General features: G+C 41.9%; 1 protein-coding gene across 4 annotated transcripts; it reads left to right on the top strand.

The window, feature by feature from the left end:
* Positions 1–49081: 49081 nt before the first annotated feature.
* LOC126335050 (MICOS complex subunit MIC27) lies at positions 49082–128100 on the top strand. 4 transcript variants are annotated; one of them, XM_049997925.1, is made up of 6 exons: positions 67689–67836; positions 76048–76184; positions 81964–82136; positions 106617–106862; positions 123186–123280; positions 127892–128100. In XM_049997925.1, the coding sequence occupies exons 1-6, from the start codon at positions 67822–67824 to the stop codon at positions 127913–127915; spliced, it is 690 nt and encodes a 229-aa protein (XP_049853882.1). In that variant the 5' UTR covers positions 67689–67821; the 3' UTR covers positions 127916–128100. The 4 variants fall into 4 exon arrangements, 3 of the variants coding, with proteins under 3 accessions (XP_049853880.1, XP_049853882.1, XP_049853883.1); XR_007564806.1 differs by lacking the exon at positions 127892–128100 and adding an exon at positions 108798–108911 and having other exon boundaries at positions 67731–67836; XM_049997923.1 differs by lacking the exons at positions 67689–67836; positions 123186–123280 and adding an exon at positions 49082–49316.
* Positions 128101–144179: the final 16079 nt, after the last annotated feature.

Raw genomic sequence — 144179 nt, 5'->3', positions numbered from 1 at the left:
TCTTGCGTCCAGTGCTGTCGTATGGGCGCAAAACGGTAGTGCACCTCTCTCGAAATATTGCAGAATGGTAAACTGCGGTCCGCATAAGCCTCGGTCCCGTCACTGTTGGATTCCGGCACGTGCTGGTACTCGTTTCTCCTTGTCATACTTGGCATAACGCTATCGACCCACAAAAACAACATTTAAATGCGATTTTTGAAAGCGAAACGCGTTGCATAACATCTCCTTATATGCCGGTTCTTGATTATGTTTCACCCACTTGTAAGGCACAGTCAAATGAAAACTGACCACCCACCACAAGGAGGCATTTGTCCCATTGGGAAACGAGACGATCAACTGCTGTTTTATAGAACGCGGTCATTTGCCGACAGATCCAAGTCTGCACCCATCTTTCACTTCCTCGTCCGACTGAAACCGCACAAAGAGGCCTTCTATAAAAGCCGGTGGAATAGGCGCATCGGAATTTAACAACTCGTTGTACATTTCCGTCCATCGCGGTGCCATTTCGTTACGAAATTCTCGATAAAATTCAGCAGGAAGTCCATCAATGCCTGGGGAGCGATTCAACGCACCCTTTGCGATCGCATCATGTACTTCCTCACAGCTAATAGCTTCCAGTAAGGTTCCAGCGGCTTCCACCGTTAGTGTACGGGAGACGTATGTGGCTATACGTTCGAGGTCATCAACACGGTCTGCTTCCTCCCGATAGATGTGTTGGTAATGGTCGACGAATGCAGAGACAATGTCCGCTTGACGCGTCACTCTTCGGTGTTCGCGGGTAATTAACTCCCGTACCAAAACGCGTCGTCAGTGCTTTCGTTCATTCACGACGTGGTGCATGGAAGGAATCTCGTGTATTATCGTATCGTGACATCTAGAGCGCACCATGGTTCCCTGAAGATGTTCCGAGCTAAAGCCACTAGTTTAGCTTTTATCCTTTTGCGTTCGATCCAGACGTCCGGTCCCGGCGGACCATCGTCCAGGTCGCGCAGCGCTGCAAAATAAAAGTCGGTCGTACGGCGGCGCCATTCTGCCATCTCCCTGCTATATGAGATGAACGTAAGGCGAAGCGCCGGTTTAGCACAAGTCAGCCACCAATCAAGCTCCGTCGCATACCTTCCAACCCTTCGCTCGCACGTCGTCCATGTCTCAAGGATCGGTTGACGACATTCGGGATCATGTAGATGTTGAATGTTTAATTTCCACGGGGCCTTGCTGTTCCACACCTCTCTACGGGGAAGAAGCACCTTACAGATGTAAGCGCTATGATCGGAAAATGCCAATGGCCAGCGTTCCGCGTCCTGGACATCATTTGCATGAGCCCGTGAGATATAAATGCGATCTAATCTGCTCGCCGTATGACTTGTCACATAGGTGTATCCCGGTGCATCTCCATGTCGTAATTCCCACGTGTCACTAAGTACAAGGTCGCTGACAACGATTCGCTACTCCTGGCTGATGTTTGCTTTCTGGCTGAGAACACAGTTGAAATCTCCACCAATTATTACACATTCATAACGTCCATGGAAAAGTAGGGCAATATCTTCTGCATAAAATCGCGCCCTTTCCCGCCGCCGATTGTTTCCCGACGGTGCATAAAGATTAATGATGCGTGTCTCAAACGTCGTGAAAGCCATTCCCCTGGCCGACGGAAGGTAACCCACGTTTTCCACGGGGAAACCATCTCGCACGCAAACTGCCACCCCACTCCCATTGTGATCTCCATGTGACGAATAGGTTTGGTAGCCTGCGATGTGTGGGAGTGCAGCTATGTGGACTTCCCGCAGCAAAGCAATATCCACATCAGATGCCCAAATCATTTCCTTCAGTAGGTGTATTTTGGTCGGTGAACGCACGTCATTTATATTTAATGTCGCAATACGGTTCGCATGGCGTTGAATCCCACTCTGTCGAGGCGCAACAATATTTCCCTGCATCGGCGCTGGGGGCTGAGTTAGACGTTCTCTCGCCCCTCTCTCTTCACCTTCAGCAATTACTAGGCCGTCTTTGTGAGTGCCGGCTGCCTCTGTATGACGTCCGGCGCCTCCTCAATATCGTCATACCACATCTTTGCAGGCAGTGATATATTCGTGTCCACAGCCACAGCATCTGCGTCTGGAGAGCCAACTGGTTGTGGTTCCTCTTCAGCATCACCACGTCCCGCTACCGTCAATGTGACAGACCGCTGCGGGTCTGATCGAACAGTTTCCATTGTCTCATCCTGTTTCGTAGAGGCTGTTGTTTCGTCTTAGTCCACAGGCACATCGTCGTCGGGGCAAGGGGAGTCATCCCTAGGAGATGTCGTGCGACGACGCCGTTTCCTCCTTTTCGGGGAACGTTGTTTGCGTGATCTTCCTTCCGTGTCCTCAGATTGTAGGGAATCACGGCTGCCCGACAGAAAAGCATCCGTAGGAACTGGAAGTGTTTCGAGTCCCATCGTTGTAGTTGGCGGGAGTTCGGTCGAAACTGATGTTGTCGTCACAGAGTGCGGTCCAGACGGAACAGCATCCGTAGTGGCTGGAACTGCTTCGTGTACTATCGGTGTGCTTGGTAGGAGTTCGGTCTCAACTGATGTTGTCGCCGTAGATTGTATGCTCGATGGAGCAGCATCCTCTGTCATCCCGACGTATGCTACAAGGTTTCGGAGAGTGCCATCGGGAACTTCCACCGGGGCTGTGTCCTTTCGGTCATCAGCGGACGCAGTGAGGGCTTTGGCATAGGTGATCGGTAGTACTGTCATCTCCGGCGACGGCTCCCGCACATCTGAAGGCAGTTGCGTAATCCGCCGTTGCATACAGTTCGACCTGAGGTGTCCCACCTGGCCACAGCCAGAACATGTACGTGGTTGCCCATCGTAAATCACCACCGCCCGACAACCACCAATTGTCAGATAGGACGGTACATGCTTCTGAAGATCAATAGTGATCCGTCTCACTCCGTTAAGCACGGGGTACGTGGCGAATTGTGTCCAGCGTTCTTCTGTGTGACCATGTACCGTGCCGTAAGGCTTAAAAGCCTCAATAACTTCGTCAGCCGGGAGCTCAAATGGCAGCTCAAAAACACGTATTGTCCGTACACCCAGACCAGCATGTTCTAAGTTACCGTGCCGACATTCCCTTCACTATGGCAAAATCGGAGACCTGCTTTTGTCGCCTGTAGAATTCTCTCACACGCCGCGTCATTTACCATCTTAACATACACCGTGGGACTAACGATGGACAGGTGAATTCCGACAATATCGTTTGGCGGTATCTTGACGTCCTCTCGTATGAATCGTTCCACTGCTAAAGCCTTTGGTCTTTCGTAGTCTTTGCAGAAATTGAATCGTAATGTAGTTTTCCTGTACTTGTTCGCCATGATCGTTGTTGTTAGCCCGCGCGCAGACTAAGTCCACAAGTAAACAAACACTCGCACACGCCGCACAGGCGGAAGTATCGGACCTCCGCTCCGCACGGCCGCTAGCGCCGAACTGTGACCATCTGAGCTACCGAAGCACGACTCACGGCCGGTCCTCATAGCTTTACTTCTGCCAGTAGTTTGGAAGGTAGGAGACGAGATACTGGCAGAAGTAAAGCTGTGAGGACCGGGCGTGAGTCGTGCTTCGGTAGCTCAGATGGTCAGTCGGCTCTCAGCCGTGGCAGCGTGCGGACGGCCCCGCGCGCCGGCCCCGTGCTCCGGTGCAGGTTTGTTTACTTCCGTGTCGTAGCTTTATGGCTTGTGTCAGTCCACCGTGAACAACATGTCGAGCGCTTACCGCCCTGCGATCCTTAAAGTTTCCTTCCCAGCTGAACATGCGCGACCTCGTGCACATGAAGTTGAAACGTTCCTACGTAAAGAAGTTCGTTTAGATCCTAACCACGTTATCGGAATCCATTTTTCGATCACGAGGTTCCTTCTGAGGTGCCACAGACGACAGATCCTGACCTGCCACATCATCGCAGTACTGTGACTGAAAATTCTAATGAGATGGACGTTGATCCGGGAGTGGTACCTACTTCTGCTTTCCTTCAGATTGGTCCGGAGTCACACGAAATCCACCCGCAATCAGACTCGGAACGACCTGTTCGAAAACAAGGGTCGACACGAAAGAGAAAGAAACGTAGCCGTACATCCCCTGATGAATCCATTCTGCGGATGGATGCCAGAGATGCAGAACCGAAGATGGACGACAAACCGCTCTATGATGTCCAAAAGTCTGATACGAACGACCCGCCACAGGCGACCACTGGCAACGATCACCCCTCCTTACTGGCGCCGTCGCCCCCACAAGTCGACGTTGAAGAAAGTCTATATGCTGAGCCGAAAACTACGTCTCCTCTCCACATGGATGATGTACACATCATGGTCAGACAGAGATCCCGAAATCAGATACTGGATTGTAAGGCGTACCCAGGAGCAGATATAGACTCAGATCACAATACAGTAGTGATGAAGAGTAGGCTGAAGTTCAAGAAATTAGTCAGGAAGAATCAATACGCAAAGAAGTGTGATACGGAAGTTCTAAGGAATGACGAGATACGTTTGAAATTCTCTAACGCTATAGATACAGCAATGAGGAATAGCGCAGTAGGCAGCACAGTTGAAGAGGAATGGACATCTCTAAAAAGGGCCATCACAGAAGTCGGGAAGGAAAACATAGGTACAAAGAAGGTAGCTGCGAAGAAACCATGGGTAACAGAAGAAATACTTCAGTTGATGGATGAAAGAAGGAAGTACAAACATGTTCCGGGAAAATCAGGAATACAGGAATACAAGACGCTGAGGAATGAAATAAATAGGAAGTGCAGGGAAGCTAAGACGAAATGGCTACAGGAAAAATGTGAAGACATCGAAAAAGATATGATTGTCGGAAGGACGGACTCAGCATACAGGAAAGTCAAAACAACCTTTGGTGACATTAAAAGCAACGGTGATAACAATAAGAGTGCAACGGGAATTCCACTGTTAAATGCAGAGGAGAGAGCAGATAGGTGGAAAGAATACACTAAAAGCCTCTATGAGGGTGAAGATTTGTCTGATGTGATAGAAGATGAAACAGGAGTCGATTTACAAGAGATTGGGGATCCAGTATCAGAATTGGAATTTAAAAGAGCTTTGGAGGACTTACGGTCAAATAAGGCAGAAGGGATAGATAACATTCCATCAGAATTTCGAAAATCATTAGGGGAAGTGGCAACAAAACGACTATTCACGTTGGTGTGTAGAATATATGAGTCTGGCGACATACCATCTGACTTTAGGAAAAGCCTCATCCACACAATTCCGAAGACGGATAGAGCTGACAAGTGCGAGAATTATCGCACAACCAGCTTAACAGCTCATGCATCGAAGCTGCTTACAAGAATAATATACAGAAGAATGGAAAAGAAAATTGATAATACGCTAGGTGACGATCAGTTTGGCTTTAGGAAAAGTAAAAGGCACGAGAGAGGCAATTCTGACGTTACGGCTAATAATGGAAGCAAGGCTAAAGAAAAATCAGGACACGTTCATAGGATTTGTCGACCTGGAAAAAGCGTTCGACAATATAAAATGGTGCAAGCTGTTCGAGATTCTGAAAAAAGTAGGGGTAAGCTACAGGGAGAGACGGGTCATATACAATATGTACAACAACCAAGAGGGAATAATAAGAGTGGACCATCAAGAACGAAGTGCTCGTATTAAGAAGGGTGTAAGACAAGGCTGTAGCCTTTCGCCCCTACTCTTCAATCTGTACATCGAGGAAGCAATGATGGAAATAAAAGAAAGGTTCAGGAGTGGAATTAAAATACAAGGTGAAAGGATATCAATGATACGATTCGCTGATGACATTGCTATCCTGAGTGAAAGTGAAGAATTAAATGATCTGCTGAACAGAATGAACAGTCTAATGAGTACACAGTATGATTTGAGAGTAAATCGGAGAAAGACGAAGGTAATGAGAAGTAGTAGAAATGCGAACAGCGAGAAACTTAACATCAGGATTGATGGTCACGAAGTCAATGAAGTTAAGGAATTCTGCTACCTAGGCAGTAAAATAACTAATGACGGACGGAGCAAGGAGGACATCAAAAGCAGACTCGCTATGGCAAAAAAGGCATTTCGGCCAAGAGAAGTCTACTAATATCAAATACCGGCCTTAATTTGAGGAAGAAATTTCTGAGGATGTACGTCTGGAGTACAGCATTGTATGGTAGTGAAACATGGACTGTGGGAAAACCGGAACAGAAGAGAATCAAAGCATTTGAGATGTGGTGCTACAGACGAATGTTGAAAATTAGGTGGACTGATAAGGCAAGGAATGAGGAGGTTCTACGCAGAATCGGAGACGAAAGGAATATGTGGAAAACACTGATAAGGAGAAGGGACAGGATGATAGGACATCTGCTAAGACAAGAGGGAATGACTTCCATGGTACTACAGGGAGCTGTAGAGGGCAAAAATCGCTCCTGAAGAAGCAGCCCCACCTGTGCCTGTGGGACCCAACACCATCATTATCGTGTCGCAACGATTAACCTCGCGACCATTAGTGCGCCCCAAAAACTAGCGCTGCTCCGCAATATGATTTATGATGCGGAAATTGACATTGCGCTTTTTCAGGAAGTGCATGTCGCCGATTTTTCACCACCACATGGCTTCACGGCGCATCTTTCTCCCGCTTCGGACACCGGTAGTCGTGTTGCCATCATCTTACGAGATGGTCTTCCTGCCGAAGATGTCCTACACCTCCCCAACGGCAGAGGTATGGCCCTTACTCTCTTTGGTGCACGCATCGTCAACATTAATGCGCCGTCGGGCTCCAGCTACCGTCGAGAACGCAATGCCTTCTTCGCAGATGAAGTTACACCCCTTTTTATGGGACCACACGATGACTGGGTCATAGGTGGAGACTTCAACTGCACCCAGCGACCGCAGGATCAATTGCCGCGTCACTCACCATGCGCAGCTCTGGAAACGGTCGAGACGCGGCTACAATTTGTCGACACGTGGAGACATGTTCACGGTGATAGTTTGGGCTTTACGTACTACACTGCGCACTCCTCTAGCCGACTGGATCGCATCTACATCTCGCGATCCCTAATTCAACACACACGACAGGCTGAAATATGGCCTGTTGCTTTCTCAGATCATGAGGCTTACTTCTGTGACGTTGTTCTCACAAAACAGGCAGTATGGCACGGACGTGGTTTATGGAAACTGAACACGGCACTTTTTAATTCACCTGACTGTCGACTTCTAATAGAAGACACTTGGATCACATGTAATAGACGCCGTCCCACGTATCCGTCTACCATATCCTGGTGGATCCAGTGTGCAAAACCTGCTTTTCGAAAAACTTTGATCCGGTATGGCAAAGATGTTGTCGCCTGGAGGTAGAGCACTATGGACTTTTACTACAGGATCCTACGAGAATGCTCCAAGATGCCAGCCTCCCCTGAGCGCCATACAAGGATGAACCATGCTAAGGCCCAAATCTCCAATATCATGCGAAGACATTTGGAAGGAGCGATAGTACGATCTCGTACTGCTGATCGCATGCCTCGTGAACATCCATCTATGTATCATATCATCCAAGAACGCCAACATCGACGCCGAAAATTTGTTCCCGTCCTAACAGACCAAGAAGGGCGACGCTACGTAACCCAATCTGAAATAGGGAATGTGCTTCACGCCCACTACCAGCAGCTCTACGCCGCAATTCCACATTCCCCAGAGTTGATCGAGGAAGTCTCACAGCTCAACTTCGGTGGTCTCCCAGGAGATGCGGCGATTGCCTTGGTGTCAGAGGTGACTGATGATGAAGTCCGCGATGTGACCCGAGCAGGAACCATCAATCGCTCCCCAGGACCCGACGGTCTTCCCCTCGAATTTTATCGCACCTTCCGTGATTTGTTAGAGTCCACCTTCACCTCCATCTGTCGGGAACTGATGTGTCCGGAAGTACCTGTGCCGGACGCTTTCATGGAAGGAATTATTATTCCTGCACAATATCAGTGATTATCGGCCCCTCACCCTCCTTAACAGTGATATGAAAATCTTCACTCGCCTTTTGGCGGCACGACTTAAAAACGTTGCCCGATATGTTGTGTCGCCAGACCAAGCATCTTTGTGAGGGGATAATAATATCCGCACGGCTATATGAAGCTACAGGGATATGATCGCCGTTACCCAGGCACAACGCCTCTCTGGGGCACTTGCGTCTTTGGACTTTAGTCAAGCTTTTGATAGGGTTGACCATTCGTTCCTTACGGCCGTTCTCCACCATATGGGTTTCCCAGTCGCCGTTATCAGGGTAGTGATGCGCCTTCTGCGGGGTGCCTCTTCCAGGATTATGTACAATGGCAGACTTACTCCTCCGATAAAAATAGGTCGATCCGTACTCAAGGTTGCCCTCTATCAGCGATTTTGTACGCCTTTTCCTTGGAATCCTTGCTATGTGGACTCAGACAACGTTTGGTAGGATTGTCCATAGATCGATACCGATTCTGTTGCACGGCCTATGCTGACGATGTAGTCATCTGTTTACGTAATGCCGATGAGGTTCGAGCTGTTTTGACGTGGGTAGCGACTTACGGTGAGGCGTCGGGTAGCTCTTTAAACGTACGTAAGTCACAAGTTATGTTCATTGGCACGGGACTCCGTGTGGAGTGTGTTACACCTCTCACTACCGTTGATACCATTCGCTGTTTGGGAATAGACTTTATATCTGATCTCCGGCCTTCAGCCGCCATCAACTGCCGACGCCTCCTTTTCATGATCAGAGCAGGTCTTATGGACCATCGCCTTCGATCCCTAGATATTCTCCAACGAGCTCGATAAGTCAATATACAGGATGATTCAAAAAGAATACCACAACTTTAGGAATTTAAAACTCTGCAACGACAAAAGGCAGAGCTGTCGGAGAATTAAGGGAGATATAAAGTTTCATTTAGTTGTACATTTGTTCGCTTGAGGCGCTGTTGACTAGGCGTCAGAGTCAGTTGATGCTAAGATGGCGACCGCTCAACAGAAAGCTTTTTGTGTTATAGAGTACGGCAGAAGTGAATCGACGACAGTTGTTCAGCGTGCATTTCGAACGAAGTATGGTTTAAACCTCCTGATAGGTGGTGTATTAAACGTTGGTATAAACAGTTTACAGAGAATGAGTGTTTGTGCAAAGGGGAAAGTTCTGGACGGCCGAGAACGAGTGATGAAAATGTAGCACGCATCCAGCAAGCATTTGTTCGCAGCCCAGGAAAATCGACTCGCATAACTAGCAGAGAGCTGCAAATTCCACAATCAACTGTATGGAGAGTCCTACGAAAAAGGTTAGTTATGAAACCTTATCGTCTGAAATAAAGTTTTTGGTCCCTTTTTCTTCGAAGGTGCTAATGTAACTGGACTACAGTATCTGGAGATGTTAGAGAATTGGCTGTTCCCTCAGCTCGAACAAGAAGCACAACAATTCATATTTCAGCAGGATGGAGCGCCACCACATTGGCACTTATCTGTCCGTAACTACCTGAACGTCAACTACCCGAAGCGATGGATCGGCCGCCGGGCAGCCCGTGACAGAGCACTTCATCACTGGCCTCCAAGAAGCCCTGATCTTACCTCCTGCGATTTTTTCTTATGGGGGTATGTTAAGGATATGGTGTTTCGGCCACCTCTCCCAGCCACCATTGATGATTTGAAACGAGAAATAACAGCAGCTATCCAAACTGTTACGCCTGATATGCTACAGAGACTGTGGAACGAGTTGGAGTACCGGGTTGATATTGCTCGAGTGTCTGGAGGGGGCCATATTGAACATATCTGAACTTGTTTTTGAGTGAAAAAAAATCTTTTTAAATACTCTTTGTAATGATGTATAACAGAAGGTTATATTATGTTTCTTTCATTAAATACACATTTTTAAAGTTGTGGTATTCTTTTTGAATCACCCTGTATATATCGCATCCCGAGTTCCCCAAGTTCTACCTTTCCCGCTTATTGTGGCACGTCGCATGTTGGCAGCGATGGCATCTTTCGTCAGCTCTGGGCTGTTGCTCAAAGTTAACTATGCAACCCTTACTCCTCCCCGTGAACGAGGTGGGATAGGTCTGTTTCACGTGCCGGATAGAGCTTGCGCCCTATTTGTCAGCTCCCAGATGACGGTATGAACACGATGGCCAACGAGCCTCACTGGTCTCCTCCTGTCGGCATATACGCCGGTCTCACTGTCAGCCCCAGTGATGATCTCGGACGTTCCGGCCCAGTTCCATCATATACGATACTTCTTTCTTGAACTCAGTTATCTACGCCTCACCTTACCAAGACAGCTTTTACTCAAGACAAAGGCAGTTTACAATGTCCTCCAATTAGGTCGCCCACCTAACCCGATCGAACAAAAGTTCCCCCAGGTTGACTGGCGTCATGTGTGGCGCGCGGTTTTCGCCCGTTACCTTGACACGAATGTTCAATCTGTCTGGTACCTAACTGTCAATGGTAAGCAAATCAATCAATCTCGCCTTCATCGTATCCACCTCGCCCAATCACCTCTCTGTTGCACGTGTGGAGTGCCAGACAATGATGAACATCGGTTTGTTTGCGGACCGGCGGCGGAGGTTTGGCACTTGATTCGTCTTATTGTCACTTTTCTAACGAGGGACATTCCGGATCGGATTACTCCTCTTTCATTATTATTTACGGATCGTGAATATTTTCCTCGGACAAAGACCAATGCCGTGAATTGGATTCGCGGACATGCCATTCATTACCTATTTGGACAAACTGTAGACTCTGTACTCGATCTTTGGACATACTTCAATGACCGTCATTATGTCGTTGTCCGTCACCCAAAATACAGAAAATTTTTCTCGAACTTCCTCGGGAGTGCTTTCCACGATCCGCCTCGCAGGTGGAATGTGTTAAGCCAAGAGAGAAGAACGTTTCCTGTTTGAACCAATGAACATTTCTGAACAATTGAACAGAACACATCAAATCCGAGAAGACGTGACTCAACATATTAACAGGGGGCGCAGAAGGCCTCTGATCAATTACACAATAAAACTAAACAAAAACAAAAAAATAATAATAACATAACAAAAATAAAAATAAAATTCAGAAAAACGAAGAATTTTGTTTTGTTTGTAAGGATAGCCCTAACCTTGATTTCCTATATTTACCCTGGTATATAGGCAGCTCTCTGGGGTAGGTTTAGTCAGAAGCCAACGCCTGAAGTGGACCAGATTTTTGTTTTTGTTTTTTTGTTATAGGGTGAAAAGGGGCGGTGGCACTTGGATTTAAAAAAAATAGGACTAAAAACAAAGGGATGAAAAAAAAGAAATAAAAAAAAGATGGTAGGGCACTTGCCCGCGAAAGGCAAAGGTCCTGAGTTCGAGTTTCGGTCGGGCACACAGTTTTAATCTGCCAGGAAGTTTCATATCAGCGCACACTCCGCTGCAGAGTGAAAATCTCGTTCTGGAAACATTCCCCAGGCTGTGGCTAAGCCATGTCTCCGCTATATCCTTTCTTTCAGGAGTGCTAGGTCTGCAAGGTTCGCAGGAGACCTTCTGTAAAGTTTGGAAGGTAGGAGACGAGATACTGGCAGAAGTAAAGCTGTGAGGACCGGGCGTGAGTTGTGCTTCGATAGCTCAGATGGTAGAGCACTTGCCCGTGAAAAGCAAAGGTCCCGAGCTCGAGTCTCGGTCGGGCACACAGTTTTAATCTGCCAGGAAGTTTCATATCAGCGCACACTCCGCTGCAGAGTGAAAATCTTATTCTGGAAACATCCCCCAGGCTGTGGCTAAGCCATGTCTCCACTATATTCTTTCTTTCAGGGGTGCTAGTTCTGCAAGGTTCGCAGGAGAGCTTCTGTAAAGTTTGGAAGGTAGGAGACGAGATACTGGCAGAAGTAAAGCTGTGAGGACCGGGCGTGAGTTGTGCTTCGATAGCTCAGATGGTAGAGCACTTGCCCGTGAAAAGCAAAGGTCCCGAGCTCGAGTCTCGGTCGGGCACACAGTTTTAATCTGCCAGGAAGTTTCATATCAGCGCACACTCCGCTGCAGAGTGAAAATCTTATTCTGGAAACATCCCCCAGGCTGTGGCTAAGCCATGTCTCCACTATATTCTTTCTTTCAGGGGTGCTAGTTCTGCAAGGTTCGCAGGAGAGCTTCTGTAAAGTTTGGAAGGTAGGAGACGAGATATTGGCAGAAGTAAAGCTGTAAGGACCCGGCGTGAGTCGTGCTACGGTAGCTCAGATGGTAGAGCACTTGCCCGTGAAAAGCAAAGGTCCCGAGCTCGAGTCTCGGTCGGGCACACAGTTTTAATCTGCCAGGAAGTTTCACTATGAAGACACTTTGCAGAAACTGCGATGCTGCACTGGATAGCTGGACTGAGTGGTCACGCCAATTTGGATTCCATCTCGCCACCTACAGAATTCAAGGTAACGAGCGGCAGCCTTTTTTGTTATCGTCGGTCGGCGTGACAACGTACCGTGTGATAGTTAAATTATTTCCCCGACGCGACGTAGCAACTCTGTCCTACGAAGAAATTTTGTCTGCATTAGATGCATATTTCAAAGAATCAGTCAATGAAGTTGCGAAAAGGTATACCTTCTTTCGTACAAAACGTACGGCAGGTCAGACTAATCGGGAGTGGGTTGCAACGTTGCAATGCCTTACTAGGGATTGTGCTTTTGAGTGTCAATGTGGGCTCCCTTATTCAGATACTATGGTACGTGATGCAATTGCACAGAACGTTTCTGATGTTCGTATAAGGGAACAGATTTTGAAATTAGTAAATCCCTCCCTTCAACAAGTGATGGACATATTGAAACGGCAGGACACACTTGACTTTGCTCAGGAATCATTTGAAACTTCGCCAGCAGTGTGTCAGGTTAACCGGCCCGCCGGGCGAGCTGCATGGAGCAGTAAACAGCCATCGCGCGCGGACGCGCCGCTGCCGCCAGGCTCTCAGCCACGTGTGTCGCGCCGGCAAGCAAATGCAGTGAACAAATCATGCCCGCGGTTCACGGCGTTGGCTCGAAGAGCGCATTCTTCGCTGCCTCGGACGTGCTATGTATCTGGTTTTGGGGGCCTCTGGTGAGGTGCGTCGGCATCTCAATCAGCTGCGCCTCTGTCGTCGCACGGGATCTGCCGCCCGCCGTCTGCTTTCAGCGACGGTGCCGTCCGGTCAGCGCCCCCGGGACCCATCTACTGGCTCGCCTCAGCCCCAGGTGTTACCGACGCTGCCCTCCATTTTGCCCCATGTCGACGCGCCGCCGCCGCCGCCTGTTCTCCCACCGGCGACGCCCGCAGTGGACGCGTCGCTGCAACCGCCGGTCGCCTCCCTGGACCACGCGCCGCCGATCGCTTCCCGTGACCATGGAAATTCATGTAGTTCATTCCACTCCTCCCAGTGCCACTCTCTCAAATAGTGACTGCGTTCGTCCCAAAAATAGTGTGCGTCGACATCGCGGGAACACCCGTCAAGTCGCAAGTGATTATGTACCAGTGTCAGTTCACGTTGCAGGAGACAGTCGCTCTTGTCGTCAGCAGTACAATAAACTTTTTGTACACTTGGACATTAACGGCAAAGTGATACCATTCCAGCTCGATACCGGAGCTGCAGTTTCACTGATCAATCAAGACACTTACAAACTGCTGGGCACACCTCCGTTGCGAGCCGCAAATGTTAAGTTAACTATCTATTCCGGTCAAGCGATCCCTGTGTTAGGACAGTGCAGCCTTCTTGCAACATACGGAGGACAAACAAAACTTGTGTCATTTTACGTTCTTTGATCTTCTTCTGCAGTGAACTTGTTTGTTTTCGATTTATTTCAGTTGCTTAACTTGACTATAGTAAATCAGGTCCTATCAGTGAACCATACTGTGCCTTCAGAGAGTGTTTCTCGTCTATGTGAAGAATTTGCAGACATTTTTGCACGGGGCCTCGGTTGCGCAAAGAACTATAAAGCACATTTGGAACTGAAAGTAAACGCACCACCGAAATTTTTCAGAGCGCGCAATGTTCCCCACTCATTGCGTGATGAGGTCGCAAAAACATTACACGATTTGGAATCACAAGGTGTAATTGAACGTGTACAGGCTTCTCTCTGGGCATCATCCTTAGTAATTTTGCCAAAACCTTCCGGAAAGTTGAGACTTCGTGTGGACTTCAAGACAACAGTGACTTCACAACTAGTGATTGCAACTTTTCCTTTACCCCGCCCGGAAGATCTTTTTGACAAACTGTACCTGGGTAAATATTTTTCGAAGTTGGACCTAGCAGATGCGTACTTGCAAATACCGGTGGACGAAGAATCCCAGCGCGTTTTGGTGGTTAACACGCATCTTGGTTTGTATCCATTCAACCGACTGCCATTCGGGTGTGCATCCGCCCATGCATTGTTTCAGCAATATCTACAAACTGTTTGTTCGTCGGTCCCTACTGCAGCAAATTATCTGGACGATATTGTGATCTCCGGAAAGACGGAAGAAGAACATTTGGCCAATCTCAGAACATCATTTCAGGTCTTGCGACAAAATGATCTTCGCTTGCGGAAGGACAAATGTGTGTTTTTTGCTCGGGACTTGCCATACTTGGAACATGTACTCAATGCTCAAGGCATACATCCCAGTCCAACGCACCTCCGTGCCATACAAGACTTGCCTTCGCCGCAGAATTTGAAGCACTTACAGAGTGTGCTGGGAAAAATTACATATTATAACCGCTATGCTCCGCATGCCTCTTCCATTTCAGCTCCGCTTCATCGCTTACGCCGTAAGGGTGTTCCGTTCGTCTGGACGACGGAATGTGAACGCGCCTTTCGCCAGTTGAAATCGGCGTTGCTTTCCAATACTTGCCTTACGCCATTCGATCCCCAGAAGCCCCTCTTGTTGATGGTCGATGCATCGGATTTCGGGATCGGTGCTGTGCTTGCGCTCAAAGATGGATCGCACGATCGCCCTATTGCCTTTGAGTCCTAATTGCTCTCGTCTGCGCAAAGAAATTATTCACAGATCGAGAAAGAAGCATTGGCTCTCGTATTTGGTGTTACAAAGTTTCATGATTTCTTGTATGGTCGTCACTTTACCATTACCACAGACCACGAACCTTTGACATCGCTTTTTCATTCGACCAAACCTGTACCTCCACGTACAGCGCAGAGATTCATTCGCTGGTCTATTTTCCTCTCGCAGTACCGATACGATATCTTGTATCGGTCCACTGCTAAGCACGGAAACGCCGATGCGTTGTCCCGCCTGTTGCTGAGGATAGGGCATTCGATTCCTCCGAACTTGCTTGCACGTTCATTGATGCGGAAACCGATGATGTGGTAGAATCATTTCCGATTGATTTTCGTCGTGTAGCTACAGCCACAGCTGCCGACCCTGTCCTTGCTCCCGTTCTGCGTTTTGTTGCTACGCAATGGCCCTTGTCAAAGTCACGGATCAGGGACCCGTTGGTTCGCCGATTTTTTGCTCACAAGGAGAGACTTTTTGTACGACGTGGTGTTTTGCTGTTGCGTTCTGATAATGATCAGTCCAGGGTCGTGGTACCACGTTTGTTACAGTCCTCTGTCTTACAGCTTGTCCACCAAGGACAACGGGGTATAGTGAGAACGAAACAACTTGCTCGTCAGCACTGTACTTGGTTCGGAATCGATGCCGCGATTACGAATATGTGCTCTTCTTGCGTGGTGTGTGCCGAACAACAATCAGCACCACCGCGGAAATTCTTTGCATGGCCAAAAGCCACTTCCCCTTGGCAACGCTTACACATCGATTTTGCTGGTCCATTCTGGAATGCTCGATGATTGGTTGTGGTAGATTCATTCAGTAATTTTCCTTTTGTTGTCCAGATGTCTTCCACGACGTCATCTACCACCATGCAAGCGTTATCCGCTATCTTTTGCATTGAAGGTCTTCCACAGACTATTGTTTCCGACAATGGCCCACAATTCATGTCCTCAGAATTTCAGTCATTCCGCAAGGCCAATGGTATTCAACATCTGACGTCCGCGCCGTTTTCGCCACAGTCAAACGGTGCCGCTGAACGATTGGTCAGGACTTTCAAGTCACAGATGTTGAAGTTGAAAGAGTCGCATTCTCGGGAGGACGCGTTATTGCTCTTTTTGTCCTCGTATCGCTCTCAGCCCCGAGATGGTCGCTCGCCGGCTGAATTGCTCCACGGTCATCATCGAACCTTGATGTCTTCGCTACATCCGCCGCATCAGGTTCCTGTGCAGCGGCAGACACCTGCTTTTGCTCCAGGCGACGTTGTCTACTATCGCCGCTACCGCGGTTCACGGCGTTGGCTCGAAGAGCGCATTCTTCGCTGCCTCGGACGTGCTATGTATCTGGTTTTGGGGGCCTCTGGTGAGGTGCGTCGGCATCTCAATCAGCTGCGCCTCTGTCGTCGCACGGGATCTGCCGCCCGCCGTCTGCTTTCAGCGACGGTGCCGTCCGGTCAGCGCCCCCGGGACCCATCTACTGGCTCGCCTCAGCCCCAGGTGTTACCGACGCTGCCCTCCATTTTGCCCCATGTCGACGCGCCGCCGCCGCCGCCTGTTCTCCCACCGGCGACGCCCGCAGTGGACGCGTCGCTGCAACCGCCGGTCGCCTCCCTGGACCACGCGCCGCCGATCGCTTCCCGTGACCAGTTGTCCTCCGACATGGAACTCTTGCCCGCTCCGGACCATATGTCGTCTTCGCCCGTCGGGTGCCCCGGCCCGATGGAGGTCGACCCTTCGGCCCCTCCTGTCTCTCTACGGGCGCATACACCGCATGTTGGCGTGCACCCTGGAGCAGGTTTTCAGGCGTTTCCTAGCTCCCCGCGGTCCGAATGGCAGGGTGCGGGTGGCACAGCCTCGTCTGTTGTTAGGCTCCCCACCTCGTCGCATACGTCAACATGTGGTCCTCCCCACGGCGGGCGGAAGCCTTATGCCACAACCGTACGCCGATTTGCGGGGGAGGAATGTGGTGTCACCGACAGATACCACACTTGCTAGGTGGTAGCCTTTAATCGGCCGCGATCCGGTAGTATACGTCGGACCCGCGTGTCCCCACTATCAGTGATTGCAGACCGAGCGCCGTCACACGGCAGGTCTAGAGAGACTTCCTAGCACTCGCCCAGTTGTACAGCCGACTTTGCTAGCGATGGTTCACTGACTTCTACGCTCTCATTTGCCGAGACGATAGTTAGCATAGCCTTCAGCTACGTTATTTGCTACGACCTAGCAAGGCGCCATGATCAGTTTCTATTGATATTGTAAATCATGTACCGTCAAGAGCGACGTTCGTCATTAATGGATAAAGTTAAGTATACCACCAGCTACGTCCGTTTTTATCAATTTTAATTCCCTTGTCATGTTCCAGACCTCACGCCAGCCTGCGTGAGCTAAAACGCGTGCATTTCGGCCTCCTTTAGTAACCCTGTGTTGGCTCTCCTGCCAACCACAACAAGATGAACCTCGGACAAAATGTCGTTCGCATGGGTCAGTAATGAGTCAGTTCAAGAAAATTAATGACATGAACATTCTGTACAATTTGGAGAAAAAAATTAATACTCAGTCAATCGAAAAATATCAGGCTGACACGCAGAAATTCAAAGAGAAGGAAACAGAAGGAGCAATTATTCACGACCGGACGTTGCGACTGCGAGCCATGCAATTTAAGATAGCGATGGATCGACAATATGCAATCGATTTCAAGGCTTCTGATTCCTGCCCACATCGCTTCAAGAAGCTGAATAACATTGCTGACAGAGAAATAATCAACAGAGTCGGCAGAAACTGCCACCATAAGGAGGCAAATTTGTCACAGCGTGCTATTATTTTGTTGCGAAGATTCGGATCCTCATCGTTAGAGAAAACATTCCAGCGGCACATGTTTTAGGTAAATGCTGACCAGAGAAGATTTGACAAAGGAACCAGAGGAACAACAGTTGTTCGCACTGTTGTTGGCTAAGTCTCTACAACGCAGCACAGTTTAATGATTCTGCCTGCGATATCAGTGGAAGGCGAAATATTGGAGCCCGCAGTCAAAGCCGGCAAATCCTCCGAAATACAATCGTATGCTAGAAAAACAGCAAACATGTCGAAAGCAGACCCCAAACCGTTCTGTTGTGACGTACGTTGCCTAAGAATGCGCGATGACAGGAAGAAAATTCTGCTTTTAATGGATTCATGGTGCCCTGACAAAGATTGTGCATTGTCTGCTTCCGAAGTACCTGATGGTATACAAAAGGAGCTGCTATCTGAAGGGTGTACGGGAAAGATCCAGCCTCCGGATATTCAATTTTTCGTGCACTATAAATCTTTTATTCTTTACATAACGGACACAATCATTATCGAGACACTGCACCACATTCGGCATAGCGATAGTTTTCTGACCCTGCAGTCCTTTTCTCTTCATCAGTTCAGCGCTCCTCGTTTCAAGAATTTGATTAAGCTTGCTGTTTCTAAGGACGGATATTTGGACGACGAACCTGGAATGTGGATTCTGCCACTGGATTACTGCTTCCATTCATTGACAAATGATGGGTGTGCAAAGTGTGAGGCTACCGCTTTTGTAAATTGTGCCAATTGTGAACTCTCTTTCTGATAGTCTCACTGTTTGATGAACCGCATCGAACTTTGTCTTTTGTGATAGATTTTAAGTGAAGTCTGTGAAAAGTCACATTTTCAACATCCCAACGTATATTGTTTCTCTTCAACGACTTGTTTCTTCCTTTATATTGAGATTGCCAACTTCCTACCACGTTATTAATTCACGTGAATACGTGAACCGAGCATTTACTAAAACTTTGTGGGTCCTATAGCTCCTAAACGCTTGTCCCTCTGACCCTAAGACTATACAGTTTTTCTACTTGTCACATAGGCCTGCGGGCTTAAAAAAATTAATGGTGGCCCTCAAATACGTACCTTCAGACTCAGAGTTGAAATACTAAAAGTTTTGGCTGTTTTAGTAGTCTAGGGGCTGGGATACGTAGTTGCACATTACAAGACAGATACTGCTGAATCTACGGTATACAATATGAATGTACACATGAATCGAATGGTCGAAGGTTCCTATCACTCGGCAATTGCAAATTTTGAATGTAACATAGAGATTTATAAATGAAAGATTGCAATTAAACAAAATCTGCAGGTACTATTTTAACGACTTTAAACGATGAGTACGATAGCAGAAGTACCTTTAAAAATGCCATTTATTGCTGTAAAACAGTTATTGGTGTCGATGGTCCAGCAAATAAATAATATATAAGTTGAATAACAGAGAAACAATAGATTCCTACTTCACGTAATTAGTTATGAGCAACAACATAGCCCGCGATATATTCACTTCTAAACGCATACTACGTCTTCACGGAAATCTCACTAGTGCACAAGTCGGCACTACGAAATATTTCTACGTCCCGCGAGCACGCGCAAACTGCTCAACACTCTCCTAGTATTTCCTGCGACCGTCCGTCGTGCCTTCCCGCCCAGCACTCCCCTGTCCTGTGCGACCTGATGCTCCATCCAATCTCTCCACTGATTTCGGTAGTCGCCTACCGTAGTAACGAGCGTTGCGATTGGCTAGAGCGCTCCCGCCATGTCTCCAAGCCAACGCACACTCACAAACATATTGAAACACATACGAAATACTGGATTTACATTTAAATAACTTGAAATTAAATAAATATTCCTACATCTGGATCATAAACAAACTCTTAACACACATTATTAAATACATAAATAGATTAAATAAATGCGATTGCAGTCTTTCTCGGCGTATTCCACTGATGAATTCTTCTCGGGTTTTCAGCTAAGTGGTGGCGTCGTGTTGCCGCGACGTTTCAACGAGTTTTGTACCCAACATCTTCTCCGCCAGAAGTACGAAACTCATTGAAATGTTGCGACAAGACGACGCCACCATTCGGCTGATAACTCGAGAAGAATTCATCAGATTAAATAAACTTATATCAGAGGAATAGAAACAGAAGCGGGAGAGTAGCCTAATGCCTTTGTACTTCCTAAAACACAGTAAATATTTGACCACTTCTTCATGAATAGTATATATCAGATATAAACAAAGACACAGACGAATAAATATATTTATATGCGGGCTGCCACCGTTTTTTCATGTAACTGTAGAGTACTTACGGCATGACGCCATCAATAGTAATCGGCCACTTTGACCTCCAATAACTCAACTACTATTCAGGTTACATGCCTGTAATTCACTCCAATTTAAGTTTACACTAATAGTTTTCTAGAGACACGTCGATCGACAAAATCGGTTGAACCATTTACATTTTGGAAATTCGTTGCTGGGTGTTACTTGTATAATTTACAGTCAGATACTAAACTTTAAATTAATAAATATATTAAAAATCTGATTACACCATCAGAATCGTCGTGCAAATAATGGCAATATACATATTTCTTTTTAAGGTGTCATGATTCCTCTGGCTATTATTAATTTGTACATGAACTGTGAAATGTCTACCATTATGGTTTCACAAAGTGCGCCATCTTTGTCACTCCTGGATTAGATTACATTAGATTAGATTAATACTTGTTCCATAGATCATGAATACGACACTTCGTAATGATGTGGAACGTGTCAGGTTAATAAAAGATGTCTGTACAAGATAATACATTACACAAAATATTGCATGACATTAATGTTTTTTCCCTTAATATATATCTAAAAATTCAGCCAATGAGTAGAAGGAGTTGTCATCCAGAAATTCTTTTGATTTATTTTTAAATGTTAGTTTGCTATCTGTCAGACTTTTGATGCTGTTTGGTAGGTGACCAAAGACTTTTGTGGCAGCATAATTTACCCCTTTCTGTGCCAAAGTCAGATTTAACCCTGCATAGTGAAGATCATCCTTTCTCCTAGTGTTATAGCTATGCACACTGCTATTACTTTTGAACTGCGTTGGATTATTAACAACTAATTTCATAAGTGAATATATATACACTGAGGTTACTGTGAGGATCCTTAGATCCTTAAATAGATGTCTGCAGGATGGCCATGTGTGGGCTCCATCAGTTATTCTGATTACACGTTTTTGAGCAATGAATACTTTTCTACTCAACGCTGAATTACCCCAGAATATGATGCCATACGAAAGGAGTGAATGAAATTAGGCATAGTAAGCTAATTCACTGAGATTCTTATCACCAAAATTTGCAATAACCGTAATAGTACACGTAGCTGAACTCAGAAGTTACAGCAGACCATCAATGTGTTGCTTCCAGTTAACCTCTCATCAATGGCCACACCTAAAAATTTTGAAAATTCTACCTTAGCTACAGACTTCTGTTCAAAGTCTATATTTATTACTGGAGTTGTGCCATTTATTGTACGGAACTGTATATACTGTGTTTTATCCAAATTTAAAGAGAGTCCGTTTGCTGAGAACCACTTAATAATTTTGTGAAAAACGTCATTTACAATTACATCGCTTAGTTCTTGGTTTTTGGATGTTATTACTATACTTGTATCATCAGCAAAAAGAACTAACTTTGCATCTTCATCAATGTGGAATAGTGAGTCATTCATGTATATCAAGAACAGTAAAGGACCTAAGACCAAACCCTGTGGGTCCTGTACTTGATAGCCCCCCAGTTTGAGGAATCAGCTGTTGTTTTAACATTACATGAACCACTTATTTCAACTTTCTGCATTCTTACAGTTAAGTATGAGTTAAACCATTTGTGCACTGCCCCCCTCAAACCATAATGATTTAGCTTATCTAAAAGAATTCCATGATTTACACAATCAAAGGCCTTTGAGAGATCTCAAAAAATACCAATGAGTGATGTCCGGTTATTCAGAGCATTTAATATTTGATAAGTGAAAGCGTATATAGCATTTTCTGTTGAAAAGCCTTTCTGAAAACCAAACTGACATTTTGTTAGTACTTTATTTTTGCAAATATGGGAGGCTACTCTTGAATACATTACTTTCTCAAAAATTTTTGATAGAGCTTTCAGAAGAAAGCACTGTCCTCGACACAGTGTCAACATGGAATTCCAGCCATGCGGTCGACCTGGACCACGTGCTGGGGTGACCCCTCTTGCTCTGGCTAATGTTCGGGACCATGCGGTTGCTGACGAGCTGCCGAGCGGCCGTGTGGCCACGCCAACTGCGAAATTAGAATATTTTCAGGGTGCCGCAACTCGCCCATTGCCTCACAAGCTTTCAGAAAATATACGGGTTTTCGGCAAAGCGGTATCGAAGGAGAGGAGGTTTACTTCTCAGTGACAGCAAGCAAGTACTTACTTTAAGTAGTATGGACTCATTTGTCACCTTCGAGTTGATCGATTTTATGTAAGTAATTAACTCGTTCGCTAACACAGAGCTGATCGATTTGGTCATAAATTGTCCCTACGTAAGAACACTGAACAAGGTAAAGAAAATTCACAACGATAGTTAGTTCATTAGTAACGTTCTCTTTTGTTTGTTAAGTTCACAATGAGTAAGTTTGGATTGCCTGGGATGGAGGCAGATGAGAGAAAGGTGATGTTCTATTAAATGAGAGTTGATTGCCTTCCTAGAGTGTACTTGATTCTTTGATCGAGAGAAATACAATGACGGGAAGAAACTGCAACATCAAGAAGGAATTGTGCAACATAAAACGAAAGTTGGTAGGCTTTTTTCTACACCTGAAAGATGATGTCTATTCAAATTTTGCGCCAGTCACATAAGAGTGACGCTAGTAGCGCCACTATGAGGATGCAAATTAGGTTTGCTTTAAATACACCTAGTTAGTTAGCTTTGAGAATGAACGTGATGAGTTTACATTAGCCAAGAATGCCTTTAAGGTGACAAAGACGTCGTTATCACACCTCATTGAGTTTGAACGAGGTCGTGTAATAGGCTCACTTTTCATCACTGCTGGTAGCGGTAGTCACGGGAATGTACGATCGCAAGAAAACCGTGCTCCATACAGCCACGTGGCACTAGCGGGATGTAAGACCATCGTGTTCGGTATACAGCTCTGGCGCAACGTACTGCAGATGAAACAGCAATTCGAGCAGCAGTTGGCACCACAGTGACACAAAGAACTTGTATACATAGTTCCGCGTAGTCAGCGCGTACACAACTTTCCCAATAGAGCGCGCCCCGCTAAGCGCAACAGCGCAGGCGCAGCGCTTGACGGTCTCCGCACTACGATATGGCGTTGTCTTAGAGACGGACCAAATTCTGCTTCCGCCGATCCGCATATTAGTATGTAACGCAGCCAATGAGATTGCTGCTAACGTAGAACCTTTTCTCCTCGCGATTCACACTCGCGCAGTGATACCTGAACGCTCGAGGTATTATAACGAGTGTACAGGCCTCCGATTAGTCAGTATGCCTTAGTCTGCATCAGTCTGCCTTAGTCTGCAATAGTCTGTACCAGTCTGTAGTCAAGTTTCAGTCTGCGCCTAGTAAGATTACCATATTCCTGTACATAGCCATGAAGATAAATGAAGACACGTTGTCAAGTATCAGAGATATGTGAGAATAAGGTTACGTACCAAGACCAAAGGAACTTCAGATTGTTAATTGTAAATAGCATCCAGAACCAAGTTAAGTTATTTCTATGCTTTTTATTATTTTAATAAATGTGTGTGAAAATTAATCAAGTTCTGTTTAAAGTTGGTCACCGTCAATCTGCTACTCTAAGCGAGCAAGTGTCTTTTCTATCGTCTGACCTTACGGCAGAAGATAAACTCGCCACGATAAGACCACGAGACATATTGGTGACACTCGCCTACTTCGTTAGAGCGACAAGTCAAATAATCTGATGGTGTGTGTACCGAAGGTCTTACAGTACGCACACCACAGAACTGTTACAAATCGGTTACTTCAAAGACAGATCCAAGCCAGATGCCCTGTAGCGTCCAGTCCACAGATCCCAAACTCCACCGTTTGCAACTTCAGTAGTTTCAAGTAAGAGCTAATTGGAGAAAACGGTGGAGGTCTGTTGTGCTCGTTCCACCTCGGTGCCAGTGATGGCTGTGTGTTGGTTAGATGGAGACTAGTTGAGGGCCTGCAACCAACTGGGCTGCATGCTAGACACATTGGACCTATACCTGGAGTTAAGATGCGGAGTGAGATTTCGTATGACAGCAGGAGCTTTCTCGTGGTTATCCAGTGCACCCTGAGTGCAAATCTGTACGTCTATGTGGTGTTTTAACCTGTTGTGCTGCCATTGATAAATAGCATTCGAGGGGGTGTTTTCCAATAGGATAACTAAAAGCGGTGGCTCGTTTTATTTTTACAGGTTACTATCGCTAGCTATAGGGGCTGTAATTTTGATATTTTTTTCTGAACCAGCAAGGTAAAACAGAGGCCACTACTTCCACCACATCAAGTGGATTTAGTGCTAACGTACTCACACTGAGCCATGAACATTTCCCAGTTTATCAATGGGGGATAATTTAAAATTATTATTACTATTATCGGTGCCATGCGTGCAATGGTCGTGCCAGGCGCGCGATATTGAATCTTTATCCTATCATTAATGGCCCGAGACCTGCACGACCTTATAGCGACCGTTATAGTTCTGCATTATTCTACTGTGACACTAAGGCTGATTTCACATAATGAAAGGGAGAATGTAAAGATTTAAGGACTTATTTATTTAACAGTTGAATATTGAACAATTATACAATCAAATGGGGGTGGGGCAAGAAAGAACTGAGTTTAGCATCCTGCCCCAACGCTCGTTCATAATAAGCCACGACAGCAGGAGAAAAGGAATTTTAGGAACGATCGCCGTTTTATCAAATGGAGTCCAATTTACTAAAGAAAGGGGTTGCAGACATGCAACGACCACCACCATGAACCAGCCAAAGACTGAGAAAGATGTTACTGTGGGTGAATCGCTAGGTAGCCTCCTGTACTAAAGGAATAAAACCAGCAAGACGCGAAACTATTCATACGGGCGATACTAAATAACTTTGGTCCGACTACGTTGACGAAACGTGAAGGGGCGCCAGACACTCGCCAAGTGGCGTAGGACAAAGGGCACACGTTTTCAAGCTAGGAAGACCTCAATTCTGAGTCGAATTTTGCACGGGAGAACTGAAAGAGCTACTGCCAGACGAAGCGAAAAAGTGAGCATGAAAGTATACACTTTAGTGCCGTACTGCAAACTACTGTGACTAGCCAACGCATCTCGCTCATTATGCCCAACTGTACGAGGTATCCTACAGTCGTATAACTCGGAAAAATTGCGTAAACCGTAATTTCAGGAACGAACATAAGCAAAATTACCTATAAGGTTCCCTCTGGACCGCAGGGCGCAAAGCTACAGTGCACGTCGGCGCTCATGCTTACCGAACTTCATCTTCTGGAAGCAGCACCTCCAGTCACAGGCACGGTCACACTTGACGGTTGGCGCCAATCAGAGGGCTGGAATCTCACAGGGAGGAGACCTCGCGACGTTAAAATCGAGCAGAAATAGCGGTTACAAGGTTGTTAAGGCAGGTTGGGGAACTGAGAACAGGAGAAACTTTGGCCACTACTGAACGTTCAAACGACACTACGTGCTACCCTGGCGATCAGAAAAAGGATGGGAAACGGAAAGCCATCATGGCTGCTAGGAAGACTGCTGCCCTCGCCCATAAATAAAGAAAATTCCTAGCGCCAAGCTCCTCTCACAGATCAGTGTGAGACAAACTGTAAACATCGTCAAATAAATTAGCAACCCATAGAAATTATTAATATTGCCTGAATTATTATGTTACCGAATACCAGAATGCTGGGATTAGAAATATGAAATACGAGCACTGAATGGTGAATGAAGAGCTAACTTTTTACAAAAATGTACTTAATTAGGAGACAAAAATACGTAAGTTATTACTTTAGTTAAACTTCAAAATGTTGTATCTTACGAAACCGAAACTCAAACATAAAGATGCATAAGAGTTTATATAAATGCATCTAGTGTCATTTCGCTTGTCATGTTTTGCACATGCAATGCACCTTCTCTGGTCGATCTTCTTGTTTGATGTTGCTAGGTTAGGGAGATATGGTGGCGTTCTCTTAAGCGTTAAGGGGTTATCACCATCAGCCCATCTCCTTCGCCGACGGCCCTCTGTTTGAGGTCGGTTGTGGAGGATCTCCTTGATGAGTTTCTGCTGAAATATTTCTTCCCGTTTGAGTTTTATATAGCGCATTCCTGTACAGCAGAGACAGATACACACCAAATGACAAAATACTTTTTTATACCATTTTACACTTTCTCGTATACTTTCTACTGAACTTAGTTAGCATCATGTCGCCCCTGTCGACGGTCCCAATATTTTCAGGGTAGCTTGCGCTGTAAGGTGGTTTTCTTTTCGCTTCATTTGTGCTTCTGTCAGTTTCGTCAGTGGCTAGAATTTCGCTTTTCTGAAGAGTTGCAAGCATCCTTATTTCCCACTTATCCTGCCACTTGAGAGCAAAAAGTTTATCTGTTGACATAAACTCGATCCCACCTGTTTTAAGCCTTTTTGAAACAGATGGGTTAAAGTGACAGGTGGGATCGAGTGCCTTTAGGGTTTATCCTTACAGTTCTACACATATCAGTCACTGTCATGCAGATAAAATATAAGGCCGGGCTAGCGTTAACAGTTGTCAACATACAGTGCGTGACCTTCAACAAGGTAGCCTTCCAATAAAGGACGAACAATGCTTCCAGTCACGAATATATCCAATTTCACACTCACACAAGACAAAAAAACTTTACGCAAAATCTATGGCGTTTGGATGGAATGTACTGTTTGAAGAGGTCACGACATTTGTAGAGAACTAAACTTTCGTCAGTGCGCAAATTTTTAAAAGGATGGAAATGATTTTCTTAGATGATCCACAATTCACCTAACTATCCACATTTTGTCATCTCCAGGGCCCTCACTGTTATCAACACAAAGCGCAACATTCTTAATAACTAGCGTTGCCGCATCTCGCTAGGACCATCAAAGGTTCAAATGGCGGGACTTAACATATGAGGTCATCAGTCCCTTAGAACTACTTAAACCTAACTAACCTAAGGACATCACACACACATCCATGCCCGAAGCAGGATTCGAACCTGTGACCGTAGCGGTCTCGCGGATCCAGACTGAAGCGCCTAGAACCGTTCGGTCACACCGGCCGGCAAGTCTACACAGATGATTACAGAATGATTGTGGAAATTACTTACAAGTGAACCCAGGTTTTCTCTAAAGTTTTCGGTTATATCAGGAAATGAGTCTGGTGGGCGATAGAAGGATCTAGTTATCATTTTATGCCCACCTCTGACACTGAGTCTTGTCCAAACAATCTCACATGCAGCTCCTGAGCTTCTTGTCTACTGTCTTTTCTACTGTCTTCTTGTCTACTCTCACCATCGCCATTTCCCATATGCCTATCCTTTCGATATACACTTAAAGTTTCCCCAAAAATCTCACTGCTATCAATTTCAGGCTTCAACCAGCTTTCTGTACCTTGTTGTACGTGAGCTTCACTGCTTTTCATGAGCGTTTCAAACTCTGGCGCTTTGTTGCAAATCAAATGATTCGGCAGTTTACCATTAAGATATTTATACTCTCACCTGTGGGAGTCATTTCTGCCGATCATACACTGCTAGATTTAGGTTTCCTGCAGCTATCGTTATCTTGATTGGATTGAGAGACGGCTATCTAAAAAAGAAAAAAAAAAAACTTTTGTGTGCGCCCCACAAACAGTAGCTGCCTCTGATGTGTAATACACGCCTCACCCACTTAGGGTGACACTACAGTTCTCAACCCTAATGCGCAAGTCCAGGAAGTCGCAGCCTAGCTCGTCATAGAACTTTCGAAGTCTGTGGATCCACTCGACTCAGAACCAAAGGGCCGCGATCAGTTTTGGGGACAATGCAGCAAACTGTGAGTTTCGTTGAAACACCATGCGCAAGGCTGGCCCTCTCAACCTTCTCTACCAGTCGCTGTAATGACCGAAGAATGACCTCAGAGCCCAGACGACAGGTTCATTTGTTCTAACGTGTGCCACAATCTGCGGTTGGTTGCACCCTGTTCCCTCAGTGGCTACCGGAATAGCCTCTACAACATGGTGAATGACGTCCCCAGGCATACACATTGAGAGCACCTGGTGCCCTTTCCTGTCCTTACTGCTATTTCCCTAAGGGCGCTATCATTCACTGTGCACCTGAACTATCGACGATTACTAGATCCCTATCATTTTCCATTTGCCTCCTCCTGACACTGAACAAAACAGCTTTCCCCAAAACAGGTGAAGTGAGCCCCAATGGCTCAATTTCAGATTCAGAGAAAGATAGAACTTCAAACATGTTGGTCAGGGGGATCGATACAACACGCTGAGTTCTCACAGGAGAGGATAGTACATGAAGTACCTCTCGTATAGGTATCACAGGTATACTGCTCTGAGGAGCACCTCCAGCTCAGCGTTCCACAGCAGCTGCCAATCGTTTGACAGTAGTCAGGGCGATTTCCAGCTGCTTCTTAACGTCAACTAATTCATCCCATTTTTGGGAACAGCATTCACAGTGGGGCTGCATTTTGGCTGGTGCAGTGTATTACAAGTCAGTGAACAAATAACTTTAAATTAAGCCCAGTGACTGTCTTTTGTGAGCTAAAACAACCTTTAAGATTTGAAGCAAATACACAAAACGAAAATTCTATCAAGGCAACACAAAAACCTGTGGTAAAAATTACTTGTTTCCTAAACCGTTTTGATGTTAATTATATTCGTTATCAAAATCTAAAACAGTTAATTTACGATAAATGCAGGTAATATAGCGGGCTACTCCTCTTTAAGGGAAAACTAGATGTAACACAATATGATAGTCAAAATATTTGCTACATTAACTAAATCACAAACGCAGATTTGATACAAACTGTACATTAAGCAAAGCAGAATGGTAGCTTTCGAAAATTCTCAAAAAACGCACGTTTATTTGCAGTGATGTACAATGAAATTCAGAGATGATGTATTGTTTGGCTAAACTGTGAACCACAATCGGTGATTTTCTACGAAATAAATTACGTATCCAAAACACTAGTACCGACAACTTATGAAAATATAGTTTTGTAAGCGTCCGAAAATTCTTAAACCAACCATTTGTCAAGTAGTTGTACAATTAAGTTAGAGAACAATTGTTTTGAACGAGGATAGGCCTACTGCTTTCAAAAATTCTAAAAGAGTACATTTAGTTTGAGCCTACAATTGACGATATCCGTACTAGTTTATCACGGCACTCGTGAATCTTCGAAATTTCACAGTAAATCACAATAAAAATGGGTATTGATGTTGTTGTTGTTGTCTTCAGTCCTGAGACTGGTTTGATGCAGCTCTCCATGCTACTCTATCCTGTGCAAGCTGCTTCATCTCCCAGTACCTACTGCAACCTACATCCTTCTGAATCTGCTTAGTGTACTCATCTCTCGGTCTCCCTCTACGATTTTTACCCTCCACGCTGCCCTCCAATGCTAAATTTGTGATCCCTTGATGCCTCAAAACATGTCCTACCAACCGATCCCTTCTTCTAGTCAAGTTGTGCCGCAAACTTCTCTTCTCCCCAATCCTATTCAATACCTCCTCATTAGTTACGTGATCCATCCACCTTATCTTCAGTATTGGGTATTGATATAACTAATGAAAGATTACACAAAAGATTACGAACAGGTAAATATGCGAATCTAGAACTTTAAAACGTCGCACGACCTTGTACACACAGTCTCACACAAGGGAAAATTACTAAGTCGGTTTTTATATATAAATAAACGTGCGTACTGCACAGAGTTTTCACTTAGCTGATTCTGTGCACACTTCTACACAGATGAAGAAGAACACTGCAGCCTGAACTTATCTCGGTCAAAGTCGCTAAAATGTGCAGCACCAACAAAGCACGTCTTCTTCCTATTGCAGCTAACAATCCATGATGATCTGTCCATTGGCAAAAAATTCCTAACTAGTCCCCCATTCGAATCTCCGGGAGGGAACTGCCAAAGGGAAGGTGACCATGAGAAAAAGACTGAATAATCAACGAAAGGGTAACGTTCTTATGTGAAAGAGGAAATGCTGAGTCTCCAACTAGATATAGTGGGGGTCAGTGAAGTGAAGTGGAAAGAAGATAAGAATTTTTGGCCAGGTAAGTGCAGGATAATATCAGCAGCAGTGGCTAATGGTATGACGGGAGTTGGATTTGATGAGCAGAAAGTTAGGGCAGGGAGTGAGTTACTGTGAACATTACTGTGATAGGGTGGTTCCCATCAGAATCGACAGCAAACCAACAACGACAACGGTAGTTCAGATATACATGCCGACATCACAAGCCGAAGGTGAAGAGACAGAGAAAGTGTATGAGGATAATGAACGGGTAATGAAATACGTGAAGGGGGATTGCAATGTGATTGTAGAGGAAGAAGTAGAAGAAAGGGTTACGGGGGAAATGGGCTTTGTACTAGCAATGAGAGAGGAGAAAGACTAACTGATTTCTGCAACAATGTTCAGCTAGTAATGCCGAATACTCTGTTGAAGAATCATGAGAGGAGGAGATATTCTTGGAAAAGGCCGGGAGATACGGTATTTCAGTTACATTACCTCACGGTCAGGCAGAGATTCCGAGAAATCAGGTACTGGATTGTAAGGCTTACTCAGGGGGAGATATAGACTCAAATACAATTTAGTAGTGATGAGAGCAGGCTGAAGTTTCACAGAGTAGTCAGGAAAACCAATGCGCAAAAAATGGGACATGGAAGTGCTAAGGAATGAAGAGGTACACTTTTACGTCTCTGAGGCTATAGATACTATGCTAAGGAATAGCTCAGCAGGCAGTTCAGTTGAGGAGTAATGGGAATCTCTAAAACAACAATCACACAAGTTAGAAAAAACCCGTCGGTATAAAGAAGATGCTGTGGGGGCGGGTTAAAATATATTTATCTCGAACATTCGTCATACTGTTCATATTAAATGTCGACCTACCTCAGTACGGCTTCCGCTCAACGTCCCCTTCACTCTACAATCGTAGGTACTTACTAGACGGCCAAGAAGCAGCGTTGAAGAAAACGTCGCCTAATACATACCCAATAGAGTCCGGATAACTCTAGTGGTGGAAACAGTTCCTGAAAGTTCTTATTTATCAAGATTTCAGGTGGTAATATGGTGTATTTTTGACTGAAATAAGCGTCCTAAAATTTCAAAACCAGTAATGTTTAATGCTTAATAACACACGTTTATGTTTACAAAGTCTACATTTGGTGAGGTACTATTCATCATTCTCAGTTCCCAGTCAAACAACAAATTTCACACGCAAAGCAGCCAGAAATCTACACAAGTCCGACCCGTTCATGTTTTGCGATCTCACAGTCTCTGATTCACCATTAGTTGCGAATTCTACATTCGGTCTCATTCAGTGGTCATATACACTCCTGGAAATGGAAAAAAGAACACATTGACACCGGTGTGTCAGACCCACCATACTTGCTCCGGACACTGCGAGAGGGCTGTACAAGCAATGATCACACGCACGGCACAGCGGACACACCAGGAACCGCGGTGTTGGCCGTCGAATGGCGCTAGCTGCGCTCCATTTGTGCACCGCCGCCGTCAGTGTCAGCCAGTTTGCCGTGGCATACGCAGCTCCATCGCAGTCTTTAACACTGGTAGCATGCCGCGACAGCGTGGACGTGAACCGTATGTGCAGTTGACGGAATTTGAGCGAGGGCGTATAGTGGGCATGCGGGAGGCCGGGTGGACGTACCGCCGAATTGCTCTACACGTGGAGCGTGAGGTCTTCACAGTACATCGATGTTGTCGCTAGTGGTCGGAGGAAGGTGCATGTGCCCGTCGACCTGGGACCGGACCGCAGCGACGCACGGATGCACGCCAAGACCGTAGGATCCTACGCAGTGCCGTAGGGGACCGCACCGCCACTTCCCAGCAAATTAGGGACACTGTTGCTCCTGGGGTATCGGCGAGGACCATTTGCAACCGTCTCCATGAAGCTGGGCTACGGTCCCGCACACCGTTAGGCCGTCTTCCGCTCACGCCACAACATCGTGTAGCCCGCCTCCAGTGGTGTCGCGACATGCGTGAATGGAGGGACGAATGGAGACGTGTCGTCTTCAGCGATGAGAGTCGCTTCTGCCTTGGTGCCAATGATGGTCGTATGCGTGTTTGGCGCCGTGCAGGTGAGCGCCACAATCAGGACTGCATACGACCGAGGCACACAGGGCCAACACCCGGCATCATGGTGTGGGGAGCGATCTCCTACACTAGCCGTACACCTCTGGTGATCGTCGAGGGGACACTGAATAGTGCACGGTACATCCAAACCGTCATCGAACCCATTGTTCTACCATTCCTAGACCGGCAAGGGAACTTTCTGTTCCAACAGGACAATGCACGTCCGCATGTATCCCGTGCCACCCAACGTGCTCTAGAAGGTGTAAGTCAACTACCCTGGCCAGCAAGATCTCCGGATCTGTCCCCCATTGAGCATGTTTGGGACTGGATGAAGCGTCGTCTCACGCGGTCTGCACGTCCAGCACGAACGCTGGTCCAACTGAGGCGCCAGGTGGAAATGGCATGGCAAGCCGTTCCACAGGACTACATCCAGCATCTCTAAATCGTCTCCATGGGAGAATAGCAGCCTGCATTGCTGCGAAAGGTGGATATACATTGTACTAGTGCCGACATTGTGCATGCTCTGTTGCCTGTGTCTATGTGCCTGTGGTTCTGTCAGGGTGATCATGTGATGTATCTGATCCCAGGAATGTGTCAATAAAGTTTCCCCTTCCTGGGACAATGAATTCACGGTGTTCTTATTTCAATTTCCAGGAGTGTATAAAAGATGTGCTAACCAAATACTCCATAAATGAGTACAGAATATGCCACGTGGAATTTTCACGAAGGCTGAAAGTTCACACGCTAGTAACTTAACAACAAAACAATTCAGAAACTTCAAACTTTCATCAAAATGTCCGTAACTGCGACAGCTTTAGTCACGACTCGCACGAAACGCGCGAGAACTCAATATTTCTTCATTTTATACATAATGAGCACCGTGACATTTACCATGACCTTTCGCATCCGATAGCTGGCGATTGGCTGGTCAGTCTGACTGACCAATCAGAATGTTCCTTCACGATCATTCTCGCGCTAAAACTTGCCTTAGCCAATCACTAAACAGAAAGTCTTTAGCGTCATTCTAAAATTCAAATATTAATATAATGCTTAATAAAAAGACCGAAAATAAAAATAATCTTGAAATTAATTTAGAAACCGATTACAGTTCAGACTGATATTCTGGCTGCCTTCTTACAACAGCAATCGCACCTTGACATACGTTATCAGCAATGTGGGTACAATAAAGCTTTTCCACGATCCGATTGCGTAATGTTTTACAGAAAGTATTATCAGATTTTACATATGTCCCACATACACACTCTCATTCATTCCCATTTATTCCCACAACAACATAATAAACAAATATTAATTTTTCATGAATTTCATACTACAAAATGCGAAATAATTAAAGTTTTTGAAAATAAAAATCCTGAAACGATTTTACAAATTGAGAACTTTGGATATGATTTCAACTGATAACAAAAAACAAACGGTTATTGTTCCTAACTGAATTTTATACCCTAGGTGTCGGTTTTATGGTTTTTGAGCAATTTTCTCAATCTCCGAAACTACACTCCTGGAAATTGAAATAAGAACTCTGTGAATTCATTGTCCCAGGAAGGGGAAACTTTATTGACACATTCCTGGGGTCAGATACATCACATAATCACACTGACAGAACCACAGGCACATAGACACAGGCAACAGAGCAAGCACAATGTCGGCACTAGTACAGTGTATATCCACCTTTCGCAGCAATGCAGGCTGCTTTTCTCCCATGGAGACGATCGTAGAGATGCTGGATGTAGTACTGTGGAACGGCTTGCCATGCCATTTCCACCTGGCGCCTCAGTTGGACTAGCGTTCGTGCTGGACGTGCAGACCGCGTGAGACGACGCTTCATCCAGTCCCAAACATGCTCAATGGGGGACAGATCCGGAGATCTTGCTGGCCAGGGTAGTTGACTTACACCTTCTAGAGCACGTTGGGTGTCACGGGATACATGCGGACGTGCATTGTCCTGTTGGAACAGCAAGTTCCCTTGCCGGTCTAGGAATGGTAGAACGATGGGTTCGATGACGGTTTGGATGTACCGTGCACTATTCAGTGTCCCCTCGACGATCACCAGAGGTGTACGGCCAGTGTAGGAGATCGCTCCCCAGACCATGATGCCGGGTGTTGGCCCTGTGTGCCTCAGTCGTATGCAGTCCTGATTGTGGCGCTCACCTGCACGGCGCCAAACACGCATACGACCATCATTGGCACCAAGGCAGAAGCGACTCTCATCGCTGAAGACGACACGTCTCCATTCGTCCCTCCATTCACGCCTGTCGCGGCACCACTGGAGGCGGGCTGCACGATGTTGGGGCGTGAGCGGAAGACGGCCTAACGGTGTGCGGGACAGTAGCCCAGCTTCATGGAGACGGTTGCGAATGGTCCTCGCCGATACCCCAGGAGCAACAGTGTCCCTAATTTGCTGGGTAGTGGCGGTGCGGTCCCCTACGGCACTGCGTAGGATCCTACGGTCTTGGCGTACATCCGTGCGTCGCTGCGGTCCGGTCCCAGGTCGACGGGCACGTGCACCTTCCGCCGACCACTGGCGACAACATCGATGTACTGTGGAGACATCACGCCACACGTGTTGAGCAATTCGGCGGTACGTCCACCCGGCCTCCCGCATGCCCACTGTACGCCCTCGCTCAAAGTCCGTCAGCTGCACATACGGTTCACGTCCACGCTGTCGCGGCATGCTACCAGTGTTATAGACTGCGATAGAGCTCCGTATGCCACGGCAAACTGGCTGACACTGACGGCGGCGGTGCAGAAATGCTGCGCAGCTAGCGCCATTCGACGGCCAACACCGCGGTTCCTGGTGTGTCCGCTGTGCCGTGCGTGTGATCATTGCTTGTACAGCCCTCTCGCAATGTCCGGAGCAAGTATGGTGGGTCTGACACACCGGTGTCAATGTGTACTTTTTTCCATTTCCAGGAGTGTATAATAGGCCTAGTTAGAAAGCTGTAATTTTCATGAGATCTTCTACTGAATAACAAAAAGTAGTATACCAAGTTTGAAAACAATTGGTTAATATTTACTATGATTTATTTAGATTCATAGGGGGCATGAATTTAAGTTCCTACTTGGCGTTACTTGCGATCGTTCTCACGGACGCAAGCATTTGCTGAGCGTGATTCCTAGCTGAGGCGTCTATCTTCCTGCAACATCCTCACAGCCACCGGCTCCACATCTACGTACGTATCTTACTGCAATAAATATTATCCAGTAATAACTTGCGACGTCACAAAGGCAGCTTAGATAAAATCATGAGTAAGAGAAGAAAAACTCCAGTTGATCGATGAAAGGAGGATGTACAAAAATGTTCTAGGAATACAGAAATACAAGTCACTTAGAAATAAAATAAATAGGAAATGCAGGGAAGATAAGGCGAAATGGCCGCATGAGAAAGGCGAAGAAATCGAAAAGGAAATGATTGCTGGGACTGACTTAGCATAAGGAAAAGTCTAAGCAGCCTTCGCTGAACTAAAAGCAAGGGCAGTAACGTTAAGTGCACTATGGGGACTCCAATGTTAAATGCAGAGGAGAGAGCGGATAGGTGGAGAGAATACATTGATGGCCTCTATGAGGGGGAGAACTTCTCTGATGACGAGACAGAAGAAAAAACAGGACTCGATATCGAAGAGATAGGGGTTTCAGTGTTCAAAATACAATTTAAAAGAGCTCTGGAAGACTTAAAATCAAATAAGACAGAAGAGATCGATAACATTCCATCAGAATTTCTATAATAACTGAGGGGAGTGGCAACAAAGCAGCTATTCACCTTGGTTTGTAGAATGTATGAGTCTGGCGATATACGGTCTGATTTTCGGAAAAACATCATCCACATAAGACCGAGGAATACAAGAGCCGACATGTGCGAGAATTAGCGCACAATCAGCTGAACAGCTGATGCATCCAAGTTACTGACAAGAATAATACACAGAAGAATGGAAAAGTAGTTTGAGGATGTGTTAGACAACGATCAGTTTCGCCTTAGGAATGATAATGGCACCAGAGAGGCAACTCTGACGCTGTGGTTGGTAATGGCAACGAGACTACTTAATAATCAAGACATGTTCATGGGATTTGTCGACTGAAAAAAAGGCGTTCGACAATGTAAAATGGTAGGTGTTCGAAATTCTGAGAAAAACAGGGGTAAGATACAGGGAAAGGCGGGTAACATACAATATGTACAAGAAAAAGAGGGAATACTCAGTGAAAGTGAAGAAGAATTACAGGATCTGCTGAATGGAATGAACAGTCTAATGAGTACACAATATGGATTGAGAATAAATGGAAGAAAGACGAACGTAATGATAACAGTGGGAAACTAAACATCAGGACTGGTAATCAAGAAGTAGACGAAGTTAAGGAATTTTGTAACCTACACCGTCAGAGCAAGGAGGCAGTGAAACAATGACGGTGGGAAAACCGGAGCGGAAGAGAATCGAAGCATAAGATAAGGAATGAGGAGGTACTCCACAGAATCTACGAAGAAAGGAATATATGCCAAACACTGACACGAAGAAGGGACAAAATGATAGGACATCAGTTAAGACATCAGGGAATAACTATCGTGCCAGTAGTGGGAGTCGTAGACGGTAAAAACTGTAGAGGAAGACGGAGATTGGAATGTATTCAGCAAATAATTGAGGATATAGGCTACAAGTACTACTCCGCGTGAAGAGATTTAGCACAGGAGAGGAATTCGTGGCGGACCGCTCAAACCAGTTAGAAGAGGGGAAAAAATAAAAGGAAAATTGAACAACTAAAGAAAACATGTTTTCATCCTTGTGGTTCGATACATTGGTGCCTCTGCCATAAAATGAAAGCTCTTGCAATTGTTTTATGCATTCGGACAGGGAGTGTGGTGGAAAGTATTTTTAACAATCGCAGTAGCTTTGGTCCTGGCTGTAGAGTGCTTTGCTTCGACTTTAGAGTCGGGATACATTGCGGCATTCAGTGTTACGTTAAAGTCAAGTGAATTGAAGGAATGATGATGATTGACAACTCTATATGCTGTTGTTAGTTCTGCAGCAACAATGGGCAATTCTCCTGGGAATCTTCTTTAAACACGAATGTAGAAATAGGTTTTGATGTCGATGGTGCCACGAATCTATTTTTATGATTCTTCATAGAAATGTGATCCCTCAAATCTGTCTTACCTCCGTGAATTACTGAGATGAAACAGCTTCAAATCTCACACAACGCTTCCTGATCTATACGTCCTTTCCGAAAAATGACACTTTCTCTTTCAATATTTAGGTATTTTCGTAAGCTACGATAAGTTAATTAGACGGTGAACAGTCGACAATAACACTTTAGTCAACGAAGTACACGTCACTAAACACTTCACGCCGTATATACCCACAGTAAAGACTTCAAACTTACCAACTTGCACTCGCTGTTCCTGTTACGTTTAGCAAGAATCGCCTTATCAGATCGCTACTGAAACGGGAACTGCCCGAATCTTCCACGTTATACTGCTGAAATAGTTCCAGCCCCATACTACTGGCCAAGTCTGGTACTTTTTCGAATGATGGCGCTGGATCTAGAAGAAGCGTGCATCGTCGGTATTGGATATGCAGTGCCATCTGTGAGTCGACCTTGTCAACATCAACTTGTTGACATAAACAAAATTGAGGCTGCATTTAGATGTTGTGCTAAAATAATGCGTTACTTCATTACCTGAGCCAAGCTCGTAACAGTATTTCGTCAGGACATAATTGGGTCATGTTGGGATGTCGGGACAAGAACGTTCACAACGGTGGCGGTCCCGATATATTGAGACGGCTGGCAATCCGATTAGTAACATAAGATACTTGTCTCTTGGCATGATCTGCACAAACATTGGAATAGACAGTAACGGTTCGTTAATCCAACAACTGTTTGTTTCATTTTTTCTCCCTTGAACTATCAGAAAACGTATGGCAAGAGACTTGTAAATTCGATAACTGTTTGTGTTTTTCCAACCCTGCAGTCTACTTTTCACTTGTGGTGTTGTAAAGGTTCTTGTGATATTAATTGCATTGCTCAGCTATATAGTTTACGATTCCTTTGCTATAAAAACGCCGGAAGCAGTCACATACAGTAGATGAATCACCTAAACTGACAATTTTCCAACCAAAATTATATAGACTTTGGAGTTCAACTCAGAGACAGTGAATCTAAACTCATCTCTTCTGTCTTTTGACAGATTTGTCAGGCACATACACATGCTCTTCTTCGGAATCGGAGGAAGAAGCGATGGTAACACCGAAATCAGGATATGTGTTTACTGGTTCAGCGTTTGCTAGTTCACTAATATTTTGAATATCTGCGGTGACGGGTTCACGTACAGGCTCATCGGCTTCACTATCTGCCTTACCTGACAGAGTCTTCATCGTCACTTTCATTTAGAAGATTCAACAGCTCATCTTCTGTATATGGACAGTAACTTCGTTTCATTTTGTTCGATAAATACGGAAAACGCAGCACACAATAAATCGTCCCAATAATTCCCAGTTTTCCAACAATTAGACTGTATACGTGTGCAACAATCATCGCCGACTCGCTCGGCGGGTGGGACCGTTATACTAGGGTTGACATCCGTCCCAGTGTATCGTGGCCACCACCGTTATGGACATTCTTGTCTCGACATGACCCAAATTTGTCCCGATTTTGCAAAATACTGTGATGAGCTCGGCTCAGCTACTGGTGTAACACTTTCTGTAAGCACAACACGTAAATGCAGCCTCAATTAGTTTCATTTGTGTCTCACAGATGGCGTTGCACGTTATATATCCTGTATCGACGATACAAGGATCTTCCAAACCTAATCATTCGAGAAAAAGATCCAGATTTCTTCAGTACTAAGGGGCCAGAACTATTTAAGCAGAGTAGTCCGATCGGTGAAATTTACTCCATGTTTTTGAAGTCAAACTTGGCTGTGTTTGAAAAAAAATATAATAAGTATGGCGAAGAATGAAGTCTCGACAATTGAAATAAGAAATGTATTAATGTACGCCCAAAGATGGCTGAATGAAAGGAAGGCTGCCCATTTTATTGGAATGCATACCAAGATTAATATGAACAAATTAAAGAATGAGAACCCTAACCAAGACATAATTAATCTTATTTCGAAATTTGAGGAAGAGAGTATGGCTTGCTACTACCGTAGCATTTGATTACTTAGAGAAATGGACTATTTCTTTTAATAAATATCAAGTATTTGATTGGAAGGCGCTATCTGAAACCCCAGATTGGGCGATGATTAGGAATTTGAAGAGCGTTTTAAAAATTGAACGTGACGCGAAAGAATTGAAGTCTAAACACTCTGTGGAAGAAAGGTGGATTTACCTCTTAAGGAAACAGAAAATCCTGAACGCAAATGCCAGCTGCTGAAATTATGCGAGTATTTGTTTTCTATTCCCACACACAACGCCACTGTGGAAAGAGAATTTTCGCTAAGGTCGGCCCAGTGGACTGGTGAAAGAAATCGACTACTGGCAGGACTGTGGAATCAATCTTATATTGCTAATTTAACTACAAGCTGACTGGCATCGAGTTTTATAAATACGTAAAAGGGAAAAAAGACTTCCTGAAAAAGGTGAAATATTCCGAAAAAATTATGTAGTAACTGCTTCTGACGTAACAACTTCCATGTAATTGTGTTCTAAACAAAAAGTAATTATTTTAAATAAATTTTTGCTTCATTGCTACATGTCCACCTGAGGGTGTCCCAACGTAGTCCCAGCTGCATATGGCAACCCTACACTTATTCTCGAATAGCCAAGTGAATAGAGAGTGAAGCGTTTCATTACGACTAAAGGCCCTTCGCTAAAGTTTTCTCGAACTAAGAAATTTTCTGAATTAATGAAAATTTCAAAATAGCTTCACATCGAGGCTATGATGCCTAGAAGAGTCTTTACATCCTACTGACATAAGAATAGCATAACCTCTGCATCAGAAGCTTGCTTCTACTTATCCATTTAATAGACTCGCATTTTTTCCACCGTGACTAATTTTGTAAGCTAAACACATCATCAGCTACAGTACACTACTGGAGCTGGGAAATGTAGCCATAACGGTCTGGTGGAACGGACTATCGCAGGTGCAATGCAATGCGTGTGTTCAGACATTTACATTTAAGAGGCACAAACAGATTTACTTTACCTCGGGTAACCTCAAGAGAAAGACGTTATAACACAGAATCCGCATTACACATCACGTTCTTTCATTACCAACTGGGCAGAGCCGGTTTACATTGGGAAATGGCATAGGCGGAAGTCATGGTAAACAGAAACACTGTCGCCAGTAAACTTACTTACATTAGAAAATTTTATTTTATTTGATGAACAGATAGACGTTTAAAGAGACAGAGCTCTTATTTTACTTCTACTTACTTGAACTACAAACGTTGAAAAGTTTGGTGCTGGACTGTGATTCGAATTCGTATTTCCTCTTTCAAGGATCTGAATCTCTTGGAACAGTATAGTTCAATCATTTCGTTCCTTTCCCCAAGAGTGCAATCTGCTCTAGGTCTCCTCCAAAGGTAAGTATGTAGGTCCGAATCCTGATCCAGTACAAAAATATTCTTAATTTCATTTCGAGCCCTACTACGTGCACCATGTGTTGCCAACAATCGGAATAGGTTTCGTTATTTCTGGTAAACACGCAGACATCTTACTGTTGGTGAGTAAGTAATTGATGCTTAAGCTATATTCGTGGATGATAAAGATGGATGTGCGGTTCAATTATCGCTAGGGCACAAACATTTGTATCATTATTTTAGATTCAAACACATAGCAGCTAGTAAGAAAAACCGATACGTAACATTATATTTTACTTAGTTAACAATCCGATTACCTGTTGGGTTCGTATCTCCATCACAGAACTGCACATCATGCGCTTCATCTTTAAATGCAAGCACACTTTGTTACTTCTTAATGGAGGTATATCAGACACCTTTCGTAGTTAGTTAACAGGGACGAAAGGGTCTTGATAGGAGTCCCGATTTATTACAAAAATTGTCGTCTTTTATTTTCAGTTTTACATTTGGTTACTGATATTGGCGAAAATTGCGGTAATTCATGATTCTTCATGGCTAGTCAGCAATATGATATGATTACATTTGATTAGATTAAGACTTGTTCCATAGATCATGAATACGACGTTTCGCAATGATGTGGAAATTGTCATTTTAATGAAAGATTTCCTTACATACCATGATGCAATTTCTTTACAGCCATTATTTAATCTCTCTCATTCTTTTTTTATTTCTCTCTCTCTTACACACACACACACACACACACATACACACACACACACACACACACACACACACACACACACACACACACACACACACATCAATTTTTTATTTTTATTTGTTTGTTGTGCTCGACTATCGGCGACTCATGAAAACATCCGTGAATGAGTTTCTTAGTTTTGAGTACACTTACGAAAAAAATAGAAAAACGACTATGAGAGTTATTGATTTATGATGCTTATTTTGCAGTCAGTTCTGAGTATTATTAGTAACTACGCTCCAGTTCCTAAACCTAGTTACAGAAATGAGAATCAGATGCGTTACATATTCTACTCCATAGCAGCTGGGTCTTTCAGACTCCAGCTATGGTCACTTCCCAGCCTGCTGTAGGATCGCATCGGTTCGTCTTCTTCGTGCTGGTACTTAACTGAGATTTGGCAACAAGGCAAGGTATGTTTGGCAACTCTGTGTTCGACGAGTTACTTCCTGGTTATCACGGAATTAAGCCTCGAAGTTCACTTGATTTTTCCTGTCACTTCCATTGAATAATCTGAGTTATTCTCGCTTGAGTAGTAACAAAAGATTGTAATTTGACTGTATTCAGCCCAGGAAAGTCGTTGCATGCGGAAATCGTAACTGAACACGTTCTTTAAACAGCGAATTACGAGTTCTAGACACTATTGACCTCGTATGAGGAAAGCATAATACATACCTCTTCGCTAGCTGTGTGGGGACGTGCTGACGTGTGGAAAATCGTCTGGTATTGTTCGCGGTTCCAGTCTCGCATACTGCGACGTTTTTATCCCTTCTGTGAAAGAGCTACAAGCGATCAGGTCAAACATCGATAAGGAAATCGCAAGAAAATACTTTCAGCTCATAGTGCAATACTGAAAAACTTACAATGCTGCACAACGGGTAAAGCCTCTTTCCGCTGCTGACAAGCAAATTTTTGGTTTCTAGGAATACATAACTTTATTTATGAAATGCCACATTTGCATACCTCTTGAGTGTTACACAGCATACCAAATAAACACAGACCCAATAGAAAGGTAAGTAGTATTTTACTAATTCGTGCCGATAGAGACACGCTTGTGTACAGATACTCGGTTTTATTAAAACAGACTTTCGTCGTAAGGATATCATGGGTAGTTTTATTTCATTTCTTATAATACAGCGCACAATTTTTGTAAGGTGTTATTAAAACAATAGTAAACATGAGACAGAAATTAATGATCAACGATATATGCGAATTCTCTGAAGTTATCTGTAACAGTCTGACAATGCACATATTCTGAGTTAAAGCTGTCAAACAAAGTTTGAAGAAGAATAAAATGCCATTACCACACGACAGCTAATGTAGAAAATACTTTTCTGACGTATTTTGGCATGATGTGTTCTCCCCATACATAATACGAAAGTTTCGAGATGCATCCTCTGCCTGCTCATCTATTAAACCTGAAAAGAACAAAATGTCGCAGAAGTTAGATCTTTTTCCTCATGCGATTATTTTGGGTTGGGAATTGAAGTTCCATTAGATTGATAACTTCAGCAGACAGCAGAATTGCGTTTTAAAAAATGTAGTAGTGAATGCACCGAACTAACGATATATTATCATCTATGGTGGGCAGCGCTTACCATTACACTACTAACTAGCTGCCTCATAGCTACAGCAGCTCCTGAAGTCAACAACAATGCCTCCAGAACTTCCGCATTCCCCAGTGCTGTGAGATAATGCATATGGCCGGATCTAGACTTCTGAGAAGCAGACAGTTACAGCTTTTCTTTTGCACTGCACGACGTTTTCAAGAACCAGATAGTACAATGGAGTAGCTCGAGTGGAAAGTAACACTTCCTATTAAATTTCTGCATCCTACACTGTTGCCAAGTCTGTGTAGGTGACAGTTACTTGATTTTATTTCGGTGATTACGAAACAGAGTCGAATGTATGTACTGGGTAGCCGAGGAAGCTAGTTCATGGCGATTCTGTCAATCAAAAAAATGAATGTACTGAACGTGCTGCAAACCACTATAGGGCGCCTGTGTGTCAGAATTCTAATCCAGTGTGGCGCAATGGTGTTATGATAGAAAAATGAGTCATGGCGAAGAGGGTATGGTGGTCTGCGGGATTTATGCTAGTTTCATATAGTAGTGGTCTGGGTTCGATTCCAACTTCTGCCGATCATTTTTGATAGGGAGAGACAGATCCTATTCTCTCCTGACTAAGCCAATTGAAGAAGGTATTACGGTATTGTGATCTGAAATTCAAATAAAACATGATATTCCTTCTCTACCAAGTACATGTTAGGTTGAACCACAATAAAGTAAGAAGTGGCGACATGTAGAAACTCTCTCACTAGTAACCTTTCTTATACTAGTAATTTATTTCTACCGACGAAACAAACGATATGTAGGGTCACAGGACACTTATTCCATGTTTTATTTGAGCTTCTGTATGTCGATAAAATTGTTTCTGAACTGAGAATGCAACTCAGAACGCCCTTAGCGCGGAATTGATCCCTTTGTGACAATACAGCTCGGCTACAATTTGTTGCTTGTTCAAAACTGCAAAGTCCTCAACATCTCCACATATTGCGAGTGAATGGGTTCTCATCCTGGAACGGCACTAAGGTTTTCATTATGTATTATCAAGCTCTAGCATGAGAACACCTATCTGTTGGTGGATAATAATTTGGATTTTTAATGTATTTTCATTCGTTGTCAACACTAACGATATCTCACCCTTTGACTCCCAGTGAGACACAGAACTATTTGCGAGATCACTGTAAGTTCAAGGATGTTTTTCCGCTGCTGGTGGAGAAAAATTCGGTAGGTGACGTCTCTTTGTGTGTAGTCTACAACGATATGTGTGGGGTTCGAGTCCCAGGCAGCACTGAACTTTTCGTCATATTATTTCTAGTTCAAACATAATCACATGTCGCTGCTGGTGTTAACAAACCCATATTTAACGTTCGTTTTCTTTAGAATATAACAGCGATAGGTGCTGGGTTGGAATCCTGGGAAAGAAAAATTAATGTTCCGTCTCGTCATTTCAGTTAAAACTGAGAAAATCCGATATTTCACAGTTGTTTGTGCTTCGATAACAATTTGATTAGGTTCTGGGTAAAAATCCCTGTCCAGCACAAGGCTTTACCTTACGGCGTTTCAAGTAAGTTACTTGTGAAGAAGTAATATTTAACATCTCTCGTAGTTCGTTAACAGGAACAACAGATGGTGGGTAGCAATTCGCGTCCGTTAAAAATGTTTATGTTATGTAATTTAAAGTTGATATTTGCTAACTAATACTGTCTAAAATTGAGGTAAATCACTCTCTGTACGCCCAACCAGGAATGACTGTTAGTTTTCGTCAGTCACGAAATCTTTGCTTAGTCTGTATGACCTGGGTTTCAATCCATATGCAGAACGAGACAGTTCGTCGTGTCATTTGGAGTTCATACATATTCCCAACTATCTGCTCGTGAATAACTTAAATTTTTAATGTTGTTTTGTGTTAAATAATAATTATGGATTGTTACTTTGAAGAGGAAATCATGAGTACGACGAACTTACTACGTGCATTACCTATCTGACGTAATAATGAGTGTGGTAACATTTCAGGTATGTCATTGATTGTAATAAACGTGGACTTACAAGCCTTAAGGATAGTTTTATCTGTTATAAGGTGTTCCCTGATATTTGTAGTATCGTGGTATTACTTTACATCCTGAGTTATTGCGATACAGAGCATTGTTTTCTAGTGGTGACTTGTTGGAACCATTTTCAGTAGTCAAACGACTGTACTGAGCTGCGATTAGAGGACCTGCTAGACAGCTGAGTTATGCGGATTGCATGCGAATCAGGCGAAATGCAATTCAGGTCGCTCGGATACGTTTGAGCACGACTGTACATCTGGAGCAGTATAAGGGTTAATAGGAGTAATATATGGGTAGTATTTCTGGGAAGTTGTCTTCTTCACAGCTTCGGAAACCAGAAACTGAACCGTATTGCATGAAGTGGTTAGTCTCTCCAGGTGTGGAAATGATACTCCGTAGAAATCAGTCCAATTGAGGTAATTAACCTTTATCTGACGACGTGCCGATCTTGTCACACTACCGCTAACGTGTGGGCTCTCAGACCGCTGTATTGTTGGCGTCGTACAGGCAAGAATTCGATGTTTTTATTTTTATGTGTATAAATACTTCAAATACGTGTATAACAATTGAAAGGCATGTAAATTTACTTATGAAACGCACTGTTTATAAAGGTTTTTTGACATATTCCGCCGGCCGGTGTGGCCGTGCGGTTCTAGGCGCTTCAGTCTGGAACCGCGTGACCGCTGCCGTCGCAGGTTCGAATCCTGCCTCGGGCATGGATGTGTGTGATGTCCTTAGGTTAGTTAGGTTTAAGTAGTTCTACGTTCTAGGGGACTGATGACCACAGATGTTAATTCCCATAGTGCTCAGAGACATTTGAACCATTTTTTTTGACATATTCCGTGATTGTGTGTTACAAACATGTGAGTGGAAGGAACAACGAAATAAGAATTTAAAAAACTACAAAATTTGTTTATTTTACCAGACACTGTTTAAAACAATAAATTATAAGGCACTCTGAGTAACTTAACATGCTAATGACGTATTTCAGTCTTATAATTAAAAAAATTGCAATAGCACAACATTAGCTGCAATTTTTAAATGCAAATTTTGCACATTGTAGACAAATAGCCTTTATGCACGTGTTACACGAATAATCCGTTTTTCTCTTTCGTTTTGAAGGGCAGGTGTAGCAGGTTCGCCTATTTTTACCTCCTTCTTCAGGGTCTGGTGCTTGTTCTTCCGGTGCATCGGGTCCAAGAACTCTGATGATGGTCGCTCTTAATTCCCGTGACAATTTCTTGTTCACAGCACGTCGTTTCATTTGAGGCAACGCTAAGGCTCGTGCTAACATTTTCAGAAAAACTCCTCTTTCTATAGGCTTGGTAAATTGTGTGTTGTAGACCACATACGCATCGAAAATTTTGTTAAAAATTGCCATCGGCCATCGTCTTGTCCTTCGGCTCACCGAGTAAATTGCGCATTTCTTGTCGATCTCATCCACACACCCCTTCGTGGAATTGTAATAGGCAATAATTTCAGATTTGTGTGTATGCCTATCTATTTCCTTAGAATAGTGCATTGATGAAACTAACACCACTATTTTTTTTAGGCATATATGAACATAACATTTTTGTACCCGTGAAACCAAATAACACAGACCCTTCTTCACGGTTTTTGTTTGGAAGAAATTCATTAGGTAATTCTTTTTCGTTTTTATTTTCATTGTTCCAACATACGTAAGGTCCTTATTTATCAAATAATCGACCATCTCAGTAGATGAAAACCAATTGACAGCAGTAACATTGCGATGTGAGCCATAAATTGTTTTACATAAGCGGATAACAGATTGAGTTGGTGCCAAAAATTTTTCTTCTTCAGAAGATAAATTTTGACCATCGGAAACTTTTCCACAATAGACGTATCGATTGTTGAAGTAGATGGTTTTGCTGTCGCACATACTCATAATTTTGATGCCGTATTTGGCAGGTTTTGTGGTATGTACTGAACAAAATAAGAACGGCCTCGGAAAATTTCATAAACAGTGACACTTTCTCCTAAATGTACAAGCTTTGGGAACTGGAAACAAATTTTTCAAATATGAACGATACAGCTGCAAGCTTATCACTCAACAATATTTCACTCCTGTCTGTTGCATCGTCGAATCGTAAACAGTGCAGTAGTACAAGAAATCTATTTTTTCTCATAATACACCCGAAAATTTCACGGCCAGAACCATCAGATGCGAAAATGTAGTCAGCATTTTCATGACTTGATTTGAAAACTACCGAATAGAATAATATAAAAAAAAAACCGCTCTCAGTTGTATAGAAATTCAGTGAGTTCAGGCCGATTTTCGCGTAAGAATTTATTTTTATAAGCAGCTAGTTTTTCATTCGTCCATTTCAAAGTTTCATTCATCATTTCAGTATCTATCAACTTGCACCAAATGGAAAGAGGATCGTGCTTTTCATTTTTAGGTAACTTGGAAGACGGTAATTTTACAATAATATTATTCGCAGGAGCTCTAACTGCTCTGTCCGGTGAAGTTTTCGACCACTTGTACCGGTTCTTGCCATAAAAACTATTTAAAATTCTTTGTACGGGATCTAGATCTTCCTCTTCCTTTTCCTTTTCTGAAACAACCATTTCTGTATCATCGTCAGAGTATATTTCTTCGTTCTCAAAGTTGTCTGGTGTCTGTCCCACAACATTGAAGTCCGAATCTTCGGTTTCCTCCAACCAACGTTGCACAGTTGTTTCAAAATGTTCATTAGTAACACATATGTGTTGCTGTTGGTCCTTTTTCCACCTTTTACTTCCAGACGGACCGGCTACTTCCATTTATTAATGTGTACAATACCTATAAAGAAGAATGACAAAGTAATCCCTTCTTTGTAAATAATTACACTAACGCTGACGTGCGGTCTGAAATTTATTATTTCTAACTCACCTGTCTAGCGGAAAAGCTTTTTCGCTCGCAGTTACGTGAGTCGTCTTGCACTTCTCAGAAGCTACTGAAACGGTGGCGCGATAATGAGCACGGGAAAGTATTTAAATCACGTGATAGGAAACGCACGCGGTCTCACAGACCTCACGTCAGCAGTTAAAGGTTAAGAACCTTCATGAACCAAAAAGTTTCGAAATTTACGCAGAAATCTAATCACATGGAACGTAAGTAAAAACATTTTGATTTTCAGTACTAGCTTATAACAATACTATGAGCATGCCGTTGAATAAAATAAAAATTCAAGACAAAACGTTCTGTAGAAATAAGAACCATACCCTTGGATGTATAGTAAGGGGACTTGTCACAATGTCGCAAACTTGTATCCGATGTCCGCCGTGTTAGTTGCTCCAAACATTAGCTTCTGGTGGAAGCGTTTTGGCCGAAATTGCCAGCTTACGTCATTTACAGGTGTCCTAATCACTCAGTGTAAAGGAATGACATTTCAGTTGTAAGGGGAATCGTTCAAGCGATATTTTCTTTCATATAGCTTAATTTTGGCTGCGCTGTCTACTTTTACTGTAGTGGTTTTATTTGTATCGTTTGACTTTAGATTTCCTGTAAATACAACTCGAAGAGCTCTCTGGGTGAGCGCTGTAAGAAGCAAAGATTGGAAATCGACAAAACGTAGCAAAATCTTTTCTCAGCACATTTTCGGGAGAAGGACATGACCGAACATCAGTTTCGTCAAACTGTATTAAGGAAAGTGCTGGATTATGCAAGCAGCCTTTTCACATCGTATTCTTTTCTTGGTTATTCGAACCGTATAACAAAAAGAAAGTTACATTAACAAGACAAAATGTGTCGTATTACTTGATCAAATATGCATTTACGACCAGAAAAACATCTGAAAATGCCTTCCTATTCTGTGTTATTTTTGTAAGCACTGTAAAATTTTCTATTTAAAACAACAGTTGTGTGTGAACATGAAAACAAGATGCAATAGTAAAGAGTAGTCTGATAGTCAAGCATCGAACATGGCGGTACCAACTTCAGAGCAACATGCAGCTTAAAAGAATGCAGCGTCATCTCCCCTTATTATATCTCCATGAATATGTCGCTGGTGACTCTTTGGTTATTTTTATATGGGGCAAATGTCTCGTAATAGAATATCTATGAATTGTTTATAGGCGACTTTTGACAAGGATACATAGAAGGCATGTGAACTACACACAAATTTTTGAGAGTGTATACAAGTTCTTTATTTTGTAGTATTTTTACAAGGCATTTATGCTATGATTCAGTCAGTCATAGAAAAGAGCATCGGCGAAATTTTTGGATATGATATAGCTGAAAAAGCCAAACAAGACGCAGTTTGTACGTTCAATTCTCGTCCCCTGTACACCGTGGGAAAAACTTCCTTACGGGTAAGAGACACTCATACTTTTGTTGATTGCTTGTATGTAGTTACAAGAATATTCTTGTGTTTTGTTTAAGGACATCTCCAAGGACAACCGATGTTGCCACACGGAGGGTTTCTTGTATTTCATACAGCATAATCACGTTAGTTTCTATAATGGTGTAATATAGCGTGTTACAAATATGTCATTTTGGTGAGAAAGATTTGCCTAATAACACGGCTATTAGTAAAAAAGCAATGACGCTTACAGTAGGCCTCAAAGGACTTGACAAAAGATCACAGTACAGTGGATCATATAAGTAAGTGTTTACAGCTTCACAGCAAACAAGCAACGTAAACCACAACTAGAGACAGCTAGTCCTATTTGGGTGTTTCTAAGGCTTTCGACGTCTCCTAGATGAAATACTTTCTTACGGGATACATAGTTCGATCCAGAACTGAATATTTGCTGAACGCAACGATTGACTCTGAACGAAGAGTGATAAGCGTAATTATACAGAAACCATTCTAAGATGAGTAATGACATAACCTAATGCCAGTTGTACCTCATGGACACGATACAATCCTGCGAGTATTGCCAGTATTTTGGACTGGGATTTATGTGGTGGTGCAAACGTTGTCGTCTGGAGTGACACTATGTTAGCAAAATGTACGCCTCAGCTCGTATTTCCTATCGATTACTGCCACGGATGTAGTGTGTAGGAATGACATCATAGGACAGCATGTACACCTTTCTCGTAGTGTCTGTGAGTCTGGATTGCAACTGATGTTTGATGCTCCCTGACTACACAGGACGAGCGCGTTGAATGAATACCTGCAGTTTGAGAGCTTCACAAATCTAGTGTGGCAGGTTCACTACAATGACTTGAAATCCGGTTAAACACGCATGGATTGCTTTAAGTTAAAGGATTGTAGACTAACATCACAAACATCCTCGTCAGTTTCCGATATATCTTGTATTAAGATCATATCGTGGCTTATGAAAATTTGTCTCCGACGGGATCTCGAATCTTGAGTTCCTGTTTATCACGGGCTGCCCCTTAATCATCAGACTGTGTGAGTGAGTCGCTAGGCCCGATTCAAAGTTTTATTGTCACCAATGTTTCCCCCTATTATCCCCAAACAAGCGTAGAAGGCTAACCCTGTGAGATAGGGCTACAAGGCGAACGGATGTGATGGAGGAGCGCGATTTCCTCTGTCGGAAAAGATACAGGCGTATAACTACTGAATTAAATTCACTGACAATGAATGCAGGTTACGGGGATGAAGTCAATGAAAAAAAAGTGAAATGAAATAAAATCGGGGAAGTAACTTTCAGAAATACTAAGCTCCTGTGTAGTGAACACGTCGTCACTAAAGTAATTCTGTGATTCGAATCCGGACTTCCTGCTTGTCTCGACACTAGCCTTAACTATGTATCTATCTGAATGAGCCTGCAGGCTCGACTCAAACTTGGGATTAGCGTACGGTCCGATTCTACTCGTCTGCTTTGATTCATAACGTCATATCTGGTATAAACAGTATAGTTTACACCATTTACTAACAAGGGAACCTCCCCGTCGCACCCCTCTCAGATTTAGTTATAAGTTGGCACAGTGGATAGGCCTTGAAAAACTGAACACAGATCAATCGAGAAAACAGGAAGAAGTTGTATGGAACCATGAAAAAAAGTAAACAAAATACACAAACTGAGTAGTCCATGTGCAAGATAGGCAACATAAACGGCAATATGAGCTGAAGGGCGCAGTGGTCCCGTGTTTAGCGTGAGTAGTTGCGGAGCGAGAAGTCCTTTCTTCCCTCGACTGAAAATTTTACTTTCTTTATTTTCGCAAAGTTATGATCTCTCCGTTCGTTCATTGACGTCTCTGTTCACTGTAATAAGTTTAGTGTCTGTGTTTTGCGACCGCACCGCAAAACCGTGCGATTAGTAGACGAAATGACGTGCCTCTCCAATGGGAACCGAAAACATTTGATCGCAAGGTCATAGGTCAACCGATTCCTCCACAGGAAAACACGTCTGATATATTCTATACGACACTGGTGACGGCATGTGCGTCACATGACAGGAATATGTTGTCGACCCACCTAACTTGTACACTTATCGAATGGGTAAAAAGTTTCTTCTACCTTGCCCGATTTAGGTTTTCTTGTGGATGTGATAATCACTTCCAAAAAAGAAAAAAGTGGGGAAACCATAAGAGTGTGCCACATAAACTGCAATAAATGAATGCAACAGTTTCACAGTCGCACAGTTTTCCCTGTGCTTTGTCAAAACATATATTTTTAACGTTTTCAAATTTTTCAGTGTGTAGACCGACAAATCCTGCATATGTCCAAGCATATCTAAACAAGTCCTGGAATTTTGGAGAGCGAAGTTGATTATGTGTGAGTGTCTGAGCTTTGATAATTGTCTGAAAATAAAAAATTAAAACTTTTCATTCGAGGGAAGGACCTCTCGTTCCGGAGCTGCTCACGCTAACCACGGGACCACTGCGCCCTTCAGCTCATATTGTCGTTTATGTTGCCTATCTTGCACATGGACTACTCAGTTTGTGTATTTTGTTTACTTTTTTTCATGGTTCCATACAACTTCTTCCTGTCATCGCTGAAGACGACACATCTCCATTCGTCCCTCCATTCACGCCTGTCGCGACACCACTGGAGGCGGGCTGCACGATGTTGGGGCGTGAGCGGAAGACGGCCTAACGGTGAACGGGACCGTAGCCCAGCTTCATGGAGACGGTTGCGAATGGTCATCGCCGATACCCCAGGAGCAACAGTGTCCCTAATTTGCTGGGAAGTGGCGGTGCGGTCCCCTACGGCACTGCGTAGGATCCTACGGTCTTGGCGTGCATCCGTGCGTCGCTGCGGTCCGGTCCCAGGTCGACGGGCACGTGCACCTTCCGCCGACCACTGGCGACAACATCGATGTACTGTGGAGACCTCACGCCCCACGTGTTGAGCAATTCGGCGGTACGTCCACCCGGCCTCCCGCATGCCCACTGTACGCCCTCGCTCAAAGTCCGTCAGCTGCACATACGGTTCACGTCCACGCTGTCGCGGCATGCTACCAGTGTTAAAGACTGCGATGGAGCTCCGTATGCCACGGCAAATTGGCTGACACTGACGGCGGCGGTGCACAAATGCTGCGCAGCTAGCGCCATTCGATGGCCAACACCGCGGTTCCTGGTGTGTCCGCTGTGCCGTGCGTGTGATAATTGCTTGTACAGCCCTCTCGCAGTGTGCGGAGCAAGTATGGTGGGTCTGACACACCGGTGTCAATGTGTTCTTTTTTCCATTTCCAGGAGTGTATTTCAGCCACCTAATGAAATGAAACAAACAAGGCAACCGCGGAAATTAGGTGGTTTCGGCAGGGAGCAAACTAAAAATGCAACAATAAGACTAACACACATCATTCCAAGACAAACACATGATCGGAAAATAACGAAAAATTCCTCCAGTACAAACCGAACAGTAAAATACAAGAAACACACAACTGACGTGTATAGCTTCTACGAAGGCAGCAATAAACATCGGTGTCGCAAATTTCCCTTTACCTATAGAGATGAAATGAAAACAACTACATCAGAAAACTGTCTTATCCCACCCCCCCCCCCCCCCAAACACAACCTCAACCATAATAATCGACACTTAACGCATTCGGTAATGAGCCCAGTCAGTTACAAAAATATAATAGTACTAGGCCTATCTTCGCCCATCGCAGCATCGCGTGCCCTAGAATTACACTGTCTGGTCCATAGTTACAAACAAACGATAAACATAAAATTCAGTCTAAAAAAACTTAACATATTGATAACAGAAACGATTACAACAAACCATATCACAAATACAAACATCCGCCACAAGATTGCACCACCACTAAAAACAACACACCACCTACAAAAACGATCCACCTCAGAAACGCCACACCTCCACTAAGCCGCACTCGAGAAAAGACAGCCAAATGTTTGTAAGAAACCAAGATTATAAATATGACCACTAGTTGTTTCATTAGCAATAATTTGAGCTGTGCTCTTCGGTTCCTGCCTGACTTCACCTTCGAAATGCATACCATATTCGAAGAACGGCCAAATATTCGTGAAAAAGAAGATTGTAAATATAATCACTAATCGTTTTACCTACAGCGAGAAACAGCCAAATATTTGTGTGAAACAAATGTGATAGCTACTTGTTTCTCTAGAGCTATTTAAGCTTTGCTCTCAGCATCCTGTCTAACCACACACTCATAAATAGTGTCATATCTGCAATAAACAGCATACTTTATACCATATCTACCAAAACAGGCGCGTCACCCGTCTCGTTTTTTTTTGGTAGCGTTACCGCTTACCAAAAAAGGGGGCCCGGTTTCGATTCCCGGTAGAGGACTGGGTGATGTGTGTCCTTCATCATCAATTTCATCACCATTGACACACAAGTCGCTGAAGTGGGGTCAACTAAAAAGACTTGCAATACGGCGACCGAACCCCGAAGGGGATATCCCGCCCAATAAATGCCTTGGTCTCGCGGTTCTAGGCGCGCAGTCCGGAACCGTGCGACTGCTACGGTCGCAGGTTCGAATCCTGCCTCGGGCATGGATGTGTGTGATGTCCTTAGGTTAGTTAGGTTTAAGTAGTTCTAAGTTCTAGGGGACTGATGACCACAGCAGTTGAGTCCCATAGTGCTCAGAGTCATTTGAACCATTTTTAGCCAATAAATGCCATACGATCATTTCATTTCATACCCCCTCAACGCTAGCAGAGCCTCAAGCAGCGAGCAAGCAATACTTTTGAATACGGTGTCGGATGAGTGGGGATAATAACGATTGTACAGATTTGTAATGTATTTTTTACGATAGGGGCCGTACGTAGTGCCACAGAAGTCGACAATAACAAAAATATTACACCTCATTAGTGATTATTTAGTTTCCTAAGGATCCTAGGACATAGGAAAGGGGTGCATTACAAGACCGTTTATTTCCGATTATCTTGTAAAGTACCGACATTTGCTGAATAATGTCATTTTCCTTTAATAACAAAAAATTTCTAGTAAACACCAGAAGACCTGACACTAAGTAAATTTAAGTAACGCAAGATATGACCGTAGACTCGACCTAACTTGCCGTCAGTACATTCCTCAAAAAATTGTGCTTTGAACAAACTTATAATATTAGTCGACACACGTGTTTTCTGATACCGTGGAAGCTGACAACAATACAAATTGTTCGTCTTCTTATAGAAATAGCAAACAGCCAATCAGTCGCAAAATGGAAGGTTTTTTAAACTCCTTTGCCATGGTTACAACGTTTATAAAAAACGTCTTCTTCAGAAGGAAATATAGACAACTGGATTACATGTTATGGCAGAAGTACGTTAAAATAAAGCCGAAAGGCGTCAGTCAAATATAAAATTACACCTCCATAATAATTAAAACACAGACAACATGGTTATTGTCATTTGGTATTTCCTCACCAGTGTACAGTTATTGTTATCTTGTTATATTTGACTGCCGCCCTTCGGCTATATTTTATCGTACCTCTGCCACAACATGCAACCCATTTATCAGTATTTCCTTCTGAAGAACACTATGTACAAAATTAAAAGAAAAAAAAACTGTAACCAAATTCCAGAACGAGATGTTCACTCTGCAGCGGAGTGTGCGCTGATATGAAACTTCCTGGCAGATTAAAACTGTGTGCCAGACCGAGACTCGAACTCGGGACCTTTGCCTTTCGCAGGGAAGTGCTCTATCATCATCATTATTATTATTATTACTACTGAGCTACCCATGCACGACTTACACCCACTCCTCACAGCTTCACTTCTGCCAGTACCTCGTCTCCTACCATCCAAACTTTACAGAAGCTCTCCTGCGAACCTTGCAGAACTTGCACTCCTGAAAGGGTGCAGTTGCACTTGCAGTTCTTGCTCTTGCACTTCTCCTTGCAGTTCTGCAAGGTTCGCAGGAGAGCTTCTGTAAAATTTGGAATGTAGGAGACGAGTTACTGGCAGAACTGAAGCTGTCAGGACGAGCCGTGAGTCGTGCTTGTGTAGCTCAGATGGTCGCCGGCACGGTAGCTCAGCGTGTTCGGCTAGAGGGTAATGTGCCCTCTGTAATATATATATATATATAAAAAAAAAGAACTGAGTTAATGGGTCACTGACGAACTGAAACGGGTGTCTTGCGACCTCCGCCCGAGCAGAAACAACGAACAAACACAAAAAAGATGATAGAGCACTTGCCCTCGAGAGGCAAAGGTCCTGAGTTCGAGTCTCGGTCTGGCACACAGTTTTAATCTGCCAGGAAGTTTCATGTAAACAAATTGTCTGCATTTCTGAGAACGAGCCGACGTGTGAATTGATAGTTTTCTGTCGGTGTCAACATATAAACTAGTGGAAAATTAATAGTAAGTCTGAGGCTGTGCCATAGGAATGAAGTTTTCTTTCACATATTGGTATTTGACTGTCCTTCCGTGTGCATTACGTGCGGGCAAGTGCCCAATACTGACTCCGTAACTTGTGTTACATTTCTGGAGGGAATTTTATTAGTGTTCAAACAAATTTTGCACTTGCAGCCGGTCGTCGTATAATTCATTGCACGGTGTGTTTGTTTGTAAATAAAACCACATTTTCTTGCTGCACTGCAATTCATTTTTCCCAGACGCATTTCGCCTTTTTTTTCCTCTAAGGCATCTACAGTGGGATCTAGAACGATACAGTTTTGTTTTAATATGTATTATTTTTAAGTTATCAAACAGTTCACGTCGCGTTTTTTTGTACAAACAAGTAACTACTGAGAGCTTTTTGGCATCTGAGTTTCCTGCCTGGTCTGGAGGTCACACTATCACTTCACTTTCGAAACATAAGCACATTTTTATATTCCAAACTTTTTATTCACACTGTTCACAATGTTTATTTTTGCGGTGCACTATTACTATAAATTACTGTACTTTAGTATAAAAAAGGCGAAAAGCGTCTCGGAAAAATAAATTGCAGTGCAGCAAGAAAAGGCGGTTGTACTTACAAACAATATTTCTGTGCTGTGGAAGATGACCACGCAAACAAACTTGTCATTATTTCGATGACTCACCTGTAGATGACTGCCAGGGGCCCAGTCGAAATACGTGCAATGAATTAAGCGACGACCGGCCACAAGCCCGAAGTTTGTTAGAAATTCAGTTCGTCGGGAAAATTTTAAAATTCTCAGTTTTGTTATTGTTGATCAGCTTACAAAGGAGCAAATAGATTTCTGTAAATAGGTGGATTCTTGTTAGTATTCAGTTGGTGTTAAACACTGTCTTCAAATTACTTCCGACGCGGAACGCATCAGTGCTGAAACACAGGGGGGAAAATGTTTTGCTTAATACGGCCGCTAGCTTTAAAATTCTTTCCTTTCAAGCCAAGGGTCGAGAGTTTCCAGAGTACATCATTAATGGGAAAGCTAATCAGTCTGATACCATAAAAAACAGCTACGAAGTTCGCAACAGTAATAGAAAAAGAAAGATCATGCAGTTATTATTTCATAACTTTTTGCAAGATGTGACTAAATTCGTAGTATGTATGCACCAATAAGGACTCTCAAACAGAAGACCATTCGCATCTGATCGTTTAAGACATCACTCCTTAGCTTCAGACCAGAATTTATTCACTTTAACTCGAAAAGTGTATTTGGAAAATAATTTAAGTATTATTATAAAACAACCTTACTTTTGGTATGAAATATTATTTCTCATTGCTTATTTTTCAGTGTTATCAGACGTTACACATTGCTTCACAATTTTCTCTGAGAAAGTCTTTATTGAATGTGTTGTAGTAAAGAAAAATAATATTTGCTCATAAGGCCACCAGCAAACGGAATTCCCCCCCCCCCCCACCCCACCCCCTCCCACACCCAACCATCTGCTCTCTCCCAACTTTTTTGTCCTACATATGATTTGTTTAATCATATTCTCGTCGGCGCTTCCGCACCATACAAGATACATGTAATGTCCTACGTAATAAAAGGATAAGACACGATCGTCTGTTGCTGCCGTCTTTTGGATGAGCAAATGGCATCTGTCGCAGTAAGCGATGTCGGCAACCAGTTTGAAACTACTCCATTAAAATGTGCTATACTACAATAATTCCTGTGGAGAACCGATTAACCTCTTGCTCATATTTCATAACGATCATTCGTTGACTGCCATTTGTTTAGTCCACTTAATCTATGGAAAACAAAGATGGAGTCATACGTTAATGAGCTGGACATCACGCAAATTGCTCAGTACATCTAGTATCCCGTGGATGCTGCTAACCATGGTGAGTGCATTACAGTCTCCTAGGGATTTTTCAACACTTAAGAAGTATCCTTTTGTCTTTCGTTTTGAAGTCATTAATTTAAAGAAATGAGTACGAGCAATCAGCCTTATCTCTCTCGCTTTTCGCTGTCGTCAGTTGACTGATAGGATTTACAAATATGTGAAAAATCACACGGGAAATTACAGTAACGAATTACGTCGACATTTACGTCTGTACTCTGCAGACCAATATAAAGTGTGTGGCAAAAGGGAACCTTCTGTCTTCCACTATATCAAGTTTTCTTCCCGACACACTCACGAATGACGAATGGAACATGGAAGAATGACTGCCCTTATGCCTCTATGTTTGTTGTTAGTACTCTCAGCCTATCTTCATAATCCCTGAAAGCCGATTCTTCATACTTTCTAAACTGACATCTCAGTGTATCTGATTATTTAGCATTCCTTCACAAGTCAAACAACCTGTGACATTTTTTAAAATCTTTATTACCTTCGCTCGATAATTCCTGTTAGTCATCCTCTTTAGGCCCCCGCGCACTTGAGGAGAATTGTAGTATGTAGGATTGGCTGTTCAGTGTTGTGTAAACCACCACTTTTATGTGAGAACTGTAATTTTTCTATGTATCATACTAGTAAGTAGAAGCATCGCATTTGCAAAACTTTGAAACTTTTTTGAGAACGTCTTAGGAGGAATAATACCTTGTGCTTGCACCTGTAAGGATCAACATCTAGGAATAATCTGCAGTTTCGCACTGTTTAATTAAGGCGTTACAGGAGCAACATCGTAGATGATTTGCTGTATCCAGATTTTACACGGTCGTGTGATTTTTAAAACAGAGATAAAAAACATTGCAGTTTCTGCACTCTCTTATGAAACGTCTCTATGTGGTTTTCGTTCGTATCATCACATGACGTAACTTACGACATTAACTGAGATGTCGTGCTTCGCAGCTTACGAATCATTACGTACGAAGTCTCAATCTTATTTTTATATCATGTTTCTTCGCCTCATTTTTCCTCATCTGTTACCTGAATGCAGCTGTAACAGACATAATTGAAATATTGTGTTTTCCGTAAATAAGGAGAAATAAAATAAACAGCAAAAATTCGGTGGAATAAATTGGCACATAAGCAGCGTATGTTCTTATCACATTTATGCTATACAACACTGCCACATGAAGCTAGTGACAGTTTCATTCTCTTACGTTATCTATATGTGACAAACTGGGAAAGAGAAGCATATTTAAGAGCATGTTGGGTGCTATAAGTGGCATACAAATAACAGTACTAGAGAGAGATTGAGAATATTTCGCTGTATCGACAGCTTATTTTGTGTCTGTCCCACACTTAATGTTCCAGCTGTTTTCTCTCCACATAATTAACAAAACTAGTCTTCACGCGTGAAACACCGTCGCTCTCTCATATATTATGTAATATTTGTTGGGTTCAGTTTATGTCACCAATAACGAACATAGCTGTGACAAAATAGCCCTCGCCAGATGTGCACTAAACGAAAATCAACGTTGAATGAGTAATACACGCCTTAGAATGCTCATCACAAAGAAACACGCTAAAAGCTTGTGCGTTTCAGCTTATGCAGCCAAAAATCATAACTGAATATAAGACCAAAATATGGTAAGAGAGGAAATATCTCATAAGTAGATTTACAGTCTACCGCCTAAAATTCAGCTATCTTACCGCAAAAATGATTATTCTCAAGAAACCTTAAGGACATTGGTACTTTATACTTTTTATTTGGAGCATGAGCAGGAATAGTAGGAACATCAATAAGACTGCTTATTCGTGCTGAATTTGGTCATCCAAGATCTCTAATTGGGGACGACCAAATTTATAATGTTATTATTACAGCCCATGCATTTGTAATAATTTTCTTCATAGTAATGCCTATTATAATTGGTGGATGTGGTAATTGACTTGTACCATTAATAATTGGTGCACCAGATATAGCATTCCCACGAATAAATAATATAAGTTTTGATTATTACCGCCGTCATTAACCCTTCTTCTTACATCTTCACGGTACTAAGAGCCAGTGAGTAGATAGTCAGTCTGCGTTTCAGCCAGAGTCTTTTTCACTGTATCCTCCAGATGGGTGATTGCTTCATAGAGTATTGTGCACCGAATGCTTCATGAAATTGGCAAGTATGCGAGGCGATCGGCAACGTTTCTTCCACTCACAATCAAAATCCGTCAATTAGCATGCTAACATACACACTGGGCTATAGGTCCAAACAGACAGTCCTCTTTACAGATGAATTTAGCTTGCAGAGAGATATTGGTCGTTTCTGACTCTTTACTTAGTATTTGGCAATGAACCTCCGTCATATAGTGACGTGCACGTAACGAAGTGGGCAACTGGGCGATGCGCAATTGTAAGGACCGTGTTCCACGTGGCGCTCCAGCCAATAGCTTCCTACTATCACGTCTACGTGTTGCATGCGCTAAGGACTCTGTGAAGAGCATTTAGCGTTCAGTTTAATGTTGGTTTAGGTATAATTATAATTACGATAATTTCATGTAGCTCAATTGCCTGGTGCGAGTCTTGCAGTTAGACATCACTTCAGCGACTTGCGTCTCTGTTACTAGGCAGGGGAAAAGACCTACAGCTTAACATGGAATCCGAACCATGTGTCGTTTCCAGCGGACCTCCTCATCACAGAGAGGTGAATGATATGTTAAAGCGCAGACTGTAAAACCCGTGGTCTGTTCAGGACTTTTTTTTGTTCTTTCGAAGTGTTCCATCGTTGTCGTTTCTTGTCAATGATTCAGTGCAGATGTCTACATCTACATGCATACTCCGAAAACCACCATATATGTGTGGCAGAACATTACAGGTTTGTTTTTCCTGTTGTTGTTGTTGTCTTCAGTCCTGAGACTGGTTTGATGCAGCTCTCCATGCTACTCTATCCTGTGCAAGCTGCTTCATCTCCCAGTACCTACTGCAACCTACATCCTTCTGAATCTGCTTAGTGTACTCATCTCTCGGTCTCCCTCTACGATTTTTACCCTCCACGCTGCCCTCCAATGCTAAATTTGTGATCCCTTGATGCCTCAAAACATGTCCTACCAACCGATCCCTTCTTCTAGTCAAGTTGTGCCACAAACTTCTCTTCTCCCCAATCCTATTCAATACCTCCTCATTAGTTACGTGATCTATCCACCTTATCTTCAGTATTCTTCTGTAGCACCACATTTCGAAAGCTTCTATTCTCTTCTTGTCTAAACTAGTTATCGTCCATGTTTCACTTCCATACATGGCTACACTCCAAACAAATACTTTCAGAAACGACTTCCTGATACATAAATCTATATTCGATGTTAACAAATTTCTCTTCTTCAGAAACGCTTTCCTTGCCATTGCCAGTCTACATTTTATATCCTCTCTACTTCGACCATCATCAGTTATTTTACTTCCTAAATAGCAAAACTCCTTTACTACTTTAAGTGTCTCATTTCCTAATCTAATTCCCTCAGCATCACCCGATTTAATTTGACTACATTCCATTATCCTCGTTTTGCTTTTGTTAATGTTCGTCTTGTATCCTCCTTTCAAGACACTGTCCATTCCGTTCAACTGCTCTTCCAAGTCCTTTGCCGTCTCTGACAGAATTACAATGTCATCGGCGAACCTCAAAGTTTTTACTTCGTCTCCATGAATTTTAATACCTACTCCAAATTTTCTTTTGTTTCCTTTACTGCTTGCTCAATATACAGACTGAATAACATCGGGGAGAGGCTACAACCCTGTCTCACTCCTTTCCCAACCACTGCTTCCCTTTCATGCCCCTCGACTCTTATGACTGCCATCTGGTTTCTGTACAAATTATAAATAGCCTTTCGCTCCCTGTATTTTACCCCTGCCACCTTTAGAATTTGAAAAAGAGTATTCCAGTCAACATTGTCAAAAGCTTTCTCTAAGTCTACAAATGCTAGAAACGTAGGTTTGCCTTTTCTTAATCTTTCTTCTAAGATAAGTCGTAAGGTCAGTATTGCCTCACGTGTTCCAACATTTCGACGGAATCCAAACTGATCCTCCCCGAGGTCTGCATCTACCAGTTTTTCCATTCGTCTGTAAAGAATTCGTGTTAGTATTTTGCAGCCGTGGCTTATTAAACTGATAGTTGGGTAATTTTCACATCTGTCAGCACCTGCTTTCTTTGGGATTGGAATTATTATATTCTTCTTGAAGTCTGAGGGTATTTCGCCTGTCTCATACATCTTGCTCACCAGCTGGTAGAGTTTTGTCAGGGCTGGTTGTCCCAAGGCCGTCAGTAGTTCTAATGGAATGTTGTCTACTCCGGGGGCCTTGTTTCGACTCAGGTCTTTCAGTGCTCTGTCAAACTCTTCACGCAGTATCGTATCTCCCATTTCGTCTTCATCTACATCCTCTTCTATTTCCATAATATTGTCCTCAAGTACATCGCCCTTGTATAAGCCTTCTATATACTCCTTCCACCTTTCTGCCTTCCCTTCTTTGCTTAGAACTGGGCTGCCATCTGAGCTCTTGATATTCATACACGTGGTTCTCTTCTCTCCAAAGGTCTCTCTAATTTTCCTGTAGGCAGTATCTATCTTACCCCTAGTGAGATAAGCTTCTACATCCTTACATTTGTCCTCTAGCCATCCCTGCTTAGCCGTTTTGCACTTTCTGTCGATCTCGTTTTTGAGACGTTTGTATTCCTTTTTGCCTGCTTCATTTACTGCGTTTTTATATTTTCTCCTTTCATCAATTAAATTCAGTATTTCTTCTGTTACCCAAGGAGTTCTAGCAGCCCTCGTCTTTGTACCTACTTTATCCTCTGCTGCCTTCACTACTACATCCCTCAGAGCTACCCATTCTTCTTCTACTGTATTTCTTTCCCCTATTCCTGTCAATTGTTCCCTTATGCTCTCCCTGAAACTATGTACAACCTCTGGTTCTTTCAGTTTATCCAGGTCCCATCTCCTTAATTTCCCACATTTTTGCAGTTTCTTCAGTTTTAATGTATAGGTCATAACCAATAGATTGTGGTCAGAGTCCACATCTGCCCCTGGAAATGTCTTACAACTTAAAACCTGGTTCCTAAATCTCTGTCTTACCATTATATAATCTATCTGATACCTTTTAGTATCTCCAGGGTTCTTCCACGTATACAACCTTCTTGCATGATTCTTAAACCAAGTGTTAGCTATGATTAAGTTGTGCTCTGTGCAAAATTCTACTAGGCGGCTTCCTCTTTCATTTCTTAGCCCCAATCCATATTCACCTACTATGTTTCCTTCTCTCCCTTTTCCTACACTCGAATTCCAGTCACCCATTACTATTAAATTTTCATCTCCCTTCACTATCTGAATAATTTCTTTTATTTCATCGTACATTTCTTCAATTTCTTCGTCATCTGCAGAGCTAGTTGGCATATAAACTTGTACTACTGTAGTAGGTGTGGGCTTTGTATCTATCTTGGCCACAATAATGCGTTCACTATGCTGTTTGTAGTAGCTTACCCGCATTCCTATTTTCCTATTCATTATTAAACCTACTCCTGCATTACCCCTATTTGATTTTGTGTTTATAACCCTGTGTTCACCTGACCAGAAGTCTTGTTCCTCCTGCCACCGAACTTCACTAATTCCCACGATATCTAACTTTAACCTATCCATTTCCCTTTTTAAATTTTCTAACCTACCTGCCCGATTAAGGGATCTGACATTCCACGCTCCGATCCGTAGAACGCCAGTTTTCTTTCTCCTGGTAACGACATCCTCCTGAGTTTCGTTTTTCCTACTCTTCCAAATTAATTTAAATTTTTGTGCATTTAGATTAGAGCTAGCTGCCATTTTTCACATAGTCTAGAAAATTTGTCCAAGTTATCTTGTATCCTCCTAGTCACTCAACTCTTGACACCTTCCCGTACACCTCAGCACCATTAGCAAAGAACTGTTGATGTCGCACGACGCCTTTCAAATTCTGTCGATGACAATTTCACTCAGTCTTTTTTATTGCAGAGGGTGACCAGTTTCCTGACCGAACATGCTGAGCCACTGTGCCGACTGGATTCAATTGTACGACCTTTCAGTTTTCCAGCCATGTGCTTGTAGCTAGAACAGCTGGCCCAACATGTTGGGTACAGTCAAGCTACACAGCCACTGTAATCTTCATTACAGATGGCAAAAAAGAAACACGACAAATTTTGTGTTAAGAAGAGCCAGAAAAAAATTCTGAACGTATGAAGTTTTTTAAGGCAGACAGAAGCAGAGACGGTGGTGTGGCGTGGTTCTTACCCCAGCTTTACCCGTTTAGGCAACACGTGAGCTATCTGATGTGGGACGGAGACTTACAACACTTTGGCGACATCACAGAATACTCACAATCTCTGTTTGTACAGAAAGAATCATGCTCCAGCCTTCTCTAAGGCTTCACGCACAAGCAGTGATACCACCTGCAATCAGCCGGTCACTTTGATACCATCATATCTGCATCTACATATCACTCTGCAAACCACTAGGAAGTTGTACCATTTATTAAGGTTTCTTCCCTTGCTATTCCCGTATGGTGTGTGGGAGGGATTACTAGCTGCACAAGATAGCCTTGCGGTCTGGGCGCCTTGCCACGGTTCGCGGGGCGCCCCCATAGGAGGTTCAAATTCTCCCTCGGCCATGGGTGTGTGTTATCCTTGGCGTAAGTTAGTTTAAGTTAGATCAAGTAATGTGTAAGGCTAGGGACTGATGACCTCAGCAATTTGGTCCCATAGGAACAAACCACAAATTTCCAAAAATAAAAAAAAGAATAAAAAAAGAAAGGATTATTGCTTGTAAAATTTATTTGGAGCTCATTTTTAATTATTTTCCCAAAAGTTCTCATTAATGTGTTTCCAACACAAATTCCTCGGTAGTTCAAGCAGCTTTTGCGATATCTTTTCTTAAATACAGTATTAATAAAGCCCAGCTTCATTTCCTTGGGTATCTAATCTCCATGTTAACATTTTATTGAATAATCGTGATATTAGCTTCACAATTTTGTCACCACCATATTTTAAGAGCTCCAGTTTGATATTGTCTGATCCAAGTGAGTTACCATTTTCCCCTGTTCTTATACCTTATTCACAATGCTTTCTAAACCTTGGATATCCTCCCCTTCCTGCTCCTTTTCTTCTACTGTTCATTCCTTAAGATACTCTTCTCTATCCTCATTTGATAATTTCTGTAAATTCTTTGCATTCTTTTGGTGTTATCAGTTGAAGATTGATTTTGGCTTTTGTCTCTTGTTGAAGACCTTTTAATACTGACCTTGCTTGTTTCGGTCGCCCAAATCCTAGTTTGCTATTGACACTGGCACATGTCGCTTACCACACTTCATTCTTTGCTTTTCTTTTTTTTTATCACTGCATTCTTCTTTTCCATATAGATTGTTCATGTTAATTCCGATTTGCCATTCAGCCACCAGATGAATGCATTCATCTTTTCTTTAACTGCCACTTCTATTTGCTCTGACCACCATTTTGCTGTATGGCTGTGGTTGTTTCCCCTTATGCCCAGCGCCTCTATTGCTATACTTATAACACTGGATTTTATGTAATCGTACATCTCCTCTGTCCTTCCTTCAAATCTTTCTTGTGATGTTTTTTCCATTCTGACAGCAGAGAATGTTCATATACTTTTGTCTTGTAGGCTGTGAGTACTGAAGTATATAGTTTGAGCTTTCTCAGCAAAATTCGTTTTAATGTAGTTAGAATCATTCTTTGCATTCTTCCATGGCCAAAAACTCTTCATTTTTACTAAATAATGATCTGATCAACACTGGGTTCCTGTATGAGATCTAACATTTGCTGCCTCGAAATTGCTTGTTTGTCTACTGATAATATAATCTATTATAGAACGAAGTTCTGTAGTATTCTGTTGCCAAGAATATTTATGAATATCCTTGTGTTTAAAAAATGCACTGGTAATTTTCAAATCACACTGTTCACAAAGTTCAATCAGTCGTTCTCCATTGTCATTACATTCTGTCTCTCCATGTTTTTCCACTATTGGGCATGATTCTCTAATTCCTACTCTTCCATTCATATCCCCCATGATAACCAGTTCCTTCCTCCTTGGGATTTTTTCTATAGTTTCCCTAAGGATTGTCCAGAAACTATCTTTCTCCTAGTCTCTTGCATTATTTGTGGGCGCATACACGCCAATAATTACAACTTCTCTGGTAAATAGAGTCATTTCTACTATAATAATACGTTCATTAATAAATTTCCAATTTGTAATTCTCTTTTTCCATGGTTTCTTTATCGTAATGGAGACTCCTCCTTTGGCTCTTACCACTTTGGCTACCCCACTCCAAATATGTACATAATTACCAAGTTCTTCTTCTCCTTTGCCTTTCCTCTTGGTCTCAGAGAGTATCACAACATCCATTTTGAAACTGTCAAGTTCTGTTGGTCATTCATTCAGTTTTGTGCAGATACCTTGCACTTTCCAGGACCCAAATGTCATTTTCCTCTTTTCTTAGCCTGTTAATCGCCCAAGATTCCAGTTTTTTCGAGACATATTAGGTTTTTAAGTTTTTCACATGAGTGAGAAGCTGGCCCACTGCACAACCCCCAGCCTGGGGGACCAGGTAATTTATTCTCAAGGTTTTCTTCCTTTAGCCTGTGATAAGCCAATATCACGCTACAAGGCAGCAGCCACTGCTTTTGGCCACCCAGGGTACTTTATTTCCCCGATACCCACCATATCTGGTGAGCATTTCCCTATCGGCCACCTAGGGAGGCACCCGATGGGAGTCTAGCAACTCCACATGGGACATCACTGGGTAAGTGTTAAAAAAAAATCTTGGTGCATTGTCCACCCCTTTTTGTGCTGAAGATAACCTTAACGTGGTATAATGAATGTCATTCTTTCTTCTGAGTTGATAATTACCTACACCAGTTTCTTTTGAACTGCAGTGGATTACTTACAACAAACCTCATGAGGGAATAAATGTACTCTGAAGCAGTAATCAAACTGCCTATCTGCTTACACAGATGTTTACAAGATGACCATGGTCTAGCGCCACCTACTGTTCACGTTGCTCTGTTTTGATCAATGGAGACTTTCTTTCTTAAAAATGAGTACCCCAAAACATTACTTCATATGACATTATTGAATGAAAATATGCAAAATATGACAAATTGCTGATTTGTTTCTTATATTTATTAAAAAGTCACAGATTGTCCTTGGATCTCCTATTAATTTTCTCTCATACAGTATGTTTATTTCTTCCATATTCACATTTGCTTTATAGTACTGATTAATGAGCTTCCAAGATGCTCTATTCATATTGTCAGGTTTAATGACTGAACCACTGTGAAGGTTTTTTCCTGAAATCGGAAAGCTCTGTCTTCAACATTTTCGTAAGAAGAGTTAACCTAACCTAACCTAACCAGAGTCCTTTTAACATCTTTAACTGTGCAACAATGACTATAATATTTCAAAATGGTTTCACAGAATTCATCGGAGTCATATCTCACATTATACTGTGGCATAGGATAGTATTGTGTGAAAGTATACTAGCAATTCCCAGGCACCAGATCCAATAGATTTCATTACTTCACTTAGTAGTTCGCTTTACCCCGTTTGCAACCAATCTTATATTTTCAAAATTATGTATAATTACCCTGTTGACCGTAAGACCAACTGCTCCTCATTTAAGAATTATAAGCAACTGCCTTCACCTCCATATAGTTGTATTCGCTGCTTGTAATTTGTCACTAATATGTATGGCTCCCATACATTTCGATAAATTCAGAAATGGACTATCTAGACTATCCTTCACTTTAAAATTCACTCTGCGTAAGGAGACGAGAAACACCTGAATGAACAACCAGCTGTCTCAGACACGCTTTAGTGCCAGATTTGCGGTGACATCCTGTCCACATGCCCCAACTTGTCTGCACAGATGTGATTTGAACCCACAGATTTGAGCAAATTCACTCAAACCTCCAACACCAAATTCTGCGAACATCTCACATTTGCGCAGAAATTCTGTTCACACGCAACGATCTGTCTGCTCAGATGACGGTTACATCGAGGGTAACCGATATCCTAATATCGATTGTAGAAGTTCGCGGCTTATGTAGTAACTTCGTCGCTCACAACTTTGTGTGGAGTGGAGTTATTTTTTTACGGGCCTTGGAGTGGAGTGAGAGAAGTGGTCGTAGAGTGAAGTTGCAAATAGTGGTAGGGAATGATTCGATTTCAGGTACAAAGAGAAATTTAACATCCAAATTTTCATAATGTTTGCTGTGATTACTTTTCCTTTCCGAATCAATGCTGGGGACTCATACAACTGGTTTATTGCGTTTATACCACTCTATTGTACGACGAGAACGTTAGTTGCAGACGATATTTTGTCATGAGAATATCATTTCGTTTGAAATTAGTGTCAACACTTCAAGTGGAAGGAATGAGCCTGTGATGTAAATCATCCCAGCGTGGATACATTGTGTGGATTGTTGCTAGACGAGTATCTGTAGATATTCCGTTCAAAATTAAAAATGTGGACAAAAATTCTCAAAACAAAAGTTAAATGCTAATAAGCTAATCCATAAAATGAGCTCGAGATGACTTGAACAAACATGAAATTTGAGGCATCCTAAGAATAGCAAACTTTATCTTTTAGAAAATACCTATGCCACCGAGAATAGTCAATGCGCTCTTAAGCTGTATGTAAATTAAAGGATGTCACCGAATTCTTCAGTTTCGTCTTTTAAAAAAACATTCCCTTCAGTTGCATAGGAGAGCCACTTTTTTTGACATTGAATTTTATTTATGAAATTCATTCCTTTGTGAAAATTGCAGAGATGAGAATTCGTGTAACTGTAATCCACACGAGAGAGTATTAAAAATTCTGTGAAGAAGGCCGGGTGTGATTTCTCTGGTATTTACCCACAGCCAGAGTCATGTATTTTACATACTTCAACAATATTGTTCCTTGGTATTATGTCCTGAGCATAAAGTTGATAAAAACATTGTACAAAAAAAAAACTGTTAAATGAAACATAGATTTGAAAACTAGAAAAAGACACGTCAAGCGTCTTTGAAGTATTCCATTAACTTTTCATAATATTTGCTTTTTAATCATGTTCGGCTAATCGCCATTATCAGTGTAGTAGTGACTTTACACAGTCGCCAAAAATGGCAAAACTAATTAGATTGTATATTTTGCTCTCCCCTTTGTGTTCAATTGTTGTGTGCTGTGGTGCAAAAATTTGTAAAAGGCTACCAAGAAGCATACATTAAAATCTTGTAAAGATTCCTAAGAAAATTGGGCCCAAGTGTGATACACCCCCCCCCCCCCCCCCCACCACCACCACCACCACCACCACACACACACACACACACACACACACACACACACACAAAATCTTATTTGGGGAAACAAACTGATGTGTTGAAAGGCGATAATTAGTTTGTGGGTATTTTTAATGCACTTAGTTATAAACACTAAAACTGCAAAGAAAATTTCGCATTAGAATATCATGACAGATGTTAAATACATCTATCAATAATAATATACATTATGAAAAATACAAGGGGGCACCTTAGTAACTTTCACCGAAAACTGAATAAATTTTTATTAATGAGTTCAGTAAATTATCCGACTGTCTAGATTCAAGAATGAAAACACTATTAGCTGCATGTGACAACTGATATCCTTTATATATGTAGAAAAATTCAATTTATGAAATTGTTAAAATCAAATTGCTGTATCTTAGATATTTTATTCTTTGACAGTTAATTGTGTACTCAGTGATATATTAAGCAAGTGGCTCATTCTTGGGAACTATATCTACTGAACACAGTTAATGAGCAGATGTTTCATTATCATTTTGCACACTTTCATGTTCCATACATTGTTTTGTATGGTAAATCATAATGATGCAGACAGTCATTTTATGTTCACATCACGAATTAATTTGTAAATATGCTGAAAGTTCTAAGTGCTTTTTAAAAAAGAAACGTAAATGTGAGTTCGTATAGCATAGATGTGAGCTCTACGCACCACCTCTTACACATTGCAATAATAGAAACTCTCCTACAGAATAAAAGTTGCCAAGGAGAAACTTTTTCAGTTTATCAGTTTTATGTCGCTATCTGCCAGGCATTTTATATCACTGGGTAAGTGATAAAATTTTTTGTTGCAGCATTGTGCACCACTTTTGTGCCAAACACAACTGTGGAGTAATGGATGCCATTTTTTGTTATGGTATTTTAATTATATAGTGTATGTCATCGTTCCTTTAGATCTGCAGTTGGTTATTTACAACAAACTTCATGAGAGAGTAAATAAACTGTGAAGCAGTACTCAAATTGCCTAACTGCTACACAGGTGTCTACAAGATGACAGCTTGTTGATTTGCCTCTTCCCGAGATTTGCAATATTTCTAAATGCAAATGTGTTTGAACTAAGGTGCTTTAGTATTCCAAAATGCATTTTTTCCAGTTTAAATTCTCATCAGTATTCAAACCCAATAATTTTGAAGATTCCCCCTGTTCATTATTTCCTCACCATGTGTTACACTTATCATTGGAGGAGTACCTGTGAATGTGCATAACTTGATGTGTCCTGAGACTTCCTGGCAGATTAAAACTGTGTGCCGGACCGAGACTTGAACTCGAGACCTTTGCCTTTCGTGGGCAAGTGCTCTACCAACTGAGCTACCCAAGCAGGACTCACGGTCCGTCCTCACAGCTTGACTTCTGCCAGTACCTCGTCTCCTACCTTCCAATCTTTACAGAAGCTCTCCTGCAAACCTCCCGAGTTTGAGTCTTGGTCCGGCATACTGTTTTAATCTGCCAGGAAGTTTCATATCAGTGCACACTCCGCTGTAGAGTGAAAATTTCATTCTTGATGTGTTTTGTCATTTTGCAATTGAGGGTGAGACCATTTGCAGAAACCAATCAATGATACTTTTAAGAACATTGTTCACCATTTCCTCTGTTTTGGTATGTGTGCTGGATTGATCATAATACTTGTCATCTTCAAAAAGAACTAGTTCTGCTTGATGTATGTTAAACAATAGATCATTTGCATATATGAGGAACAATAGTGGACCAAAAGTTGAACCTTGTGAACCCCATATGTGATTCCCCTCCAGTCAGAATTACGTCCCTGGACTATGTTTGTTGGGGGACTGATGACCACAGCTGTTAAGTCCCATAGTGCTCAGAGCCATTTGAACCATTTTGAACTATGTTTGTTGAAGCACTGAGTACAACTTTCTGCATTCTTTTGGTTACATATGACACTTTATATGGGTTGGTGATACTATCAATCCCATAAAAATTCATTCTGTGTTGGGGGGGAATGCTGTGATTTACCAACAATGTAGGAAAATATGGATTGCCACTTACCGTTAAGTTGCAAAACACACTTACATAAAGGTTTCGGCTACAACCTTCATCAGCGAAAGAGAAACACACATGATTCATATACACAAGCAAGCAGACAGCTGGCCTACTGCACATATCACTACCAACTCTGGCATCTGAGGCCAGAATGCAGCTATCATGTGGGATAGAAGCAGCAGTCTGAAGGGGATGGTCAAGGAGAAGCTATAGTAATATATGGGTGGGGGAAGAGATGAATGCTGTGTGGTGGAGTATTCAGGGACTAGAATGCCAACAGGCATAGCGTCAAGAGGATGTGGGGCAGGGAGGTGGGGAAAAAGGCAGAGCAGCAGGGAGAGATGGGCGGGTGCTTTGGCATAGGGCTGCAAACAGAGAGACAGTGAGATAAGAATGGAGAGGAGATAAGCAGCTGGGTGGGGGGAGGAAACTGTTGGGAAGTGTGTGTTGGAGCAGTATGTTACAGTAGGTTGAGGCTGAGATAATTATGTGACCAGAGAATATGTTGTAAGGATAGCTCCCATCTGAGTAATTCAGAAAAGCTGATTTGGGGGGGATCCAGATGCCTCGGGGTTGTGAAGCAGCCACTGAAATCAAGCATGTTAGGTTGTGCCAGTGGATGGTCTACTTTGCTTGTGGCCACAGTTTGGCAGTGGCCGTTCATCCTGGTGGACAGCTGGTTTGTAATCATAACAACATTGAAAGCTGTGCAGTGATTGTAGCAAAGCTGGTAAATGAAATGGCTGCTTCTCCAGATGGCCTGCCCCCTGATGGGGTAGGATAAACCTGTGGAAGGACTGGAAGTGCTGGTTGGGTGGATTCTACAGGTCTTGCACCTGGGTCTTCCACAGGGATATGATCCTCGTGGCAAGGGGTTGGGATTGGGAGTGGCATAGGAATGGACTAGGCTGTTCTGGAGTTTGGGAGGGTTGCAGAACACCACTTTAGGAGAGATTGGAAAGATCTTGGGTAGGATCTCTCATTTCAGGGCTTATGATAGGTAACTAAAGCCCTGTGAAAGGATTTATTTCAGTTGTTCCAGTCTAGCCTGGTACTGGGTGTTGAAGAGGACACTGTTGTGGCTGGTTCTTGGGGTGGTTGTGGGAGGTATGGGGGTGTGTTTGCAGACTAGGCCTTGGTGAGACCCTCAGCATACAAAGCAAGGGAGTTCTTGTCACAGCAGATATGCCATCCCTGGGTGTCCAGGGTGTATGGGATGGATTTTTTGGTGTGACAAGGAATGACAGCTGTCAAAATACAGGTAATGTTGGTGGCTGGCGGGTTTAATGTCGTCAGATGTGTGGATGGAGCCATCAGAGAACAGGTAGTCAACATCTAGAAAGGTGAGACACTGGGTTAAGCAGGTGAAGGGGATGGGAGAGAAGGTGCTGAGGTTGTGAAGGAATGAAGATAGCGTGTCTTGGCCCTGAGTCTAGATCCTGAAGGTATCATCAGTGAACCTGAACCAGACAAGGGGTTTGGTGTTTGTGGAGGTTAGGATAGTCTCCTTTAGATGGCTTATAAACAGATTGGCATAGGAGGGAGCCATGTAGGCGCCCATGGGCATGATTTACAGTAAAATGCCTTAGGCAGGTTCAGAAAATACGAACTGACACTATTTAATTATTTAATGCTTGTAAAATTTACTGAGTGAACATATAAATGGCATTCTCAGTAGAGGAACTCTTTTGAAAAACAGATTGTGATTTACTGAGGATACTGTTGTTGATAAGGCGAGATACTATTCTAAAATAAATCATCATAATTTCAAAAATTTTGGAAAATGAAGGAAAGCAGTCTTCTGCTTTACAGTATCATCATTTGTGAAGCTAACTTGTTCCAAATATGTACATACATCAGAGAATTCTACAATAGGCACAACTGAATAAGGTAGTGCATTTGATGAGACACTGACCTCGGATTTCATAGAGGGGAGCTTTGTGTTCTCCCCACCTTCCTGATTTAGTTTTTCCTAAACCACTTCAGGTAAATGCCAAATTGGTTCCTTCAACAAAGCTATGACCTGCCATCTGTCCTCTCCTCATTAAATGTGTATGTATATTCATATGTCTGTTGCATTGCCTTGTTTCTGTTTGCATTAAGCTGACTGTACATCATTGAAAAATTCTCTTTGGACTACACTACTGCAACTACGCTATGACAATGACAACTGTGACTTCAAGGTACTGATTGTTGAAGTTACTAGAAATGAGGTACATACTATTGTGGTTGTTGCAAATACCTGAAAACAAGTGCTAGGACTTAGATTGGTTATTTGGTTGTATTTAATTAGTGGCCCTCCTTGCTTTTTTCAAAGTTGGCGTACGATAAATGTGAGATGGTTGTGTTGGTTTAGTGGATAGAGCACTAGACTTTATCCTTAGAGGACCTGCGCTGAATACTGCGAAGAGATGGAGCCTTCCCGATTTCAGGATGGCCCCAGGTCTACTCAGCCTGCTGTCATAATATTACTGAGAAATTTACCCGAGGGTAAAAGGCTATCGACTGAGGGGGTAAAAGGCTATCGTCTGAGGGGCCTGCTACCTCTGCACCTCCTAGTCCCATAGGAAAGGCTGCATGTGACCTGCAGTCAGGCCAGTAGTTGGTCATGGGCTTAAGTCACAGACTTCACCTTTACCTTTTATGTACATTATGCGCATGTAATGTGCATCAAAATGTTCGTTGGAGTCTTAATTATTACATAACGTGTTTTCTGAGTTCACCTAGCAGTTTTGATTTTTATGACAGAACTTGTGTTAAATATGAAGCAAATGTAAGTTTTAGGGGTAATTTCCAAGATTACTTGTGAATGATATGTACTGAGAGTGTGACTTGTCAGAGCACAACTATCGGTTTTGTTTACAGCATTGACAACGATGATCAAGCGCGCAGCTTGTAATGGTGCCAGATATCGATTTCGTTTACAGGCTTAACAAGTAATGGCAAAAGATGTACCAAAATTACTGCCAGGAATTTAACTTACCTTACTTGTGATTCAGGTTTCCATCTACTACTACTCCGCATTTTGTGTAATAGGCAGGAGCACTCCTATTTCGCCATATCTGGGGTATCCTGTAGCTGTATCTTTCACAAAGTTTGACACATCTCTTCATGACAATCCACACAGTTCCGAAAATTGCGATATGGCAATAAATGAAGTCTAAATCCCTTTCCACAGTACACAATCTTGTGATATGGCAGTAGATGAAGCCTGAATCCCTTTCCGCAGTACACAGTCGTGGAAATAACCTCCACCAGGTAACAGTAGTGCACATTGACACCAGTGGCAGATACATGTGGGGAGTGCACACTCCACCCTGCCTTGCGGAGCTGCCCTAATTGCCACCACCAGTCAGCCCGCTCACTGTTCATTCATTTCTTTCGTCAGTTGACTCGACTGAATAGAGCTATCGAGTAGTTGTACTTTCCTACGCAGCACTTGCATCCTATATCTCACTATGCTACTTTGCACACACTTCACAAAATATTTCCTTGTCTACCTGCATCTATTGCTACAGTAGAAAGAAGTTTTTCGATATTGCAGTATACAAAGACATGACTGAGGTCAACAGTGATGGGGGAATCTTCCTGGAGGATCAACTTAATGGCTTAGCTCTGTTGAACACTCACCCTGACATTGATTGTCCTATTAACAATGTAATTAACCAATTTGTGAGGAAGAATAGGCACAAAGAATTCAACATTTAAGGAAGAGAACAACAATTGTAACTTTTTTTTTTGTCATATGATGGCATTGCCTTGTATATGTGTGTAATCAGTTCAAATACAACTTCCTTAAGCATTGCATGTGACTTAATTTTTTTTTTTACATTAAAAGTAAAGGTTGCTGGAGATAATTTTAGTGCCCTCTCCTTGAGGTTTTTCTGTACCCGCCACTGATTGACACTGCACCAGCTTCACACATCTTTAGAACATTGCTGACAGTTTCACCATTAGATGGTGTTCTGTAGTCGGCAACACTAATCAAAATCAATATCTCGCACCATGGCAGTTGTGTGCTTGATATATGTTGTTCGCAAGTGATCTCGGGAATTATTGCCTTAGCATATGATAAAGTTCAATCTGTTACCACAACGTTTATTTCGATGATAAAAAAATCTGCCCACCAAGTGGCGGCAGAACACACACACACACACACACACACACACACACACACACACAAAAAGGTTTTATCTTCTACAACCTTTCATAACCCGTAGCTCCTTCTTCTGGCAGAAGAGCTGAAGGGGAGGGAAGAGCGGTGAAGGAAAAGGACTGGAGAGGCTTAGGGGAAGGGGACAGTTCAGAAAAGTCAACAAGAACCCAGATCAGGGGAAGCTTACCGAATGGGATGAGAAGGAAAGACTGATTCCATTTTTTATCTATCCATTTGTCATATTGTCAATAACTGATTATTTTTGTTGATACATCACCTTTATTTATTAATCATATTTGTTGGCTTCGCCATCTTGCAATCAGATGATCACCTTTAAACCTACGCCTCGGGCTATGCTGAAGTTGAGACTGTCATCGCATCAAGAATTTAAGGTGGTTTGGGGTTCAATTTCACAGTGTAGCAGATTATTTTACGAATTCGTGTTACAGGGACATATTTGGTTTCTTATGATCATATTTTAATTTTCATAGAGCATGCTATCCATAAAGGGAAAGACCCAATGACTTAGCTTGTTTTCCTCCGCAGTTCTCTGAAGAAATATTATTATTAAAGAGCTGAATGAAAATGGAAGTTTGATTTTTTTTTTGTGAGGCATAATTTTAGGCTTGTTTTTAATACAGATCTGCCACATTTTAAGAAAATCATAAGCTTATGGAAACATTTACTAGTAAATAATTCTCTTAATATGTAGTTCGTGAATTAAAATATTTAGTTTGTATTTTGCTTGTGAAACAAGCAGTGGCTGGCTTCTGTAATGTTTGTGCATCTATAAGTTTTTTTGACAGGAATGGATGGTTATTAGTTGGCTTGACTTTTGGCAGAGGTAAAAGCTGTCACTGTGTACATTTGTATTTTAAAATTTTAATGACATAACTTCTTTTACAGATTTTGAAGAAGTTTGTCATACCCACTTCTTTAGCTGCGGCTGTAATTAAGTCTGAAAGTGGCAAAGACAGTACAGAAGCTAAACCATGTCGTCCAAGCGAACTGCCACTTTATGAGGATGACAGCTGTGGATGCAGGTGAATGCAAAAAATTAAAAAAATTGTTTTATTTTGAGCAAGTTATTTCTTTTTTGTGACATTATTATTATTATTATTATTATTATTTGTTAATCAGAAACTAAACATAAGAGTAGATCCAGTTTAGTTGCAAACCGATCTTGGTTCCAAAAACGGATGTTAAAACTATGAGATGTTCATAGAACAGAAATTATCATACAAATATTGTTGCTTTCTTTTAAATCTGTACTTCTATTTTTACTCATTTACAGAAGAAAGTTTTACACTTGTTGTACAGATAACAGCATTCATTATCGCTACAGGCTCTGATGATTTGAAATTAGGAATTCCTTTGGTTGGTGTGCTAACTGAAGAAATCCAGTTAAGAATGGCTTTCTTTGTCATTAACAAGGCAGTGGCAATGGCTAAAGCATTGAATTAACTTTGTCCTCACAGTGTAATGGAATGCAAGAAACGAGTACTGAAGGAATGGCCCAAAGCTTCTTCATTACAAATATTGACTAGTATGACACTAATCTGTATTTGTAATGAACAGTAAGTATATGATGTGCGTGGCATTAAAGGCAAATGGACAGTAAATCAGAAGAAAAGGGAAAGAAAACACGTCAGTGCAGTAATTTTCATTTGCATCCCAACAATATTTGAAAGATTGGATGTAGAAATGAATTATTTAGCATAAGATGGGAAGTTTTATGTGCAATATGAACCATAGGGCAGGACATTGCCAGGAGTCTGTGTGATCTTACATGTCAGGAAAAAATTCCAAGACCCACATAGAAACCAAGAAATAGCCATCAATGTGCAAACAACTGAAACTTGTAATACTTTCATTTCAAACCATAGTTCACTGCGCTGTCACACCTGTATCCATCTGAAGTGCAAGCAGTGACAAGAAGGCAACCATTGAAATTGCACACAACCTTAAAACCCATATATGTATTAAACTATTTACTTTTTATTTTCTTTTGATTTTGTTAAAATACAACACATCAGCATGAATTCAAAAATATGTATGTTTAAGGGGAGCCGGAATGATCCATTTCCTCCATGTTAATTTTAGCAAATAGAAGGAACATTTTTTCCTAAAACCATTAAACATATTGCTCTGAAATTTGGACTACATGTTCAGTGAATATTTCTCTGCAAAGTTGCAATGCCACGTTAAGAAATATTTATTGATTTTTGTTTTACAATTTTTTTAAACAGTTGCTAATTTTTTTCTCTAAAATTTTGCACATTTTCTATAACTCTTGAGTTATAATTTTTTTTTTTACAATTTGTTATAAAAATGAAGGCAAAGAAGTAAACAATATTGTGTATAAATTTTATTGATATACTCTTAGCAGTTTTTGAGAAAATGTTTCTCAAAGATGAAAATTTTAGAGATACGGGAAATGGCTTCCAAAGTTTTTTTTAATACATTCATGCCCCATATGACGGATTATCAGCATCCTGTTCTTTTTCCAGTGTTAATTTCCTTTTCACTGATCTTTTCTTACCTTTTGCTGCATGTTGTAGGCTTTTGTCTCTTCTTCCCGCACCTCTGTCTTTCTTCATCAATTAGGCACATTGTGGAAATAGTGTTGTCCTGGTTGGAAACCTAAATGTTTCAGCACATCACATTTGATAATGTTTACACCACGAGTCATCGCCTGTTGGGCACAGTGCATGTTATGGGTGCTCATTTGTTGATGCAGTATGAAAAAATAATTCCCACACTGCTCTCTTCATATGCTCAATGCTTCTTGTATTTTGCCTAATTGCACACCCATAATACCTCTGCAATCTATTAATTGCTTCATCTGTCAATCTCCCTCTTCCTCCAAGGATCCACTAAGCTTCTGGGATCCCAATGTCTGCTTTAGTTTGCACAAGCGAGCCTCCATGCACTTCTGCACATGTCCAATGCACTCCTGTTTTTTTTTTTTTTTTAATGTGAATTGCATTGCCATAAGGTTTTAGTTCTTCTACAGCTTTATATCCCTTAGAATCACCATCTCCTAGATGTACATTATACCACTCCTGTGATCTGGAAAAAATTGCTTTCACTCCCTCTACTTCCATCGCTCCACCCGTGCTGTGAAAATTTGTTTCACAACTTTCACTATGTTCATCCTTGGTATTGCCCTTACATCTACAATGTTTTGAAAGAATAGCAATATCAATTACTTTGCAACTTTCTCCAATAGTAGCTGTCACAACTCCATTTAGAGATTTATTATCTCTGCGTTGCCATGATCCATCTAAAGCCACAGTTAAATCTCTACAATTCCCATTATCTGTCACAGCTGCTTCAACTGCTTTCTTCATGGTTGCTTGAGCAATATCTTCAGCAGAAGATCCCACCAATTCATTATAAAATCCAAACTTGGTTGGTGGTTTTGGCAGGTTCATAATTCCACATAACCTTGTCCCTGCAGCACTGCCCTTCCCAATGTAATGCAAGCCATACACTAGCCTAACATTTATAGCATGCACCTTCTTTACACTATTACCACTACGAGGAATACTGTTAGAATTAGAAAGTGAAACTTCTGCAGCACATTTATTACACTTCAATAACATTTTACAGGCCAAACCAATGTGTGAAGTTATTTTCAATTCCAGTCCTCTTTCTTTGCAAACTTGGCATAATATGTTATGTTTTGAAATATTAGAGAGCAAGGAAATGTTAATTATTTCATTCACATCATTACTGTCACTTTCATTGTTTTCAAATTTTTCTTTGCTGTCACAAAGTTTCTTTCTGGAAGTAGTTCTATCACATTCATTTGGAGTGGTCGGTGAAGCTGTCTGAGCAGCATCTCCCTTTGAAACAACTAAAGGTTTCTTCTTTCACTCACTGTGCCTTTTCTTAGACACTCAATTGCTGAAACGGGGCATATTGATATCCACAAACCAAATACGTAAAACGGGTACGAGCAAAATTCATCAAATATGCAAAATTGAACAACACAAAGCAAACTCTTCAAGTCAGCACACACGGTATAGCGTTTATGGTTACTGATATGAACAGTCACTTGTCACAGAGATTAAGCCATACAATGTTGGAAAACAAAACACTGTCTAATTCCGGAAAGATACCCTGCTTGCAGCCAGCTAGTGGCACCGCCAGAGGTGACACATCAAGTCGCTACAACCGTTTACGCGGCGTGTCGTGTCAACTTTGCAGCGGTAAAGACACTTAGAAGGGTGAAACTTGATTTGTTTTATTCAGAAAACTCCAAATAATTTTATAATGAAAAAACTAAAAAAATGTTAGTTTTTGTCATTTTCATCGTTCCGGCTCCCCTTAATGTGCTTATTCATCACAGTAGACAAACTCGAATGGGGCATATCATATTCACACATGGGTTTTAGCTGAACTATTCAGACCACTGACTGTCCAAGCATAAGCACAGAAATTGGTTAAGTCCATCGTCAAGAGGTAACGTACAGGAAATAATCAAGCCCAAGCCAAATTGTAACTCAATGGTCCAATAGATGTGTGTGTGTGCGTGTGCGTGTGCGTGTGTGCGCGCGAGTAGTGTGATGGAAAAGCCACAAGGTGTCATGTCACAAGATCAAGGTGGGTAGGTTTGGTCACCATGTAACAGGATTAGTTTGCTCGGGAACTTTTCACGCAACAGTGTGATTGTCTCTCCTGAAGAGTGGCAAGTTGCGCTGTTTTGTTGGGACCATAAATTCCCAATGTTCATTTGATCCAAACATGGCCAAAGGAAAGCAGTGGGCATCACATGATAACAAACTCCATTCAGTGGGACAGCCCTTCCTTGTTCATTTTTAAAAATGTGAGGACCAGTTAAGCTACAACTCCAAATCATACACCAGAACCCCCTGCGGGTCTGGGGTTTAGAATAGGCCCGAGGTATTCCTGCCTGTCATAAGAGGCGAGTAAAAGGAGTCTCCCACTTTTTGGCCCTATGAGTTCAGGTCCCATTCTATGGTTTAACGTGCCACTTTCAAAATTCTACTGAAGTGTGGGCCGTATGGGGAAGGACGCCTTACGTGGTGCATGAGTGCCCTAGATTCAATCTCCTGAATCTCTTGTCATGGCAGTGGTTAGCACACTGGAGGACGACGGTTTAATCCCGTCTCTGGCCATCCTGGTTTAGGTTTCCCGTGATTTCCCAAAATCGCTTCAGGCAAATGCCGGGATGGTTCCTTTGAATGGGCACGGCCGATTTCCTTCCCCATACTTCCCTCACCCGAGCTTGCGCTCCGTCTCTAATGACCTCGTTGTCGACGGGATGTTAAACGCTAATCTCCTCCTCCTCTTGTCATGGCTTTGCATCTCCACCTGAGATTCAACTACTTGGGCGAAGACACTTTCCGTGGTAGTCATATTCTTCTGTTGTCTCCTGTCCTCTTTCGTCCCTGTGACGATACTGGATTTCTCTGCACCCAATACCCAGCACGGTAGCCAGACCATTGTGGTGGGGCCGTCATGTATCCATTTGCTGGGAACCCCCTGACAGCACAGGGATGACACTGCTGATGCTCCACGTATGCCAAGGAGTAGATGTCTGTCTTCCTGGGCCATCAGGACTCCTGGCAATGGCCATCATGCCAGTTGGCCTTTGCTGTGGCTGGGTGGCACCCATGGGGAGAGCCCCTGATTGGAGTGGGTGGCATCAGGGTGGATGACCCTCAATGAAGTGGACTAAGTCATCTCTTGCTGGTGACTGTAAGGCACCTGCAGTCTCTAAGGAGGGCAAGATAGAATCCAATGCCAACAAGTATGACCCTAAATAGTTTCCTTCCCTCGTTACACCTTGGGAGGAACGTAGAGCTACGGAGAGCCATATTAGCCTTGGTTTTTTGTCTGTAGCAGAACCTATGGGGACTCTTTTCTACCTATGAGGCCTCAGTTTTTCATTGAACACATTGAGAATAAGTTTGGAGAAGTGACAGTGCTTTCCAAGATGTGAAACTGCACAGTCTTAATTCAGGCAGCATCCCTAGCCCAATCCTGAGTGCTACTCGCCTGTGACAAGCTGGGTGACATTCCTGTTTCCATCACTACCCATAAAAGCCTCAACGTGGTCAAGGGGATTATTTTCCATCATGATCTCCTCTTGCAGTCTTACGATGAGCTCCGCACCAATTTTGGAGAGTGGGGTGTTCATTTCATCCTGCGTGTTTACAGGGAACCCCAAGACAAAAGGGTTGCTACCGGTGCCTTCATCTTGGCCTTTGAGGGTGATTCATTGCCTGAAAAGGTCAAGGTGATGGTTTACCGCTGTGATGTTAAACCATATGTCCCTCCCTCTGTGGTGCTGTAAGTGCTGGAAGTTCAGGCAATTCAGCCCTCTGGCCTCTCTGAGGCAGAAACTAATTATGCTGAAAGGCAGCATAGTTTCGTATTCTTTTATGTGTGTATATCAGAAGTACTAAGCAGTCCATGTTCTGAGGTTATACCATCTATTTGTAATGGAAGAAATAACGAATAACTGTGTCAATAGCGACAGCAGTTCTGGAAGCCCAACTGTTAGAAGGTTGTAGGCACTGTAATAAGCGAATACTCCACTGCACATCTGTTCAAAAATTATTGAGAAGTCAGACAGTTGTATTAATGGCATCCTTTAAAAAGTTTTGTTACTGGAGTTACACTATTTAAACCGTCTGGCTTTTTTTTAATTTAACGAATTTTATTTTTCTTGTACTGTTTCCATATTTTTTTGGGTGAATTGTTTTGCCTTGGGGAGAGGAATTATACAACTCTGTTTCAAACATGAAAACCTGTCAGTTTTAAGTAGAATTTTTTTACTTATTTCAGGCCGAAGAGAAAGGGCGGTGCACATTTAGGAGCTCTAGAACAGCAAACTTCAAGTGCTTTGGAAGAACAAATACGTGTGATCCGGAAGGAGCTGTGGGTCTGGCACGATCAGTACAAAGGATATAGAGACAAACTAGTGGAAAAAATTGAGGTTGCGAAAGCTCATAGTGAATGTAAGCTAAGTGGCTTGTCATTGTCATATGTGCAACATGTTTACAATTATTTAGAAATCCTGTTCTGTTGTTCAGCTACAATTATTTATGCTGAAAATAGAGTAGAACAGTGTTTTTTTTAGACTTCCAGCATACTCTTTCTGCAGCTTTTACTAACATTAGTTGTACAGTTAATAAGTACAGTATTTAACAATAAATGATGTAATTTGTGATCTCTGGGAATGTCAGTGCTAACTCAAGTGCAGATAGTACCACCACACCGAAGTTCTATCCCTGAAGAACTTGTCATACTCAAAGTGGTATGGGTAAATATTTGTTTTGTTGGAACAGGTTTCAGCACTGAAGTCATCTACTTTAGCTGTGTTTCTCTCTCATTCATAATTGACTGTGAATTTATCATTTTTATTCAACACCATAAAGTCACATTATCCTATTAAACTCTCAAAGTATTGGGAGGAAGAGTGATATATGGTACCCAAAAATCCACTTTTGGTGACGTTGGACACTATAAAATTGAAAGATTTGTATAAAAATGATTATTGAATGTATTTGAAATGGAAGAGGGATTGTTGTTTACCATTGTCCGAAATGGTATCAAGTATGCCTGAGGTATCAGATTACAAATTGAGGGCGGGGGGAGGGGGTAGGGAGATCTGAATTTCTAAAGCAGGTTTTACACGATGATCTGCTGCGAATGGTACTGGTCTAGTGCGACAGCCATCTAGCGGTAGAGTGGGTGAAACTATGAAAATTAGCAATACATATTATTTGCGCGCCAGAATAGAGAGCAGTTCTAAACTGCCATCCATCCACTCATGTACAGTGGCAGCGATAACTCGCGCATGCGCAAAAGGGTTTGCCACAGTGCTTTCTGCTTGTTGTTTGGTTATTGTTAGGTGGCTAGTGGCTAATTTCAGATTTTTGTGTTGGGGAATTTTTTGTGTTGGGATCTTCTGCTTCTTTTTTTTCCCCCAGTAAGCAGGTTTCATAAATGCAGAAAAGAGACCTTTTTTGCAGTAGACTCTTTTATACTAGCTTTTAGTGAAATGATTTTTTTCTGTTGATAGCTTCATATTCTAGAAATAAAATGGATCAAAGAGGCGTTAAGTGTCTTGAATAAGGCATACACTGATGAAAGGGGTGTGTGTGTGTGTGTATATATATATTAGTCCAAACTTAAAAAAATAACACAAGTTTACCTTTAAGTATTGGTCCTTTAAAGTGTTGCAAGTTGTAGTGCAAATATCCACAGCAACTTTTGAAATGGTGGGCTGTGCTGTTCTGTGGCTAAAAGCCAGATTCCCCATTCGCCAGGAAACATAATGTTACAACCAACATGAGACATAACAGGGCATTCACCGGTATTTTATCAGTGATCTAGGCTAGTATCATTACAAAACGTATAAACATACAATTCTTACTTTGGAGTTGGTGAGATAGCCTCCCTCATGACTGTGTCACACTTTCTGATCCCATCTTCTATTGTAGACAACAGCTTCTTGAAACAGGTTATGTCCATCCTAATGAAGTTCTGAAATTCTTGCAGATCTTAGGGCCTCAGTTCTTTCATTAACAGTGAATATATTCTCCTGCCTTCATCCCTTCTTTTCAGCCAGGGTCGAACCCAACAACGTGTGATTTTTCGTTTTCGTCATTGTTCTGCCCTAATCTGAAGATGTACTGTCACTGCCAGGGCAATAGCTCCAAAACCAAGTGGATCCTCCATGTGCAATATGCTGCGTAAATGTAAATTTCGATGTACGTATACCAAGTGTCATAATATAAAACTGTTGAGTGTTTAATTCACAACAGAACTAACCTACATGAGAGAAAAACAATTAGTTAGTAAATAATGGTAAAAAACAATTTCTTATTAGCTCACAGAGATAATTTGTACGTATGACGTTCCAGTATATCATACAGTCGCCCTTGAGTTGCGCGCGACTGCTGCTTGTGTTTATTGTCTGTAGTTACAGGTATGCACTTTAGGGGTGCTGGTGCTTAGGTGTATGGTTTAGGCACATCGTGTAATACAGACTTTCTGAACATTGTTAAGCATTTGCTTCATCAGAGTGAAGACACAGATGAGGAGTGGGGGGGGGGGGGGGGGTGGTTCAGGTCTTGAAGAGGTGAAAAGTAGCTCTAAATTCAGACTCAGGAGAAAAACAAGATGCAGTGATGGATTGGAAGCAAAAGTAGAATTGTAGCAAAGGTCAAAAGATTAGATGAGCTGCAGGGAATTGATTGGTTAAAATTTAAGTTTAACTTGAATAAAATTACGGTCTGCAGACGTAAATGGAAGATAAAGAGGTGAGAAAAATATTAATAAGTCGAGGAAAGGAGTATTAAGAAATACTTTAGTTAAAAAGGAGGGTGCGTTTTTACTTAATGATAAGAAAAGGTGCTTGTGTATGTGAATGAGACCTGAAGACCTAGAAGAATTCAGAAAGATTATGTAAAGGCAAGACAGAGACTTACAAACTGCAGAACATTTCTGTGTGGGCTCTTAGCACAATTTATTGTCTAGGAATTGTAAATGAAAACTGAAGAAATTGCAGAAGGGTACGAAATGCAGGAAATGGGACTAGAAAAGTTGAAATTCCTTCAGAATTATTAGGATGTTACAGAGGAAATAGCATGACAAAATTATTCCACATTGTATGCAAGATGTGATAGAAATAACACCCTCAGATTTTAACAAGAATGTAAGAATTCCAATTCCAAAGAAGGCAGGTTCTGTTCCCATTTCTGATAGGATTACAGAACCATCAGTTTAATAAGTCATTGCAACAAAATACTGATACTTGATTTGTAGATGAGTGACCTTGGGGAAAATCAGTTTGGATAGAAAGGCATATGGCAAATAATTAGAAAATAGATTGAAGAAAGGCTAACCTACATTTTCAGCATTTTCAGATTTATAGAAAACTTTTAAGTGTTTACTGGAATACATTCTCTGAATTTCAGAAGGCTACAGGGATAAAATATAGGAAGCAAGAGGCTACATAAAACTTGCACAGAAACCAGACTGTAGAACAGGAAAGCAAAACACTAGTTGAGAGGGGAATGGGGCATATGAGTAAGATGGGTAATTTACAACATGGCCTGGATGGGATTGAGCAGTATCCGCAGTTATAAGTGGCAAGTTAGGGAACTGTGTCTAGTCATTCAGTACTAAAATTGGGCTGACATATGTTTCTTATTAATTTCCATTATTTCAAGATAGTCAATAATCCTTCCTTTATGGATGTGATGTAATACTTCATGTTTCACCTTGTAATCATGGCCTTCTTTAAGCAGTTGGTTTGCAAAAGTAGAATCTCCTTTTCTAAGTTTCCATATTCTGTGGTGTTCCTTCAAGCAGGTGTGTATTTCCCTGCCAGTCTGACCTATATGGAATTTGCCACAGTTAAAAGTAATTTTATATATTCCACTCTTTTCCAAAGCTGGAGTGCTGTCTTTACTGTTGGGCAAAAGTGTCCAACAGTGTTGCACACGTGAAATGATGTTTCTATTCTTCTGGATTTAAGCTTTCCGGCTATATCCAGTGAGAATTTTCCTCATATGGAATTGTGCAACATTTATTGTGTTCTTAGGGTGACTGGTCGAAAAAATAACAAAGAAGATTGGTCATCTGTTGTTTCTGTCTTTTGTGCATTTTGGAGTCCACCAAGTTAGAAGGGTAGCTATTGTTTGATGCTATTTGTTTGATTTGCAATTAATTCTATTTGGAAGTTGTCTTTACTCATGGGGATGACAGCCTGCCCTGCTTTGCTTACCTGCTTAATCACACCAGTATTTCTTATCTGTTTGTAATGTAGTACCCATTAAAGACAAAATTATTTTGTTCAGCCATGCCTGTGGAACATGTTACCAAAGTTCATTATTCAGTTTATTTAATTCTATGGACAACCATTGTAATCTGTATATAGTCCATTAGTTAATGTGTCACATATTTCATGTTAGTTAAATAATCTTATATCACATTAACATTGAAATAATACCTCTTGTTTTGTTCCTAAATCTAATTTTCAAATTGTTCATCTCAGGAAATGGAGATACTCTGTAGAGCTGTAGTTCAAAATCTTTGATTCAACTAAATTTCATTGCACCACAACATCCTTATCTTTGTACCTGATGATGGTGTAACAGCTGAAAACTGGTTTTCAAAACAAAACAAAATAAATATTGTAGAATATTACACCAGTGTTGTGTTTTTGTTCATAATGTATAAAGTATTTTACAAAGAACTGATGAAATAGTCACTCATTCCAATGAGTTTTTGTAACTTCATGATAGTAGTACATTTTCCGACCACGGATACTGATAAATGACAGTCTGATGGGCAATATATTTACAGATGAGTAAAAAATCAACAGTGTCAGTGTACATCAAATTGTCAATGGGCTTTTTGACCATGGTGGTAAATTGCTTACATTTGCTGACATATCTGTGCAACAGTTCTGTGCCTTCTTGAAAATCATTTTAGGACAATAAGTGATAAAAACCATTAAACATTTTAACTAAAGTGTGCAAGAGATACACTGGAGTCAAGTTTTCAGCGAAACAGGCGTAAATGAAAAGTGTAATCAATTTTAAATGGATTTGTATCTCTCTCTGATGCTACCTTTCCTCAAAGGGAAGCGTCCTGGGACCTCTACTGTTCCTGATCTATATAAATGACCTGGGTGACAATCTGAGCAGTTCTCTTAGGTTGTTCGCAGATGATGCTGTAATTTACCGTCTAGTAAGGTCATCCGAAGACCAGTATCAGCTGCAAAGCGATTTAGAAAAGATTGCTGTATGGTGTGTCAGGTGGAAGTTGACGCTAAATAACGAAAAGTGTGAGATGATCCACATGAGTTCCAAAAGAAATCCATTGGAATTCGATTACTCGATAAATAGTACAATTCTCAAGGCTGTCAATTCAACTAAGTACCTGGGTGTTAAAATTACGAACAACTTCAGTTGGAAGGACCACATAGATAATATTGTCGGGAAGGCGAGCCAAAGGTTGCGTTTCATTGGCAGGACACTTAGAAGATGCAACAAGTCCACTAAAGAGACAGCTTACACTACACTCGTTCGTCCTCTGTTAGAATATTGCTGCGCGGTGTGGGATCCTTACCAGGTGGGATTGACGGAGGACATCGAAAGGGTGCAAAAAAGGGCAGCTCGTTTTGTATTATCGCGTTATAGGGGGGAGAGAGTGTGGCAGATATGATACACGAGTTGGGATGGAAGTCATTACAGCATAGACGTTTTTCGTCGCGGCGAGACCTTTTTACGAAATTTCAGTCACCAACTTTCTGTTCCGAATGCGAAAATATTTTGTTGAGCCCAACCTACATAGGTAGGAATGATCATCAAAATAAAATAAGAGAAATCAGAGCTCGATCAGAAAGGTTTAGGTGTTCGTTTTTCCCGCTCGCTGTTCGGGAGTGGAATAGTAGAGAGATAGTATGATTGTGGTTCGATGAACCCTCTGCCAAGCACTTAAATGTGAATTGCAGAGTAGTCATGTAGATGTAGAAAACAGTTACGTAGGTGCTAACAAGAAAATGTGGCTCACTATGGGAATAAAGAAATCTTGCAGAACAAAGAGGATTATATATAGTTATCTCGGAACTGGTAATATCTCAAAGAAATTGCAGAAAAACTTCCTGCAGCACCCTAAAGAAGAAAATAAATAAACCTAAGAATCTGACAAAAAGGGAAAGTGACAGAAAAATGGGCAAAATGTGATACACGCAGAAATTAAACAAGATGACAGCATTGTAAAGAAACCTGAAATGGTTGCAGTGAACTTGAACAAATTTTTTTGACAGCAGCAAAGTCTAGCTGTAAAGCATTGCTTCACAACAAATGTTCATGGAACACGTTGTGAGCAGCAGGGTGTGAGCATGGAGCTTGGCGAGCACAGAGCAGAGAAGGCCAGGCCAAATGGGGGGACAAAACAACTGCCGCCTCATGTTCGTCAGTCAGTTAAAATCCATGGCCAACTGCACTGTGTGAATTATTATTACCACAAATGAAACAATAAACAAAAATATACACATGCTACATAATTTTATTGATGCATACTTCATTTTTTGTAATGTACTTTGTGAGCTGTTATACAAAGATGAAGTCATTAAGGGTAGGATCCTTGGTTGTCTTGCACTTTTGTCCCTTAACAATTGCTTCTATGTTCATAATAATTGTTCTTGTGCATTGCATATGCAGTGTGCAGTTTAAATTATGGCCAGACAGCAAGTTTTTCAGGTGTGTCTTATTACTTTTCATTGCAGAGGACAATTGTTCACAAACATTCTTGAAACTCAACACTGATATTATTGTAGTCGCCAGTCTGTAGAAATAAGGAAATCTATCTAGAGGGAAGTTTCTATAGAAGTCCAAAAATTTTTTTCTTGTTGTGAAATTTGTCTTTGTATTCTGTCACACTGCAGGTCAATAATTTCTAACTGTAGTTCAGGATGAACACTCGTTGAATGTGACGAGGAGAACAGATCAAAATCACTTTTAGTGCCACTGGATCTTGAAAACGTTGCTCACTCTCTTTGTTAAGGGAAACTAAAATATGACTTTTGTGAACAACCGCATCTTGCACAGATGATAATTTAGGAAAATGAGCTAGATTTCCTTTTTCCAGCTGGCTTACCCAACGTTTCAATTTCATTTTAAAAGCTCGTATTCGGTCAATGAAATGAGTAATCAGCAGATCCTTATCCTGCAGTTAAATGTTGAGAGCATTCAGATGACTGACTAAATCTGCTAAGATGGCAAGATCACTTTACTATAAGGGCTCTTTCAATCCATGAACACGCGTTATTTATTTCCATGAACATATTTATCTCATGTAATAGATAAAAAAATTGATTTAATAATTCGCCACGACTAAGCCAAGCAATCTCCATTGTAGTAAGGTAGGCTACCACATTGGCCCTCAAGATCCTCAAGAAAGTTTTTAAATTGCCTATGTTGTAGACTATGCTTCCTTAAATAGTGGTTGTATGAACACACCCATTCATCGTATTTTTTGGATTAACACTCTTTCCATGTAAGATCTGTGCAGTGAGCAACCCTGATTTCTTCAGTACAGAAAGCTTTTGCATTTTCTGATTCAGCCTTGGAATGAACCCTTATTTCTTTTCTGTCATTGCAGGCACACTGTCTGTAGAAACAAACTACAGACGTCCATGACAGTCTTGTATTTTCCACACTTTCTTTAATACAGCTTAAAATGTCACTTTCAGTTTGAGTGTTCTTTGTGGCTATTACATCAAGGATCTCCTCTTGCACCTTGCTGTGCCCATGATGCCAACACTTTTGTCCAGAGCTAGAGAATGTTCTGCAAAAATTTTATAAACATTTGCAAGCTGGCTTTAGATATTGTCTACCTTTACCTGCATCCAATGCATAATCATCATGTTAGATAATGGAATCATCCAAAAATGCTCTACTTGAGATGGGCACAATTGTTCTACTGCAACTACCACACATTCATTTAAATGGCCATCCTTCAAAGGACATAAAGGAATAGTCAATTTGGTTGTGAAGGGTAGTATGTGGGGGGTGGGCGTAAAAAATGTAAAGGGAGGGAGGGAAAACAAAACTTGACTCTGGTAAGCAGGTAGGTTGCTATATACAGATGACAGTGTAGGAAATCCACTACTTTCTTCACAAGATGATGATTTGTATTTTGGAAGACAGTATTCATTTTGGTCACTCAGTCATGTTGGCCATGCATAATGAGTTAGATGTGTTCTCCCTCCATCCTCTATTCCATTGCAGTATAGACTGTATATAGTTTATATCCCCAAACAGCTACCTGTCACCCCACCCCACCTCCCTCCCACCAAATGCTCATCCACCTCTTATCATATTTGTTGCCATTTGTCAGGACACATTTGGCTTTAACATGCCAAGTATCCAATTTGTCATCCGGTGAGCTCTTAAAAATGCCCATCAAAGAATGATTCTGTGTTCAACAACAAGTGCTTAATTTACCGGTAGTGGTTGGATGGATATACATGTGAATGGGAGCACTATTTGAGTTGGTGTATTTTGAGGAATGTTATTACACTATACTTCCAATCAGTAATGTGGATGGTTGTCTAGACAAAAGTGGGTAGCAAAATTAAGTCTAAGAGTTGACAAAATGGAGGTAATACGAGCCAGGTGTGTGTTTATGAGTAAGTTCTTAGGGTTTTCCTAATTGTGTTTGCTGAAAGCTATTAAGATGGCTTGATTGGAACAACCATGTGCAAAATAAATGTGTGAGCCACTAATTATCCTTGGCTCTGATTTTGTGCTTCGCTTATTCAGAAAGTATGATTATTTTTATTATAATGTATGTACACTGCAAGCCACCATATGATATTTGACAGAGCATACTTGTAGTATAATCGTCATTTGCACTGCCTATAAATCTCCATATGAGCTCTAATTGTTTTAATTCCCTCATTGTTATCATTCTGTGGAGATACATTTGAGAGGAAGTAAGATGTTGCCTGACTTCTTGGAACATACCCTCTCATAATTTCAACAGTGTACTTCTTTGTGATGGACATCATCTCACTCTTGCCCCCCTCCCCATCCCCATCCCCCTTGTTCCCTTCAAGATTTTTTGAATGAATCAGAGCTAGGCATCTGCTTTTCTTACTGTTTTACGCAGTTATTGCTCATGAGGTTGTTCTGGATGGTTTCTCGTAGTGAATAGTGTTATCAGACAGTAGAGTGAACGTACACATCATGATTTTAATTTCTTATGAAGCTTTCAAGGTTCTGTAAGCAGAGCATTGTGTTGTGAAATGCATGCACTGTGGTTGGAAGCAAAGAGTGCTTTGCAAAGACAATTTTATGTTAATTGAATTAACCTGTTTTGAATCTGTGTATATTCAAAATGTTCAGAACTTCTTCGTCAGATTTGGTAGAATTACTTTAGACTTGAATAACTTTGAATAATGGACCACTTGTCTTTCATATAAGCTACATTTTGCCAGTGTTTGAATGAGCTGGAGTTAGTGCTTCCCCCAAGAATTATTTTATACTTCCTTTCAGATGATGTTGAATAGTGCAGTAAGTTTTTGATTGTTGTAGCTAAACTGATACTTATGTATTGTGTTGTGTTCACATACTTTGATATTATTGTAGACAGATCGCATTGCATCAGTTGGTCAGTGGATGCTTCAATGGCTAAAATGTTGTTGATATTCATGTTCAACTGTCTGCAATATTTTTTTATATAGACCATCCTTAATTGCTTTTTAGTTTCCCGGATGGTTCTTTCCACTACTTACCTGCTGGCATTTAGCAGTCTGAGTGTGTGATCATTTCAATAGATAATTTGTATGTTTGTGTACATATTAGTACAATCAAAAAATAGCCTTGTTTTCATTTGGAGTCAATCAGTTGTAGTTCATCGTTATTTTATTCATGTGACTTCTATATTATCAAACAAGGTCTACACAGATTGTTTCCTGTCACACTGTAAAGATTTACACCTTGGTGGGTGACAGCTTTGTTACACTTGCGGTATACAATGCTTGTTTTCAGGTTTTATTATTAGTCATTTGATGAAACAAATTGCTGTATCCAGAATGAGATTTTCACTCTGCAGCAGAGTGTGCGCTGATATGAAACTTCCTGGCAGATTAAAACTGTGTGCCGGGCCGGGCCAAGACTCGAACTCGGGACCTTTGGCTTTTTGCGGGAAAGTGCTCTACCAACTGGTAGAACACTTGCCCGCGAAAGGCAAAGGTCCCGAGTTCTACCAACTGGTAGAGCACTTGCCCGCGAAAAGCAAAGGTCCCGAATTCGAGTCTTGGCCCGGCACACAGTTTTAATCTGCCAGGAAGCTTCAAATTGCTGTATATCTGTTAAGAAACTTTATATAGGCTTTGTTCTTTGCTTGTTAGAAGTATATCATCATCTTGATATTTTGAATACTATTGAAAATATTATCCAGGGTGTCTAATCTGCTAATCTTAATCATTATGTAACCACTGGTGGGAGATATTATTGTTATTAAATTTTTTTCAGATTTCCTCTAATTCACATTTGGGTATTATTGTCTCAGTGGATATTATTGCCTCAATAACTGAAACAACAGGTATTCAAACAAGATGTTTTGTAAATATTTGGGTGGGTGGGGGTCTTGATTTAATCAGCGTCACATCTCTGAATGAATCCTGACTGTGTACTAGTAGTCTGACAGAATTTTTGTTGTTGTAGTTCTGTTATTTGTGCATAGTAAGCATTGAAAGGTGTGCTGATGATGTGCCATGTCACAAAGTTGTTAATAGAGCAATGTACTGCAATAAAGCTCCTAGCCAAAGATGTTTACTGAGTACAAACAATTCCAAGATGATGATAATTACTCTGAGAATGTGGTCACAATGTTTAAATCACAATTGGTACGGACAAGCCCAGAAACTGTGCTCATTTTGTAAGTGAACACACATTTGTTTTTGGTGGGGATATTGATCACATTATTTGTATATTACCAATAGAAAAATATAATATGACATAATATTCTACACTGTTGGTAACCGAAGCATAGAAAAACCTTCTTTACTCTCACTTCAGAGTAATTCTTTTACAACCTAAAGTAAAACACACACACACACACACACACACACACACACACACACACACACACACACACACACCAGCATGCGTGAATCTGCCTGCCCGACTGCCTATGCCCCTACATAGTGCCAGCTAGACTGTAAGTGTTGGTGCTGCATTTTGGCAGATGGTCTGGTTGTGGTGGGGGTGATGTCAAGTGTGGTGGGTAGAGCGAGAGGGAGGTGGGAAACGGGATGCCCCCTCCGCTCAACAATTTCCACTTCATCCTGTCACTCCCTCCCATTTATTATCCCCACATCACCTTCAGCATGTGAAGCTCTCCACCAGCTCCTACAGCAGTGCATTTTATGCCAAACTGTTACACCTGTCACCTCCATCTCTTGCATTCTTAGCTGAAAAACTGGCAGTCTCCCTCCAAACTCCTAGCCAGCATCCCCCATCCCCAATCCCTCTTTCAGCCTCTTCTTCCCCCTCCCCTTCCTTCCCCTCTCCCACCATTCCCACCCGCTCCCATCCCCTCCCTTCTCCCACTCCTCCTCGTCATAACCCAACACTTCCCATACACTTCCCCTCACCCTCCCACTCCCTCTACCACTCCCCTCATCCTCTCCTTCTCCCTTCCTGTACCATTCCCCCTCCCTCCCTCTACCACACACCCGCCTCCCTCTACCACTCACACTCCCTCCCCCTGCACCCTCCCCCACGCCCTCCTCCACTCCCTCCTCCTATATTAATCTTGTAGACTTCGATATGTGGAGTCTCTTAACATTGGTAACTCTTAACTTCATAAATCCCTCGTGTGTAATTTCTGTAAACAATATTTGGGATGATCACAAAGAATTAGTTGATTAAAAGACTTTACAAAGTTAATAGAATGGTGAAAACTGGATTTTTTTTCATTGTAAATCAGCCCGTTTCAGCTTACATTGTGCACTAGCGGGCAGGGAGGCACTGACGGGCATACTTTGGCAGGGGATGGGCAAGCAGCTGACACGCAGGTTATTGGACCAACAGAGTGCATGCGAGGAGGAAGGGGAGTTGGATCTCTCTCAACTTGGGATCTGGTTGGCCTGTTCCTCTGTTGCAACCTTCCCCAACCAATCTACCTTTTCCTCTCTGACAAAAGAACACTAAAGTTCTGAATGCTTGAAAAGTTTTCTCTGCTGTTTTTATGGTGTTTCTGTCACTGGTATTTAACATGTCTCTAACTGGAGTAAATACTGTCTAGCCACTCTGTCTCCTTATAACCAAACAATTTTCTCAGTTAAATTTTCCTGTTATGTAACTCAGTCAGTGCTCACAAGGAAACAGACAATCTGTATTTTGGCCAGGTTAACATTGATTCATGGAACAAGAGCTAACTGTATTTAAAAGTGAGAAAACTCTCACTGACTTCCTTTTTACATGCCCCAACTGAGTGTGTGTCAGCAGTGCGCAAGTAGCAGCAAGTGGCTTATTTAGCGTTCATACAAGTGTTGTAGCCAAGTTGAAATTTTGTGTGAGCATTCTTAGCACACTTGTTTAGGTAAATACGCGAAATCATTGTGTAGTTTCGTATTTAGCAGGGGCAGATTTGCATTTTAATATTTGTGATGTGTAAAGTCGCATAGTCGTCTGTCATTTGTTTATTTCTTTCAAATAGTCTTTGTACGTTACTGACAGTACAGTTAGCCTTCTGCCGCTGAGCAGTGTGTCAGCAGTGAGCAAGTAGCAGCATTACTGCATTTACTAGGCAATCTTGTATTTTTGTAACTAATTAAATTCTGTGTCGAATTGTTTGTGCTCTCTGTAGATTAGTTCAGACGTTCTTTGCGCAATAGTATTTAGCATGGATAGGGACTGTGATTGCTGTGTTCGGATGCAGGCTGAGCTGGCATCCCTTCGCTCCTAGCTTCAGGCAGTGTTGGCTTCGGTCACACAGTTTGAAGCTGTTGCCAATGGGCATCACTGTGGGGGTCCAGATGGAGGTTTGTCGGGGACGGCCAGCTCGTCCCACATATCCCCCAATCAGACTACGGCTGTGGCTGCCCGGGATACTGCCCACATTGAGGCTGACCCCTCAGCCGTGGTAGAGTGAGAGGTCTTCTTGAGGTGTGGCAGGGAGTGAACGACATTCCAGAGGGCTGAACAGAAGGCCTCTCTAGTTTGTCTGTCTCCGGCTAATACTGATCTTCGGCCAGACATGGCTGCTTGTCCTGTTCCAGAGGTTGCCCATCAGTCTGCAAGATCTGAGCGGTAGCAGAGGGTGGGCTTACTGGTAGTTGGGAGCTCCAACGTCGGGCGCATAATGGGGCCCCTTAGGGATATGGCTGTAAGGGAGAGGAAGAAAACCAATGTGCACTCCGTGTGCATACCAGGGAGGAGTCATTCCAGATGTGGAAAGGGTCCCTCCAGATGTCATGAAGGGTACAGGGTGCACCCATCTGCAGGTGGTCGCTCATGTCGGCACCAGTGATGTGTGTCGCTATGGATCGGAGGAAATCCTCTCTGGCTTCCGGCGGCTATCTGATTTGGTGAAGACTGCCAGTCTCGCTAGTGGGATGACAGCAGAGCTCACCATCTGCAGCATCGTCGACAGGACTGACTGCAGACCTTTGGTACAGAGCCGAGTGGATGGTCTGAATCAGAGGCTCAGACGGATCTGCAAGCTTGTGGGCTGCAGATTCCTTGACTTGTGCCATAGGGTGGTGGGGTTTCGGGTTCCGCTGGATAGGTCAGGAGTCCATTACACACAACAGGCAGCTACACGGGTAGCAGGGGGTTGTGTGGTGTGGACTGCGCATTTTTTTAGGTTAGATGGCCTCGGGCAAGTACAGAAAGGGCAACAGCCTCAAAGGGTGCCGGGAAACGTCAGGACATGTGGGGACCAAACAGCAATCGGTATTGTAACTGTAAACTGTGGAAGCTGCGTTGGTAAAGTACCGGAACTTCAAGCGCTGATAGAAAGCACCGAAGCTGAAATTGTTAAAGGTGCAGAAAACTGGCTGAAGCCAGCGATAAATTCTGCCGAAATTTTTACAAAGGCACAGGCGGTGTTTAGCAAGGATAGATTGCATGCAACCGGTGGTGGCGTGTTTGTCGCTGTTAGTAGTAGTTTATCCTGTAAGTGGATAGTTCCTGTGAATTATTATGGGTAGAGGTTATACTCAACAACCGAGCTAGATTATTAATTGGCTCCTTTTACCGACCTCCCGACTTAGCAGCATTAGTGGAAGAACAATTGAGAGAAAATCTGGAATACATTTCATATAAATTTCCTCAGCATGTTATAGTCTTAGGTGGAGATTTCACTTCACCAGATATAGACTGGGACACTCAGATGTTTAGGACAGGTGGTAGGGACAGAGCATCGAGTGACATTATACTGAGTGCACTATCTGAAAATTACCTCGAGCAATTAAATAGAGAAGCGACTCGCGGAGATATCCTCTTGGACCTGCTGATAACAAACAGGACCTAAACTTTTCAACTCTGTAAGCGCAGAACAAGGAGTCAGTGATCATAAGGCCATTGCAGCATCCCTGAATATGGAAGTAAACAGGAATATAAAAAAGGGAGGAAGGTTTATCTGTTTAGTAAGAGTAATAGGAGGCAGATTTCAGACTGCCTATCAGATAAAAACGAAAATTTCTGTTCTGACACTGACGATGTTGAGTGTTTATGGAAAAAGTTCAAGGAAATCGTAAAATGCGTGTTAGACAGTTACGTGCCGAGTAAAACTGTGAGGGGCGGGAAAAATCCACTGTGGTTCAACAACAGTTAGGAAACTACTGCGAAAGCAGAGAGAGCTTCACTGCAAATTTAAATGCAGCCAAAACCTCTCAGACAAATATACGCTAAACAATGTCAAAGTTAGCACAAGGAGGGCTATGCATGAAATGTTCAGTGAATTCGAAAGTAAAATTGTATGTACCGACTTGACAGAAAATCCTAGGAAGTTTTGGTCTTAGGTTAAACTAGTAAGTTGATCGAAACAGCATATCTAGATACTCTGGGATGATAATGGCATTAAAACAGATGATGACACCCATAAAGCTGAAATACTAAACACCTTTTTCCAAAGCTGTTTCACTGAGGCAGACTGCACTGCAGTTACTTCTCTAAATCCTTGCACGAACAAAAAAAGGCTGACATCGAAATAAGTGTCCAAGGAATAGAAAAGCAACTGAAATCACTCAACAGAGGAAAGTCCACTGGACCTGACGGGATACCAGTTCGATTCTACACAGAGTACGCGAAAGTACTTGCCCCCCTTCTAACAGTCGTGTACCGCAAGTCTCTAGAGGAATGGAAGGTTCCAAATGATCAGAAAAGAGCACAGGTAGTTCCAGTTTTCAAGAAGGGTTATCGAGTAGACGTGCAAAACTACAGGCCTATATCTCTGACATTGAGCTGTTGTAGAATTTTAGAACATGTTTTTTGCTCGCGTATCATGTCATTTCTGGAAACCCAGAATCTACTCAGTAGGAATCAACATGAATTCCGGAAACGGCGATCACGTGAGACCCAACTCGCTTTATTTGTTCATGAGACCCAGAAAATATTAGATACAGGCTCCCAGGTAGATGCCATTTTCCTTGACTTCCAGAAGGTGTTTGATACTGTTCCGCACTGTCACCTGATAAACAAAGTAAGAGCATACGGAATACCAGACCAGCTGTGTGGCTGGATTGAAGAGTTTTTAGCAAACAGAACATAGCATGTTGTTCTCAATGGAGAGACTTCTACGGACGTTGAAGTAACCTATGGCGTGCCCCAGGGGAGTGTTATGGGACCATTGCTTTTCACAATATATATATATATAAATGACCTAGTAGATAGTGTTGGAAGCTCCATGTGGCTTTTCGCGGATGATGTAGTATGCAGAGAAGTTGCAGCATTAGAAAATTGCAGCGAAATGCAGGAAGATCTGCAGCGGATAGGCACTTGGTGCAGGGAGTGGCAACTGACCCTTAACATAGACAAATGTAATGTATTGCGAATACATAGAAAGAAGGATCCTTTATTGTATTATTATATGATAGCGGAACAAACACTGGTAGCAGTTACTTCTGTGAAATATCTGGGATAATGTGTACGGAACAATTTGAAGTGAAATGATCATATAAAATTAATTGTTGGTAAGGAGGGTGACATGTTGAGATTCATTGGGAGAGTCCTTAGAAAATGTAGTCCATCAACAAAGGAGGTGGCTTACAAAACACTCATTCCACCTATACTTGAGTATTGCTCATCAGTGTGGGATCCGTACCAGATCGGGTTGACGCAGGAGATAGAGAAGATCCAAAGAAGAGCAGCGCATTTCGTCACAGGGTTATCTGGTAAGCGTGATAGCGTTACAGAGATGTTTAGCAAACTAAAGTGGCAGACTCTGCAAGAGAGGCGCTCTGCATTGGGGTGTAGTTTGCTGTCAAGGTTTCAAGAGGGTGCATTTCTGGATGAGGTATCAAATATATTGCTTCCCCCTAATTATACCTCCCGAGGAGATCACGAATGAAAAATTGGAAAGATTCGAGCGTGCATGGAGGCTTTTCGGCAGTTGAACCATGCGTGACTGGAACAGGAAAGGGAGGTAATGACAGTGGCACGTGAAGTGCCCTCTGCCACACACCGTTGGGTGGCTTGCGGGCTGTAAATGTAGATGTAGATGTAGAGAGTGAGTTGAGATTAATAAATATAAGTATTACTGCAGTAACATACTGCCTTTGGCACATAGATATAGATGATTATCAAATACTGTAAAATGTTCTTTACAGTGATAAAGAAGTCTTCATGTGATTGCACTGGTCAAGACCAAGAGTTGAAATCAATGTTGAAGTGTAAACGTAAACTAAAGAAATTTAAGGACAACAAAAATGAATAATACTTTGAAGTCATAAATCATCTATTTTTAAATCTGGTTCATTTGTGAAGCAGAAGGAAGTAACATGGATTTTTTTCTGGCGATTTGTCTTTGGATAACACATTTGGTGACATAAATTAATGTGTGTATTTCCTTCATGATTTCCCAGATGCCAGGTATGATAATTATAATATTTCTCAGAGTTTTGTTATATGTAAGGTATAATATTATAATTTGATGATAAAGTAGTATTCAAAAAGGCCTCTTAAAAGGATAGCATTGGATTTGAATACCATATACTGTTTCAGTTGTTGCCAAATACGGGGGGGGGGGGGGGGGGGGGGGGAGGTTTGTATTGATAATCTAGGGATCTCATACTTATTAAAAAAAATTCAGAAACTATCACTTTTAGTAACATGTTCAAAGTTGTTTGTCTAAAGTATGTAGCTTAATAAATAGAATATTAGTATGAAAATATATCGCTGCTTCCCAAATGAAAGATCTAGTGAGCAGTGGACAGGCCCATAAGATTAATTATGTAGACATGAAGTTAATAAAGTGTCATCTTCATTGCCAGTCATGAAAATTGCTACAATCCCAAAATGTCAGTCATTTGCAATAACATGAGAGTGCCATGAAGTATCATGTCTGAATTGTAAAGAATGAAAAGAGGGACTTAAAAATGGCAATAGATAAAAAAAACTATCCCCCACTTTTTTATGACATGTAAAACCAAACAAACATTAAACATTGGAAGATGCTATTAAAAATGTAAATGTCTGCAACTGAGATACAGACCTAATATAATGTTACATAAAATTAGAAACTACTAGTCAGTGTTCCATAAGAATGCATTACAGCAGGGACAAACATATAGCTATCTACTTAAGAAAACTTGAATTTTATCTTTTTCCCACAATTTGTATTAGATGTATGAAGATACTGGGAATTTCATGGAGGAGACATCATACAAGAAAGTGCACAGTCATTTATTTGTGCCTGTGTAGTCCCATGAATAGGAAAGTTGCAGAGGGAAATGTTTTTCTTCTCTGGCACACACTTCTAATCTGCCAAAAAGTTTCACAACATTCTACACTGCTGTACTTATTAAATATTCTAAGCTATTATGCCATAGTAAACTGAATTTATTAAGGAAACCTTGTATGAAGGTTTAATAGATGCCCTGGTTCACTGCTAACTGAGGTGAATTTAGTTTCTGCATGCTCCTGCACAAATGCATGACATCAGATGTTTACAAAACTGGAGTGCTTTTGGTTTTTATCAATTGTTGCCATAAGCTATTTTGATTGACCTGTGATGGAAGAATGGTTCTTGTTTTCAGGTATCCATATACCATTCAGTTTCACACCCTCCTCTGTCTGATTAGAATTATTGTCATTTTTAATAATTTCTCCTTGTATCTCTGTACAGCCTGTTGTAATAACCCCAGCCAGGATCTGAGTCTTATCAGATTGGACTGAATCTTTGAACTGTCTTGCAACCACAGACTTAAAAGGGCATGACCAGTTTTGTGGACAGATGGATCATGTATCCATGGTGAACCCCTTGAGCCCAGAGGCACCATATTTCTTAAGGGCAAAAAAAAAATCAGTGAACAGGCACTGGGTGCTGTTTTTTTTTTTTTTTTTTTTTTTAAAAAAAAGATCTGGTTTTGTTTCATGGACAATACGTCTGTGTTTTGGGGACTTAACAAAGAGGAACTAGGTCCTTGTACTGATGTACCATGAAGGTGGTATTGTGCAGGAGAAGCCTAAAGATGCTGCCCAGAAAACAGTCCTGAATCTTTTCTTAATGGTAGTGGAGAGAATGTGATGGTCCAGAAGAATGCATAAAATTTATCAGTGCATCTTGCTACTCAGACAAGATATCACACACATTTTCAACCCACCATTTGTCATTGTAAATGCAAGCAACAGAAAAATCTTTTTGCTAGCTCAATACTGGCATCATACAGCTTCATTAAAAATAAACTTGTCACCTGAAAATTTACTGTTCTGAATACCATACAAATCTGCAGGATGGTTTTTCCATTGTTTGAGCAACTGTGGAAGCAGATACAAACTGATTTTTCAGCAAATGCAAACTCTCTGTTTATTTAACCATATCACTAAATGAGTACAGATCATAAGGTGTGAGAATTTGATTCATGAAAAATCTGAAATGTTATTAAAGATTTTGTGCTGGACAGCAGAGCCATCACTGAATAAAGGGAAAAAATCAGTTTGGGAGAAAAAAAGACTAAGCTCTGAACAGAGCCAGGCACTGCAATAGTTCCATGTGTTTAGGTTTTTGCACTGTTAGTGATCAATGCAACAGAATATGTCACAGTGGAATTAAATATTGTCTGGCTGTTCTTCCAGTGACAACCCTGAAAAGCATTTTAAACAGCAAAAAATAGGTTTCTGTAAGATACATCAGTGCCACTACTTCATTAAGTTTCAGGTTTTCTGTTACAACCTCCAGGTATTCAGTGCAGTACTTTAACACAAAATGGTGGATTGAAATATTTGCAGCTCTGTCTGACAAATTTTCAACAAAATCTTCAGTTGATAGTTGCTGTTCAATTAGCGTAGCTTGATCGGTTTGAATGCACTGTTTAAACTGAGTGATGTCCTCAGGATATTCACCCTTGTGCACTGAAGGAAGTTTGTTTTACTCCTGCTTTTTCTTTGCCTGTGTCACAATGGTGAAGAAGTAGTCTTTTGATTTTATACTGCAAATGTAGAAACCAACTAAAAATTTGCAGGCAGATGATACCAGTTTTATATTTTGATCAATAGTGAACACACAGATTGAATCCATTGCAGCAGAGCCAACAATGACACAGCATTCTCATCTTTGTCATTTAAATACTATTCACAGATGGCTCACATGAAACAAATGCCCCTTAGTGCTGAAAAAGTATAGATGTGTTTTTTGAGGTACAGGACTTGAAACTGGCTTAAGATTTACTGTTGAAACACATTTTACCTTAGAAAATTCTGGAAGTACGTAATTAACCTCTAAGACAAAAAGACGTGTCACGAAGGAATTGTCTGAATGGGATGAAAATCGGTAAATGTGATGTATATGTACAGACAAAAAAAAAAAAAAAAATTACAGTTTCAGAAAATCTGATGAATTATTCCAGAAAAAGAGCTTCAAAAATTGAGCAAGTCATTTGGCTTGGTGTGGATTGATAGAGTTGTTGGTTGTCCTCCTGAGGGATAATTTGCCAAATTCCATCCAATTGGTGTGTTAGACTGGTAAAATCATGACTTGGTCAGAGTGCCCTGCCCAAAATGCTCCAGACGTTCTCAGTTGGGGAGAGATCTAGCAACTTTCTGGCCAAGGTAGGGTTTGGCAATCACAAAGACAATGTATGAGCCCAGGATGGCTCGTCATGAAGGGCAACCAAACGGGGTGTAGAATATCAATGATGTACCGCTATGCTTTAAGGGTTATGTGGATAACAACCAAAGGAGTCATGCTGTGAAATGAAATTGCAGCCTCACAACATTTCTCGTCGTTACAGGGCCGTATGGCAGGTGACAGTCAGGTTGGCATCCCACCACTGTCTGATGCGTCTCCAGACTTGTCTTTGGGCTGGAGGATAGACAAGTTGGCCTGAAGTGACCTAACAAATGAAGGGGAACCTTCTATCTATAGGTTCATTACATTATCTTGATAATGCAAAGCAGGAACTCTTTGTAGACGTCTGCTACCATAATGCACTTATACAAATTTGTCTGTCTGCATTACACTTTATTTTGTCATATAGATAATGCATTTTGGCAAACTGTCATCAGGTCAAAAACACAAGTGAAGAAGCCGTACATTGTGTCACATCAAATAGCACATAATAATACCAACAATTAACACTGTCTCTTTCAACTGTCTTTGTCCATTTGAAGAATTCCTGAGAAAGACCAATGTTGTGTGATGCAGTCAATAAGCCCAAAGGAAGGAATAAAATATGGCCTGTCAACTTAGAAAGTTTTATTTCAATCAGTTTAGAAATCTTTACTTTAAGAAATCATATCCACTGATAGTAAGAGAAACTGCTCCATCACGTAGTTTCAATTACTTGTGAACTTATAGTAACTACCAAAGAAATTATGTAGATTGAACATACACTGTGCTCAAAAGTATCCAGACACCGCCAAAAACAAACGTTTTTCATATTAGGTGGATTGTGCTGCCAGGTACTCCATATCAGCGACCTCAGTAGTCATTAGACATCATGAGAGAGCAGAATGGGTACTCTGCGGATCTCAGACTTTGAACATGGTCAGGTGATGGGGTGTAACTTGTGTCATACGTCTGTATGCGAGATTTCCACACTCCTATAAATCCATAGGTCCACTGTTTCTGATCTGATAGTGAATCAAAAACGTGAAGGGACACGTACATCACAAAAAGACACAGGCCAATCTCGTCTGTTGATTCACAGAGACTGCCCAAAGTTGAAGAGGGTCATAATGTGTAATAGGCAGACATCTATCCAGACCACCACACAGGAATTCCAAACTGCATCAGGATCCACTGCAAGTACTATAAGAGGCGGGAGGTGAGTAACCTTGAATTTTGTGGTCAAGCGGCTGATTGTAAGCCACACATCGTGCTGGTAAATGCCAAATGATTCCTTGCTAGGTGTAAAAAGCATAAACATTGGAGATGGAACAGTGGGAAAACATTGTCTGGAGTGACTAATCACAATGCACAACATGTCGATCCAGTGGCAGGGTGTGGGTATGTTAAATGACCGGTGAATATTATTTGCCAGCATGTGTAGTGCCAACAGTAAAATTCAAAGGCAGTGGTGTTATAGTGTGGTTGTGTTTCTTCATGGAGGGGGTGTGGACCCTTTGTTGTTCTGTGTGACACTATCACAACACAGGCCTACAATGATGTTTTAAGCACCTTCTTGCTTCCCAGTGTTGAAGAACAATTCAGGGATGGCAATTGCATCTCTTAACACAATCAAGCACCTGTTCATAATGCACAGTTTGTGGCGGAGTGGTTACATGACAATAGCATCCCTGTAATGGACTGGCTTGCACACAGTCCTGACGTGAATCCTATAGAACACCTTTTGGATGTTTTGGAACACGACTTCATGCCAGGCCTCACCGACCAACATTGATAGTGCAGCACTCTGTGAAGAATGGGCTGCCATTCTCCAAGAAACCTTTCAGCACCTGATTGAACGAATGCCTGTGAGAGTGGAAGCTGTCATCAAGACTAAGGGTAGACCAACGCCATATTGAATTCCAGCATTATTTATGGAGGGTGCCACGAACTTGTAAGACATTTTCAGCCAGGTGTCCAGATACTTTTGATCACACAATGTACCTCTGCCATTCATGTATTTTGTAGTAGAACCTATTACAGAAACTGTTCGTGGTGTACTTATCACATTAATTCACTAAGAAAATACGAGCTTTCAGCAACCATCACCATCACTGTATTTGTCAGGATAGCATAGTGTGTTAATGTGGCAAACACACTAAGAACAGTACATACAACAAATTCATAAAGAACAACTCTGTGGCTGTAGTAGCACTTATTGTGTTCCTTAACATTGTTGTGCTACCGATTGACGTGGCACAGTGATGAAAGAATAGGATTTGCCCCTAGAAGAATGAGGCTAAAATTGTCTTCCTGTCCAATTTGGGTTTTCCATAGTTACTGAAAGCTGAAGTCAAATACTAAAGTGGTTTTCTTTGTAGCTGATTGCCTATTCCTTCCATACCCCCACCAAGATTGAATTCCATCTGTAATATCATCATGGACAACGTGATGTTAACCCGTAATATTCGTTTTCCACATTCTATTAATCTTTTATCTTTGTTATTGGATTATGTTTGACATTTTTTTTAAATGTCTGCAAAGCTGCCAAACAATTGCAGATGCCTGAGCTAAAGATTCTGTAAACAGCATTCAGCAACCCATCTTCTTAATTTGGCTTGTGTCTCTTCATTTTCTGGAATCATGTTTCTGTGTTTTTACTGCTAGTTTTGGCTAATTTAACTCCTGTTTTAACATTATCTGTTGAAATTCCTCATGCTGTAGATTCTCACTGGATATTTGACTTTGTTCATTGTTGCACTATTTGGGACATCTGCTATAGAGTTTCTTGCTTTATTGTTGTACGTGATTACGATCGTGATATTGTCAATGGAAGCACAAGCAAGGCCACCATAAAAGTAATTATTTCGTTGCGAGCCCTTCATAGCATGTCAGAAGGATATGTGTTTTAAATGCAGGCTACTTTATTGGGAAAGTTAACTGTCCATTGTAGGACTGTAGTTAAATTTATTGTGTATTTTGCGTTGCATACATATCACCACTTTCAGGTCTAGCAATGACTTACCAATATGAAAAATGCCTGACTTGCATCATGACTTGAATTCATGTTACACTGTGGGTGGTGCCGCTATAACTTGGATGGGTATGTCTGTTCAAATGTCAGATTCTCATATCCAACTTAAATTTGACTGACAGAAGAAATCTTTCCTTTGCCTAGTTGGATAATGCTTTCTGCTGTGCATATAACAACATAAATATAAATTTTTTTAACTGGATAGGTAAAAAAATCTACTCACACATAAAAGACTGTTGTGATTGGCAAGCTTTCGGAGTCATGGCTTCTCCTTCAGGCAGAAGGGTTGAAGGGGAAGGAAGAAGGGAGAAGGAAAAGGACTTGAAGAGGTTTAGGAAAAGGGGTAGATTTTGTGAAAGTCACCCAGAACTGCGGGTCAGGGGTGCTTTCCTTCTCATCCTGCACGGCAAGTCTCCCCTGACCTGCAGTTCTGGGTGACTTTTGCAAAATCTCCTCTTTTTCCTAGACCTCTCCAGTCCTTTTCCTTCACCCTTCCCCCTTCTTACTTCCCCTTAAACAATTCTGCCTGAAGGAGAAGCCACTGGCTCCGAAAGCTTGCCAGTCACATCAGTCTTTTATGTGTGTGTTCTGCCACTGCTTGGTGAGTGGATTTTTTTATCTATCCAGTTAAATAATTTCACCCATAATTGATTGTTTTCAATATCATAAATATAAAATAATTGATCAGACTGATAATTAATGTAGTCCACACCAAGGTAACTTAACACTCACTTTGGCATCCAGCAAGCGAAGAAGAAAACCGTCTGCTTCTTTGTCTTTGAAGACAGAAAATGAGACAGTAGCACATATAAAACTGCTAAATTGAGCACCTGATCAGGTGAAACAAATAAGATCTAAACATTATATGAAACTAAATGGAAAGACGCCTGTTCCAGCCAGCAGAGGTGTGATGTATACCAAGGTAAAGACAATGGCATGTCACCTTCAATACGACCAGACCTAGTAAAGCACTGCAATGTTCAGTCCAGTATTTGAGTTGACGACAGAATTCTTTTTTATTTATATCAAAAGGAAAATTCACATGAGAGAACTATAAATTTATGAGACAGAATTGGTAGCCAGTACTTCATAGGTAATATATTTAGTACTGCCAATGGGCATAAAGGGACAAATACATGACACTATTCTGCCTTTCACAATTATTAGTTCCTTGCAAAGGGATGCCAGAGAGATAGGTTAATGAAGGTTAAAAAGGAAAGTCAGTTAACTTTGACCTGAGGGAGAGAGACCTGGCCACCTGTCGTTATGCACAAGGAGAGAAAAAGGTCAGTGTCTTGTACCTTTATAAGTGCCTGTTGGCAATACTGAACATTTTGTCTCCTTAAAATAAATGCTGGCCGGGAACACACTCGTGTAATTTTATTACTTATTTATTTTTATTTTTGTGTAAAATGTCTGCTGTATTATATTTATTAAGTGTGTTAATTGTGATAATTCATTGTGCATTTGTGCTTTTTAAATATCATTTTACTTAATGCTGATCATCATATTGAAATTGAAAGTTGCAGCCAGGCATATCACAGTGGTTTGCAGAGTATAAATGTAGATGTAAATGTGAAAACATGTCCTGTCCATTAATCTGATAGATATTGTGATTTGGAAATTAATAGTTTTTTCAAACTTGCATTTCTATTAACAGCTACTTTGGCATTTCTGAAGGAGGAGGGGAACTATTTGCCACGCATTGGTGCCATCAGTTTAGGAGGCCTTACGGGTGTCATATTTGGCCTGCGAGGTGGTTGGTTCCGGAGGCTGACATATGGTGCTGCTGGGTCGTTGGCAATGTCTGCTTTGTGCTACCCTCGGCAAGCTTCAGAAGTGTCGCAAGAAGCCCTAACCTATGCAAAGAAATACGTTGCAGTTACGTATAATTTTATTTATGGAGGTAAGATGATACGATGATAAATGTGATGCCTTTTAAGTACCAATAGAACAAAAGGGTACTCTAAAAGCTTTTTAGAAAATAATGAGAATTAATTTTCTATGGGATTCTTTCAACTACACCTCTGAAAATATTGGCTTTCAAATTCTATTCATTGGGCTTCCTTTAAAAGCATGCAGTTATCAGAAAGGTTGTAGAAATGTTAAAAGCTGACTCCTGAAGATCAACAAAAGACCCGAAACCAAAGTGATTTCTCATTACATAGCTTTCTGGGTGCTTCGTTTTAATTGCATTGTGTTACACCCAAACAGTTATGAAAGATGTTTCTGAATTCTGAAACTCCAGTAGAGAGGATTATTGTTGCCTCTCAGCTACATTTTTTAAAAATCAAGTTCATCTTATATGTAAACCAATCTATACCACATTTACTAAAATGGAACTTATAGTATATCTGTGGCAAACACACTAAGAACAGTACATACAACAAATTCTTCATATTAAAGTTTTGTAAAGTAATGTTATTCTTTTGAAAAATATCGTAAACAGTCCCACCAAAACTAACCAGCCTGTTAAAATTTCCCTAATATTTTTCAATTTGTATGTGTCTGTTGTACCACCAGCAAGATGTATTCTGAAGTTTTGATATCCTGTTATCAATCATCTTGAAACAGTTAATGAAATGCAATCTGCATTTAGAAAGATGGTATGGTATCTTTAGTATTATATCATCTAAGTATAGCTTTGAAAGCTTTAGCATTGAATTTTATACAACACACGTGTCATATTTTGATTAAATAACATTTACTAAAATAACAAAAAAGTTCAAAGTATCTCTTCTTGAAGGAAATTAAGACGGTCATGCTGTATGGTTTGTCTTTAGTTTAATCTGTTGTGGGATTGTAGTTAATGATTTATGAAGTTAAATACCATTCATGTATCAGAATGTGGATCATAGAAAGCTACTAGATAACACACATATACATTAAAGACTTGCATCTTTAACTACAGTAATAATTGATTCAGCAATAAATCAGTTCTTGTAATAATAACAATGATAATAATAATAATCTCCCTGTACAGTTCTTGTGGGAACTTTAGCCAGAAATGAAAAAACAAACTAATATTGACCCAGGATTAGCTGCTATGAATTTACTAGCCATTTCTACATGATATTGACAGTATTACCTTACCTAGCCCAATTGGGACATAGAACACTTAAGAACAATATATGTTCAAATGCTGAACTACACTACAGAACCTCGTGTTTATGTGGCTATGCATCACTCAACACTTCTGCCACACAATGAGTGGTTGTCATTATTCATTATCTTCCACTGCAAATTTATGCTCATATAAAATTACATAGTGTTAAACTTTTGTTTGATTTTATGTGGAAAAATTTGCTTGTTCTCTTGAGGGTGGTGAATGTGGAAGAGTTTCTTGGTACAGCTTACAGGATATTACTCTTGCAACACTTGTTCTTTAGTACTACTCCAGAATAGATTAACTGTGTGTTGGTGGGAGGACAATACAAGGAATAAAAGTCCCATGCTCTTGAGATGGCCTTGTTCAGTTTTGGCCTGGATCCTTTTGCTAGCCACTATTGCATACTTTCTTTCCAGTGTTGAATAATTTATTTTTAAAGTGTGTCATACTTGACTCCAGCATTACATTGTAATAGATATGAGTGAAATATACCACAATTACTGACAAAAATGGCCGTGACAACAAATTATTTTTTGCTGTTGGACCATTTCGCATCTGAAGGATGGGGAAAAGCTGGTGATCTGAGATGATTTTTTTGTATTTATGAAGAAGGAATTTTCATTTCAGTTTCCTCAGCAATGGACTAACACAGTGACCAATTCTTCAGTGAAAACTTCTCGCCCTCAGATCATGTTTGACTCCCTGAGACATCAAACTTTTTAATATTTCCAGGTCACGTGCCATCACTGATTGCCTCTTGACAGGATTTCTGTGAATGAGTGATGGATGTCCAAGCCCCTGATGATCTTCAGCAGGCCCAGTTTTACTGTACCTCTTGATCGTCAGGTAAACATAACATCTTGGATGACCTTTTTTCCCCTAAGGGTTCCAAAAAATCTGTTGATTTTTCCCATTTCATGAACGGCTGTAACTTTATTGATATGTAGAAATGGTGTGTATTCTCAGCAACTACGCAGAATATTCTACTGCCTCATTGTGGAAATCAGACTGTCATGCATGACACAATTTCATTTCATGTTTATGGTCTTATACACAACTGAATCAGTTTTCAGTAAGTATACTAATCATAACACTGTGCTTCCCATTAGCCTTGAAAAATTATAAATTCCTTTATTGATAATCATTTGACATAACCATTCATTTTGTAAAGCAGTTACTGTTAATCTCTTAATTCAGGAATCAAAGGAGAATGCATGGAAAATGTCTTCTAGTTAACATGGTATGAGGAAAGACAACCATTCATTGTATTACCAGTGGTGTTGAGTAGCCAGGCTTGTAAAAAAGTATAAAGCTCCATTATTTAACTTAAGGTCTCCATATTCTAACCACGATAAGGATGCATTCATTTTGAAACGATTCAGAAAATGTAATATTTGAAGTGCTTGTGAATATGTCATCCATAATGGATGGCATTATGAGGGCTGCAACCTTTTTTGCCCCCTACTGTGTGTCTCATTGGTTCACACAGCCATTGCCATGTGGAGAATTGTTTATTTAGGTGGTGAAGAGTACAGACGTATTTTCAAAGTCACAGACCAAGGATTGTCTAGGATGTTTCATGTCTTTTGCTAATGATAAAAATGGTTGATTTAAAAAAGACACTTTGGAGGTTAAAAGACATGAATTTATGACTGTGAATTGTGCTTACAGGGACAGTAGAGTTGTAAAACGTCTGCATACCTTTTCCTGATGTATGTCCTCTCCACTGCACATTACATTTGCACTGTCATCGTAGGATTACAACAGATCATACATATACATTGTATGTTGGACTTCTTGAGGGATGAATGTGAGTGAGTGCATGAATTGCTGTGCATTGAAACTAAATTATGAGAATGTGTTAAGTACTTTGTCAAAGCTTTTGGAAAAGGTGGTTGAGCCTGTTCCACTGTCATCATGGAGCAGATGTTCCCCAAGTTTTTTCTGCGTACATAGATTTCTAGCTCATCATAAAGACACATTCTGTGTCCTTCGTTCAGTGTCTGCAGTATTTCAAGGTTGTTAACTACATTGTCAAATGGATGTCCTGTATCTTTTATATTTGAGGCTGTTACAGATTTATGTGGTGTGTTGCATCTGAAGGCATTGATGTGTTCCTTGAATCTGGTGCGGAAGTCATGGCCTGTTTGATCTATGCACTGAGCCGAACATTTATTGAAGTTCTTATTCTGTGTCGTTTGAGGATATTGTGGAATTTTTTGGGAGGTGTTACCGAGGGAGGGTGTGCAGGCTTTTACTGTACTCTTTTGGTTCTTAGTGGTTATTTTGTTAATTTTATTTTTAAACGAAACTTCCTGTTAGTGAGGGTTTGTACCAATTAGTGACAGCTTTTATGATTTTTATTTCATTCTGGAGGTTCCCATCACTCTGGGTTTTTGTAACTCTGTGGATCATTGAGTGGTAAGCTGCTGGTTTGTGTGGGAGGAAGCACGTTTGTTTATGCCTGTGGTGGATGTTTTCCTATAAATTTGGAAGTCATATTTGTTATCTTGTTTGCAGATGGTTAAATCAAGAAAGTTGATGGTATCATTTATTTCCTGTTCATAGGTGATGTAATATTCTTATGCATTTTGTTGAACGTTTGGAGGATGTCTTGGAGGTGATCTTTGTTTCCCCCTTTATGGGTCGCTTAGAGGAAGCCTTCTTGGTTACCCAAACCTGCCAACCCAAAGTTTAGTACAGATTTATTGATGACATCTTCATGATCTGGACTCACAGTGAAGAACAACTCCAGAATTTCCTCTCCAACCTCAACTCCTTTGGTTCCATCAGATTCACCTGGTCCTACTCCAAATCCCATGCCACTTTCCTAGATGTTGACCTCCATCTGTCCAATGGCCAGCTTCACACATCCGTCCACATCAAACCCACCAACAAGCAACAGTACCTCCATTATGACAGCTGCCACCCATTCCATATCAAACGGTCCCTTCCCTACAGCCTAGGCCTTCGTGGCAAACGAATCTGCTCCAGTCCTGAATCCCTCGACCATTACACCAACAACCTGAAAACAGCTTTCGCATCCCGCAACTACCCTCCCAACCTGGTACAGAAGCAGATAACCCAGAACCTCTCACAGAAGAACCCCAAAAGTGCCCCACTTGTGACAGAATACTTCCCGGGACTGGATCAGACCCTGAATGTGGCTCTCCAGCAGGGATACGACTTCCTAAAATCCTGCCCTGAAATGAGATCCATCCTTCATGAAATCCTCCCCACTCCACCAAGAGTGTCTTTCCGCCGTCCACCTAACCTTCGTAACTTCTTGGTTCATCCCTATGAAATCCCCAAACCACCTTCCCTACCCTCTGGCTCCTACCCTTGCAACCGCCCCCGGTGTAAAACCTGTCCTATGCACCCTCCCACCACCACCTACTCCAGTCCTGTAACCCGGAAGGTGTACACGATCAAAGGAAGAGCCACGTGTGAAAGCACCCACGTGATATACCAACTGACCTGCCTACACTGTGACGCCTTCTATGTGGGAATGACCAGCAACAAACTGTCCATTCGCATGAATGGACACAGGCAGACAGTGTTTGTTGGTAATGAGGATCACCCTGTGGCTAAACATGCCTTGATGCACGGCCAGCACATCTTGGCACAGTGTTACACCGTCCGAGTTATCTGGATACTTCCCACCAACACCAACCTATCCGAACTCCGGAGATGGGAATTCGCCCTTCAGTATATCCTCTCTTCTCGATATCCGCCAGGCCTCAACCTCCGCTAATTTCAAGTTGCCGCCGCTCATACCTCGCCTGTCTTTCAACAACTTCTTTGCCTCTGTACTTCCGCCTCGACTGACATCTCTGCCCTTATTCTTTGCCTTTAAATATGTCTGCTTGTGTGTGTGTGTGTGTGTGTGTGTGTGTGTGTGTGTGTGTGTGTGTGTGTGTGTGTGTGTGTGTGTGTGTGCGCGCGCGTGTGTACACCTGTCCTTTTTTTCCCCTAAGGGAAGTCTTTCTGTTCCCGGGATTGGAATGACTCATTACCCTCTCCCTTAAAACCCACATCCTTTCGTCTTTCCCTCTCCTTCCTGAAGAAGCAACCATCGGTTGCGAAAGCTAGTAATTCTGTGTGTGTGTTTGTGTGTTTTGTTCATTGTGCCTGTCTGCTCTTTCCCGCTTGGTAAGTCTTGGAATCTTTGTTTTTAATATATTTTTCCCATGTGGAAGTTTCTTTCTATTTTATTTACGCCCTCATTAATTTGAACCCAACAATTACGTTTGTTATTGTCTCTGTTGCATTTCGAAATCTTCTCTATCGTCTTACTTTCTCTTTTCGTTTGTACAAGTAGTTTCACTTTGTATTCATCTTCCATTTTTCCATAATCTACCATACATTTTATCCTGCCTAATTGTACTCAATAATACGTAATTTACTTCCAAACCATAACCTAAAATTTTCAGCGCTTTCAACATAACCGCTGCTATAATGTCCACTGCTCCAAGTTTACAAACATTTCGTGTTAACTCGTGAATACTATTTCACAGCTTCAGTTCATTTCACCCATTACACAACCATCTCAGTTATTTCCAACAACTTTCGTTTTATTTCCATTCCCGTTTTTCCCACATAAGCGATCATTTTTTAGCAGCTTCCCTCAGGTTTACACGTTATTATTTCTTCATCAAACAATTGTTAGCCTCATTCTCATAACCTGCCAGTACACAATACATTTACACACATTTTTCGAGATTTTATTCGAAATTTTTTTTCGAATTTTATTTTTTCGAAAAATTTTTTCGAAATTTTCTTGGATTTCCCCACCCTTTAACGTGATCTGGAGACAACATAACTACCCAACCTTTGCACCCATTGTTGGTCACCAACCTAAGTTCAGCACATGATCAACATAGCTCATCTCAAACCAACACTTTTTCGACTTTTTTCACACCTTTATCTCTCACTATATAAATTTCTTTTTACTTTCACTTTAACCTCATATTACCCTTTCCACCTTCTAATACCATGTCAACCTCACAACATCCCTACAACGACCCCATTAAATTTTATTTACATTCCCTCCGCAAACATGCCTTCACCCTAGCCAGATTACGCTCCCATATTTTATTTACACAGGCTTGTCTGACATTTGGCATTACTCCCAAAGGCCTCACACTTAAAGTTACCATCTCTGGCTGCAATCCTTCTTTCCATCAGTCCTTATACCAGTTCCAAACAGCACAATCCATAGCCCTCACCCGCCTAATCCTTCACCAATACATCGACTCGGCCAATGAACACACCCGTCAACTCCTATCCCAAATCAAAGTCCTCAAGCTTTCCTCTCCCACATCCACACCGGCTGTACAGAGCATCCTCCTACAGGCCAACCGCAAATTAGAACAACATGCCACCCTCCACCTCAAAAAACTATCCAATCTCCTGGTTTCCCACCTCCGGAAAGGCAACTCACTCACCCTCCACAACCTTTCCAACAAACCTCAACCTCCTCTCATTGCACACAGACCCAGTCTCTCCCATCTACTCAATCTCCCACTTCCAGCTCCACTCCCCCCAACACCTCAAAATTCTAGTCAACACAATCTGGAACCACAACACCCCAATTCAGTAGTTAACCTTTCCTCCAAACCCCTCTCCCAATCCGAAACCTCTGTCCTATCCAAAGGCCTCACCTTCAGCCCCACTCCCAGGTTCAACCAAACTGCCCTTGTCAAAGATTTACTGTCCTACACTCGTAGTCTCTGCTGGAAATATCACTTTGCCACGAAGAAAAATAATCCTGATCCCACTCCTAATGATCCAACTCCCCAAGACACTATCCAAATTGAACCCTGCCTGCAACAGTTCCGTCCTCTGTCACAGCGGGACCCACCTCCTCTTCCTCAAAATCACCCTCTCCAAACCTTCCAGGAATTTCTCACTTCCAGCCTTGCCTCTCAATCTTTCTTGAAAAACCTTAATCCTACTCCCAACATCACCACAGCCAAAGCCCAGGCCATCCGTGATTTGAAAGCTGACCGATCCATCATCATTCTTCCGGCTGACAAGGGTTCCACGACCGTGGTACTTGATCGTCGGGAGTATGTGGCTGAGGGACTGCGTCAGCTTTCAGACAACTCTACATACAAAGTTTGCCAAGGTAATCCCATTCCTGATGTCCAGGCGAAGCTTCAAGGAATCCTCAGAACCTTAGGCCCCCTACAAAACCTTTCACCTGACTCCATCAAATTCCTGACCCCACCGACACCTCGCACTCCCACCTTCTACCTACTTCCTAAAATTCACAAACCCAAACATCCTGGCCGCCCCATTGTAGCTGGTTACCAAGCCCCCACAGAACGTATCTCTGCCTACGTAGATCAACACCTTCAACCCATTACATGCAGTCTCCCATCCTTCATCAAAGACACCAACCACTTTCTCGAACGCCTGGAATCCGTACCCAGTCTGTTACCCCCGGAAACCATCCTTGTAACCATTGATGCCACTTCCCTATACATGAATATCCCGCACGTCCAGGGCCTCGCTGCAATGGAGCACTTCCTTTCACGCCGATCACCTGCCACCCTACCTAAAACCTCTTTCCTCGTCACCTTAGCCAGCTTCATCCTGACCCACAACTTCTTCACTTTTGAAGTCCAGACATACCAACAATTAAAGGGAACAGCCATGGGTACCAGGATGGCCCCCTCATATGCCAACCTATTTATGGGTCGCTTAGAGGAAGCCTTCTTGGTTACCCAAGCCTGCCAACCCAAAGTTTGGTACAGATTTATTGATGACATCTTCATGATCTGGACTCACAGTGAAGAACAACTCCAGAATTTCCTCTCCAACCTCAACTCCTTTGGTTCCATCAGATTCACCTGGTCCTACTCCAAATCCCATGCCACTTTCCTAGATGTCGACCTCCATCTGTCCAATGGCCAGCTTCACTCATCCGTCCACATCAAACCCACCAACAAGCAACAGTACCTCCATTATGACAGCTGCCACCCATTCCATATCAAACGGTCCCTTCCCTACAGCCTAGGCCTTCGTGGCAAACGAATCTGCTCCAGTCCTGAATCCCTCGACCATTACACCAACAACCTGAAAACAGCTTTTGCATCCCGCAACTACCCTCCCAACCTGGTACAGAAGCAGATAACCAGAGCCACTTCCTCATCCCCTCAAACCCAGAACCTCTCACAGAAGAACCCCAAAAGTGCCCCACTTGTGACAGAATACTTCCCGGGACTGGATCAGACCCTGAATGTGGCTCTCCAGCAGGGATATGACTTCCTATAATCCTGCCCTGAAATGAGATCCATCCTTCATGAAATCCTCCCCACTCCACCAAGAGTGTCTTTCCGCCGTCCACCTAACCTTCGTAACCTCTTGGTTCATCCCTATGAAATCCCCAAACCACCTTCCCTACCCTCTGGCTCCTACCCTTGCAACCGCCCCCGGTGTAAAACCTGTCCTATGCACCCTCCCACCACCACCTACTCCAGTCCTGTAACCCGGAAGGTGTACACGATCAAACGGAGAGCCACATGTGAAAGCACCCACGTGATTTACCAACTGACCTGCCTGCACTGTGACGCTTTCTATGTGGAAATGACCAGCAACAAACTGTCCATTCGCATGAATGGACACAGGCAGACAGTGTTTGTTGGTAATAAGGATCACCCTGTGGCTAAACATGCCTTGATGCACGGCCAGCACATCTTGGCACAGTGTTACACCATCCGAGTTATCTGGATACTTCCCACCAACACCAACCTATCCGAACTCCAGAGATGGGAACTCGCCCTTCAGTATATCCTCTCTTCTCGATATCCGCCAGGCCTCAACCTCCGCTAATTTCAAGTTGCCACCGCTCATACCTCGCCTGTCTTTCAACAACTTCTTTGCCTCTGTACTTCCGCCTCGACTGACATCTCTGCCCTTATTCTTTGCCTTTAAATATGTCTGCTTGTGTCTGTGTATGTGCGGATGGGTGTGTGTGTGTGTGTGTGTGTGTGGGGGGGGGGGGGGGGGGAGGGGGGAGGGGGGGGGGCGGCACGCGCGCGAGTGTACACCTGTCCTTTTTTTCCCCTAAGGGAAGTCTTTCCGCTCCCGGGATTGGAATGACTCCTTACCCTCTCCCTTAAAACCCACATCCTTTCGTGTTTCCTTCTCCTTCCTGAAGAAGCAACCATCGGTTGCGAAAGCTAGCAATTCTGTGTGTGTGTTTGTGTGTTTTGTTCATGTGCCTGTCTGCCGGCGCTTTCCCGCTTGGTAAGTCTTGGAATCTTTGTTTTTAATATATATATATATATATATATATATATATAAATCTTGTATCTCTTTATCCGCTGTAAATGAACATATCTGTAACATGTATAACTTTGAAACAACAAACGACAGTGTAAATGCAATGTGCAGTGGGAGGACATACATCAGGCAACAGTTTTCAGACCTTTAACAACTTTGCCGTCTCTGTAAGTACAATTCACTGCCATAAATTCATGTTTTTAATCTCTAAAGTGCCTTTTTGAAATCAACAATTTATATCATCAGCAAAAGACACAAAAGACCTCGTCACTGCAAATAGGCTGGACCTTATTGACAATGTCAGTATAGAAATGAGAATTAGCAATCATGATGTCTTTATAGCAACTATGATGACAGAAGTTAATAAATCAGTCAAAAAAGATAGTTGTTTCTGCTAGATAGAGCAGATAAGCAGTTATTAACATCTTACTTAGACAGTGAATTGGCATCACTTAGTTCCACTAAAGTGGATGTAGAGGAATTGCAGGCAAAGTTTCCGCAGATTGTAAATCATGGTCTGGAGAGTTATGCGCCTAGTAAGTAGATGTTGTTGTTGTTGTTGTTGTCGTCGTCGTTGTCGTCTTCAGTCCTGAGACTGGTTTGATGCAGCTCTCCATGCTACTCTATCCTGTGCAAGCTTCTTCATCTCCCAGTACCTACTGCAACCTACATCCTTCTGAATCTGCTTAGTGTATTCATCTCTTGGTCTCCCTCTACGATTTTTACCCTTCATGCTGCCCTCCAATACCAAGTTGGTGATCCATTCTTCTGGTCAAGTTGTGCCACAAACTTCTCTTCTCCCCAATCCTATTCAACACTTCCTCATTAGTTATGTGATCTACCCATCTAATCTTCAGCATTCTTCTGTAGCACCACATTTCGAAAGCTTCTATTCTCTTCTTGTCCAAACTATTTATCGTCCATGTTTCACTTCCATACATGGCTACACTCCATACAAATACTTTCAGAAATGACTTCCTGACACTTAAATCTAGACTCGATGTTAACAAATTTCTCTTCTTCAGAAACGCTTTCCTTGCCATTGCCATTCTACATTTTATATCCTCTCTACTTCGACCATCTTGTTATTTTGCTCCCCAAATAGCAAAACTCCTTTTAGTAAGTGTCTCATTTCCTAATCTAATTCTCTCAGCATCACCTTACTTAATGCGACAACATTCCATTATCCTTGTTTTGCTTTGGTGGTTCATCTTATATCCTCCTTTCAAGACACTGTCCATTCCATTCGACTGCTCTTCCAAGTCCTTTGCTGTCTCTGACAGAATTACGATGTCATCGGCGAACCTCAAAGCTTTTATTTCTTCTCCATGGATTTTAATACCTACTCCGAATTTCTTTTGTTTCCTTTACTGCTTGCTCAATATACAGATTGAATAACACAGGGGAGAGGCTACAACCCTGTTTCACTCCCTTCCCAACCACTGCTTCCATTTCATACCCCTCTACTCTTAAAACTGCCATCTGGTTTCCTCGCTGTATTTTACCCCAGCCACCTTCAGAATTTGAAAGGGAGTATTCCAGTCAACATTGTCAAAAGCTTTCTCTAAGTCTACAAATGCTAGAAACGTAGATTTGCCTTCCCTTAATCTTTCTTCTAAGATAAGTCGTAGGGTCAGTATTGCCTCACGTGTTCCAATATTTCTACGAAATTCAAACTGATCTTCCCCGAGGTCGGCTTCTACCAGTTTTTCCATTCATCTGTAATGAATTCGTGTTAGTATTTTGCAGCTGTGGCTTATTAAACTGATTGTTCGGTAATTTGCTTTCTTTGGGATTTGAATTATTATATTCTTCTTGAAGTTTGAGGGTATTTCGCCTGTCTCATACATCTTGCTCACCAGATGGTAGAGTTTTGTCAGGACTGGCTCTCCCAAGGCCGTCAGTAGTTCCAATGGAATGTTGTCTACTCCGGGGGCCTTATTTTGACTCAGGTCTTTCAGTGCTCTGTCAAACTCTTCACGCAATATCATATCTCCCATTTCATCTTCATCTACATCCTCTTCCATTTCTATTATATTGTCCTCAAGTGCATCGCCCTTGTATAGACCTTCTATATGCTCCTTCCACCTTTCTGCTTTCCCTTCTTTGCTTAGAACTGGGTTTCCATCTGAGCTCTTGATGTTCATACAAGTGGTTCTCCTATCTCCAAAGGTCTCTCTAATTTTCCTGTAGACAGTATCTATCTTGCTCCTAGTGAGATAAGCCTCTACGTCCTTTCATTTGTCATCTAGCCATCCCTGCTTAGCCATTTTGCACTTCCTGTCGATCTCATTTTTAAGACGCTTTTATTCCTTTTTGCCTGCTTCATTTACTGCATTTTTATATTTTCTCTTTTCATCAATTAAATTCAATTCTTCTGTTACCCAATGATTTCTACTAGCCCTTGTCTTTTTACCTACTTGATTCTCTGCTGCCTTCACTACTTCATCCCTCAAAGCTACCCATTCTACTTCTACTATGTTTCTTTCCCCCATTCCTGTCAATTGTTCCCTTATGCGCTCCCTGAAACTCTGTACAACCTCTGGTTTAGTCAGTTTATCCAGGTCCCATGTCCTTAAATTCCCACCTTTTTGCAGTTTCTTCAGTTTTAATCTACAGGTCGTAACCAACAGATTGTGGTCATAGTCCACATCTGCCCCTGGAAAGGTCTTACCATTATATAATCTATCTGATACCTTTTAGTATCTCCAGGGTTCTTCCATGTATCCAACCTTCTTTCATGATTCTTAAACCAAGTGTTGCCTATGACTAAGTTGTGCTCTGTACAAAATTCTACTAGGCGGCTTCCTCTTTCATTTCTTAGCCCCAATCCATATTCCCCTACTATGTTTCCTTCTCTCCCTTTTCCTACACTCAAATTCCAGTCACCCATGACTATTAAATTTTCATCTCCCTTCACTATCTGGATAATTTCTTTTATTTCATCATACATTTCTTCAATTTCCTCGTCATCTGCAGAGCTAGTTGACAGTAGGTGTGTGCTTCGTATCTATCCTGGCCACAATAATGCGCTCACTAAGCTGTTTGTAGTAGCTTACCCGCATTCCTATTTTCCTATTCATTATTAAACCGACTCCTGCATTACCCCTATTTGATTTTGTGTTTATAACCCTGTAGTCACCTGACCAGAAGTCTTGTTCCTCCTGCCACCGAACTTCGCTAATTCCCACTATATCTAACTTTAACCTATCCATTTCCCTTTTTAAATTTTCTAACCTACCTGCCCGATTAAGGGATCTGACATTCCACGCTCCGATCCGTAGAATGCCAGTTTTCTTTCTCCTGATAACGACATCCTCTTGAGTAGTCCCCGCCCGGAGATCCGAATGGGGGACTATTTTACCTCCGGAATATTTTACCCAAGAGGACGCCATCATCATTTAACCATACAGCAAAGCTGCATGCCCTCGGGAAAAATTAAGGCCGTAGTTTCCCCTTGCTCTCAGCCGTTTCCAGTACCAGCACAGCAGAGCCATTTTGGTTATTGTTACAAGGCCAGATCAGTCAATCATCCAGACTGTTGCCCCTGCAACTACTGAAAAGGCTGCTGCCCCTCTTCAGGAACCACACGTTTGTCTGGTTTCTCAACAGATACCCCTCCATTGTGGTTGCACCTACGGTACGGCTATCTGTATCACTGAGGCACGCAAGCCTCCCCACCAACGGCAAGGTCCATGGTTAATGGTGGGGAGTAAGTAGATAAAGGATGGAAAAGACCCACCATGGTTTAATAACAAAATTCGGCAGATGCTGAGGAAGCAGAGGTTGTTGTACTCTTGGTTTCAAAAGGGAATGTGTAAATGACAACAAGCAAAGGTTAGTAGAGGCTCGTGCACCTGTGAAGAGATCTATGTGCAAAGCGTACAACAACTACCACTGTCACATCTTAGCAAAAGATCTAGCTGAAAACCCGAGAAAATTCTGATCGTATGTAAAATCACTAAGTGATTCTAAGGCTTCCATTCAGTTCCTTGTTGAGCAGTGTGGTGGCAATTGAAGATAGTAAAACAAAAGCTGAAGTTTTAAATTTCACATTCAAGAAATTGTTCACACAGGAAAATCGTACAAATGTGCTATCAGACTGACTCCCATATGGTCACCTTAGTAATAAGCGTACCTGGTGTAGAGAAACAACCAAGATATTTGAAAGCAAATAAATCACCAGGTCTGGATGGAATCCCAGTTCGATTTTACAAAGAGTATGCTACGGCATTGGCCCTTTACCTAGCTTGCATTTATCATGAGTCTCTCATGCAGCACAAAGTCGCAAGTGAATGGAGAAAAGTGCAGATAACTCCAGCATGTAAAGAAAGGGTACAAATTGGACCCACAAAATTACAGACCAGTATCTTCTGTTTTCTGCAGAAGCCTTGAACATATTTTCAGTTTGAATGCGAGGGTTGGAACTTAAATAATGGCAACTATTTATTCACAACCGATACAAAAGAGTTACATGTTTGCATCTGGTACTGCCCTTCAAAGTAGTCACCAGCGTTCTGTAGAACCCTTTACCAGCGATGTGGAGGGCATAGTATACCGTTAGAAGAGCCTGTTCTGTTGGTGGTGCAAATGGAACATTGTACTGCGTGTCGAATCTCTGGAACAGTTCTGAAGCTGAACAGAAATCTGACACAGAGCAGCCACAGCTTTCACTGTATGCGCCCACACATTTTTGTGCAATATGATGGATGGGTTGTGCAGAAAGTGTCGCCACTTCTTTTACAAAGCTGGTTGCAGGTGATGCTCCAAAAACGAACAGTAATAAAACTTAAGTCCTTGTGACTTTGATTTGATTCCAAAGATGAAGAAACCACTTCGTGGCATTCACTTCATAACTGCTCCATAGATTTGACAGACAGTAGACCGCTCCATTCGCACCGTCCACTGGACAGGCTCTGTTATTGGTATACTACGCCTTCCATGTCGCTGGCAATGGGCTCTACACGACGCTGGTGACTACTTTGAAGGACAGTAACAGATGCAAACATGTAACTCTTTTGTATCGGTTGTGAATAAATAGTTGCCACTATTTAAGTTCCAACCCTTGTATAATAAACGTTCTTAAGACTGAAAAGCTTACGGGCATGAATCAGTGTCGTTTTAGAAAGCATCACTCATGTGAAACTCATCTTGCCCTTTTCTCACATGACATACTGAGAACTATGGATGAAGGGCAACAGGCAGATTGCTTATTTCTAGATTCCTGGATAGAATTTGACATGGTGCCCCATTGCAGGCTGTTAACGAAGGTACGAACATATGGAATAAGTCCACAGATATGTGAGTGGCTCAAAGACTTCTTCAGTAATAGAACCCAGTATGTTCTCCTTGATGGTGAGTGTTTATCAGAGACAAGGGTATCTTCAGGAGTGTCCCAGGCAAGTGTGGCAGGACTGCTGCTGTTCTCTATATTTGGCTGACAGGGTGGGCAGCAATCTGCAGTTGTTTACTGATAATGCTGTGTGTAAGGTAAGTAGTTGGAGTTGTGTGACTGTAGGAAGATACAAGATGTCTTAGAAAAAATTTCCAGTTGGTGTGAGGAGTGCCAGCTAGAAGAATGTAAGTTAATGCTGCTGAAGAGGAAGATCAAACCAGTAATGTCTGGATCCTGCTTGACACACTCAGGTCGTTTAAATATCCAGGCATAAAGTTGCAGTGCGATATGAGGTGGAACGAGCATGTGAGAACTGTGGTAGGGAAAGCGAGTGGTCATCTTCGGTTTGTTGGAGGAATTTTAGGATGGAGTGGCACATCTGTAAAGGAGACAGCATATAGGACACTGATGCGACCTGTTCTTGAAAACTGCTTGAGTGATTGGGATCTGTACCAGGCTGGATTGAAAGAAGGCATCGAAGCAATTCAGAGGCGGGCTGCTTGATTTGTTACCAGTAGGTTCAAACAGCACATAAGTGTTATGGAGATGCTTGGGGCATTCAAATGAGAATCCCTGGAGGAAAGGCAATCTTCTTAACAAGAAACATTAGTGAAAAAATTTAGAGAACAGTCATTTGAAGCTGACTGCCAAATGATTCTACTGACCAACTTAAATTGCACGTAAGGACCATGAAAATAAGATTCGAGAAATTAGGGCTCATAAGGAGGCATATAGACAGTCGTTTTTCCCTCACTCTGTTTGTGAGTGGAACAGGAAAGAAAATGACTAGTAGTAGTACAGGGTACCCTCCACAATGAACCGCACAGTGGCTTGCGGAGTATCTGTGTAGATGTAGATGTTGAACTTACACTGTCCTTGGTCTGCGACTTTGAAAAGATGTCTGTACTCTTCAACACCAGCCCTGTTAATAAACAAGCCTCCACCTGAATATGATGTTGTGAACCATTGCAATGTGTAGTGGCAAAATAAACAAGTGACTAACACAGAAACTGTTTTATTTGTATTTGAAGTTTATGTTACCAATCACCATTGCTCTGTTGGCCAACCTGTGATGCTTTTGCTGTCAAGGAATCATTCTGTTTCTTTTGTTTCATAGGTGTATGCACATTAAAAGACTAAAACTATATTATCTGATTGTTAAACAGAATAACAGTGCTGCTGCCAGCCAAATGTATTGAGTAACAATACATGTGCAATCTAAATTACCACTTTCATTATCCACAACTTTTAAGCATCATTATTAACTTCCTTATTTAGTTAGCTTTTTCCATTAAGTACAATATTCCTTTGTACAAGATGAAAATAATAATATTACACAATCAGTTTGATGTTTTATAAACGAAACATACTGAAACTTTACAGCATTACTTTGTGTAGTTACTAATTTCAATTTCTTCATGTAATTTTTTCAGTTAAACCAGAAAATACACAATCATCAAATCCTATGGCCGGTGACTTGAAGCATTCTTCAGATGCCCCACCAGTAACAGCTCAGAAAGATACTCAGGTATTAACGCAAACACAAAGTAAAACAACAGAAACAGGGCGAGTTGATTTAAACCCTTTGTCCTCTCCAATCCCTGGTGGCAACCCCAATGATGCTGGGGTTTCAAGTCCATACAATAACTTAGTTGCACTTGCTGAACAGAGTAGTGATGTTATGTATTGGGGTTTTAGACTTGTCTGACGTGACAAGGCTATACAGTTTTCCTGAAGTGGTATGCTAGACAAAAGTTTGTCATTCCCTTGTACATGTAATCACTTGAAACAGGGTGTATAAGAGGTAACATTTTGGTTCTTAAAAGCTAAAGAAAAGAATATAGGCATGTAACTGTCCACAGTTATCACTAGCAAATTCAGTGCTGCAGACAGTGACAATTTATATGCAGTCTATAACACTGGTCCATGAAAAGTCAGGTTTGTTTAAAAGACAAGTTATAAAATTAATTTTAGAAAATAAAAGTGTTGACAGTTGATTAAGTGTGAAACCATCTGAAGTTTACATGCACTTACATTAAAGTTAAAAGAACATAAAAAGTACATAAATAGGGTAAAAATTGCAGTAGCGCTACCAAGAATGTCTAAAATGGAACAATGAATCTTGTGTTGTAAAAATCTAAATGAAATTATGTAAATGACAGAATTTGAAATTTTAAGACTGTAAAGAGAAGGAAAAAAGCTTCGAAAAGCAAGAACCACCAAAGGGGTAATTTATTCTAAGTATTTCATAACTTTTCATTGCATGGACCCACAAAATTTAATCACTGTCTCCCTCTTCCAGATTGTTAGGTTTCTTTAACACAGTGTATTGTAGAGTGATCGGTACCCAGAAATTACTACACTGTGAGCAAAAGAAGGGGGAACAATACTGTCTCAGTGATTTCTCTATTGTCAAACAGAAGCTTGCTGCCCATATATATTACTGTGTAAGCATACACTGTTCAGTAGCCTGTCTGTTGACAGGATATTAGTTGTTCTGAACCATGCTCATAGGCAATAAGTACCACATATAATGGTATAAGATGATTAAGTTTACAGGCTGTTTTAACACATTTTTCTGCAGGAGCACATGCTACTCTCATTACACAGGTCATTACTTTTTTCCTTTGTGCAAACTGTACTTTGTCACCAACTGATTTTGTTAGTGCATAATTATTTTTCATTGTTTTCATTTTCAGTTGCTGCTTGCATTGTATTTTGGTCATTTTTGCTAATTTTATAAAATATTCTTAAATTACATTTTTTCACATAAATTTAAAATATATTTCATATTTGAACATGTATCTGGAAGAGTGTATACCGTAAAAAGACGTAGCTACATTTTTGTAATGGTTTTCTCCATATTATGCTGAAATTTCGTGTTCATTTTCCGCCATTAACAAAAGAACATGTACACTATTGTAGGCCATTGCAAAGATTTTCTCCCAGAGCTGATTCCGCAGGTCATGTTTGTAATAAACCTCATGGTGTGACTTTATAAAGTATAAGTAGATTTCCAGTCCTTCCTCTGTGTAAAGTGCCAAGGTTCTATTTTATGCGGTTTACTCCATACCCGGAGTGTACTTATGGTTAAATTGCTGGTTTATCAAAATGGTTCAGAGGAAATGCATCAATGTGCTCTTGGAGAGTTTTGAACTTTAATAAAATTTCATAATGTATTTCATGGACAGTTTTTATACTGTACAACTAAAACAGGATCTCTTTTGGTTCCAGTTAGTATACGATCTCATTTGCATTCACAATGTACTTAATCCCTAATAAAACCTGAATTTGGGTTATTTGTATCACTATTTTGACAGGAGATGCGGTAGAGATCAGTGACAACACTTTAAAAAGGCATTGAGTTGCCAAGAGTCACAACAAAAAGAGACTGCTAAACACTTTAGGTGTATGACAAATATTGTGTGTGTGTGTGTGTGTGTGTGTGTGTTTTCTATTATGAGAGAATGACTTTTGTCCAAAAACTTAAATGTTTAGCATTTTTTCTTCATTGTGCCTGTCTGCAATATAACACTTCCTTTATATGGGGGGTAGCAAACTATCCTTTTCATGGTGTTGTTGTTCCACCCAGGATTTTCCAGGGCTTAATAGAGATCAATATGTATTCTAGTTCTATTTATTTGTCTCAGAATTTTCTTGAAATTACAACCAATTAGATGCACTCACTATTTTCATGAGATAAACCTGTTACAGGCAACCAAATTTTTGCTGAAATTCTGTACTGCAAAATCTAACTTTGTTGGCTTTAGGATGATCACTGAGCTATGATTAATAGACTATATTCAGACCAAATTTCAGTCACATCTAATTTGATTTCAGACTGGTTCCTTTCTACTATTAAACATGACAGTGGCTCCATGATTATGTAGATGAGGTGTTCATGTGGTATATCATTTGTCCTGGTATGAATACTGTAAGAAACAAAGAGGGTGTTCCCTTTCAAGAACACTGTTTTCTTGGAAGACTCTTCCGTGTTTGTCCACTCTTCCATATTTGTCCACTCTTCCATGTTTGTCCAGGCTACATTTAACGAACAAAAGCATAAATGCCAACAACTTTATTGTTCAATCCATGAGTGTATCTTGGTTGTCTTAGAGTGAAAAACCATATGCATATTACTTCCCTTTACTGTTGGTTCAGTCACATGTACCTTGTCTTTATACACAGCCCAGTTGCATTAATGTGACCATAACCTGTGTTCAACCTGCAATAATCACTCATAGATGGCAGCTGGCAGCAATAGCAGTGGAGGGTATATAAAGCATGTTGGGCGATGTGGAAAACAGTGCAGTCTTTGTTGTAATGGTGGAAATGCAGTGATTTACTAGATGTCCGAAAGGGCATGATCATTGGCTTTTGGGCCAAGGGTGGGAAGCATTTCTGAAATGGCCAAGTGGGAGGGGGGTTGGGTTGTTTCGGGAAGAGACCAGACAGCTAGGTCATAATGTCATCAGATTAGGGAAGGATAGGGAAGGAAGTCAGCCATGCACTGTCAAAGGAATCTTCCCAGCATTTGCGTGGAGCGATTTAGGGAAATAACGGAAAACCTAAATCAGGATGGCTGGTCACGGGATTGAACCATTGTCGTCCTGAATGCGAGTCTACTGTGTGCTTAAGTGTGTAAACTGTTTGTGTGCCTCTATGGTATACCATGCACTACAAAATGGCACTATCCAAAAAGAGTGCCGAGGCAACTGTGATGCACCACAGGGCATAAATGACTGGTGAACACAGCTGTGGAGACATGTACGGGTGAACAGACATGCACTTTTGAGCAACTCACCAACCAGGTGAATCGAGGGGATACCAACAGTGTCTCCTCAATGACCATTCAGTAAACTTTGCTGTGTATGAGCCTCTGTTGCAGGAACCTGTTTGATATGCTCATGCTGGTTGCTGTTCATTAGCAATGAAGGCTTTAATTTGCACATGAGTACCACAACTGGATGTCCATCATGTAGTGACAGGTGGCCTTTTCAGATGAATCACATTTTATGCTCTATCAAACAGATGGCCATCAACAATCTTTGTAAGGGTCCTTGCCAGAGAAGGGAGCCTTGTGATCCAGGAAGTGCTTTTGTGGCATAACCCTGGGTGATCCTGTCATTAAGGTAGGCACAGTGGATCAACACAAGTGGGTGCCTATCCTCGGGGATCATGTCCACCTCTGTATGCAGTTTGGTTTTTTCTTGGGACTCCTCCACCAGCAGAACAATATGTTACACAGCTAACATCGCACATTTGTCAGTTGAAGAGTTCCAGGATGAGTTCACCATACTCCCCTGGCCATCAAACTCACAGGATTAAAACCCAATCAAGAATACGTGCAGCCACCTCGACTGGGCTGTTAGTGCCATCTATTCTCAAATAAGTAACGCAGCGCAGCTGGCCACAGCTCTGGAGTTGGTATGGCTCCACATCCCTGTTGGTACTTTTAGAACCTCAATGACACTCTTCCTGCATGTCTCATGCTTTGACAGGTTCTCACAGTAATGTGATTGGACAGTGTAATTGCTGTCAAATCTAAATGCTGCTTGGTGTGAATAACTGTACAAAATTCTACAATGTTGTATCCTTGCAGTCTGTGACAGACTGCAACCCCCGACGGCTTAAGGTGATCCATTCACATCTCATTGTTTTGATTTCTTTTCATTGTCATCCCTTAGTCTTATATTCCCCCCCCCCCCCCCCCCCCATTTTATATTTAACTTTTCTGTATTGCAGCACTAAATATTATTGTTAAGCCTTGTTTTATCATTTGAGACATGAGAACTTTGTACCTCATTGCGCAATGTGTGTTTTTTTTCTATTCATTAGAACAAGCAATTTTTCCATTCCTTGTTTCTGCACTCCTTGCTCTATTAGTGATGCTTGTAATCTCTTTAATGTAACTAATATTAGCTTTGAAAACAACATATATTTGTTGTAGTGTGTACTGTTTCGAGATTCTGCACCATATTTGTGTCCAGGAAAGTTTTTCTTTTACATATTCTTGTGTACATGTAATGTGATATTTTGTCATTGGAACTGATTTCGTATTATACTTGCAATCATGAATGTTTAGACAGGTTATGATAATGAATTATCTTATGCTAATGGTATGCTGTTTGTTCCACAGAAAAAAAATCTTCAGAGTCAGTAAATCCCCACACACAGTGATCTAAATGTGGAGCAGTGTAGAAAGTGATGGTAATTGTCCAATAGTGTCAGTGTAGCTGTGTGTATATATATTTTTGTGAATGTGAACATCCTCTGAAATTGTGCCACTGTTTGGAACTTCACGTAACTGACAGTTGTGAAAAACTTCAATAAAGTTGCATAAAAATACTTTCTTTCATGTGTTGCTTCCTTGGATCTGATTATCTGTTGAATATATTGTGTACTGCAGGTATTATTTGAAATAACCACTTTATTAAATGCTGAGAAAAGTAACAAAATACCCTGTTCAGTTTGGGGCATGGAGCTGTGGCTAGTTGTCTGCAACTAAATGGATTATTTCTTGCATCCTAGAAATCTGAAAATTCACATAAAATGATAATATTTTATAAATATATTAGGGGGAAACATTCCACGTGGTATATATATATATAATCAAGATGCTGTAACTTACCAAACGAGAAAGTGTTGGCATGTTGATAGAGACAGTAAAAAACACACAAACAAATTTCAAGCTTTCGCAACCCAAGGTTGCTTCATCAGGAAGGAGGGAAGGAGAGGGAAAGACGAAAGGATGTGGGTTTTAAGGGAAAGGGTAAGGAGTCATTCCAATCCCAGGAACGGAAAGACTTACCTTGGAGGAGGGGGGGTTATACGTGCGCGCGCGTACACACACACACACACACACACACACACACACACACACACACACACACACATTTACAGACACAGGCAGACATACATATGTAAATGCAAAGAGGTTGGGCAGAGGTGTCAGTTGAGGCGGAAATACAGAGGCAAAGATGATGATGCATGACTGGTGAGGTACTAGTGGCACCTATTTGAAATTAGCGGAGGTTGAGGCCTGGTGGGTAACGGGAAGGGCAAGTTACCATCTCTGGAGAGTTCTGATAGATTGGTGTCAGGGGGAGACAGTGTAACACTGTGCTAAGATGTGCTGGCCGTGCACCAAGGCATGTTTAACCACAGGGTGATCCTTATTACCAACAAACACTGTCTGCCTGTGTCCGTTCATGCGAATGGACAATTTGTTGCTGGTCATTCCCACATAGAAGGCTTCACAGTGTAGGCATGTCAGTTGGTAAATCACGTGGGTTCTTTCACATGTGGCTGTGCCTTTGTTCGTGTACACCTTCCAGGTCACAGGACTGGAGTAGGTGGTGGTGGGAGGGTGCATGGGATAGGTCTTACATCGAGGGCATTTACAAGGGTAGGAGCCAGAGGGTAGGGAAGGTGGTTTGGAGATTTCATAGGGATGAACCAAGAGGTTACGAAGGTTAGGTGGAAGGCGGAAAGACACTCTTGGTGGAGTGGGGAGGATTTCATGAAGGATAGATTTCATTTCAGGGTAGGATTTGAGGAAGTCATTTCCTTGCTGAAGAGCCTCGTAACCTCTTGGTTCATCCCTATGAAATCCACAAACCATCTTCCCTACCCTCTGGCTCCTACCCTTGTAACTGCCCTCGGTGTAAGACCTAGCCCATGCACCCTCCCACCACCATACTCCAGTCCTTTAACCCGTAAGGTGCACACGATCAAAGGCAGAACCATGTGTAAAAGCACGCACGGTGATTCACCAACTGACATGCCTACACTGTGAAGCCTTCTATGTAGGAATGACCAGCAACAAACTGTCCATTCGCATGAATGGACACAGGCAGACAGTGTTTGTTGGTAATGATGATCACCCTGTGGCTACACATGCCTTGGTGCATGGCCAGCACATCTTGGCAGTGTTATACCATCCGGGTTGTCTGGATACTTGCCACTGACACCAACTTATCAGAACTCCGGAGATAGGAACTTGCCCTTAAATGTATTCTCTCTTCCTGGTACCCACCAGGCCTCAACCTCTGCTAAATTCAAGTTGCCACCGCTCGTACCTCACCTGTCATCTCTGCCCACTCTCTTCGCTTTTACATATGTCTGCCTGTATCTGTATATGTGCAGATGGATATGCGTGCGCGCGCGTGACTGTATACATTTCCCTTTCTTCCCCCTAAGGTAAGTCTTTCCGCTACCAGGATTGGAATGACTCCTTACCCTATCCCTTAAAACCCAAATCCTTTCGGCTTTCCCTCTCCTTCCCTCTTTCCTGATGAAGCAACCTTGGGTTGCGAAAGCTTGAAATTTGTGTGTTTGTGTTTTTTATTGTGTCTATCAACATACCAACACATTCTCGTTTGGTAAGTTACAGCATCTTTATTTTTATATATAATATTTTATAAAAATACATACATTTCCTAGCTTTTGGAAATAAGTTTCTCCCTTAGGGAGGAGAGAGGTAGAATGGAAGAGTACATCACTCAGGTCCCAAAATGGGAGGGACCCACCGTATATCCTCCCTGATGAGAGGAACTGGGTGTCGGAAAAGCTAGAATAATGTATGTCCTTTGACATGTGTCTGTTGGCAGTACTGCCATTTCTCCTGAAGGTAAGTAAGCCCTACTGGCCAGCTATTCTCTCATATGTTATAGTTTTTCCAAGAGGATTCTCTGATTGATACAAGATGCTTTATAATTTATCAGACTGTGCGGAATGAATGGAAAATATTTGTCAATACAGTTTAGTGTGTTAAACTTCATCTTGGGTGGATTAGTATTGGCAGCAAGAATGAAGATCATGCATGGAAGACAGGCAAAAAGTGTTCCACAAGTTCTCAAGAGTCATTTTCAGTTAATATTGCACTACATAGTTTGAAAAGAAACAATACTGTAATTTTGTTGCATTCAACCTGTCAGAAAAATTAAAATCATAGTATGCAATTCATTCCTGAATTGTAGCCAGTAGTGATGACCAATATAATGGTAGTTGCAAGGGAAGTAATTCGACTATTTAACAGAATTAGATGATGCAGGGTTTAAGTCAGTGGACTTGAATTCTGAAGAACCATGGTCCAAATTCTCATCTGGCCTTCGAGATTTAAGTTTTTTGTGTTCCATAATTTGCTTAAATAAAATGCTAGGATGATTCCTTTGGAGAGGGCACATCAGATTTGCTTCCCCACTCAGAGTTTGTGCTCCACATGTAATGACCAAGTCATTGCTGGGATGGTCAACGCTAATACCTTTCCGAAACATTCCACGTGGGAAAAATATATCTAAAAACAAAGATGATGTGACTTACCAAACGAAAGCACTGGTAGGTTGATAGACACACAACCAAACACAAACATACACACAAAATTCAAGCTTTCGCAACCAACGGTTGCTTCATCAGGAAAGAGGGAAGGAGAGGGAAAGGCGAAAGGATGTGGATTTTAAGGGAGAGGGTAAGAAGTCATTCCAATCCCAGGAGTGGAAAGACTTACCTTGGCGGGGGGAGGGGGGGGGGGGGGGGGGGGGGGAATGACAGGTATACACGCACACGCACACATCCATCTGCACATACACAGACACAAGCAGACATTTGTAAAGGCCAAATATTTATTATTTATTTATTTATTTATTTATTTTTACCATGTGGAAGTTTTTTTCTATTTTACACACAAAGATGATGTGACTTACCAAACGAAACTGCTGGCAGGTTGATAGACACACAAAGTTCAAGCTTCCACAACCAACGGTTGCTTCATCAGGAAAAAGGGATGGATATAATGTGTATGCAAGTGTATACCTGTCCTTTTTTCCCCTTAAGGTAAGTCTTTCCACTCCCGGGATTGGAATGACTCCTTACCCTCTCCGTTAAAACCCACATCCTTTCGTCTTTCCCTCTCCCTCCCTTTTTCCTCATGAAGCAACCGTTCGTTGCAAAAGCTTGAATTTTGTGTGTACGTTTGTGTGTCTTATCAACCTGCCAGTGCTTTCATTTGGTAAGTCACATCTTCTTTGTTTTTAGATATATTTTTCCCACTTGGAATGTTATATGAGACTTACCAAGCGGGAAAGCGCCGGCAGACAGGCACATGAACAAAACACACAAACACACACACAGAATTACGAGCTTTCGCAACTGGCAGTTGCTTCGTCCTTTCCCATGTGGAAGTTTCTTTCTGTTTTATATATATATATATATATATATATATATATATATATATATATATATATATATATATATATATATATATATATATATATATTAAAAACAAAGATTCCAAGACCCACCAAGCGGGAAAGCGCCGGCAGACAGGCACATGAACAAAACACACAAACACACACACAGAACTACAAGCCCCCGCAACTGGCAGCCGCCCCGCCAGGAAAGAGGGAAGGAGAGGGAAAAATGAAAGGATGTGGGTCTTAAGGGAGAGGGTAAGGAGTCATTCCAATCCCGGGAGCGGAAAGACTTCCCTTAGGGGAAAAAAAGGACAGGTGTACACTCGCACACACACACACATATCCATCCGCACATACACAGACCTACAATTGTTTGATGAAGAAATAATAACGTGTAAACCTGTGGGAAGCTGCTAAAAAATGATCGGTTTTGTGGGAAAAACGGGAATGGAAATAAAACGAAAGTTGTTGGAAAAAAAAAAAAAAAAAACTGAGATGGTTGTGTAATGGGTGAAAGGAACTGAAGCTGTGAAATAGTATTCACAAGTTTACACGAAATGTTTGTAAACTTGGAACAATGGATTTTATAGCAGCGGTTATGTTGAAAATTTTAGGTTATGGTTTGGAAGTAAATTACGTATTATTGAGTATAAATAGGCAGGATAAAATGTATGGTAGATTACGGAAAAATGGAAGATGAATACAAAGTGAAACTTCTTGTACAAACGAAAAGAGAAAGTCAGACGATAGAGAAGATTTCGAAATGCAACAGAGACAATAACAAACGTAATTGTTGGGTTCAAATTAATGACGATGTAAATAAAACAGAAAGAAACTTCCACATGGGAAAAATATATTAAAAACAAAGATTCCAAGACCCACCAAGCGGGAAAGCGCCGGCAGACAGGCACATGAACAAAACACACAAACACACACACAGAACTACAAGCCCCCGCAACTGGCAGCCGCCCCGCCAGGAAAGAGGGAAGGAGAGGGAAAAATGAAAGGATGTGGGTCTTAAGGGAGAGGGTAAGGAGTCATTCCAATCCCGGGAGCGGAAAGACTTCCCTTAGGGGAAAAAAAGGACAGGTGTACACTCGCACACACACACACATATCCATCCGCACATACACAGACCTGTATGTGTATGTGCGGATGGATATGTGTGTGTGTGTGCGAGTGTACACCTGTCCTTTTTTTCCCCTAAGGGAAGTCTTTCCGCTCCCGGGATTGGAATGACTCCTTACCCTCTCCCTTAAGACCCACATCCTTTCATTTTTCCCTCTCCTTCCCTCTTTCCTGGCGGGGCGGCTGCCAGTTGCGGGGGCTTGTAGTTCTGTGTGTGTGTTTGTGTGTTTTGTTCATGTGCCTGTCTGCCGGCGCTTTCCCGCTTGGTGGGTCTTGGAATCTTTGTTTTTAATATATTTTTCCCATGTGGAAGTTTCTTTCTGTTTTATTTACATCGTCATATATATATATATATATATATATATATATATAAGTAACATGCTCATTTCTTATTGAGATTCTGACCATACATGCTTTGTCTTTCTCATAATGTTCTCTGACCTCTCCTTTGTGTATTTGTATCCTGTATTTATTCCCCTATGTGTTGCATTTGTTTGCTATCTCGCATTCTATTTGCTCACTGTGCTTGTCCACAGTTCGATCTGTTAATCTTCTACCCTCTTTCACAGTACTGTAGTACTCTATTGCTGTGGTTAAAACATGAAGGTATGTAGCCCCCCCATCACCATAAGATCAAACATTTCAGTATCTTGCATTAAAAGTTTCCTGTTTATGTGCCGCATCAATAAAATGCCAAGCTTTCAATGATTTCCTCCATCATTGTCCGTCGGAATTAAGACTGGCTGAAGTAAATTGGTGAACGTCCCCACTTTTATATCCAAAGGACAGCATACGAGTGAATGGACTGCATGATGATGACAACAAGGAAACAGCATTTGCTGAGGTGGTGCCATCTGTGTCAAAAGATTTTTGTTTGCAATCTCTATCCAGCACCATCCCTCACATTAGGCAGTAAACTGCAAGAAATCTTTCTCGGTGTCTTTTTCTTTATCAAGTGCTTAGCTGGTGTGTCTACTGAAGTTATTTTCACAAAGTCTAATTTCAACTGCTTCCATGGTCACAGAGCCCAGTAGGTTGACACATGAGGAAGTATTCTCCTTTGTTCAAACAAAATCTTGTGCTTAGTTAACAGGCTGTGTTCTGCAGCATCTGATTCATCCAAATGCTAATATTTAAGGTGATGCTTATGTTCGACGCAGTGATCTTCAACAGCCCTTATAGGCTGGCCCACATAACTTTGCCACACTCATAAGGAATGTTAAAAGTTCCCAGCACTTCCAGGCCGAAATTATCTGTAGCTGTTCGCAACATTTCTACAATTCTTGTATGTGCCTCAAAGACAGTTCTGATTCCTTGCCTGTTAAGAACTCTACCTGTTGCTGTGGTCTTCAGTCCAGAGACTAGTTTGATACAACTCTCCATGCTACTCTATCCTGTGCAAGCTTCTTCATCTCATAGTACCTGTTGCAATAACATCCTTCTGAATCTACTTAGTGTATTCATCTCTTGGTCTCCCTCTGTGATTTTTACCCACACTTCCCTCCAATACTAAATTGGTGATCCCTTGATGCCTCAGAACATGACCTACCAACCAATCCCTTCTTCTAGTCAAGTTGTGCCATAAATTTCTCTTTTCTGCAATTCTATTCAGTACCTCCTCATTAGTAACATGATCTACCAATCTAATTTTGAGCATTCTTCTGCACTTCATTTCAAAAGCTTCTATTCTCTTCTTGTCTAAACTGTTCATTGTTAACGTTCCAATTCCATACATGGCTACACTCCATACAAATACTTTCAGAAAAGCCTTCCTGAGACTTGAATCTATACTCAGTGTTAACAAATTTCTCTACTTCAGTCTACACATTATATCCTCTCTACTTCGGCCATCATCAGTTATTTTTGCTCCCCAAATAGCAAAAATCATCTACTACTTTAAGTCTCTCATTTCCTAATCTAATTCCCTCACCATCACCTGATTTAATTAGACTACATTGCATTATCCTCCTTTTGCTTTTGTTGGTGTTCATCTAATATCCTCCTTTCAAGACACTGTCCATTCCATTCAACTGCTCTTCCAGGTCCTTTACTGTCTCTCACAGAATTACAATGTCATCCGCAAACCTCAAAGTTTTTATTTCTTCTCCATGGGTTTTAATTCCTACGCCAAATTTTTCTTTTGTTTCGTTTACTTGTTACTCAATATATAGATTGAGTAACATTGGAGATAGACTACAACCCTGTCTCACTCCATTCCCAACTACTGCTTCCCCTTCATGCCCCTCGACTCTTATAACTGCCGTCTGGTATCTGTACAAATTGTAAATAGCCTTTTGCCCTCTGTATTTGATCCCTGCTACCTTCAGAATTTGAAAGAGAGTATTCCAGTCAGCATTGTCAAAAGCTTTCTCTAAGTCTACGAATGCTAGAAACATAGGTTTGCCTTTCCTTAATATATCTTCTAAGATAAGTTGTAGGGTCAGTACTGTTACAAGTATTCGAGCATTTCTAAATAATCAAAACTGATCTTCCCTGAGGTCAGCTTCTACCAGGTTTTCCATTTGTCTGTAAAGAATTTGTGTTAATATTTTGCAGCCTTGACTTATTAAACTGATAGTTCGGTAATTTTCACACCTGTCAATAGCTGCTTTCTTTGGGATTGGAATTATTATATTCTTCTTGAAGTCTGAGGGTATTTCACCTGTCTCATGCATGTTGCTCACAAGATGGTACACTTTTGTCATGGCTGGCTCTCCCAAGGCTTTCAGTAGTTCTAATGGAATGTTTTCTACTCTCAGGGCCTGTTTTGACTTAGGTCTTTCAGTGCTCTGTCAAACTCTTTTACGCAGTATCATATCTCCCATTTCTACATCCTCTTCAATTTCCATAATATTGCCCTCAACTACATCTCCCTCCTATAAACCCTCTATATACTCCCATCTTTCTGCCTTCCCTGTTTTGCTTAGAACTGGTTTTCCATCTGAGCTCTTCGTATTTATACAAGTGGTTCTCTTTTGTCCAAAGGTCTCTTTAATTTTCCTGTAGGCAGTATTTATCTTACCCCTAGTGATATATGCCTCTGCATCCTTACATTTGCTCTCACCATCCCTGCTTTGCCATTTTGCATTTCCCGGCACTCTCATTTTTGAGATGTTTGTATTCCTTTTTGCCTGCTTCATTTACTGCATTTGTATGTTTACTCCTTCCATCAATTAAATTCAATATCTCTTCTGTTACCTAAGGATTTCTACTATCCCTCATCTTTTTACCTACTTGATCCTCTGCTGCCTTCACTATTTTCTCTCTCAAAGCTACCCATTGTTTTTCTACTGTGTTTCTTTCCCCCATTCTTGTCAATTGTTTCCTAATACTGAAACTCTCCACAACCCCTGGTTCTTTCAGTTTATCCAGGTTCCATCTTCCTAAATACCCAGTTTTTGCAGTTTCTTTGGTTTGAATCTGCGGTTCATGAACATTAGATTGTGGTCAGAGTCCACATTTGCCCCTGGAAATGCCTTACAGTTTAAAAACTGGTTCCTAAGTCTCTGCCCTACCATTATATAATCTATTTGAAACCTTCCAGTGTCTCCAGGCCTCTTCCACTCATACAACCTTCTTCTATGATTCCTAAACTAAATGTTAGCTACGATTAAGTGATGCTCTGAGCAAAACCCTAACAGGTGGCTTCCTCTTTCATTTCTTACTCCCATTTCATATTCACCTACTACTTTTCCTTCTCTTCCTTTTCTTACTATCATATTCCAGTCCCCCATGACCATTAAATTTTCGTCTCCATTCGCTATCTGAATAATCTCTTTCCTCTCACCATACATCTCTTCGTCATCTGCGAAGCTAGTTGGCATGTAAACTTGTACTAATGAGGTAGGCATTGGCTTCGTGTCTATCTTTGCTATAATAATGCGTTCACTATAGCTTACCTGCACTCCCTATTTTTTTTTATTCATTACTAAACCCACTTCTACACTACCCCTTCTTGATTTTTTTTTTTTTTTTTTTTGGTGTTTATAATGCTGAATTCACCTGACCAGAAGTCTTGTTCCTCCTGCCACCGAACTGCACTTTTTCCCACCGTATGTGACTTTAACCTTTACATTTCCCCTTTTAAATTTTCTAACCTACCTACCTACTTAAGGGATCTAACATTCCACACTTCCATCCATATAACACCAGTTTTCTTTCTCCTGATAACAGCGTTCTCCTGAGTAGTCCCTGTTCGGAGATCCAAATGGGAGACTATTTTACCTCTGGAATATTTTACCCAAGAGGATGCCATCATCATTTAACCATACCGTAAAGCTGCATGCCCTCAGGAAAAATTATGGCTGTAGTTTCCCCTTGCTTTCAGCCATTCACAGTACCAGCATAGCAAGGCCGTTTTGGTTAATGTTACAAGGCCAGATCAGTCAAGCATCCAGACTTTTGCCTCTGCAATTACACTTCAGGAACTACACGTTTATCTGGCGTCTCAATAGATACCTCTCCATATGGCTATCTGTATCCCTGAGGCATGCAAGCCTCCCCACCAACACCAGTGGTAAGGTCCATGCCGTGGTTAGGGGTGGGGAGAGGGGGGAGTGGGGTGGAGTTACCTATCTTGCACCACAGAATGGAAGCCACACAATGTGTTGGTCCTCTTAGCTTGTTTGAACGGCATCATGTTTTCGTTTATTTGAAAGTGTTGATCTAATATCATGGATAGATACATTCTGGTGACCACTTTCTTTTAGTGTGGTGGAAATTATTGTGAAATGACTGATGGAGCAGCCATGGGTTTCAGTGCCACCTTCCGGCCATCATGCTTCTTCTTATATATGTACGATGCAGCGAGACAATGCAGCAATTCGTTGATCATTTTTAGCAGTGTTCATTCAACATAAGATTTGAAGTGGACGTGGAGGAGAATGGGAAATTACCTTTCTTAGATGTGTTGGTCAAATGGAAATAAGATGAATGAATTTGACAATTTGTGTACAGAAATGGGTGTATGCAGGTCTCTGTCTCAAGAGACGTAGCTTTCACCATACAGACCAGAAGAGACCTATGCTGAACACCTTAGTACACAGAGCCAGGACTATTTTGAGCAAGGACCACCTTGGTTCCAAGATTAAACATCTGACAACACTATTCAGAAGGAATACTAGAGCTTTGCTGTCAAGGAAACCCAAGATGTAACTCCATTTAAAGAAGTCAATACAACCAACACACAGAGCAGCTTCCATTCTGCAGTGCAACTACTAGCAAGATAGGGAGAGTTGTAAAAACAGGCAAGGAATCAGACTAGTTTTCTGGCCACCTGGAAAAATTAAAGAAATTTTGTGACCAATTCAAGATAATTTTGGTCTGAGAGTTCTGGGAACTTAACATTCTTTGCAAGTGTGGCAAAAGTTGTGTGTGCTAGTCTATACAGACTGTCGCCGATTGCTGCATCGAGCATCAGCATCACCTTAAACGCAGGTACGTAATAAATCAACAGTTGCAGAATAGAGACTGTTATATTCTAAGATTTTTATAGGACAAATGAGAATACTTGGTCATGCATCGGCCTGTAGGGACCTGTGATTACGGGAAACAGCTGAAATTGGATTGCATGAAAATCACTTCAATAAAGACACTGGCTACACACTTATCAATACACGGAAGTATGCACTTGATGCAGGAAAAGCAAAGAGGAACACGTTTTGCAGTTTACTGCCTGATATGATGAATGGTGCTGCAAGCAACACTGGATAGAGACCACAAACAAAATCTGTGGACATAAGGAGTGTCATTCAGTGAATGCCATTTCCTTGATATCATCATGATGTGTTCAGTTAGTCGGATGCCATCGTGAGGCTTAAACGTGGGAGCCTCGCCATAAACTGATAATTTTCAAGGATTCTGTCACAAAAAAACTGTAGCCATTCAAGTATCTTTCTTCACAGTTGAAATAACAATATGAACAATGTAGGAAAGATATATTGCTACTTACTGTAAACATGATATGTTATGTTACAGACAGGCACAATTAAAAAACACTTACACGTAAGCTTTCAGCCACAGCCTTCATCAGAGACAGAAAGAGAACACACACCAATCAGTCACACAGGCCAAGCACACCCTACGCACACATGACTGCCACCTCTGGCAGCTCAGACCAGAATGCAGCTGTCACTTGGAATGGAAGCAGCAGTCAGGAGGGGGTGGTGAATAGGAAGGGATAGCAATGTATGGGTTGGGAGAAAGAGGAGTGCTGTTTGGAGGAGTGTTGCAGGAACTAGACTGCCAGCAGGTGCAGCGTTGGGAGGTCATGGGGCAAGGAGGTGGGGAAAACAGAGCAGAAAAGGACCATAGCGGAGAAAGGTGGGTGGGTGCACTGGTACAGTGTAGCACACAAAGTGGGGTGCAAAACAGAATGCAGAGAAAGTGATAGGACAGAGGGGTTCGAAATTGCTGGTTGGAGGATGTAGTGGCAATATGTTACCATAGGTTGTGGCCATGATAATTATTGAAGTGGAGAATGTGTTTTAAGGATAACTCCCATCTGCACAGTTCAGAAAAGCATGTTGTGGAGAAGAGAATCCAAACAGCTGGGGAATGAAACCATAGAAATCAAGCATATTATGTTCAGATGCGTGTTGTGACAGATAGTGGTCTATTTTGCTGTTGGCCACAGTTTGCTGGACAGCTGGTTGGTTGTTGTGGTCTTCAGTCCTGAGGCTGGTTTGATGCAGCTCTCCATGCTAATCTATCCTGTGCAAGCTCCTTCATCTCCCAGTATGTACTGCAATCTACATCCTTCTGAATCTGCTTAGTGTATTCATCTCTTGGTCTCCCTCTACGATTTATACCCTCCACACTGCCCTCCAATGCTAAATTTGTGATCCCTTGATGCCTCAGGACATGTCCTACCAACCGATCCCTTCTTCTAGTCAAGTTGTGCCACAAACTTCTCTTCTCCCCTATCCTATTCAATACCCCCTCATTAGTTACGTGATCTACCCACCTAATCTTCAACATTCTTCTGTAGCACCACATTTTGAAAGCTTCTATTCTCTTCTTGTCCAAACTATTTATTGTCCATGTTTCACTTCCATAAATGGCTACGCTCCATACAAATACTTTCAGAAACGCTTTCCTTGCCATTGCCAGTCTACATTTTATATCCTCTCTACTTCGACCATCATCAGTTATTTTGCTCCCCAAAAAGCAAAACTCCTTTACTACTTTAAGTGTCTCATTTCCTAATCTAATTCCCTCAGCATCACCTGACTTAATTCGACTACATTCCATTATCCTTGTTTTGCTTTTGTTGATGTTCATCTTCTATCCTCCTTTCAAGACACTGTCCATTCCATTCAACTGCTCTTCAAAGTCCTTTGCTGTCTCTGACAGAATTACAATGTCATCGGCAAACCTCAAAGTTTTTATTTCTTCTCCATGAATTTTAATACCTACTCCAAAATTTTCTTTTATTTCCTTTACTGATTGCTCAATATACAGATTGAGTAACATCGGGGAGCGGCTACAACCCTGTCTCACTCCCTTCCCAACCACTGCTTCCCTTTCATACCCCTCTACTCTTAAAACTGCCATCTGGTTTCTGTACAAATTGTAAATAGCCTTTCGCTCCCTGTATTTTACCCCTGCCATCTTCATGATTTCAAAGAGAGCATTCCAGTCAACATTGTCAAAAGCTTTTCTAAGTCTACAAATGCAAGAAACGTAGGTTTTCCTTTCCTTAATCTTTCTTCTAAGATAAGTCGTAAGGTCAGTATTGCCTCACGTGTTCCAAAATTTCTACGGAATCCAAACTGATCTTCCCTGAGGTCGGCTTCTACCACTTTTTCCATTCGTCTGTAAATAATTCGTGTTAGTATTTTGCTGCTGTGACTTATTAAACTGATAGTTCGGTAATTTTGACATCTGTCAACACCTGCTTTCTTTGGGATTGGAATTATTATATTCTTCTTGAAGTCTGGGGGTATTTCGCCTGTCTCGTACATCTTGCTCACCAGATGGTAGAGTTTTGTCAGGGCTGGCTCTCCCAAGGCCGTCAGTAGTTCTAATGGAATGTTGTCTACTCCCGGGGCCTTATTTCGACTCAGGTCTTTCAGTGCTCTGTCAAACTCATCACGCAGTATCGTATCTCCCATTTCTTCTTCATCTACGTCCTCTTCCATTTCCATAATATTGACCTCAAGCTGGTTGGTAGGCATACCAATATAAAAAGATGTGCAATGACTTCAGCGGAGCTGCTATATGACATGGCTGCTTTCACAGGTGGTCTGGCCACTGATGGGGTAGGATAAGCCTGAAACAGGGTTGGAACAAGAAGAGCTGAGTGGATGGATTGAGCAGGTCTTGCACCTGGATTTTCTAAATGGATATGATCCTCGTGGCAAGAGGTTGGTATTGGAAGTGGTGTAGGGATGGACTAGGAGGTTGGGTGGTCCACAGAACACCAACTTAGAAGATGTAAGAAGGATCTCTGGTGGAGAGCCCCTCATTTCAGGGCATGATGATCGGTAATCAGAGCCCTAGGAAAGGATGCGGTTCAGTTGTTCTAGTGTGGAGTGGTACTGGGTGATGAAGGGGTACTCCTTTGCGGGTGGTTTTTGGTTGTGGTGGGAGGATTGGGGGTGTGAGGCGAAATGGTGCAGGAGATCCTGTTGCGCACTAGGTCTGGGGGATAGTGCCTATCTGTGACGGCCTTGATGAGGCCCTCAGCATACTGGGCAAAGGAGTTCTTGTCACTGCAGATACACTGTCCCTGGGTGGCCAGGCTGTATGGGAGGGATTTTTTGGTGAGAAAGGGATGGCAGCTATCGAAATACAGGTTTTGTTGGTGGGTATAACGTAGATAGAGCTATCAGAGTGGAGGTGGTCAACATCTAGGAAAGTGGCGCATTGGGTTGAGGAGGACCAAATGGAGTGGATGGGAGAAAAGCTATTCAGGTTGTGAAGAAATGAAAATAGGGAGTCTTGCCATGAATCCAGATCATGAAGATATCATCAGTGATCCTGAGTGACGTTAGAGTTTTGGCATTTTGGGAGGCTAGGAAGATCTCCTCTAGATAACCGATGAACAGGTTGGCAGAGGAGGGAGCCCATGACTGTGACATGGATTTGTTTGTATACTTTCCCTTAAGTGGAGAAAAGTTAGTAAGGTGTATGAGGAATGAGTCTGGAAGTTGGGAAATGTAGTTTCAATAGTGATAAGACAATGGGCATGACAAATGTTGGTGTACAGGGAGGTGTTGCCAACAGTGTTAAATCGGGATCCAGGAGGTAAAGGCATGGGTGTGATGGAGAGGCAGTGAAGGAAGTGGTTGGTATCTTTGATGTGGGAGGCTAGTCTATGGATGATAGGTTGAAGGTGTTGGTCAATGAGGGCTAGAATTATTTTAATGGGGGCATGATAACCAACCACAATGGGGCACCCAGAATTGTTGGATTTCTGGATTTTGGGGAGCATATAGAATGGGGGGGGGGGGGGGGGTGAGGATAGAAATGGATTCAAGGGGAAGGTTCTGGGAAGGTTGTTATGAATCACAATGGCTGCCTGGTGCAAGGCTGTGCCAGTTAAAGAGTCCTCCACCTGTAAACTCTGCCAGTGTGATGCCATCTCAGAAGTCCAACACAACCTCTAGTTACTGCTTAAAGCCATAGGCCCTCCCAGAGCATCTCCACTAAATCGATGTCCCTCTTCACCCTTAAGTCACACCCCCAAGCCCACCTTCTACATGCTCCCTAAAATCCAACCTTACAATCATGGACACCCCATTGTGGCTTTTTATTGTGCCCACACTGAAAGAATTTTAGCCCTCACACACCAACACCACCAACCTATTGCCAGTAATCCAGCCTCCCACATCATTTTCTCCACTGACACTCTACCACCCCCACCCTTTCACCACCTGGATCTCAAGTCATCATTGTTGATGATATGTTCCTGGACAACAACATACATAATTCCCATTGTCTTACCGATATTGTACACTACCATTCCCAACATCCTTCATACACCAAACCCACTACCCCATTCCTCATACACCTTAAGGACTTTATCCTAACTCACAACTACTACTCCATTGCAGAGAAGGTATACAAACAAATCCATGGCATAGCCAAGGGCAACTCCTGTGCCAACCTGTTTATAGGCCGTCCAGAGGAGTCCTTCCAGCCTCCCAAAATACCCTAGTCTGGTTCAGGTTCATTGGTGATATCTTTATCATCTGGATCAAGAGCAAAGAAACTCGATCTTCATTTCTTCACAATCACAACACTTGCTCTCCGCTTAACCTTGTCTTCATCAACCAAGTGTGCCACCTTGCTAGATGTTGAGTTTCTCCTCTCTGATGACACCATCCAAACTTCTGTCCACATTAAATCCAACAACCACCAACATACCTGCATTTTGACAGCTGTCAGGCTTTCACACCAAAGTCCCTCCCACACAGCCTGGGTACGGCTATCTCCATTGACAAAAAATCCCTCCCTGAGGGTCTCACCAAACCCTTCACGGACAGGCACTAGCCCCCAGACCTAGTCTGCAAACAGATTTCCCATGCCATTTCCCCTCACACCCCAAATCTCTCCACCATATTCAATAACCAACCTCAAAGGAGTGCCCACTTTATCACCGAGTAACACCCCAGACTGGAACTGAACCACATCCTTCGCCAGGGCTTTGATTACTTATCATAATGGCCTGAAATGAGGGACATCCTATCTGAGATACTCCCCACCTCTTCTTAAGTGGTGTTCTGTTGTCCACAACATCCTAGTCCATCCCTATGCCACTCCCAACCCCCAACCTCTTGCCACAAGGTCATATCCCAGGCGAAGACCCTGGTGGAAGACCTGCTCAATCCATCCACTCAGCTGTTCTTACTCCAGTCCTCTTACAGGCTTCTGCTACTTATCAGAGACCACCTGCGAAAGCAGCCATGTCATATACCAGGCTGCAGTCATTGCACAGCTTTATATATTCGATTGACTACCAAACAGTTGTCCACCAGGATGAATGGCCACTGCCCAACTGTGACCAAGAGCAAAGTAGACCACAATTTGTCACAACATGCAGCTGAATATAACGGGCTTGATTTCTATGGTTTCACCACCCAAACCACCTGGATCCACCAC

Source organism: Schistocerca gregaria, chromosome 2, assembly GCF_023897955.1.
Source record: "Schistocerca gregaria isolate iqSchGreg1 chromosome 2, iqSchGreg1.2, whole genome shotgun sequence".
Lineage (NCBI taxonomy): Eukaryota > Metazoa > Arthropoda > Insecta > Orthoptera > Acrididae > Schistocerca > Schistocerca gregaria.
The sequence above is the reverse complement of the archived record's forward strand: the minus strand, read 5'-3'. Positions and strand labels throughout refer to the sequence as shown.

Excerpts from the sequence above, each read along its gene's own strand:
- LOC126335050 (XM_049997923.1), top strand. The coding sequence starts at position 49,185 with ATGATTCAGTCAGTCATAGAAAAGAGCATCGGCGAAATTTTTGGATAT. Across the intron at positions 76,185-81,963 it reads GATGACAGCTGTGGATGCAG|GCCGAAGAGAAAGGGCGGTG; the intron begins GTGAATGCAAAA and ends TACTTATTTCAG. Across the intron at positions 82,137-106,616 it reads TGCGAAAGCTCATAGTGAAT|CTACTTTGGCATTTCTGAAG; the intron begins GTAAGCTAAGTG and ends TTCTATTAACAG.